The 130,678-nt window shown below is 38.9% G+C and overlaps 1 protein-coding gene and 1 long non-coding RNA gene across 6 annotated transcripts; one reads left to right on the plus strand and one right to left on the minus strand.

Moving 5' to 3' along the window:
• Window positions 1–10,271: 10,271 nt before the first annotated feature.
• Window positions 10,272–28,981, minus strand: LOC106018577 (uncharacterized). 3 transcript variants are annotated; one of them, XR_005266922.2, is made up of 5 exons: window positions 28,746–28,981; window positions 18,497–18,635; window positions 18,089–18,169; window positions 15,497–15,583; window positions 10,272–12,672 (listed from the first exon to the last, which is right to left on the minus strand). It is a non-coding gene; the product is annotated as an uncharacterized lncRNA (long non-coding RNA). The 3 variants fall into 3 exon arrangements; XR_011807704.1 differs by having other exon boundaries at window positions 10,272–12,691; XR_011807705.1 differs by lacking the exon at window positions 28,746–28,981 and adding an exon at window positions 23,895–28,208 and having other exon boundaries at window positions 10,272–12,691.
• Window positions 28,330–120,298, plus strand: LGR5 (leucine rich repeat containing G protein-coupled receptor 5). 3 transcript variants are annotated; one of them, XM_038164888.2, is made up of 18 exons: window positions 28,330–28,747; window positions 64,970–65,041; window positions 78,911–78,982; window positions 80,643–80,714; window positions 91,224–91,439; window positions 94,190–94,261; window positions 96,732–96,800; window positions 98,876–98,947; window positions 99,757–99,828; window positions 99,933–100,001; window positions 100,131–100,202; window positions 102,979–103,044; window positions 103,255–103,326; window positions 104,261–104,332; window positions 106,274–106,399; window positions 112,365–112,510; window positions 113,505–113,588; window positions 116,276–120,298. In XM_038164888.2, the coding sequence occupies exons 1-18, from the start codon at window positions 28,533–28,535 to the stop codon at window positions 117,364–117,366; spliced, it is 2,730 nt and encodes a 909-aa protein (XP_038020816.1). In that variant the 5' UTR covers window positions 28,330–28,532; the 3' UTR covers window positions 117,367–120,298. The 3 variants fall into 3 exon arrangements, with proteins under 3 accessions (XP_038020816.1, XP_038020819.1, XP_071891049.1); XM_072034948.1 differs by lacking the exon at window positions 28,330–28,747 and adding an exon at window positions 29,283–29,435; XM_038164891.2 differs by lacking the exon at window positions 91,224–91,439.
• Window positions 120,299–130,678: the final 10,380 nt, after the last annotated feature.

The following is a 130,678-nucleotide window of genomic DNA, read 5'->3' on the forward strand; positions in this document are numbered from 1 at the left end:
CTCTCTGATTATTAGGCTTGTATCTACTGGCTTTCTTGACACAATAACCTTTGCTTAACTTTATTCCTATAAGCCCAACAGAACCATTACTAAAAAGTGGTTACGAGTAGATTTACTCCTGTGTGTGCAAACTGCAGTGTTGTTTGCTAATTCTAATCAGACTTTTTTTCAACCCTACTGAAGAAAACAGAATTACATGCAAATCACCAAGAGTATAGCTTACCCTCCACAAACTGTGTTGAGAAAACGTAGTTAGGAAAGATCTCATTTTCATACTTGCTTTCACAAGGTATTTGCAGTACTGGCAGTTTACACAACTTTTCTTTTTTTTTTTTTTTTTTTCTCTATAAACTGAGCTCTTTCATTTTTTATTGTTGAGACTCAGAAAACATGGAATGTTATGATACCAGATTTATTAATTTTTCAGATGAAAAATAAGCCTTAACTGTTCTTGAAAATCCCTTCTCAGTTCCATGGTTGGTGAAGCACAAACTGCCCCACCATGAGAGCTGTGCCTTCGTGTATACCTGACCTACTCCAGTTTCCTGCTCTATCTTCACAGCTCAAAGAGAATTACGGAAGATAAGTTCTGATACAGTCGAGTGACTACACAGTACTGAAAGCAACATTAAATAAATGAACTATTGTTAGCTATCAGTTTGACTCTCTGCCAACCTGCTAAATGAATCACTTTGAAAAATTAAACAAAAAGAGGTTTAATTTGACATGATTGTTGTTTGACTTTCCACTTTTTTGTTTTAGTAGGGACCCAGTGCTGTTTCCATGCCATGCCAGCAAGAGAATAAGCACCACATATCTGTCCATTGCCAATCCATAACTAATGCCTTAAACCCTTTTATTTTTCACTTGCATTGTTTGCTATTAGAAATGTGTAGTGCAGACCTGTAAGAATATATTAAAGCCCCTAGCTATTTCACAAATAAAACTGCTCTATCATCTTAAAATGTTTAGCTGTTTTTCTTTGCTCTTTATGTAGTAAATAAGCCTGGAGGGATACTGAACACAGATAGATAAACAACTTCAGTTCATTCAGCACTTTATATGTGCCCTGCGATCTGTTGGAAAAGGCAAAGGGCAAGGGAGGCAGGGCTGTAGCAATAAAACTTTTTATACAGTGAATTTATTTGGCTTTGTTGTATAAAACATTAATGTTGAAGTAAATCATCAGTTTGGCAAGTAAAGTTAGCAAGCGGCCTGCTGCCTGACCATTTACAGTTCTGTGTTTCTCCTCTTCAATAGGTTTCTTTTCAATATAATAGTGTTAATAAACACCCTGGGCCAAATTTTCCACCCTGTTACAGCATACAACCACATTGGCATTAATTCGGTAACAATGGTGTAACCAAGGCAGAAGAATTTGCCCTTCACATTTACAGGCTGCCTTTCATCCGAGGATATCAAAGAACAAGTCGGACCAAAACCAAGTTCCAAGATCTAAATACTCCCAAACTTTGGGAAAGTGCAAAGCCAGCCGTTGCAGCCAGATCCATTTCTGATCCACATTTAAGGCACTTTTGTCTTGAACCAAGAGGTGCAAATTAGTAACAACGCTCCCTGCACAGAACAGCAACCTGACAGGAACACTGACAATTATTAAAACCTGCTGTTTGTTTCAAAATCAGTTTCTAGTTTAAAGACATAATTGTGGTTCTAGAGGGCATAAAACCAAAGCAGTTCTGAATATTTTATTTTTTTGCTTAGTGCGATCCAGGTTGCATAAAAGAAAAAAATAACTATCTAAGGAACTTGAAAACTTAGTTCAAGCTGGCTGAAGAAAGAAATAAATAAAATAAGCTGTTACTGTCATACAGTAATGTTTTATATGTCCTAATCACAATAACAAAAAACAATCTCAGTTTCTTAAGTCAGTCAATCCATTTAGTCAATGTGATACCTTTCCTTCAGTATTGATAAACCAACAAGAAGAAATTGAAAATGATCACTACTGAACTGAAAAATAATTCATTTTAAAAGAACCCACAGTAGGGGTCACCTGCATTGAGGCCAAGTGGCTTCCTTCTGTTACAAGTATTTCTTCAAAGCGTGCCCTTACCTGCTTATGGAAACCAGCTCTGACAGATACTCAACTCATATGGGCAGGCAGCCGGGCTCCCGTGGTGACACCACAGCCAGGTTCAGCTTGCGGTGATGGAAACAAGAGGCGCTGCTCTTCTGCTCTCCCCATAGAGGAAGCAAGATGAGGAAGCATTGAAGCTTCCTGTGACTTTGTTCATAAACAGACATGAAAAGCACAAGTCTGCAAGTTAGTAGTAATAGTATTTTTTTTTTAAAAGAAAATACTAGAGACGAAAACAGGCTAGGGAATGGCTTGGTAGAAGTAAACCTTGAACTGAATTTATTACCTTTTTTCCTCTGTGGTTTGTCAAAACTATCAGAGTGGGGAGGGGAAGAAAGAATGATTGAATAGAAAATTCACAGCTGGGAAATTAAAATACCCCAGACGTGGCATGGGACATCACCCCTTCTCTACACAGAACTCAGCTGTGGGGCAGATTTAGATGTAAGCAAAACAATTCTAAGATCTCTAAGGCTGTTGATGTTGTCCTAAAATATGACCAGAATGCTAATGGGGCAGAATCAGGCTCTGTTTCATGGACCTCCCTCTGAGTTCATGCTTCGTGCGCTGCACAAAAAGAAAAGTTTTGCATGTTAGGCTAAAATTAACTCTTCCTATTCTCCCTTCAAAATGAAGAAAAGAGGCACTCCACATGATGCTGCTGTGGGCCTGGGAATCCAATTCCCTCAGCTGCTGTCAACACAGCTGGCCAGACCATGAGGCACGGCACAACTCTCAACAGCAGCTGCTCTACCATACATATTGCACATTGAGCAGGCCTTCCAGCAAAAGGATTGCCCATCACCAGGTTTCCTTCTCTCTAGATCACCCGTCTGCAAGCTGTGGAACAGCTGCATCAGAACTGACTTCTCTGGAACAAGGTTATATGGATTTCTATCTGAGGAATCCTTTTGAGAGACTGACCTCCACACTTAAGTGAATTTTAATTTAGGGATAAAAATGAATGGATGGTGAATGGTGTAAACATCAACATGCTCCTCTCTCAGCATGAGTCACTAAAAACAAGCAACCTGTCTACCCGCAGTCTCTTCTATGTCTCAGATAGCTATTGAACTTTATCAGTTCCGTTTTACATGCTGAAATTATTCATCAAAAACTTACCAACAGGCAACATCTAGTTTTTGTTTGTTTTGTTTTGTTTTGTTTTTTAATCTTCTTTGGCCAAGAGTTTTATCAAACGTATCTGAAATGAAAGCTCTTAAACTCAAAATTGGCTACTTTCATGTTTTCTAAACGGTTTAGCGTCTGAGAGCAAACAAAAAAGTCAACAATAGCCGTTTCATGCTTTAATGCACTTGACATACTAACTGTAGGTTCTCTGTTTTGAAAGAAGGGAGAGATTTATAAGATGTTTTAAAAGCAAGAAGAGTATTTGCAAGTTACTGGACACAACACTTTTTTTCCATTTTAATGTATATGTATATAATTTTCAATAGTAATAATTTTTAGTTGAAGTTTCACACAAGAAAATACAGAACTATTGTAGTCACCTTTTAGAACATTTCTTGTAACAAAAGAAATATGTGTACACAGCTTCTAGGTCAACATCCATCAGAAGAAAGTCCCTGTGTATTTTTATAACTGCCCTTTCTTTCCATTGCGTTCCCGTTTCCCCAAATCTCAGATTAGTATGTGCTAAAAAGCAGGGATCTTGTGGTGTTTGAGATTAGATTAATTAGCTTTGCAAAATCTAATTAGCATGCACAGAAAAAGATATGTTACAATCTACCAACTTCTACTTCAAAAGCAGTAATGAGACCTCAGCAAAATCATACCAAAGAAACCCAAAACCCCAGAACACTTTGTTGGGAGTTTCTGAGCCCTAAGAGTGGCAGAGAATGAAAACACTACATTTGAGATTTCCACTGGCCATCATGGACCTATGCTTTGTTTATTCAAAAGAGAACAGACAACATATGCCTTACAACTGAGTCTGAAGACTAAAGAGAATCACCATTCCCTCAGGGGCTCCATGCAAAAGCACACTTGCACTAGCATTCTCCAAGGCCTCTGTGCTGCATCCAGGAAGGATGTGGGCATTTAAAGCAGGGGTCAGGTGGAACAGAGGCTCTGAGACCAGAATTGAGATCCAAATAAGACTCATCAGCTCTTGCCTACTCTCGAAGGTGCTTAATTCACCAACATATGTATCCCTTTGATTCAGTGCTACTGAATCTGCTCTGCTACTGATAACTTGGATATGGTCAGGATCAAGAAAAAAAAATGTTCTACTAGTTTATAATCTCTAAGTAACTGAATGCAACAGACCTTCCAAGAGGCACTTATCACACATCCATGGGACTGAATGTTCTAAAGACAGCAAGTGGGAGCCATCAGGTTTCTTTTTTTTTTTAATCCCAAAGGTGGGAATGCCCCTTTTTAAAGAAGATTATACAACATTTACGGAGGAAGCGAGAAATACAAATTCAGCAATTTAACGACCTATTTTGATAGAACTCAAATTCTACTTCTAGAGGCTATCATGCAGGAAGGATTGATTGAGATACAGAAATTTACAGCAAAGAGAATACACTACTGAATGATAGCAATATAGACCACTTGTCAACTAGGTAGCATATCATGGGTTCTAGTGTATGTTTCTGAGGCTGGAGTAGGGACAAAAATCACTATGAGGTAGGTGTCTCAAAAAGGAGGTATGTTTCTTCTTGGCCTTTCTGGACCAATGAATTTTGAATGTTTTTTCTGGATGGTGTCACAACTTCAATGGTATAGGCAGGGTATAATTTAAAGGCATTGCTGGCCTTGGTTATATGGGATTCCTGAATCTGAAAAAGTGCCCTTCCCATGTCACATAGAATGGCCTGAGTTGAAAAGGACCTTAAAGATCATCTAGTTTCAACTCCCCTGCTCTGGACAAGGTTGCCAACCAGTAGAGCAGGCTGTGCAGATCTGCTTCCAGCCTGGCCTTGAATGCCTCCAGGGATGGGGCATCCACAACCTCTCTGGGCAACCTGTTCCAGTGCCTCACCACCCTCTGAGTGAAAAACTTTCTCCTAATTACTAAAGTAAATCTCCCCTGTCTTAGTTTAAAACCATCCCCCCTTGTCCTATCATTATCAATACATGTAAACAGGCATTCCCTCTCCTGTTTATACTCTCCCTTCAGGTACTGGAAAGCAGCAATGAGGTCTACCCGGAACCTTCTCTTCTCCAAGCTAAATAACCCCGGTTCCCTCAACCTTTCTGCATAGGAGAGGTGCTCCAGCCCCCTGATCATCTTAGTGGCCCTCCTTTGGACCTGTTCCAAGAGCTTCACATCCTTAATGTGGAACAACCCCCAAGTCTACCTGATCACTACCCTGGAAGTGCACAGTCTGAACTTGAAGCTTCAGTGTGCTATAGCCATGCCCCTGATATCATCTTCAAGATATGAAGACTGCAGGGTTCACTTCTGAGTCCACTTGCCAGTATCCAGGTTTGCCCCTCTCCCTAGCAAAATCTTATCACTAAAAACCAATACATGCCAGAGAGCATGAGCAAAGTTGACTGTCTTTCTTCCTTATAGTTTTTAAAAAACAAAGCTTAGGGTTGCCATATGAAGAGGGAACTAAGGTAGCTTGGCAAAATGCCAAATGAAGTAAGGTAGATATGGCAAAAGTTGCCTGTCTTCTTCTATGTGTCACCAGTTATCTATGCTTGCACAAGCTGAAACACAAGTTTTTAGAAAGATGAATGTTTAGGAATGAAAAATCTGGTGGCTTTCTAACTGAAACATAACTCATATTTCATGTTTGGAATTGGGAAACTTTCATAAAACCTCTTGTCTGGCCTTGGATGATTCTGAGGTATTTTTGTTGGGCCCTAAACCCTATAAACTAGCCACCACTAACAGCTTCCTTCTGTGAGAGGTTCTGTTTCAAACTATAGCAAAACTCAAAGGTTAAGTCCAAAATAAATAGTTCCTGTAAAAGTAAATTGATAAATAGCTCCCCTGTAATCACATAATTAGTGGTACAATGTGTTAACCACTTTTGTGAAAGCAATTTAAATGTTAACCATTCACATTGTCAGAAATTTCATTGACCCAGTTGCTTAAAAAGAATCGATGAAATGAATGTTGGTGCTTACCATGGTTATTAATGTTGGGGCAGATCTTGCCATGTGCAGATAGCACCAGACCCTTCATCAACATGCATCCCCACAATCCTTTTTTATTCTTTCCTGAGAAAATTTGGAGGTTGGGGCAGAGTGTCAAGGATCCACATCTTACCTACTTGCTTATCCTCAAGTACTGAATCCTCTAGCTAAACTTTCTATGTAGTGAGCATTGGCAGCCATTAGGAAAAGGGGTATCTCAATGAATTCAAAACATTTGGTATCTAAAGCTTTAGTATTACAATCATAGAAGATGCAGAAGATGAAATGCCCACAGTTTATCACTCACTAAAGACTTTCACATGAGTGAACATCTGAAAAAATTATAGGGCTAGATTCTCATGTTTGTAAACCAAATAAAATCCAGGGTAACAAAAGGGATTTTAAGGAAATTTTCCACCTTTCATTGGGAAACAGAGATCAAGATGATTAGATTTAAGTATGATTAGGTCTAAATTAACATTGGAATTCAGTCAACAGAAGCAAATACCTTCATTTTAACTTAATCTAAGATCATCACCATGACTGCAAAATTTCTGCAGCCTACAAAATATTTTATCTTTATAAAAGGTCTAGTCCATATGTGTGAAAAGAGTTTTCCACTCGCCTACTGTTGAGCTGTTAATTGTAGAATAACATTTCTCAATATGTAAAACATTCCTTGTGATATATGAAAAGGTGGATATGGACTAAGTTTAGTGGGTAACTCTCTTACAGAGGCTGAGCTTCCATTATTAAAAAATCAAAGTATTACACTTGTGAAAGGTGCTTGCAAAAAAAATTGAGCAATTTGTTCAGAAGGGTATGTATGCCTGCAATCGTAACTCTGAGGCATGCACCAAAGCCATGGGTTACGAGGGCTTCTAATGTCAGTGCTGCTCACTTTTTCACTACTGATGCATGTAGAAAAAGGAAAAGTACATTAGTAGGAATCCTTACCCCAGTGCTTCTGAAAGAAAGTAGTAAAAGCAGAATGTAATAAGGATAAAGTAGAATATATATGCTAAGGTGTTTAACCTTAAAAGCTAATGGAAAGGCAATGGGCTTGATTGATTTCATTTTGAAAGTGAGCTCAGCTTTTAAAAGACTGTGAAGTACTGTTACAGGAAGATGTAATGATTTTACAATAACAGCAGATAAAAAATAGCAACAAACTACTGCACACAAAATGCCTGTCGCTAGTAAACAGCCATGCAGCCCATGTCTATCACTCTAAATTTTCAATTCCTTGTCTCCTGGGTTTAAAAGAAGATTCTTTTAAGTGACCTTGCTTGTAGGACTCACAGGAGAACAAACAGAAATGTCACCACTTTCAGAAATAAACCTTTTGCTCTGAATTTTCAATACAAATACTGAGCTCTCCCATACTCAGTCACATTTAGGTACACAATTGTACATTCAGGCAAGCTCTAATCTAAACAAGATATTTCTCCTATAACCTGAACAAAGAAAAAGGAAAAAAGAAAAGCTTATTTTGTTATAGATATTTCTACCTTTAAATACTCAGGAAGAACTTCAATACTTTGGTAACAGGCCAGTTCCTCGATGGACTGTGCAAGTAGTTGTGCAAAGCATCGTATCCAGGGCAACAGCATCAGGGTTTGATGTCAACACAAAACAGTATTCTGGCACACACAGCTCCTGTGATAGACTTGGAGGCAGACAAACCAATTTTCAAGGAAATAGCAAGCCAAAGCTATTAAATAATAAACATGGTGCTGAAGCCAGTCATTCAGTTTCCACTGGTTCAAATGTTCTTCCATACTGACAGAGCTGGGAAAACAAGTCACACCGAAGAATGCCTTTTAGCATCAATGATGAAAAATCATGAAAATTAAGACTTGAGCTGTAAGAGCAAATGGAAGAATGCAATGGAGGATCGGGGTTGCCATGTGTTGTTTGTTGTGGAAAATACCTAGAAGGTGACTCTGTCTATAAAATGGGCAATATACAAACATACTGTTACCAGAAAGACATCATAAAATAAAACAGCTCTAGATCAACAAGAACCACTGAGAAGTCTGGAATTTAAATTCTGCAACTTCAACTTTTAGATGATTTCCACTCTACAACCATTTCTGTTCAGAACAACCCCTTTTCTACAAGTTTATACTATCAAAAAGAATAATCATTTCAGAAGACCATCACCAGAGTGCTGCCTGTAAGCTCCCCTCAAGGATCCTCTCATGCAAACACATTAGTTTCTTTGCAGCCTAGAGAAATGCAGCTTAACACAGACCTAGCAGCAGATGGTAAAGGCAATGTCCTGTTACACGAAGCAGGTACTATTTCTGCTCATTTATTTTCCAATCCTATTCTCACCTTGAGTGTATGCCTCGTTTTAGAAAAGCAGAATCCGAATCTACTCAACATTCATATTTTTGTACTACTACCAGAAAACAAAAGTTCAATCCTTCCGTGACACAGCTGTGTAGAAGAGAGGAGAAGAAAACCTCAGCATGTTGGGGAAGGCATGGGGAGAAGGGGAGGCAACAGGCTCTCATTGCGTTGTTCCGGACATGCAGGAAGAAAGACAAGATGCAAGGGATGTGGTTTATTTTGGCTGCAGCTTTATTAACTCAACTCCTCTGGGAACTACCATCAATAACTTGTACAGTACAGGTCGTCATTCTTTCCATAATCATTCCCACCTGTCGGAGAGCTGCAGTTGGCCTCCTTTCTCCCATCACTCCTCCCCTCCCCACACACCTCCACAGCTGGTCACCAGCCCGCTACTGACCACCATATCCCCCCAAAAAGGTTAAAGGGGCTGGAAGAGATAGTTGTCTCCTCACTGCTACAGATTTCAGAAATTCTTATTCCCTCTCAGTTTCTTTGAAGTATACCCTTCTCCGTGTCCTCCTCCAGTACCAGTTTATCAGCCATTGATATCTTCAAGGAACAAATACCTGCACAGCACATCTGCCTGATGGAGGAGAAAGCAACCAGCTCAGCTGAGCTTTTCTACTCCTCTGCCCCATTTCCCAAGCATTTAACAGTTTCCCTTTGCAGCTAGGCATAAAGCTGTTACCAAACTGTGTACACCAACTCAGCAAAGTGCCTCAAACAGAAATAAATGTCACTTATCTGGAATGCTGATTATCATGACATTTAAGATTGCTATAACAATGTTTATGAAGATCAATATTTGCAACTACCATTATAAATAGCAAAGGAGGTATTTTTCTACATCAATCAGAGAAAGTGAGAAGCCGAGAGCAATCTAATTCCCATAGCCATCATATATACATCAGATGATCTGTTGACCTCACATACTCAACTTTGTTCTTTAGCTCTACAAATGCACATGTTACTAGCAGGGAGAGAGAACCGAGGGCTTTGAAGGAAAGGGACAACGTGCTTCACAACAGCCAAGGCTATATGAAAGTCGGATGCACCTACTATCTGTACACACACACAACTATTTGGGTTACTCAGACATGAAGGTTATATGAAATGTGTGGGGCAGGAAGATGGACCTTGTGTGTGCAAACCTTGTGGAGAGGGATGAACGATGGCAAATGGAAAAAGAGAAGAAAATGTAGCTGAATTATACTCCCATCAGAAGTCCATCCTTTAAGAAAATAACACAGTACACAGTCAAAATCATGCAAAGGGAAGGCTTTTCTGATAGAATGCCAGCCATTTGTCAGGTAAAAGGCACAAAAGTGTCTAAGGAAAGTTCCATCTGGTAATCAAAATGGTATGACCACTGCATCTTAAAAAGCAATCATTATATTTTTATGCTTCTGGTCTGCTAAGATTTTTTTTTATTTGTTTTGGCAATGCATCTACTTTTTTCTATGAATTATCAGTGAATACAGGAAAGGCTTTTTAGGATCTTCAGTGCAACATGTGTTTGATCGGAAATGCATATATTTTTAAGCCATTAGAATGCAGTTGTATGCAGCAGGTATGCTATCACTGCTCTTGCTTTAGATATGTATCTCCCTTCTACAAACAATAGCTAATGCAGACCCACTAACCCTCCCCCTCCTCCTCCCTCCTCCCCCTCCCAAACTCTCTATCCTTTCTCCTCTCCTATCTTTGCAGTAACTGAATTAAAGTAATTAAAAATTATCCTGGTTGTAAATGCATTGTAAGACCAGAAATTAGACTGTTCCCATTGACTTCAGAGAAACTGGGTCATAGGTATGCATGATGGATAGGAATATATAATTAGGAGGACTTTGCATTTCTGCTTTGGTTTTCATTTTTTCCACACTCAATTAATAAGTAAAGTCAACTGTATAATGGGAAAATGTGTCTATCAAAATGGAACACATTTTCATTTGGCTTTTATATTTTCCAAATGAATTCCCTTGAAAATGAAGTATATAATTGAAACAGAAATTATGTACTTATTGCTTATAAAAATATATCATGGGCAAGATGGTGAATGTTGAACTACTTAGAGAAATTTACTCCTTTGCGTTTTTCACAAGTGGTTCCACTATGTGAACTCATGGATCTTTGCAGGAACCCGGGACATTTGTCTCTGTTCCTGAATGCAAAAGAATGGAAATATGGCATTCTATCATTTTGCTGTACTTGATCCAGATCCGTTCTTTCTTTTTTTTTCTAATGTTTTGGAAACATACAGACATGAAAACCAATGTCTGCCTGGCCCAGCAGGAGATAGTAAAATACTTCACAAACACCAGATGGGATTTTAACAATGTTTGTAAAAATATAAAATGCTTGAAGCGTTCTCTGCAAACCTAAAACTGAACATGTTTCATCTCATTACAAGCCTTTTTTTTAACCTAGTGAATTCCTTTAAATTTTCTGTTTGAAGACTGACAGTGTTCACAGACCTCTGACATTTAAAAAGAAACCCCAAAATCAACCTCTTTGGAAACTAATATCAATAGATATAATAAAATACTTGTGTGATATCACCAGTGTAAATCCTATGTAATAATAACAACGTGATTGCACAGTCTCAGTGCTGGGAAAAACATAATGATATTTTGTGTTTCATTCTTCTGTTGGATAACTAAGACATAATATAATGTATTATGTTTATATTTTCAACAATCAGATAATACCTTAAAAGTGAAAAAGCAGACTACCTATCCATCATCACTTTGAAGGAAATAATGAGAAATAATGAGTCCCTACTCCTCCAGGACCAGGAATGAAGCTGAATGGAAAATTTTAAGAAATCTACCTTTGCCACAAGATACACAATGATTTAAACTGAAATTGTTTGGAGAGGGAGATGAGCCAGCTTCACTGAATTTCCCATTAGAAAAAAAAAAAAAAGCATTTCAAAAGTATTGGAAAAAGTTATTTAGATGATTTTCTAATTAATTTTCTGTTTGATCAGTTTTACTTTCAAAGCTTTAATCTTAAAATGTAAGGCAGTATAGCTGAAATAATACACATTTATTAATGAAATGATGTATTTAAAAATGATCAAAAAGAGCAACTCGTGTCAAAACAATAGTTAAGATTTCAACCATTCTGAAATTTCAGCATATTGCCCTGACAAGGGATGAACAGAATAATCAACATCTTGAAAGTTTGATGGGAAAGGAAGAGAAAACATTCTAAACTGCATGAAACAATGAAGTTAATTTGCATGCAATACAATAGAATTCTGTAGAAGGAAGCCTTGTCTATATAAAGGCAGCCTTGAAACCTACTCATTCTCTTAAATCTAAACAGCATTTGAATTAACTGGACATTTTAAAGTATATGGTGCATAAGTATTATTTCCCTTACCAAACATTTCTGATTACAGGGTAGCTGCACTTTCCTGAGCAACGGATGCACAACTCTTATACAATTTGATATTTTTCTGCCTCCATGAGACAAAGGTAGCTTGCATTAATACGTAGAGGGGTGTGTTGTCCTGATCCAGGAGCCTTGGTCTCCCTTAAGTGGTAAGTGGCAAAGTCGAACTTTCTGCTTTCCCTTTCACAGCAAACCTTTGTGTTCCCAGCAGCAGTGACGTCTGGGTTTAATGCAAGGACTCTCAGTGTGCACTGCAGTAGGAGCTGCCATGCTCCCAGGGGAAGGGAAAGGCAGTGTCTGCAGAGAGCCTGGAGTTTCTCCTTCTCATTTTCTGGCTGTATGTTGTTAGGCAAAAGGTAAAGTAATGATAACATTGATTTAGCAATCCGGTGGTCAGGATCCGGTCACTGAGTGCAAATAGGAAGTTGGCTTTGGGTGGGAGAGGCATTTCAAGGAGAAGCTCCTCACTCTCATAACCCAGCAGAAGTCCAGCGAGAAGAGGGCCTTCTTACTCAGCCTGCGGGCACTTCTGCATGGGCCTGGTGGCAACTTCAAGGGCAGCAAGGGCCATGCCAAGGGAATTTTAGGCAGTATCTGAAGTGGGTGATGCTGGAAAATAGCTTTTCTGACATCTTTGTGAATTAGGTACTTCATCTCAATGCAGCTTCAGCAGTCGTCAACTTTTTTTAGATGTTCTGGAGGGGAAGAAGGGAGCTGTGTTGGTAATACAAAATAGCTTAGTTTAGAAAGATTCAATTCCAGAAATGCCTATTTCCATCTGAAGGTACTTAGTAGAGTGTGGCATTATAGGTATTTATGCAACAGGTTTACCAGATTCTCTCAGTTGTGATTTATATTTATTATTTAATTTTAAAGAGGCGTCAAAAGAATTGCGGCCCCCTTAGAATATGCCCTTTCTAGTTGTGACTCTTGGATGACTTTATGAACAAAAGCGCAGGGTGTCGATTGAAGTAAAGCCACAAATGAGTTATGCATGGTCATCTTTAAATCAGGAAAACATTAAGTGTCTTTGAGTTTCCCTATCCCTTTGCTCTGTCGGCCCAAACTTCATAAGGTGAAGCCTGATATCCATATATTTTATGAGCCTAACTTTTGCACCAGCAAGTGCCACAATTGCATCCTCAAATGTAGCTTTATTCTGAGAAAACACATGGATATGTGGGTGACTGAGAGCCCAGTGAAGACTAACTGAATTCAATGTGAACCTTTCCACCAACTTCATTGGTATTTATGTTAACAGTTAAACCACATTTTTATTAAGAAATGAAAGATTTCTGTAGACAGTTGCATAAAACAAACAGCAAAACCATAGAGTCAGATATCTCATAGAATCATAGAATAGAACCATAGAATGATTTAGGTTGGGAAAGACCTCCAAGACCATCTGGTCTAACCATCACCCTACTACCAACCTCACCGACATGACCTCTGGCTTGCTTTGTGAAAATCCCACACTGAAGGTCATCCAAGGAAGAATGATTTCAGCAAAGCTAGTACTGATAGAATCTTTTTATTATGCTTTTTGTAAAGTTGCTTGTTCTAGTAGCAGATACCAGCTATAGTTACTGACATACTATGCATTATTAATTGGTGATTTTTATTCTCTTCTCCTGTGATGTATTATTGCATTTCCTGAGGTTCTGGTGTGAAGTGCAGTTTGTGTTTTTTGGTTATGTATTTTTAAAACACTAATACTGTCTAGATAAAGAAAAGCCAGAATAAATTCTACTCATGAAAATTTTATTTTGGTTAAGTAATGTATATGCATTGCCTACACATTTGGCTGCATCCATTTGCAGACAAAATCTGCTTTCATAGCAATTTATGTGCAAGAAACTAGGGACAAACTTTAAAAGCTGGAACACTTTAGCAGAGACATTTTACAAGGGTCCTACAATTTGAGTTCATCAGTTCCACATGTGGCACCCCCTGGAAACCTACATTAATTTTGAGTATACAGTCACAGAAGAATTGGGTCCTATATATTCCTTGGTGAGAAAGATATAAGCAGTCAGTGTCCTCAGGGAATTCACAGAATAAAACCTATCTCACTGTGCAGTTGTGTACTAAAATACATCTTTGTAAAATCATGATCCTTTCAGTATTTTTATTTTTCCGTGACTTAAAAGTTAAAATACACTTGGGCTTCCCTTTTGTAAACGTCAGCCCTCCAAACTAGGCCTGAAATGCACAACTTGAGATAGGTTTTCTCAAGTTTATACTCATCAGCATCACTGGTAAAAGAAGCTCTGCAGCTGGAGCTCCACTAACAACACTATTGTGCAAGACCATCAATAAGCCAAATCACTCTCACTATATTTTTTGGCTCTCCAGAAAGAGGAAAGCAGCTAAAACATACTGGCAGGAGCTCTGCCACCTTTGGAAGAGATGTAAGTATCATGTGTCCAGCTCCCGTCTGCCTGCTGCCCACACACAACTATTGAAGGACAGGCTGCAGGCTGCTCACTAGGGCCTGCCTAGTGGTGCATCACTTTGGCTTTGGGCTTGCACCAGCTTCCCTTTGTTTGATTTTATGCATCAGGGTTCCTTAGCCTGTGCTTGAGAGCCTTCATGAGCCCTAAAGGAGCCCATGCCTCTATAAGTAATGAGTCCTGTGGTCCTCTGAATTACATGGGCACTACCATCATCAGACTACCTTCATCTCTACAGAGTCAGCACCGTGAGCTGGCAAAGCTCAGCACACAACGAGAGAAGACAAGAGAAGCAAAAATGTTCCATTTTTAGTGTGTGCCTTCACTTTTTTGACAGTAATTACTCTCAGAGATGCCTGCAAGGTGAGGTATAGCCTCTGAGTTTCAGGGGAAATGGGAAGCTGTATCCCAATTCACCTACTTTGAAAATGGCTATCTGTATGTTACTTATGATGCTGCAAGAATAAAAGAAACAGTCAGATGGAGAGAATATTTTTCCAATTTCTTTTTGGCCGTGGAAATAAACTGTCAATTATTTGTGCTGGTGTGTGTATGTGTCCAGATGCTGCTTTTCAAGTAACACATCCTGCCCAAGCTCCATGTAATGGCTCCATCCACAGTGAGTGCCTTCAACTGAGCTGGGTTCTCATTCCTGTCTTCTCTTTCTCATCCAAGAGAGAGTCTATGAGGCTGAATGAGTCCTGAATTACATTCTTTTTAATGGACCCAAATGCTAAATACCCTTTCTGTGTTTCAAAATTCACATCTGGAAGCAATAATAAAGCCACTTTGCCTATAAGTAACTTTATCCATACTACTTACAATTTAAAGAGCATTTTCTTTGTATTCCTATTTAAAAAATTTGGCAAAAATATCTCTCAGACCCTGGCTGATTCTCCTTGTCTTGGCTAAAAGGTGCAGTGCACCCTTTCAACCTCCAAATGTGATCTTTCTGTCTCTTCTGAAAATAAAAATGTTTCCCTTTGAAGTTGCTGAGGCAAGCCAGTGGTGGTGGTTCACGCGTTTGCTTCCAGAAAACCTATTATTCATAAATTGGAACACCTACCTGATGACTGCAAAGACCCAAGCTACAGGCTTGGATACAGCATATTTCAGCAATCATTCTCCCATGTCATTATTACAGCAGACAAACCTAATGTGTGGAAGAAAATATTAAAAAGAAAAAAGAATTTATGCTTGTATAACAGCAGATACACTGAATATAAAATGAGGTTAAAAAAATAATAGAATATACACTGTATTTTAATGAACAGTGCATCCTTCTCCAAGGATTTTTAGGCAGCATATGGAAGAATTTATTTTTTTTTGCATTTTGTGTTGGGATCAAATACACTAAAACTCAGATAGCACTGATAGTAGGGTAATCATATTCATATTTTTACATGACTTCTTGAAAATCCAGGCATTTATATAAACTGCATAATCTGTTTTCCAGTACATTAAAAATGTGTTAGAAAATAAAAAGCATGTAAAAATCTAACACCTAAAGCCACGTCCCTTCTTTGGTTTCAGAAAGCAATTTCTATTTAGCAGTGGCTTTGATTCTTCATCTTCTTGAAGACATGACTTGTGCTAGCTCAGCTTTGCATTTGGCCTGAAAGACGTGTCAAATCTGTCCAAGAAAGCTCTGGTATATCAATATATGTACACACAGGCATGTAAACAGCCCTGCTCTGTAGCATGATATATCCCTTGTGAGTCAAAATTTCCACTAACTTCAATTAAAATCAGCAAAACAAGAGCATGAACTGAAAGACTGGCCCTTACAACTATGGATTTAAGATAACTGTGGAAGGGAATCTGTCCCTGAAACTACACTGGGTTCAGTGTGAGCTGACCCATCTACCATTTTATAACCTCATCTAGCTCAATTAATAGATTTTCTTTTTTTTTTTTTTTTTTTTTTTTTTTTTTTGTCACAGAAAAAAACAAGTCTTGAAACCTCATCCCTCAAATCCAAATATGTGTTTCAAAGTGAGGTATGAAGGAGAGATAAATTCCTAATGTGAGGGTGTTTGCAAAGCAGGTTGTTTGCTCTGTTAATTTGCCTGCATACAATTTAGATTGGTAAGTGGTGTCTACTGACACCATTAATGGGCTGAATGCAAGTAGATTGTGCACAGCTATCTAATAAATGCTATATAAACAGAGAATATCTGAAATAATTACATAAACACAGTGAATCCTAAAAATAACCTAGAACTTTACAACTTGTAAAGAATCACAAGGCTTCTCCATGTTATTTCAGTACCTTCTGATATTTTTTTTTCTTCTATTTCCTGAAAAACTGTCTGGAGAATGAAGGATAATTTTAGCACAGAGGACTAACTAAGGATACAGTGTCCCCATGAGAACTATCATTATAAAGCTACCAGGATGTTTTGTACCCTTTCCTCCTCCTATTACGTATGTTGTAGCTGGGTTCATCACTGCTAACATGGGACTAAATTGGTCACCTTATGTCTTAAATATTTCAGAATATTCCTTCAGGATTGCCTTTTCTAACCTTGACACATATCTCATAATAATTCTGATACTGTATTTGTGAAGGCAGCTTTCCTGAAAATTAGCAGAAAAAGCACAGTCCTTCGTCTGAGAGTTACCTCTAACTGAAATCAGAACACAGGTCCAAACAAACTTTTCATCTGACACATTCATGGCACAGTGATGGGGAACCTGTTGTGGCAAGTTGATCTCACCACTTTTTCATATATAATCCAAGCTCATCAGATAAGAACCAAAATCCATTTCCACCCATGGCCTGAAGAACCAAGAAAATCACATTGGACACCAAGTGAGGGAAAGGAAAGAAGTATTCACAAAAGTTAAGTTTAGCCTTCAAAGAACAGACTTGTTAGGCTGCCGCTGTTGTTGATAGGAGATAAACTGTACTGGAGGAAAAAATCAAGAACACCCAGATTATGGCTTTTGTTCAGAACCATCTTCTAAAGAAGCCTCTCTCTCTCGTGAATATTGTGTGTTTCCTTCCTTCCCTCAGGCACTGTAAACTTTCATGTAACCTGCCTACTGCTGTTCAATACTTTGGGAAGGATGGAGAGTTTACATTCATCCACCCTCTCTCCCATGCAGAGAATGGTTGTGGCAAGCATCTCTGTGGTAAGTGTTGGTCACAATGCAGGGTGTTAAAAACATTCCCTTACTGTCGTACAGTCTGTGCAGCCTTTCCTCATTGTACAGGAATGCCAGAGATTATCAGCTGAACCCTCAGTCACAGGGTCTAGGATTCCTCAGTCACAGGGTCTAGGATTCCTTCTTAAATGAACTGTAGGTAGTTTTCCACAGCTTTATTAATAGCTGCTAGTTGGTGCAGGAGACATGCAGGCACTTTCCTTAATGACAGAGCGGCTCACTAATCTTCAGCCTGGTCCTCTGCACCTGCATTACACCTCTGCTCTTGCAAAGACCTGCTGGTAAGCAAAGGGTTACTGTGCAGAAAGTGCATCCAAGCCCCTCTCTTTGTGCAGGTAGAAAGCTACTTTCCACTTTGAAAGACTTTTCAAGATGAACATTGGGTTAAAGGCTATATTATACAAACCCTTCATTGTAACTCTAACCTTCCTCTCACATCTAGGATAGAAATACAGAACAATGTATGTTGGGAGTGAGGAGGGCTTACAGAAGAAATCTGGTTCAACATCCAGCTCAGGGCAGGACCAGCTTCAGATCAGGTTGCTCAGGGCCTTATCCGGTTGAGGATCTGAAAAGAAATCAAAGGCTCTTGAAATAAGTTATGCACACACACACACGTCTGGGAATAGCTAAAAAAAAAAAAAAAAAAAAAAAAAAAGTTTAAGAGGGGATATTAGTTTTCTGTTGAGTTTTACACAAGTTAAGATCAGTTAGACTACATCCTCGCTTCTTTACATACACCAATCTCTTTTACTATGTGAAATCACAGAAAGTAAAAACCTCTGTTGCTGTTTTACCATAAAACTATTACTATTTCAGAGTGTCTGGGCATTTCAAATGCAAGTTTTATGCAACGGCTGCATTTAACGGGCTAGATTACATTTTTACCTCCTACCTGAATTGTTTAAAATAAGCTGCAGCTCATTTTTTCCCAATCGTTTTGTCCAGAGCTCCTGCTGAGCATCCCGAGAAGGGCTCGGAGCATCACCGCAGCCAGCAGAGGGAGCCCACGCTTTTAGCTTGGTCTGAGCTTACTGAAATCAGTAAGAAGGATGGAGAGCAGTGTCAGAGGCAGTATTAAGAACACAGGTTCAGTACAAAAATGCAAGTGTTGGTAAGAGATGGTAGCCAAGTTGCTTTCTAACTCAAGCAGAAATCTCTCTCCCTTGTGTGTGCGTGCTTTTGGCAAAACAATAAATAAAATCCCCACCTTCCAGTAATAAGCAGTACGAAATTATTCCCTGCGAATACACAAATGTATGGGAATCCATTCAACTTCTTCACAGATCAACTTATAGATATGGTTGGAATCTTTTAATTAACCCTTGGCCTCATATGCCTTTTTGTCTGTCACTACTTTTTCAAAAGTCATAATAATGTCTTCTACTGCTTTATCTTCTTCACTTCACCAACTTCTTTCAACTTCAGCATCGCCAACAGATATATACTTACTTTGTCCATATAAACAGTCCCAAAGAAGTTTTGTAACATACAAGAAATTCATTTATATACTATAACTTTTCTAGAGGGTAGTTTGTAGTTTTAATGTTTTTCTTCAATGTTTTTTCATAATAGCTTTGTCATAACTGATGTTAATTATTCTTTCTGTAAAAGTATTAATAAAAGATATCATGTTTTTCATGTATTATATTTTTTACAGAAATTTCCCCAAAAAGTTGCAATTCACCTGAAGATAATTCTAAACTTGCTAATTCTTACTGTGTCAAGGTGCTGAGATAGAAATGGAAAGAATAGCCTTGTATACTAAAGGAAAGGGAACTACTACAAAAGCCGCTATTATTTGGATGAATGACAGTAATTAATAAGCTGCATTTGAGAAACATCTACGTACCTGATAATACATTTTCTTGCATCTGTCAACTCACAGAAATAATAATGAGTTGAAATAAATTATTCTTATCAGATTACTCCAAACTTCTACACCTCAAAATAATTTAATGCTAAAATTAACTTAATGTTGTATTTGATGGTTTCTTTCAGATGTATATTCCCAAGAAACATAAAGCAAGAATTTTTCCTGCTTGGAAAAAATGCAGTGGAAAAAATTTTGCAGTTATACTGCTGGACACCTGTAAAACTGGGGAAAAAAATCAAAACTCTAAAGCTCTGAAGTAAAATATACCATAAATATTTTTTTTAACCAACAAAGCAAATGTGAATTTAGGATTTCAAAATAGCTTCCTTAGTCTAATTTTTACATTTGTTTTTAAGTTGTTCTCAGTTAGTAATTAAGTTGTCCAAAGTTAGAACAGCAAGAAGCAACCAGTGCCTCAAAAATTAGCAGTTATATAAATAAACAGAAACAGCCTCTTCTGAAGATTTCTGGGTAAAAATGAGCATTGCTAAAGAGTAGTATCTGATCTGACTTCAGTTAATCAGTGAATAGCATGCTCCTGCCCTGACAAACATTGAATACAATGCTAATGTATTCATACATAACACAATGCATAATCTGACAACTCTGGCACTGTATGGAAGAGGTAGATTTTACTTTCTGTTACAACTAAATGGGTCAAGCTGCAAGCTGTTGAGAGGACATAAAATCTGAAGCAAAAGAGAACAGCTGAATTCATTATGGCCACCCATGAGCAGCACAGCATCTCTCATGAAGCCGTCCTCTCTTCCCAAATCATTCATACCATATTAAGTTCCCATGTTCAAAGAAATACTCCCTAAAATCATCAGCCAACAGACATGATGCTCGTGACTTCTTTCCATAATAACATTTTCAAAAATTCAGCATCAATCATTATTGTTCTCAATAGAAAGTGCATTAAGCGTATATTTGTTCTACAGATGAAGATGTGTTCCCTGAAAAGGAAAACCTATAATTGAAATGAAAAAGTAGAAATGAAATGTTTTTGACTTGTTGCTTTTGAAACCCATTCCAAGTGGTCAAACTTCAAGTAATTATTTTTCAGTACAATGCAGTCTGTTCTCTTTTGTCATTTTTTTCCACTTAGTATATTTTTGATTCCATCTGTTTTTACCATAGCTCACAGAAATATTTCAAAGAAAAATTAAACTTGACCAAATGCTGCTTTCTATACCACTGCTACTTCTGACAGACTCCAAGCTGCATTAGAGCAAAATCATTAGTACTGATTTACTTTCAACCCTCTACTTCACCTGTCTCAGGGGCCCATATATTGAGCCAAATGCAGACCAAAAAAATTTTCATAATGGGAATGCTAAGCCAGGGCTTTTTGTATTAGCTCTTGTTTGTCAAAGTTTCCTCTTTCCTACATATAACTTACTCAGGGCTCTGCTCTACTGTAACATTAACTCTAATCATAATCAATGCAAAGTTACTTTTGCTCAGCAATCTTGATTTAACTATCCACAGATACATAAAATAATTAATAAAGGTGCTTTGAACCACCTTCTGGAGGAGTCTATTACTCTTAATCAGCTTCAGAGAGATGCCTGGGAGATTAAATTTGGGTGGTATGAACACTCTCTCCTCATCTCTTACTATCTCCATTAATTACTAAAGAAAAGTAGCCAAGCCCTTAGAGGCCTTGGTTATTAACAGAAATAAACACACTGGCTTCCTTGAAACCATACTAATGCTGTATTGCTGACAATCTTGCCCTTTCAGCTACTGCAGCGAAATGAACTTTACTCTGGATTTCCAAGGGTTTAACTGTGATCTGAACCAGGTCTATAGACTATAAATTTGAACTTCTTTCAGATGCTTTTAAATGAAAGTGCTGCAGCAACCATGTGTTCAGGCATTTCAGTGCTAATGACAGCACTTTGAGTAAGAGGATCTTTGTTAGCCGTGTAAGAGCCTCCAATTTTCCCTGTGTTATCAATGGATGTCAACAGATTTCTCTCAGCTTGGAGCTGGGGCCAGCAAGTGCCTCTCAGGAACCCCTTTGGCTTCATCAATGATGGAGGAATCTCAATGGTATAACATCCCGTTCCCCGCTTTTCTAAAGACTTTACATATTGCAGGTCTATGCTGACACTCCATTAAGGCAGGTTTTATAAATAGAAAACTCTTTCAAGTAAGTCGATTGCCTCAAAGGGAAGCACAGCCCAAAATAGCTGTGCCTACCCTAAAGTCAGCTAGCCAGCTTTGCCAAGGAACAGAAGAAGAGCAACCCAATGCATGTTACAAACATGTTAATGTTATATAAAGCCCTGATTCCAATATTCAGTCCAGAAACATATCTCCATCTTTCAAATGTTCTTTTTTTTCCACACTTAATGCAAATACATAGCAATTAAAAGATTATTAACACTATCAGGGGCACTGTTTGTGGGTGAAAGGGCAGAGAAGCTTTACAGTTGTGTACTTCATAGCTTCAACTGGTGGAGTTTAGTGCAGCTTCCAAGACTTCTTGCCTCTTTCCCTTGCAAGTTCTTTGTGGGCCACCTTCTCTCCTTCTCTCTGTAAAGACCTCCCTGTGATGCCCCTGCTTCAAACTTCCTATTACTGCTGAACATCCCAGTGCTCTTCTTTCAAACACAAGGGCTCTTCCAACATAAGGCTCCTTCTGTCTTCAATTCCTCAGCAGCTGCAGGCACACAGTCCCATTTTTCTTTCCTGCTGGCTGCACCATCCCATTTCTGGGCCAGTCTCCTTCCTCCACCTACAGCAGGGGCACTGCATGACTGCCAGCCAAGCAGAAGAAATTGCACTTCTTGCACGTCCATGTAAACACTCCTCAGTCCCTTCAACAATGGCAGGCTCTAGTGGAGGTTTCATGCCTGTGTTAGGGTATTGGGCCTGCATTTTACTCCTTCCCTCCCTTGTGTCATTTTGCATTACTGCGGATGGGACTCATCAGCTTGGAAGAGTCAAGAGGTGAGTAACGCATCCTGTGGGTTTGTCATAATGGTGATAAACTTATCAAAGTGAGGATGAAGCATGTGAGCCACAGAGATATGGATACTTCAACTTCTGCTCTGATTAACTATGTACTAAAAAGCTTTGTTGTTTACTTTTTCACTGGACAATTTGCAAACAGTTTTCAAAAATTTCTTAAAAAATCAAGTCCTACAGGGTATTTCCTGTCTGATTGTTCCAAAAAGCAGGTCAAGAATAGGAAAAGCACTGTTATCACATTGATAAGACACATATGAAATATTTTGGTCTGACACACCACCAAAAAAATTCTTGATCTCCCTCTCTGCAAAGAAATCTGCTTTTTCTGTGCTCAGAAGCCAAATACACAGAGACAAAAATAAAAATTCAGAACTCCTTCTTCTAGAGTGGGATTTACAGGAAAACAAGGTATTAGACCACATCTAAAGTCTCCCAATAATTTGTCACAATTAGGTGTTTCTTAGATACATCTCTTCCTTTTGTATGGCAGCTGATCCCAAAATGTCTAAAACTATTAAAAATACCACAAAGAAAAAAAAAAAAAAAAAAAAAAAGGAAAAGAAAAGAAGAATAAAATCCATTATTGTGACCTCCTTCAAACAACTACAAAACAATATAATCGCTCATTATACCGTATCATGCAAATACACTTCAAAAACCACAGGAACCCGAGGGTGTTTGCCACACAGACACAGCGAGAGAAGGAAGGATGAAAAGAGTTGGACAGAATTTCTATATGAGCTGCTAAATTAAGAAATGACTCTGTGTATGCACATGGTATGTATCAAGTCTTGTCTTTTACCCAGAAAAGAATGCAGATCACCACAGCACGTACAGGACACAGAAATACATCATACATCTCCACACACTCACATATTCAAAGGTTTTATGTTTTAAAAGTGTTAAGGAAAAAAACAGTGCAACCCTTTATGAACTGAAGTTAACTTCCTCGCAGATGTGGAGGTATTGACTTTCCATGGAAATGCTGAACTTTTGTTGCATTAAGTGAGCGATATTTTGTGGAGCTTCCTCAAAGTCCCACTGCCAAGCACCACAGAATGCAGCACTTTCTGGACTCACTACTGTGCTATAATGCAAATTATTTTAACGTTTGGCTCTGACACCTGCTCTTACACTGAACAACTGGCTATTGATTACTTGAGCAGGATGAGAGAGTACAGTCCAGAAATCGTGCAATTCGGGAAAAAAAGTGATTCATCCACCACAACACATCCTTCCAAAAGTCAAAAGCTTTTTTCATTTTTTTTTCAGAGCAAGATTTGAGCCCACTTGCCATTTGGGTTCAAACCTATTACTTTTTCTGTGCATGTTAAAACTGACAAACACATGTAAAAACATGACAGATCATCTCATTCAGAGACCTGCTGCAATGACTTACTATCAGAAAGCACAGTTAAGAACATCATATAAATACCTGGCTAGAAGAAGGATAAAGGCAATTAGACCTGCCTTGCTGCCATACTGCTGTGCCTCATGGTTCTTAAGAAACTGTATCATAGCTGTGCATGACTCTCTAGGGCTAGAGAAAGATAAGATTGTATCAACAGTTAGATACAGTTTGGGAAAAAAAAAGACTGATAAGACAAAAAGAGAGATGCTGTCTGTTTTCATATCTTAATTGTACAAATAAAAGGTATTACAGCTCCTCTACTGCCTCACAATTCTTCATGGACCTTTGCACACAGCTTACATGTTCTCCTCTTTCTTCTTTTGGCTTTATGTGAGATACAGACATAAAGATAAGGTAACCAAGCAGTTAACATTAGTTAAAGAGCATCATTTCAAGTATTATTTAAAGCACATAGTTCCTATATTGGTGAAATATCCACTTAGTGCTTTTGCAGACTGGCTGTAATTCCCTAAATGATGTCACATCCACCTCAACTCACAGTAATAGGTTTTCTTTATATAGCTTATTTCCACATCTTCGCTCTAACACATGGATTTTATTTCCTATACAGAGAATTACTGTAACGGTCAGCTTTCATTCCCTCCAAACAAAATTTCAGTAAATTTGCATCCTCTCTATTTACATTTTTGCCTTATTTCTTTTCCCAAATGCCTACCTATTGCAATGTGCCTGGATAAGCCTGGATAAGTTGCATTCTTTATTATCAAAATCTTTCAGAGCAAAAATAATGTTAACATCAGCACATCACAATTTGCTTCAAAATTACACTGAGTCAACTTTCACTGTATTAATTGTAACAATAGCAATATTGTTCTAGTTTTGTCACTTCTTCCCATCAGCAATTTCATTACTAAAGAATATTTCAGGTGAATCCAAGTAAACCTCACCTGTCAAACGCTTGGTCTTGCTTCTAGTGTAACTACAGAACTGTTAAGGAAAGAGTGCAGCTAGGTGGCAGTGTGCCAAGCAAAAGAATCAACAAAAAAAGATGATTTCTCAAGATCAATAACAGAGTATGCCCAAAATAGCATGAAAACCTGAACAAAAACTAGTTAATGACACATATTGCACAACACCATCGCAATTGACAGGTTCTGGCCATGTGGTAAATTGTTCCATGGTACTTAAACTTCAATATTTCTTTATGGTTCTAGGAGTGACTCTGTCCTAACCATTGTCCATTTCAGGTACCATCATTTGTTACAATGTAAAACAGAAATGAAATGGTGCTGTCTGCCTTGGTCTGAAGAACACTGTATGGCTTAATAAAGTGATGTAAATACATGTGTTAGCTTAAGATCCTCACTGAAACAAGCTAAGTACATGATGCAAATGCGAATGTATGCTGACAGGTAAATAGGAAATTGGATGCAGTGCAAAGCCTTCTGCCGTACAAATAAAAACCCTTCATAGTGATAGATGTTAAAAGGCATACATAATTCTTCAGGGCTGGGCAGAATAAAAGGACAAGTCAGGTGTCCTGCAAAAGGAAAAGGATCTTTCTGCAGAGATCACTGGGCAGAGCAGCACCGCTCTCCAATAGCACAGCCTAAGGGCTAATGGAGCTTCACATTTGCCTAATGAACCCCTTCAGTGTAAGGACTTCCAACACGTCCAATGAAGAATTTGTTCCCCCAATGGGCAGAAGAAGAAATTCCACCCTGCACAATAGCTTTATTTTTTCCACAGCCTAACCACATGGCTGCAATGCCTTCTAGGTACTTACTCATCATCCATAGACAGGAAAGGGAGAAACATGATATATTCAGCTGTAAACTACCTTGTCCTTCCCTGCTGTATTTTTTTAGCATTCTGTTGGACTTGTCTTAATATTAAAGCACTAGATGCTATCTTTGTTAGTGCAGAATCTCTTAACACTTCTGCTTTAAGCTCCATTTTGGCTGGGACATCCAATGATTTCGGGATTAAGCATAAATTTCCGTTTTTAAATGCTTTAGCCACACTTTTTTTTTTTTTTTAATCTGTTCATCCAGTCTAAGCTTACAAAACAGAAATGGGAGTGAAAGTTTCTTTTTACAGTCCTGTATTTTAAAGCCAGCTTTCACATAAAATCTAAAGCCTGTCATGCTGCCCAAAAGATACATGTTAAATATATATCTACTGTGTATTCTTGACCTATGAATCTGTATGCTCTTTGTTATGCTAACAATCCATAACACACTGTTTTGTTTATGAGTACATGGCACTCCAGAAACATATTTTGCATCAATAAACCTGAAGCTGGAGGGTCATCACATTACCACAATCAGAGGGCAGTCTCTTTAGTGAAAGGAAGATAGGAAGAGACTCAAGACAGCGCTTTGCTGAAACCCCTTGGGGTTTTTTTTACTACCTTGGTAAAAGCCAAAGACTGATGGCTGCACTACAGATGTCACTCCAAGTGACCAGGACATTATTCTGAGTGTCAGAACCTGCAGGAAATCCAATGGTCCCAAAGGTGTTTTGGAACAGTAACAGCAATTCCCTAAAACATTACCAAACTGGTCAATGATTCTCCTTTTCTCTTTAAGGAGAACCAGAGACCTACAAGAAACATGAAAAGAAAAAAACTGTAAAGCCTGATTTAAATGTATGGAGGTAAGAACTATCCATAGCTATTCGTATCACATCCTTCTGTTAATCTTCATGATGCTTCTTTTAAAATAAATAAATAAATAAATAGTAGCACATTTAATATTTCAAAGAAAGTCACTAGCAAGACAAATGTATGCATGAAAAAATAACTACTCAAAGGAAGATATTTACAGTTAAACCCCACTGTTAATTAATCCACCTGTCCATCTTCAGCTGTCTTGTGCAAGGTGATTAAATCCTCTACGGAAAATGAACAAGCAGCATACTCTTTGCTTTCTAGAGCAAAATATTCATGTAATAGCCTCAGGTTATATATATACTATTTCCCTACAGTTATGAAAAAGATTTGCTTATTTGTTAACTAAAACAATTCAGATGTCTTTTGGCAGAGCACGTTAATGACTCTAATGTCATGCAGTACAGATGCCTGAAAGAGCTGTTTCACACCAGAGGAAAGTAAAATATTCACAATGTATCAAGCCATTAGCATGTATCTATTCTGCACAGCATGAAATCTCTTAAAGACCATGTGATTCAGAAACAAAACTATTGCTGCTTTGCAGTGATATTAGACAGGGATAAGGAAGTCTGAGAACTGGGGGGAATGGGTCTCCTGGACAGAGATCTTAATACATAATGAAAATTGATTCCTGCAGAACTTTTCTCCTTGGCCATTTCTTCCTGTAAATCTGTGCTTTCAACCGCTGTTCTTATTAGTTTAGGATACGGTGATGCTTGGGGAAAAGCTTCCCAGCAGCCCCATAGGCCTAAATCTACAAAACATTGTGGCCTAACTAGCAAGACTGCAGATTCCTTCTTTATTAACTTAACTAAAGCACTTGAGCTCCAGTGCAAGGTCCTTCTGCTGCTCAGATTACACCAAATGATGGTCCAGTGGTGGGAAGAGTGATTATAAACTGGATAGTACATAAAAATGTGTATTTTGCTGTCCTGGTCATTAAGCTCTCATTTCAGACTTAATTGTAAATTCAGAGACAGTATAGCTGAAAACCTTCAACTAACGCTCTCCAGTGCATACCAAGTAGCCTGATCAACCTCTTAGTCAGCGGTTCAAGCAAGGATTGGGCTGGCACTTGGTTATTAATCTGGTAGCTAGTGTCAAAACTGGAGCTTGTGGCCCAATTTGGAGAGAAAAATGTTTTTAAAAAATGATGTGGAGGAAGAAAAAGGTTTAAAATTTGGTGGTCACCAGTGGCTTTGGTATCTCCGGTTATAGAAGAGGTTATGGAAGGCCTCTTTCTGCACAGAGGAGGTGGTGAAGTTATAGAGGAGGTCATGAAGGTCTGGCAAGAAGTTGGGTGCAGGACAGCCCAAGAGCTTTTGGTAGGAGCCTCACAAGGTAGCTTCCCTTGGCACGAGATCTGTTTGGGAAAAGGACTGGCAGCAGATCTTTGAGAAATGTTTGCAAGCCTGCGATTTAAGTGAGCGGGAGTGGGAATCTGGTGGATCCCAACCTCTCCACAGCTCATGGATGACCAAGTTGTCTTGTGAGAAGCTGGTGGAACGGGTGGGACTCCACCTCCCTTCCACCCCAAGCGAGCACCGGAGCCACCTCAGCCCCATCCCCAACATTTTAACCGGGGAGGGGGTGCAACGAGCGGCCGGGGCAGCGTGTGGGGGGCATCCAGCGAGGTGCCACACCGCGGCGGGCGGGGGCCAGCCGCCATTCCCGCCGCCTTCCAGAAACGTCGACCGCCCTGAGGCGAGCCCTGAGGCTCGGCGGCGGCGGCAGCGGCCGCGGGCCCGGCGGGCGGGCGGGGAGGCGGGAGGCGGGGGGGTCCCCCCCCGCCTCCCGCCTCCCCGCCCGCCCGCCGGGCCCGCGGCCGCCCCCGCTCGCACGGCTCGGCGGGCAGGGCCCGTGGCTGCTCGGCGGGCAAGGCTGGGGCGGCGTCAGCGGGAGCGCGGTGCCGGCTGCAGGGCTTTAAAGCAGCGCGTGAGCCGCGATGCTACCACAGACAGCGGCGCGGCGGCGGCGGCCGCAGCAGCTCCCCCGAGCCGAGCGCCCCGCGGCTGCCGGCGCTCCCCATGGCGGCGTCCAGCGCCATCTTCCTCCTCCTCGCCCTCCTCCTCCTCTTCCTCGCCTCGTGCCCGCAGCGGGGGGCGAGGGGCAGCGGGCAGCGGCCGCGGGGCTGCCCGGCGCCGTGCCGCTGCGAGCAGGAGGGCATGCTGCTGCGGGCAGACTGCTCCGACATGGGGCTCACGGCCGTGCCCGCGGACCTCAGCGCCTTCACCTCCTACCTGTAAGTGGCGGCGGGACCGGCACGGGGACTGGGGGGCGATCAGGTCCGCGGGGACGTTGTCTGCACCTTGGCTTCCCCGGGCTGCTGCCGGTGTCCTCGTTAACGCGTCTGCCCTCGGGCAGGTGGCCGGGCCCCATAACCCGGAGCCCGAGCCCCAGCCGGAGCCGCAGCCCGGGCTCAGCCGCCGAGCGCCCGCCGTGAGGGCATCGCCACCAGCCCGCCCGGCAGCTCGGTTAACACCGATATATACACACATAGCCTTCGTTTTGGGAAGGGTCAGCCCTCGGGCTCTCTCGGCTGTGTGTGCTGGAAGTGCGGGTGCCAAGCATTGCGGTGGTCTCCGTGCGTGTCCCGCGGTTCGCTGCTGGAAGGCTTCTCCTCCCCGTCCAGCACGCTGCGGGTCGGGAGGTGTCCATCCATCCGTCTGTCCATCCATCCGTCTGTCCATCCGTCCATCTGTCCATCCGTCCATCTGTCCGTCGGGTTTGGCTTGCTGTTGACATCCTCGCTCCTATGGTTACTGTCGGGATGGCTGCACAGGACCGTGTGGGGGATAATTCCCACTCACGCCTCCGTTACCGCTGCTGGTTCTTCAGGGGACGTAAACCACGGGGCATCAGAGGGGCAGATGGAAGTAAACGAGAAATGGCCTTCCTAGGAGAAGGGCAAACGTGACAGCGTCGGCAAGGTAGAAATAAAACGCCACCAATAAAATATAAGTAGTAAGCATACGTTAGGGGAGAGCTTAGCTCAGAGGAAATAGCGGTGGTTTAGAGGGAGGACGTGCAGCTGAAAGGCTTTGCTAAATATTGTACACATAAATACCATTTTGAAATTTATCTTAATAAAACCAATTTTAGCTTAGTTTTTGCTGAGCGTTTCAAAGTCAAAGCCATTAATAATGTTTAAACTCCGTGTAATTTAAAGACCACTTATAGAAGAGCAGAGCTTTGGCTACACACAATAAAAATACAGGCTTTAAGATACGTACAGAACTCACCACTGATTTCTAACGTATCAGGTGAGGATTTAGGGTACGCACAAGACACAACACTTTCCGGTGCTTTGGAAAGTTGTAACCAGACAGATAGGTACTGAACATATAAAGGCATACTTAACCTGTACACGTCCCGTGTCAAGTAGATGCCCACATTTCATTATTGCTTGGAGGAATGCTAAAACTGGAAAAACTTTTGAGGGTCTACCGCTTGACTGTTTTATGAAGAAAAAGAGAACATAAATATGCACAATGAAGTCAAAATACCACTGGTGTGGACTTCTGCTGTTCAAAAGCTATATTCCTCCAGCAACCTGCTTCTAAGCAGGACTCCAATCTGGTCCACGCTTTTATTTTTAAATCCTCTTGTCCTTCAGCAGGGGAATGACTTACTCCAGTCAAGAATTCTGTGCTGTTCCATAACAAGCACCCTGAAGTGTAAAAACTCCACGGCAGGACAGGCAGACTTCTAAATGACCAAGACTGCATATATGCAGTGTAGTAGTCAAGTGGGTTAAAGACTGGTACATCCAAATTTACCAGGCTGTTATTCTTGGATTGATTAATTATTGCCTAATTATGCAGAGCTGTAGCTCTTGCCCGCCTTCCGTAAAGAGCTGTCAAGTCTCATTTTCTGTAGATGGCTAAGCAATGGCAAATCTTAAAACATGCCTGCTTGTTATAGAGATGTTTCCCTCCTTGAGGTTGGTAGTGGCCAACCAACTCTTTTTTTTTTTTTTTTTCTGGCTTTGAGTTTGTTTTCTTTTCCCAGCAAAACAGAAATGTCTTTTTGCGCTGTGACTAGTTCTGTTTTAGAACAAAGTGGGAGATGAAAACCGTTTTAAACACGTGGACTCGCTTTCCAGCAAAGAACATCTTCTCTAGTAGATTCTCTTCTTGTACAGTATATACATCTGGCCAAAAACTATCTGGTATTACCTTGTGTTTAGTTTGTTTTTAAATATAGCTTTTTTTTTTTTCCCCTTTTTTCTGAATTTCTGTCATTCTTATCTTATCTGAGGCACCTGCATAGAAAACAAAAAGATAAATGATAACCTGTCAAGGTTATCATTTATATCATTTTATATCATTTTATCATTGTATTATTGTATCATTGTATCATTGTATCATATGTATCATTTATATCATTTATATCATTTTATCATTGATAAATGATAACGCTGTCAAGAGTTGGACTTGATGATCCTTAAGGGTCCCTTCCAACTCAGGATATTCTATGATTCTATGAACCTGGTGTCCACTGGAAATTGTGTGAAATTTTGAAATGCTGAGACCATTAAAGTTTGTTTGATGTTGGGACAAATGTGCACAGATCATGATATATCATAGTGGCTATATTCCATGTGTTTCATATGAAGGTGCTCTTGCAGCAGACCTAAATGCAGTCTACAGCTGGACCTGTTACATGGTTCTGCACTGTCATTTAAAGATGCAATTCTTGCCCCCCCATCAAAAAACTTTTTTTTTTTTTTTTTAATGGTTAGGAATCTACTGCCATGAACTGTTAGAGTTTTTAAAAACAGACAAGGAGATTCCAGCAGTTTCTTTCTGTTTCTTCTTCATTTACTTTTAGGCTAAATAGTGTACTCAGTGTATGTAATGCAATTCCTGGTGGCATTAATGTGAATTCCGTGTGCTGTTGAAGGGCAGCACCGAGTCTCTGTTTCAAATTAAGAACTTGTCACTTTCCTCTCAGTACACAGTGAAAGGAAGAAGGCAGGATCTACAAGTCTTTGGTACATGGGATCCTCATTAATTCTCAAACTAAGCCTGTGAGATAGTGAAGTATTGTTACCAGTTATTGTCATGTGGAAAACTGAGGCAGAGAAGGGCTTGCTCAAAGTTATGGGTAATGTTTATGGCAAAGCCAGTAATTAAAGCCAGAATGCCTTATCTCAGCTCCATTCTTTCACCACAGGCTCAACCTACTTCTTCTAAATATATGCTCATTAAAAATAGTGTAAAATCTGCCAAGTCCTGCTTAAGAATATCTAGTATGACAAGCATAAAAAAATCTCTTCGTATGTCATGTGGTGACAATACAGATGATAGCTCTTAAAGATTGTGAGGATCTTCGTTATGTGCCTGGATAGCACAGAAATGAAAATGTATCACAAATGCCAGTGCCATCTAACAGCTCAGATGCAATGCTCTTTGTGATCAAAACTTTTAAATGAGGAGACTAACATGAAACCCTTAAGAGGAATATTTTCATAATGTTACCATCTTGGATTGACATAGATATGTGTGCATACGTGTATAATTACTGCTACGGTACGTTGCCTTTTCCATTATGGTTTACTTAATGAACTATTCTGGGATAAGTGTTAGTTACATTTTAAAAGGTTTGAGTACATTGTAAATAGGCGTAGTAACATTTTGAAAAATATGATTCATATGATTTGTAATTCTTCATAGGAATGGCTTGTTAAAAACATCCTTTTCAAAGCTATGGTAACTGATAGTATTACAGTGAAGTCTATGAAGAGGAAATCCCTGCATATTAAAAGTTTTATAACATAGTCCTCAAATAAATGTTGGTCTTCTGCTTCATTCATTTCCATAATACTTTTTTTTTTATAATAATTGTTCCTGTAAATGCTTGAGGGTGTCTGAAAGTGTTTAGGAGCACTTAGCAGAAAAAATGACAAAGGCTTTTGGTAAATAATACTTAGTTCTTGAAGGTTAAAAAGCACGTTCCCTTAAATTATCTGCACTTCCAAAATGAGATGTTAGTTGTTTCTGTGCCAGAAATACCCCAAAACTTGAAGACTAACTCTTTGGGGGTAAATCTGCACTATTTTAGTCATTCTCATTTCACAGTGCAGGCTCAAGTTTTGTCTGCCTCTTCATCTAAAGTACTGTGAGAATGACTGCAGTGTCTTGAAGAGATCTTTTAGTGAGGCATCTTCTTATGCAGAAGGAAGCTTTACGAAGTCTTTTACAACTTCCAGATCCCTTGACAATGTTAAGGTGTTAGGTAGCTAGTAAAATGTTTGCCTTTTCTTAAAAAGCACTTCTTTACATAGCTACAAACCTTATAAACCTTTTTTTTTTTTTTCATTTCAAGTTGAAATAAATTAAATGTTTGCCATGTGGTTTCAGTTAATAACCTGAGTCTCGTCCCAGTTGTGGATGAAGATGAATCCAGATTCTGGGTTTAGAAATCAGTGTTACATCCCCTCTTTGAGAAGACCACGGGATATTTCCTCTCTGCTCATGGCAATAATAGGTATATAGAGGTAAATGGTACACATAGATAAGTTAGAGGTGCATAAAAACTAAAGAAGTAACAGACTATTGAAAGTTCATGTTCACCAGCTTTCAAGGGGTTTGCTTTAAATTTCAAAACATAATACATCAACTCAAAGTTAGTTTATTTGTGAAAAAATTGGATTCAAATTGCCTTTTAGAAGAGAATGTCACTCTTCCCACTTGAGACTAGAGTGCCAAAAATAACTTTACGCTGCCTTCTAAAGAGCCCTGTGCTGCTCAGGAGGGGGAAAAAGGACTCATGCTACCTCTCTCCTGGGTAACATTTGCTGTGTGGAAACGCTGCATAAATTGCCAGGGGAAAGGGAGCTGTCTTTGAGCTGGAAGAATACAAGGAGCTGGCAGGGTGAAGGCACCTTCCATTTGGTTTGGTATCTGAAGTGCAGAGGACAATTGACCGGGCAGAGGGAGCCCGACTCCAGCTGGGAACGCGTGCACTGGGCTGACCTTCCCAGCCAGCATGCCAGCGGAGATTAGGCTTTCCTCAAGTGCTCCCTTGTTAACCCAGTCTTCTCCCCGACATCATTTGTCTTTCAAACGTTGAAAATTGCTACCAGTTTTGCCTTCACGATTGCTTGCTTTTATTCTGTGTTTGTTGGCCAAAGATAATATTTCATCTTCATGGGCTGTTTTTGTAATTCTCGATCGGTCACTTGAATGGTCTTGATTAATACAATTTACAGTATTTTCCCTCACTTGCTTCCTTGAACTGTCCAGCAGATCTGATTCTTTTCCCAGTAAAATCACGGTAAATAAGGTGTGGTTCCTTTGGCTCTGAGTAAGCCAGCTGAGGGCAGAACACGATGTGGTGTTTTTGACATACGAAAACAGCTTTAGACTGGAGCTAGAAGAAAATACCCTAACGTCTTTAAAAAAGAACGAGACGTGATCAAAGCATGCTTGCTCCTCGGAGACTTAGCAATTCATGTGGCAAATCCTTGTGCTGCATGCCCTGCGCCGTTTGCTGGGAAGACCTGAGCAACGTCTGTGCAGTTTTACTGATCAGATGTGAGAAGGTTAATACCTGGAGAGCTATAAAAGAAAGAAATGTATTCGGGGAAGGCCTGAGATGATGTTACTGTTGTTTGTTGAAGGAGTGCTACCCTTTTCTTTCTCATGGAATGGAAGTTTAAGTGAAAACTCTGCAGAACTAAGACGATAAATGTCTTATACTATGTATGATAGTAACTGATGGTACCCCTGGCTTTAGACCCAAGAAGCATGCTTTTTGTGTTTGTTTTTTGTTTGTTTGTTTTCCTAAAAGCCTATGGACAACAGCTTGAATTTCTGATTTTTGAATTAAAGACATTGAAACAAGTATTAAAGCAGCAGGACCCACTCAGAAAAAGCATCCTGGAGTGCCTTTGCTGTTTGGAGGAGAGAAACCCATCAGCTGCTGCTCAGAGAGAAGCGAGCGCTCTGGCCAGGAAAGCATTAAACTAGGTACAAGCAACACCTTGAACTCCAAGCAGGAAAAAAATAGGATAGCACTGCAGATCCCCAGGAACTGTATAGGATGTCCCCAGCTTGATAAGGCCTTTGCTGAGGCACCTTCCAGTTTTATGATTTGGCCATGGTTTATTACATTCTTTTAGCTGTGAGCTTTAGGTTTTGGAGGCAGTGGCCGCAGCACTAACTTCCATCTCGGAAAAGAGAAGCTGTATTTTCCTGGCTAGACAGTGTTGCAAAAATAGTTATTTTGAAGTGTAGTGTTCTCCAACAGTGATAATTATAATAATCAGCCCCTCCCAAATTAAGATTTTATTGGTAACAAATGGGCTCTTAGTTTGGGCCCAATTGTATGATTTGGCTCCCATCCTGCAAATACTTATCCAGATACTTAACTTAGTGTCAGGAGTGGTTCCACTGAAATCACATGTGCAAATGTTTGCAGGAGCAAGGCCTTGTGTAATTTTAAAATAATTGTCCCCTTCCCCAAATACGAACTCATTTGTGTGGAATAGTTCCAGTATGATGTTCTGCCATGCAGTCTCTTTGCACAGCCCGATGCATTATGTATACCATAAATTGTTTGAAAGCCTTTATTTCAATTTTTTTGGAAGTCTTATGTAAAATGTGTGTTTAGTTTAATCTAGAAAGCACCATCTTTCAACATTGTTATGTAATTGCAAGTAATTTTAGGGACATGTTTTTGATAAAAATTGCTGAAACATTTTGCATCGTAGTATTTCAAGAAAGGCAGGAGGGTTTCTGGCAGGAGATACCATACTGGTGTGGGTACTGGGTAGGTAGGTAGACACCTTCTCACAACGTGCCCAAAATCTATCAGTGTGTTGCAATACAGACAAGTGCTGCTCCCCCCCCGGGAAAATCTCTTGCAGACACTTGAATAAAAGCTTTCTTTTTTGTTGACGGTAACCACGTTTATTAATGTTACCTAAGTATTACCTGCTTAAGTAACACAGAAGTGTTTGGTGGATAGGAGCTTAATTTGTATAATGATTGCGTATAGACTTAACCCTTTAGTCTTACTTCTTGTGTGTGTGCTTTTGTATATACATAATTTTTTCCATAAAAAACATACAATAATGTGTTCATGCTGTTCATGAAGGGGATGTGGAGGGTAGAAAAGTAAAGATCATGTTTAGCACTAGTTGTTTAGTACTAGTATGCTCCATTTTCTTCATGTTTTTTGCTGTTAGATTGTTTTCCAAACCCTTCGGTGTACTTTGCTTGAGGATGAAACAGTTACAGCACCAGTGTTAGACAGAAATAAAATTTCCCTAGCTCTTGTTTCTGCAGCAGTAGGCATCTTACGATGCCAGTTGTACCATGCCTTCTGGATCCTGTGATAATATAAATGCTAGTCTAAGTGAATGAGAGAACAGATGTGAGATGATGTCAGCATTAAGAGAAGTGTAGCTGCACTGATTTGGCATTCGCTGAGTTTGTAAATGAGTCTCTGTGTACCCTGAGGGGAGAAGTAGGTCATAACTGGCAAAAGAAACAAGATAAGGCAGAGCTCTCCCTCACCCATCTCTGAGCGTTACCTGTTCTAAGCCACCTTGATGAGTAACTTGCCTTTGGGTCTTTTATCCCTGATCAGTTTGGCGTGGAGGCTGCCTCGGAAATTAAATCTTTCTCCTGGTGGTCTTGCACATGATGAGGTTACAGATTATGCATGTGGTGGGGGGCAGGTGAGGTTGTCCAGTGTCCAGAAATGAGATCCATCCTCACAAAGGTGTCGAAACCAAAGCTTCTGCAATGCCCTGCTGCACAGAGGTTGCCAGTTTGGAAGCACGAGGGAAGGGCAAGAACTGCTTCTGAGAACAGGGAGAGTGATCAGATAGGGATAGCCAGGATCCAGGTAGTGATTGAATAATAATAATAATAAAATAATAATAATAATTAAAAAAAAAAAACCTGAAACTTTGGGTTTTGCTCGTGGATACAGTAATGAAGCAATTTACAGCTTGAAGTGATTGGTGCAACCGTTGTGTAGTCTTACTTTATGGAATGGTAGAGACAAGCACCTACATCTGAGTTTAACCAATTTGGTAGTGACTGATAAATGCTAGAGATCTGTAGATTAAAACCACTTAATGAGGTGCTAATTATGAGTATGGCATGGTAGAATAAGGTGAAAACCCAAAGTTTTTTTTTTTCTTTTTTTTTCTCTTCATATGGATGTACGTCTGCCTTGCAGTTTGGATCATGGCTGCTGCCTACATGGGCTGAACTCAGTGGTATGTAAGATTCTTACTGGAACAGGTAAAATCCACGCAGGCGCCTGAAAGCAATATTTGACCTGCTGACAAGAACGTACAGGATACATATGCTTGGTGCAGTGTGGAAGCATTGCCTGCACTCATGCTGAAGTCGTACAAAGACAACGATTTGGAAGAGGGCCAAAAGAAGTGCAGTTTCAACTCTGTGGCCTGACAAGGGTCTCGGGAAGTGAATTGCAATCCTGTGGTGTCCCCTGCATAAAGCTTCAATGCATGGAAGCTTAACCTGCAACAAGCATACACAATTTCAGAAGGATTAACAGAGGAGTTCAAAGTGCAGTGCAAGGAGAGCAGGTAGCCTGGGAGTCTGTATCAGCACCATAGAGTACTGAAATGTGGCTCTCAGCAGGCACCTCAGCCAATTTCAAACCCTCAGAAGAGGTGGCAGTAATGGAAATCATAGTTTCCATTTGTGCCAGGAGTCCGCCATAAGACTTTGTAGGGTACAGTTACCTTGACATAGGTATTACCAGAAAAGTGTGTGACTAACTGGCCTTGATGGAGATAACACCTAAGTGTAATTGCAATGGGGTGAAGAGCATAGGTTTGCAGTACTGATACTGTGGGTTTTTTTGTTTGCTTTGTTTTGTTTTTTTAATTGAGTGTGGAGCACAGTGAAAGTGTAATTGGGAGCAAAATAAGGTGCTCACATGGTGTTATTTAGGCCAGCACTGACAAAGGACAATGTGAAAGCTCATGATCCTGGGAATAGCATCTGGAAAGGCTTTAAGTTTCCCAGCATATGGAGCCTACACATCTGACCTGTTGCCTGTACATACGCGGAGTAGTGTGAACTGCTGAGTGCCACGACATTGCTTCCTTCTGGCTAAGGTAGGAGAAGTGAAAAGAAAGGGCAGGACAAGCATCTTGGAACATCCTGTCTGTCTGAAGGCCAGAGACAGCATGGCCCGTAGCTGAACAGATTACTGAAATCTTGAAGCAGATGTCTTTAGAGTAAAATAAATGTTTACTGAATACTGATAAGGGGAAAAACTTTAATCTGGAATAGAAAAAGACATTGTATAGAAGCAGATACTTGTGGAAGAATCCTATCATGGAAGTGTGGCAGTATTTCTTGGGTTATTTGGATGGAATATTTATAATAAATCATTAGAGGGAGTGGAGAAAAAAGGCACAGTGCCAGATTCATCTCTGCATGTCCCTCCATGTAATTAAAATGAAGCATTAATTTCAGTTTTAATTTGCCAGCTCTTGAAGGAAAAAAAACTTTTAATGTGTTATTACTGTGCAGGGTCTTTCTGAAATAAATAAAAGTCAAAATTGTTTTTATGAAAATAAAAAATATTTTAATTGTGCAGCCAAGTGATCATTGCTGTGTCATTTGTGTCAGGATGTGGACTCTGCCAGGAGAGTTGTATTGTATCAGAGTTGTGGTCAACTGCACAGACTTTCCAGCAGTTGGAGGAAGGTGGGGTTTTCTTTTGTTTTCCAGTATTTTTCTTGTTGTGAAAAACACAGCAGATTTTTTTTTTGAAGATGCTTACATAGCACTGTGATATATTGGTTATATCTATCACAGGCAGATACCATCCCACCAAATAGAGTTATCAAAATCACATTTGTCCTCGTATTAATGCCTCAGCTGTTCTCCCTTCAATGGCTGTCTCCGGTCAATCTGTGAAGAATCCTGTAAACCTGAAGCCAGATGTGGCCTGTTTTCTACATTTATCATCAATCATGGCTATAGCGTCTCGCAGGCGTGTAGCTCTATGTTCCTGCCTGCCTGACCATGGGGCACTGCTGTACGAGCATCAGATTTCACAAGGAATTTGCAATATCCAGATTCACTGCATGGTGTTATTTACAGTGTTATATCTCTGGGTGGGAAATATACAGGGAAATGCTGTGTGCTTTCAACATGCTCTTAGATTAATCTATGCTGATAAGGGTTTGTAAAACTTAATTATGAACCAGTTCATTTCCCATTGAAGCTAAAACTGCAACTTCTTAGGATAATATGGATCGAGCTCCTGGCATGTCCCAGTTAGTTTTATTATAGAGTGTTCTGTTGGGTCGCGGCAAGCCTAATCTAAAGCAAATTATTCACTCTTTATCCAAGTATCACCGTATGTTGAGTACACAAACAGATTTGTTTTTCATATTTGGCAAATGAATAATTGCCTGAGAACACAATGAGAGTAATTAATGGTGAATTATATTCATTAGTGGTTTTGTTTATCTCAGCACAGAGGGCTTCCATTAAAAGTGTTCGCAGCTTTCCGAAGGCAGCAGTGATGTGGTTGCTCAAAAATATATACTGATCGAGGCTAGACCATAAGAAAATAAGCACTCTGTGTGCCATCATGGAACAGTATGAACCTGGTAAATGTCTGGATGTTATAGCCACAGGAGAATAACAGAAAAACATTAAAAAAAATACTCCTTGGCAGCACATCATGATGTCTCTATTCTTTGGGCCGGTAATATCATTACTAACATTAAAGGGAAATGAAAGACACGTAACAGTGTGAAACAAAATCAGACAAGGAATAAGCCTCCTATTTGCTCCCTGGCTATAACACAATGCAGTTTATCAGATGCGATTCCAGCAGTGAAAACACTTGGTAGTCTATCAGACATTAATCTGAGTGTCCCTCTCTGCTGTCAAGTCCATCACAAGGAGACGCCTTGGACCAGCACTCCCCAGCGTGGCTCCTCCGAAGATGGCTGTGTGACAAAGCGACGGGTGCGTTTGCTTGTTGATTGACTCATGGAGCAGCTCCTGGCTTCTTAGGCAAACCGAGGTGTTCAAAGTGTGACAGGCAAGCTCCTGCACTGGTCCACTTGGGTGCAATTACCGCAGGCCTGTTGCTACTGCCACGACCTCGGGTGCACTTGGGGAACACGTGGTGGGGGCCTGTGTAAGCTGACCCGAAAGGAGCAGCCCAGGGCTGCGCCAGGTGGGGAGGATGACACACAACAAAGGGATCTCAACATTTTTCTTTATGCACCATGGCAGCATTATTGATGGAGCTGAAATGTGAGGTGGAATTTTGCAGGAGTTACAGTAAGGAAGAGGCTTTGAAGTTGCATACTAAGATTATTCTACAGGGATGTTTCAGAGCATATCATTCTTGAGTATTTAATGATGTCATTCATATATGTTTTTCTCTTCTACTTAAAATAGCTTTGAATAGTTTGTCATAAACCATGGCAGATACAAAGAAATAACTTCACTGTGCACAGGGACTGATCTCAGTGCATGGGGATCTAACTGTGGAGAAAGAACAACATTCAGGTATTCAAGTTCAGTCTTTCCTTCCACGTCATAACCTATCTGAATAGATAATGCAGCTCAAGTAAAATCAGAAGTTTCATTTGCTATCAATAATTTTAATTTATTTAATATTCATAATGGTGTTGACAGGATTGTCTCTAACCATCAGATTTAGTAAAATTGTGTAATTATATGTTCTGATAGGCAAGGTGATGGTTAGGCTTTACTGCTGTTTTCTGCTGGCATGGGATCATACACTAAAAATTGTTACAAAAGCACGCAGAGCACAAATTGCATTAACATAGTACATTGAGTATTAACATAAGACAGTATTAATGGATAAAAATTCAAACTAGACAAAGAAAAGAACAATTAGGCCATGGAATAATGTCTTTAAACATGTAACATTGAATAGCTCTGTAGTTTTTGTAAAATAAATAAATAAACACTTAACACTGTAGGGAAACAAATCTGAGATGTCAGCATGTAAGCATATACACGAGGCTGAGTAATATTCTGAAGTGAGTACATGATGTTCTGAAATGAATGCAAGATTGATTTTAATACCAATTCTGTACCTCTTGCTGCTCTTGCGGTATTTCACAGAGCACATGATACAGTTCACTTTGAAAGACGCTGATTAGGACCAGTTTCATAAGGGATGCTGGAGCAGAATTTATGCTGCTTCTAAAAAACAGGTTTGGCAAGGACAGCTAGAGGTTCCTTTTGCCATTTTAAAGTATTTTCCACTGTAGGTTACTTAGGACAGCAACACATTTTACAAAGAAAGTAGGAAATGCCTACGGCTGTTTTTCAGAAAAGCAGTCAGCTCACAGCTATCCCGGGAGCTACTCAGCTCTTTGGAGCTGTCAAGGAGAAACATGAGGGACTTCCACTGGCTTCTGAGGAGGCTTTGCCATATACTGCTGTCAGCCTGCCCCTGAGAGGGATGGTTACTTAGAGGCACGTGAGCTGCATCCACCCTGATCCCCAGCTGGGAGAAGCCAGTGAAGCAGTTCCTGAGTTCTGTTAAAAGTGATCGGGATCTGCCTGATCCATTGATTTAGTTCTGTAGTTGAAACCACTGCCTTTCCCTTGATCTTAAAAGACTTGCATCTGTACTTTTAAACTGTCAATATATAGATGACCTGACAACATAACTACAAGCTTTGCTAGTTGCAGATAAATTTCTCCAGTAGAATGACTGGATTCATTATACGTACTGTTGCCCACTTTCTGGAGACAAACAAATGCAGGATAATGCAAATGTTTGGTTCTTCAGGTTAATTGCTGTGGCTGCAATGCAGAAGCTCTGCACAGAAGCTCATAAATTCTTATCCTCAATATATAGTGTAAAATGCACAAAGATATAGAAATCAGTGTAATTTTTCTTAGTATCTGAATCTTTAATTCTGTCGAAGTAGAAATACTTTTATAGATTAATTTTTCCCTTAGATACCAAGCTATCTTATATTCATGGGAGCTAGGCAGTTACATACTTTCGGATAGAGGTGCAGACCTAGCTATTTTGTGTTTGGAAGGAAAGAGAGATCATGATGTACTTGGTGTGACACAGGTAATCCAAATACGGGGACTGTTACCTCCCTATTATCTGCTCAATGCCTGATCCATTCCTAGTAAGCCTCTGTTCAATCTCTGCATCTGTAAGCACCTATACTGCTTTTAAGACCTCTATCCTTACCATCTTTAAGCTATTAAAGAAAGAGATGCCATGCAATGGAAAGCTAATAGCTTATTCAAACTTCTCAGCTTGCTATCCTAGGTCTAGGAAGAGATTTTTGTAAGATTTTTCTAGCTGTTGAGTCTGAAGTGTGTTTCTTACTTTTTAAGACATTAGCTGATAAGATGAAAATTGCTTATCAGAAGATTATTTCTTTTGCAAGTTGCAGTTGGTAGAATACAGAAATGTATTTGTGTGCTTGTATGTGGGCTGGGAAAGAGGTTCTGGCAAATATTTATTTTTACATTAGTTTTTATATTCTATATCATTTAAAGGTGCCTGACAGTCTCTTGGAGATCTGCAAACTTATACACCTACATTGCTTAAAGGCAAGAGCGTGACTGTACGTGTACAGGCAGTGGATAATAAGACAGCTGTCTAAATTTGATCCTCAGATCACTGATTAGTTTTCTGTCATGTTCCTAGGTCCGTCCTCATTTGAAAGTATATACTTTCAAATAAATGTGAAAATTGAATTGTCTCGTTATCCCAGTGAACTGTGTAAGCTCTGGTAACAGAGAGTCAAATTATTAAATACTACAAATTATAAAGCAATTAAACGGGGAAAATCAGCGCAGAATTATTAGGCAAGCTGTATTTTTAAAGGGATCAGACCAAGATGATTAAATCTGTATCTCATTCTAACAGTTGCCACACCTAGCTGTTTTGGAAGATATTTAACTACTGCTACCTTTTAAGTAAGAACAAATTCCTGTGTCCCATGGTATTTTAATATACTTGTGAATATTCATATTCTTGAGAGCATACTGATCCATCATAAATGCTGTCAAAATATTAATCTCAGCTGTCCCAAGACAATAGTTTTTTACAGCTACAAATACAGTGGTTTTTAAAGGTTTTTTTTTCATGGTTAAATATTGATAGCTTTATTATCACAGGAACCTGTTACTAAGAGGATTGTTTCTATTTTGAAGAGTATACATGTATATAGGTATAGTTTGACAATCCTTTTCATCTTCTCTCTAAACAAAACAGTCAATCTTTTTTATCCTCTTATAGTAATATTTTTTTTTAATTCTTTCAAGTAAGTATTCTCAACTATAGTGGATATTCAATGAATACCTGGTGGTTAGCTGTTTGTTTGTTTGTTTCACAATTCTTTTCTCACCAAAATGAAGAAAAAATACAGTAATCCAAAATCACCTCAGTTGCAGAGGTGTGACTGAGAGCCTGTTTTGGACTTTGCAATAACTGCTGTGCCTGAAAGGGTAACAGGATAAGGATGGATTGGACATATTGGGTTTGGCCCAAAGATTGTACTTGAGGGATAACTCATCAAATGCTATAGCAGTGATGGTTTAGTGAACAGGATGGGAGAGTGTAGGAGAAGCTTGATTTATATGCTTTATTTTCTGGTATGTTTTATCTCTACACTTTCTCTTCCGGTTCCGTCAGGATAGAATCTCCTCATACAAAAGCATAAGAAATGAAAATGGACTTATTTTCAAGCTGAGAAGAGTAGCAGATTTAGGACTTGCTAGATCTGAGGAAAAACAATTTAAAAGGAGAGGTGTTCCACCAAAAGTGTACTTCCAAGGTGCCAGCATGTGTTAAGATGCCCAACACTCACAGCTCAAGCACAACTGCTAATTTCAGTTTGCAGGGCAGAGTGCTGGGAAAAGCACTGGCTTTCTGCAGCTGAATGCATTGAGGAGGAGCCACTTTCCTTTGCTGGTTGAGCTTCTAAATTCACAGAATTGGAAGAAGATAAAATTCAGAATTTTCTGGAAGATTGGATAGAAAACTCAGAAAAAATGTGGTTCCATATTAAGAGTCTCGCAGCAAGAAAGACAGTTTAAGATGTTCATGTTGCTTTCCTTCATGCCAAGCCAGTTGTTCCCACCCTCCTGCTCTAGGCTTCATCTCCTTTGGCTGTGCCGACTTAGCTCTTTGTTGGGCTGCGCTCCCAAGCAGATCTGTGAAATAATCTGGTTTAAAAAGAAACACATTTTTGGTCTTTGGAAGATACATCTCTCATTTCACTGATCAGTTTTAGAATGTAGCTGCAGAAATGGCCAAACCAGTGGAGCTGAAGGGATAGGGACAACCAAGGGGAGAATGGTCAGCTGCCAGAGAGGAGTGGAAAACTCTTCAAGTACTCTTGTACCATTGCAGTTTCCAATGTGTGTAGTTGATAAACAGCTTTTTGTAAAAAAAATAAAAAATAATAATAATAAAAAAAAAAATTGTAGGTGCTTGTAATAGGCACAATATAAATTCTGCAGACTATTCCAAATGAGTCTAGAATTAAGCAAAACCTGCAGAACAGAATTAAACATACACAGAGCATATGAGTTGGTTTACATGAGTAGAGAGAGAACTTTTCACCCAGCCATAGCTCTATTAAAACAATCACAGAGCAGGTCTTGTATTTGTGAGTCAAATAAATACGAAGTTTATACACCAAATAATTTCTAAATAATAACTGGAAAGGCATCCCTTCCCCTCCATAAAGATGTTCCCGGAGGTAAAATGTTTTGTTCGCTTAATGGCAAACTTCACCCAAGATACATATATCATCGGCCTACAGACCACACAAGCCCATGAATGAAAGAGAACTCATCAAATATGAAGGTACAGTTGAAAATATCACCTTACTCTGAAATAGCTATGAAATACATCATCCAGAATAGAACTACAACAAATTACTAGCAACAGGACTCTAATGATTATTATAACCCTGTGGAGAGCAGTATGGCTTGTGTCTATATACTTGACATCTTTTTACAAGCATAATTCCATTCCTTTTGACACTCTGGCACTGTTATGATGCAATAACAGGCAAAAAGCATTTTAGTAAGTGGCTACAGCAGCCAATTTCAAATATATTTACTGTTTTTACCTTATTCTCTATGCAGAAAAGGAATATTCTCTTGCATCTCCCAGCTGCCATTGCTTGTTTTGAAAATCAAGCCAAATTCTGCCTTTTGTATGCATTCCCAACCAATGTTCAACAAGTAAAACATCTAAAAATAAGGCAGTCACTTTTACTAGTCCATCATCTTACAAATCTCTGGTTGCCCAGAGAAGCTGTGGATGCCCCATCCTTGGAGGTGTTCATGGCCAGGTTGGATGGGTCCTTGGCCAACATGGTCTAGTGGGTAACAGCCTTGCCCACGGCTGGGGGGTGGAACTACATGATCTTTAAGGGCCCCTTCCAACCCAAGCCATTCTGTTACTATGGGATTATCACTTACCAAAAAAAAAAGAAAAAGCATCAAGGTGTAGACATGTTTGTATTTCTAAAAAGGTAAGCCATTTGTATTTCTAAAAAGGTAAGCCATTCTCCATTTTTTTTTTTTTTTTTAATTTAGTAATATACGAAATGGTACACTTGGGGCATTCAAGAAAGTATATCTTTATAATAATGAAGCATCTCATTTTGTGTCTGGTACAGTAGTCCTGGGCCTGCACTTTACATCAATTTTACTATATGAAAATCTTGACAGAACTATTTTTGTTATTAAGTTTTGTATTTTAACATTTTCAATCCAGTTCTGTGTTTCTTAATACTAAGTAATAACTCCCCAAAATATCATTTGTAATTATATTCTGTATATATAACATGGTAGGGAATTACATTAAAAGCATAATAAGATAAATAGAGCTATATTTTGAAACCTTGCTTCTCCTACATGTGTTGAAGGCAAAGAAAACTGCTATACATATTCTTCTGTAATAATTGTTTCTTGAAATTGGCTTTATTTGTTTTACCGTTTAGAAAACTGCTTTAAGGTAGCTTTAAGACCATGTTCATTTCATTATCATTAAATCAACGAGCAGAGCTTCTTTCTGCCATTCTCTGGCAAGATTAATGGGTTTTGGCATGATTTGTGCATCTAACAGTGAAAGCTCTTGCTGCGTAAGCTAGCAAGCTTGACTAATTCTCAGTTGTGCTAAGTTCATAAACCTATTTTAAGGTTTTAACTTTGACTAAAGATTAAAGGTAATGACTTCATGCTGCTACCTTTGAATATATGATACTCTAACACGATTATGGTTAGTAAGTGTTAATAAAATATTGAATATAAATTGTGTAGTACTCATGAAAAAATGTATGTAATGAATATTTGGCAACATCCAGCAAACTGTCATTTTTGAGGATTTAAAATGAGATTTCACAAAAGTATTGATACATTAATATTAAACACCTACATATATCTGAATGCTTGGAATACTAAATGATAGAACTAGTAAAGTGTATAACAGGAACAGATCATTTGTATTTCAAAACAACTTACACTTGAATCGAAAAAGTGAACAATTATGATTTGACTTGATTTGATTTGATTTAAAGCTGGCTTGCTCAGCAAAGCCATTTTAACCTGTAAAGCATTCCAGTTACTATCGGGTTTTTCACCTTTCCAGACAACCCTAGAATCAGTATTCAGAAAAGCCTAAGGAAAGGAGAAAAGAGAGGAAAAAATATTTTCAGCCTGTCTGACAAGACTACATAAAAAGCTCATGATCAAAGGGTCTTAAATACACGTTACTGGTGTGACAAACAACATTTTTGTCCCTTTATTAGATTTATTTTTCTTCTGAAAACTGCAGTGGCCAGTGCATAGTTCGTGAAAGAAAGCTGGCAGGGTTGTATTCTTTGATTCCTAATTAACACCTTCAGTCTCAAAAGAGGACTAACAGAAATACCATAAAATGTTGCAGCTGCATTGTTATTCCGCTTGGTTGATTTGTTAAAAGTCGGCTGGGCATTGGCAGCTGCAATAAAGGAAAAGCTCAATGGATGTTTTGTATTGTGCCCACTGAAGTGAAAGAAGGCAACCATTTTATTTTCAAATGGGCAGCTGCATAGTGATGTTTAAATGGAGCTAAATGTGAGATTTACTGTTAATTTATAGTAATTGGTTATAAATAAAGTAGCAGTATAGCTTGGCTTTCATCTATTAAAGCCACAGAACCCAAATCGAAGGGAAATGAGTTATAAAGGGTAAAAAGTGAACAGTAAGATACTAGAGCGATAGAAAATGCTGCTTGAAGGGGTTACTTAGAAGGAGCAGCAGTATTTGGTTGTGCGGTGTCGCAGCCACCTTGGCAGCAGCTAGCCAAGCCACTCTTTAGATTGTGCTTTGAGAAGCAAAGGTAGGCATCGCTTTGTCCCCCTATAGTGAAAACAAAAATTTTAATCTGGGATCAGAACCAAATGCAATTCTGCCGGCAGTGCATAGGTTTGTGTTTTGGGTGGCAGAATAAAGGGGGCATTTAACTCTGGTCAGATAAATCTCGCTCACATTCAAAAAATGCAATTAGGGAAATATGTAAATCTAGATGTTTCATCAAATGCTAGCGGAGGGGTTACCAGTTCTTTCCTTGCACAATGACTGAACTAAAGAACTTCAGTGTCTGTGTAAGAACCATTGTCCCAGCCCCAGAGCCTGTTGGAAACAGAGTCCAGACTGGCCGTGGGAAATACCTACATATTTGACACAGGCCCCATTTCTGAGAGAAAAGGGGGTGGAACAGAAAGTATGGAGATTTTACTGTTGCATTCTAATCAGCCATGATCTGCCTAATTTGCTTTGATCAGGAAGATAAACTAATTTTCCTATAGGCTGGATGAAAGTAATTAGCAATCCAATGCTTTCATGTTTTTGAAAGGGGTAAAGAAAAGAAGAGCAGAAATTGTAATGGTGGGAGCAAAGTACATCTTTTCGGCTCATCTGAAAGCATTGTTAGTTGAAAATAGGATGGTGCCATAAGAGAGAGGCCCTGATTAAGGTGGTTTTATGGGCCGGGGTGTCATTTTACACTACAATCTGTAATGTTATGCAGCTAGCAGCTAACACTGAAGATCAGTTTAACATGAGTTTTAGTATATTTAGATTTTGTTCTCTTTTGTGGAAAGGGGATATCCCAGATAAACCGTACATCTGCTGGTCACTGAGGATGCTGTTTGATTTCCCAAAGTATTTTGATGTTTCTCCACAGTCATGGTGGAATAACTCAATGGTTAATTAAAATCTGGTTCTGCTACTGCTTTAGGACTTAAAGATGAGGGTTTCTAAGTAGACACAGTGAAAGCAAAAAAGCACTAGCCATAGCCTAAGCCAAATGGATACCCTGCCTCCTGATGCTGTTACGGAGCAGCTCTGCAGGCCTGAGCTGTGGCTGTCAGCCTAACACACTGTGGTATAGTGTACCTCAGCTAAGTTTTTTGGGAGCTGTTACTCCTCTTCTCCTTGGCTTCAACCATTCTGTGTAAGTATAAATCAAGATGCCCAGAAAGAGATTAAGTTTCACTCAAAAACCATGGACATGCAGACAGTATGAAGTGCCAGGACATGGTCCTGCTGTCTCTACCCAGGCAAACGGTTCAGATAATCTTACTGAAGTCCATGAGGCACAGAATCCCCCATTTTAATCCCCATCTTAAAAATGAAGAATGCTCTGGAAACACCTATTAACAAGTCTAAGTAGTCTTAAACTAAGTTTTTAAAGAACACGTGTTCCTGTAATTTTTGATGTTTGCTGCCAGTCAGCAGTCTAAGGTTCTGTCAGTAATGTGCCTGTTATCATAAAGAGATCTCTAAATTGTCCATCACACGTGGCTTAGAAGAAATTACTGAATGTTTTTTTCAGCATCCAGCTATCTCACTTTCACAAACTTGTCCTACAAGGGCATAGAAAGTGTTTTGGGGAGGGCATTGGGGTCTGGAACACCCATTCCTTGCAGGGGGGCAGACAAACCTAAAAGTAGTAGGGCCTCACATTTGTACATACTTTTGTGCTATGCAATAATAATGCAGAGGAGAATCACGTAACCTTAGGCTGTACTAAATGAAGGTTAAGGATTACGTCTTCCCCCAGGTTTCCCCATTTTGCTATGAGTTGAGTAGTGGCAGGCAGCTACAGCCGGTCTGCTTAATAATTCTGTCCACCTACCTCTTCATATTGTGAAAGTTATATTTAAAAAGTCAGATGAGCATAAGGATTCTATTTATCATTTGTGTCTTGGTTGTATTGCAGCCCACAGCCATAATCAGGATTGTGGATCCACTGTGTCAGGAACAGTTAAAACACAGAGGTAGGCTCTATAAAAGCTTTCGTAGGGGGAAAAAAAAAAAAAAGGCAGCTATTTGTGATGAATGGGAAAAACATTTTATGGTGTGGATAGAGAAACAGGGGCATATGTTCTATCTCAAAGACGCTCCTATTAAAAAAATAATATCCTTTAAAGACCGAGTTTGGAAAATTAATTTCCCCTGCCAGCAAGATGCATTGAATAGTATTTGTGGGGACAAAAAGTATGTTTCTGTATGATATCACTCTTAAACTGAAGTAGATAACAGATTTTTCAGTTGACTTTTTATCTCCTAAAATATGTTGGCATTGTGAACATCTGCAGTATTTGTATTCCAAGCTATGTGATGTCAGCTGCAAAAGCTATGTTAGCATGGATGTGAGAACATGGTCACAAAAATAAAAATTGATGGAAGAGTTACAGAGAAAAGTAGAAGCATTCACTGAAGTACTGCTAAGAGTTACAGTTAGCCTGGGGACATTTATTGTTTATGCTTGAGGAGGCAGCACCACCTCGTAGGTAAAGCACTGATCTGACAATCAGGAGACGTATATTTTCTTCCCAGGGCCACAATGGTGTTGCTTAGTGCCACAGCAAAATTAGTTCATCTCCCTTTCTAAAATTTCCTCAATTTCTAAATAGTAGTTAACTCTTTCTTTAAGGAATTCTCTGAAAAGCACTGCACAATTGAATATTATTGTACCCAAAAAAAAGTGCAGGAAGGAAGAGCTGGCAAGCATGTAATTACTTTTGGCCAGATAAGATGCTCATACTCTGAAAATTCCTCCTCAACCCCACTCCCCCTCCAGCTCTTGCCAGTACACATCATTCTTGGTTATCTGTGGGCAAAAGTTGCTCCCCTGACACTCCCAGGAGAAAAGATAGCAATTGTGTCTGAGACTTTTCAATTACATCACATTTGCTGTAGGAGGTGAGCTAGGGTGCAGATCCCTACTTTATTCACAAACCTGAGGAAGGACGAGGTTGCTTTTTTCCCTGCTTCTGAGCTACACAGAAATTAGTTTCTTAAATCCTTAGGGTTTTTCAGAATCAAAATTGTGAGGAGATAAGATTTGTGACTCCTACAGGAGGAAAACACTGACCCTAATTCTAAAAGTTATCCTTCTTCAATAATGTTCTGTTCATTACAAGGCTAACTTTTTTTTTTTTTTTTTTTTTTTTTTTAAATAACTTTCTTGTGGTAATCTGGAAAATCTAACTCTCATAATGGTGCAGAAAAAGTTTTACAAGGAATACTTCACTCTCCTGTGATATCACTCATTTCCAGTCCCAGAAGATTCAACATTCATTTGAAGTAACATCTACACAGATTTATTTTTTTTAGGAAAATGTGTGAGCTCTGTCTGTGTTCCTAACCATCTGGAAAGCATCAGCAACGCACCATGTCTAACCTTACCTGAGTACTAGCCATACCAAAAGGACATATTTTATCTAGAGACGCCTAAGAATCTTCATGGGAGATAAAGCTGCTCCATCTCATTGAACCAAAGGGAATCCAACTACAAGACAGAAACCTGCATGAAGCTAGGCTCCCTAAGCTCTACTCTCATGGAACATAACCCTGAGTTACACAGAAGAAAGATTTCAAAAGTCATTAAGTGTTGTTACAGACTACCTTCCATTCACTTTCAGTAGGGTTTTACTAATTTTTATTAAATCATCCTTTAAAAATCCTTTGTATTTGTAGTAACACCTGCCCATTTATATTTTTATAAAACAAAGACCAACAATCAAATCACAAGTCTTAAAATATACTAACAAAATACAGATAACTTTTCACTTCCCTGCATAAAAGAAACTATTATTATTTTTTTTTAATTAAAAGGAAGGCTTGAGTAAACTACCAGGCATGATGGCATTCTTCAGAGATCGTGAATCTTGTTATATCAGTGCAGGGAAGGAGTCGTCTAATTCCTTCACACCACCACTACTCTGAATATTATGTACACATTTTATCTTGTAATTCAGTTGTTCCTGAGGCTGACTGAACTGGTATTCATCTCCAGATTGACGTGGATCTAAAATGCAGATGTCTAGATGCAGCAAAGTGTCTCACTGTCCCAGTGGTGAGCGGAGACCTAGCAATTGGGAGAGCACTGACCAAAGTCACCTACCTGAAGATGAGATCAATCTGTCTAGATATAGCTGTCTATGCTAAGAGCTCGGAAGCCTGTTTCACATGTAGACAGCTAACTTAGGGGTGTTAGGAGCTGAATCCCAGTCTCAGAGCTCAATGCAATTGCCTAAACGTAGGTAGCTATTGCACTTGAGTTGACTTCATGTATCCTGCCTGGCTTCAGATGTCTTTTCAAAACAGAGGGTCTTGTCGTAGGTCATAATGTTATACCTGCCAGGCTCGTGTGGATGTCTCAGGTAACCAAGGATATTTCAGGTGACTGTATATGCCTATGCTTAGCCAATTAAATTGAGATTCTATTATTTAATGTAGCAGTAGGCTGGAGCTTCATTTTGATGTTTTCACATACCTTTCTCTTGTCACTCAAAATACTTCAGGCTATCTGACATGTCTCTCCTGGGATAAATACGAAATGGCCTCTACAGGAAGCGTACCCCCTACTGTGGGGAGAGTTGCTTGGAAGCCAGGAAGGATACCTTAACGCATCTCAAGATGTGACCCAGAGATAAAAAATTGGGCCTAGCTTACTTTTAATCAGTGGCATGGTTCCTCTGATTAAAGTACAAAGTCTTTTCAGTTGATAACAAAAAATGGAGAGGCACATGTCCACAAGAGTTGATTGTAAGACAGACAAAAGCAGCAGATGCAAGGTGTGGCCTTCATGCATAGTTGATGTAATTTTACATACGTAAATACTTGACTAAGATTTTCCCCTTCGACAGTTCCTGTAGGAACGGGTAATCAGTGTGTATCCTTGTGAGGGGTGTCCAATGAATTTCACTGATCCCCAGTTTGGGTGTTCTTGTCATTCACAGTAAATCGTCCACTATGGTGAAAAGGTCTATTTGTTCAGACACAGAGATCTATCTGGATCAGGGAAAAATTGACAGGGATCTGTTTTCCTTTTTGCCTAGGATTGCGTCACTGGCACCTCTTCAGATTTTGCCTGGACTCTCCAGTGCATGATCTCATTCTGTTTTTCTTCTTTTCTATGATGCATAAATATTTTGACCTGATTATTTTAATAAGTAATAATAATAATGATGATAATAATGCTTTGTACCCTTCAAAATGGTATTACTTATTGGATGCAAAAATGCAAAATGTCAGAAAGGAGGTAACATAGACCTTAACAGGACATAAGAACAGCTTAAATAAAAGTGTGTGTATGAGAGGAGCAGAGGATATGAGGGCTTAAGGTCTGTTTGGTTTGTTTGGAGAAAGCTAAATCAATATGGTATTACTCTAAAATATGAACATGAGGCATTGTGTAACATAAATTATTAAACCTCATAAATGTATAATTTTTTTATTAAATACTATGAGGTAAAAATGTTGAACTATGATTATTATGAAGTTCTTATCTTAACTTTTAATATAAAACAAACAAAAAGTCTCCTGACATCTGATTAAGGGAAATTTTAGACTGTTTCATTAGATGAAGCAATCAGGTTGTGCTTTAATCAGTTTCATTGTTGAATTGGAAGAAACATACCGTCCACTCTTAAAATAGTAATGTAATTGTGAAGTTGTCAGTCTGGGGTTCCTATTTGAACTGATTACACTTGATAAAAATAACAAGGCATGACAAATAGAGGGGCTAGGTTTCAGTAATTCACTAAAGAATGTCTCTACCAAGTCTTTGTGGCAAAATGTCTTGTTTGCAGGACAAATGCAGAGTTGAAATAACAACCCATGAATACCACTGGTGAAATGGCTATGTACACAAGGTGAATGCTAAAGTTTTCCCTTCTGAATGGACCTTTTAATCCAGGCATTATCTAGGCTCTGAAAAAGTCTTCAGTGGCCTTACGTACAGATTAATGGGAAAAGCTGAGACTCGGAGTTGGGCTATTTGCAGAAACAGTTTTCAAGATTTACTGATGGTTGACAAATGCCATTTAAGCTTTCAAAGCCATCAATATGCTATTGAAAGGGATTTAGAGGGAAATCCTCCCACTATAGAAGACGAGGACTTTGAAGGATCTCGGTGGAAGCCCTTGGTCTCCCCACCCCTTCAAACCTTTCACTGGCTTCCTTCAGCATATAGAGCCCTGAAACGCGTGGCTATGGGAAAGGGGGGGGAGGTCCCTTTCAAGGGCGTTTGTATATAACCGAATGTGCCAATCTGCTTTTGTTCAGCCATGAGAACTGAATAGAAGTGTTTCCAGAAAAAGTCTCTTGTGCTCATGGTCAGCTTTTCAATGGGCTTTCTGCTAATAGATTTTTAATATGTGAGCTGGAAATGGCGAAATACAAGTTTGAAAATTTTATTGAATTGAAAAATTGCCCAGAAAAGACTCTCTGCCCTATAGCATTTGCTAATGATGCAACCATTTCCTTCTTTAGCACTGGCTTTTAAATAAAAGTAACCTCATACATTATACATGTGACAAGACAAATCACCTGAGCGTTCAGTTTAATTATTTAAAATAATGTCCTGTCTTTTCTTTCTTTTTTTTTTTTTTTTTTTTTTTTTCCACAGACATTTTAAAACCTGTTTCTCTGTCCTTTCTTTTCACTGGTTATTTAAAAGCTCATTTTCAAACCACATGCCTTTATTAAAAATGTCCATTATGGGATTATGTTAGAAAAAAATAGACCTTAGACTATCGCGTTTTTGTTAAAGTGGTTTTAATTTAGGATCAGGATGGCTTGCAGTCCTCATTTTTTTCATATGTTGTGCTGGATCTGTAGGAATCAAGGTGAAAATTGTGAAGATCTTGGTAAAGCTTCAAAAGTAAAAAACTGGCAGAAGCCGCCAGAGCCCGCAGCCTTTTAATTGCAGCAATATTAATGCATGTGGAGCCATGCAGTGCCATCTTCTTCAACCTGCTGCAAGTACGTGAAAGTGCTGTGATCCAAATTGTTCCAAAGTATTGGTTCATCTTCACCCAGAAAGAACTGTAGCAATACAGATGATTGTGAATAGACCTTCTGCTTTCCTGGTGGAGCCGACTGGAAAGCTGAACCGTATGTGAGGCAAAAATTGAGCAAAGGCTTGCGAGGAAGAAGGGAAAACCAAGAGAACCAGCAAATTGCTTTGGAAAGAGAACACCAGGGATTAAAACACATGTACCCAAACAACTGAAGCAGCCCTTACAACCAAACCAGAAAAGAAATAAAGGCTTTAACAGTGAAGAATATGCAAGTCAAATAAACTGAGATAAACCATATACTTATAATTTTGAACCTCCTCACTTAAAAAAAAAAAAAAAGTACAGTCATGATTCTGTCTATAGCAAATATGCCACCTTCCTCTCCTCAGTGACCCAAACCAACAGCATTCTGTCTTTAACTCAACAGATGTTAGAAACAATAAAATAAGAGCCGTAAAAAAATGGGTAAAAATCCTCCTGGTGAAGCCAGCAGTGGGTATTACATTCACTACTCCAGGCAAAGTGATTTGTTGTTGCATGATTTCCACGAAATACTCTGAAATACTGCCTATTGGGTAAAGCTGGCGTTAGACACCGCGGGCCTGGGACGACGTCCTGCTCCCATGGGAGTCACTGGGAGTTTTGCAGCCAACATCAGTGGAGCCAGGTGTTCACCCCCAGGCGCTGCTCCAGTGCTGACATTGACTTGCTGTGTTAAAAGTTGTAAGACATGTAAATAATAGGACGACTGATTCTTTCCAGCATTTTTATGGCATTTGGAATAGCTAAAGAAAAGAATCTTGGAAAGTTCATTTCATGTGCAAAAAAAAAAAAAAGAGCAGAAGAGACAGGTGCAGTGAAGGGAACACACATTGCATGTGTGCACACAGGTGCAATAAAGTTGGCTCTATTGCCAACTGTTGCTAGTAAACTGTTGCTAGTTTACATTTGTTAAAGTTTTGGTTTGGGTACTGGTGTTTTATAATATCATTCTCTATTTATCTCCAAGAAGACCCAGAACTGGTATTTCAAACCTGAAACTAAGACGTAGCAGCAGATGTGACTGAACAGTACCGGTTGATGACTTGCCCTGAAGAGATTTTCTGTTGGTCGTAGTAACAATGACAAGAAGTGGTGGGTCACTGACCTCCAAATGAGGTGGCCAAACAGCAGAATATGTAAACACTGCAGATAAAAGGAAGGAAGCTGGGATCATTTAGTCTAGATTGGAGTCTGCTGGCTCTACTCATACTAAGTGTTAGCCCAGCTGTTCTCAGTGGAAATAGTCCTGAAGTATTTTGCCTGCATGTGTTAATTCTGCAGCTATGATTCCATTTTATTGGAAAGGGAAAGAAATTGTCCAAAGACTCTTCCGTACAAGAAGGAGCACGGTCCTTTTCCCTGAAGATTGTGCTGGTATAACCACATGAAAAACCCATGCCAGCCCTGTCCGACATATGTGAAGTCTCTACTGGATTTTTCTCCTTGGCATTGTACGTTAGTGTATGCTCAGCCCTGCTCCTTGCCCTGAGTACCTTAGAGCTAGCTCAGGTATCTCAGTGCTCTGCCGATCTGAAGGGCAGCTGTTAGGTTACAAGCAAACAAAATGTGAGTGGAGCAGGTACACATAATATCAGTATAGGATTAAGGATTTGTTGTCTCTGTAAATTCAGACTATTTTATAGTAGCCCATGTGAAAGTATCCCACAATGAGGGAATTTTGAACACCTCAGGCAAAAAAAAATGTGACTTGCTGGAGAAATGCAGTGTTTTGAAGTGCATTATCTTTGTAAGAATCAACCTATAAATAGTTGCTGGCACTTACTATTGCAGAAGTTTTGGTATTCGATCTGTCAGAGAAAAATCTGACAGCTCTGTCATTCCACGGAGCTCCACAGGAGGTGTTGTAAGAGGCTGTCAGCCAGCCACAAGCTGGCAGATGCAGAGGCCCTATTGTGTTTCAGCAAACAAGGTTTGTTAGACATAAAGGGCAAATGCATGTGTAAAAAAAAAATCCACAACTTTGTATATCTGAAGAAGACTGAGGATATTTGCATCCTAGGTATAAGATCACCCTGAACTGCTCTAAGCCAACACGGCCAAATGAAAACAAAACCAAAAATAGGAACAAAAAATAGTTCAGCTTCACCTTCCTTATTTGTTTCTCCTCAACACTTTTGCTTGTGGTGGCACAAACAGCAACGCAATCAACCAGCTCAGGAAAGTGATTTGGATTAAATCCAGTTTTTATTTTCCTGCTGGAATTGTTTGAATCCAGATCTGTTGCCAGCCTTGGTCCAACAGCATCCTTAAAAGGAATGGATGGTGCTGGGGTGAGGGCTCAGGAGCAATTCATTTGGTGGCAAAGTTGGCTGAAACCATGTGTGCTGGTAATATGGCATCCATTGCATTGTCTGTGCAATAAAGATAAGATTCTGTATTATTTTAGCTATGCAACAACACAAATACAGTGAAATAATTCAGAGTAGAGCTCTAGCTGTTTTTATACAGCACAGCATCATTTTCTCTGATGAAACTCAGATTACTCTTCAACAAGACAAGGTACAGCTAAAGAAGAATAACAGAAGTGACAGTGCTGTGTTAAAACAAACCCAATTATATACCACCAGTGCGTAGGAAATGGGAACCATGCAGAACAGGAACAGTGAAGAAGCTAACCAAGGTTTCACTGAAAACTCCTCTGAGATAAGTTATGACCAAAGAGGTGGACTCAGTTTTGCCAATTGAAGTTTTTGCCATTTCTTTTACCAAGCCAGAATTTCACCCAATCTCATGTATGTCTACACATTGTGATGAACCAGCTTAGGAATACCAAGTTTACATCTAAGACAGCTGCTACCTCACATCACACAGAGTAACACTGTGCAGAGACCCTGCATTGTGAAATTAGGACAGTTGTAACAGTGTCCTGCTCTAGCAGGGATAATTAGCCATTCTGAGAGCACCTAGCGTGGTAACGTAGCTCCCAGCTCTGGACCTAGCTCACTCATCTACACCCAGGGGCTCTCCGCACTGTGCAACGTAGCATTTTGTATTTCCTGCTCTAAGTGCAGGTGCACAGATTGCCGGATGCACAGACTTACATCATCACAGTCGGAGTGGGCTTGCAGTAGATGCTGTCAAAGCTGTTTACTTTTGAAGTCTTCAAATCTGTGCTATGGAATTGAGCTGAGGCAAATTATGGCCAGCAGAAGTTATTTACAGTGTATCTTGTTATGAATTAAATCAGGCTGATCCTGATTCATTTCCATCCTCAGCAGCCTCATGGAAGTAATATTGGATATTTTGGCAAAAATGGGTATTAAAACTGATTTGTGTATTATATAGTCTCTGCCATGCATACCCTCCATTTGGGTAGTGAGTCCAGTTGGCTCTGTGGCCCATAATAGTCTAGGAAAATTTTTCTTGATGGCTTTAGACCTTTATTTTGGGTTTTCGTCTATACTCAGGTAGCTTTTGAATTCGTTTCTGCCACAGTCCAGGTGTAGTGTGCTAGTAAGCAAACTATTCTGTACTCTATAGAACAGCTTCATTGTATTGAGTGATGAAATTATAAACCTAGAAGTAAAAAGAGACTGAGCCTACGTTTTCTAAAATGGATGACTGTGCCACTTCAGCAAAGAAATAAAGGGGGGGGACACACCACGACGTTTTCCTAAATATTTGTCATTTTTGTATCAAATAGTTGTAAAAATAAGCAAAACCTGGAGTTGCAGGAAGTATCCTGAAACTCAGAGACATCAAGATGTTTTTTTCCTAAACTTTGTCACTTCTAACACGTAACTTTTCTGAAGTTAACTGCACTGTCCTACATCCAAAGTGAGATAAACAGTACCTGGTAAACAAACAGGTGATGATAAAGAACAGAACAAACATTCTAGTAGTCTTCTTCATAAATTGCAATAAAAGCTGATGTGTTTTCTTGTTGTTTATTGTCTTCAGTATTTGAACAAGATAAATGGTGTCTGCAGTTCTCATATAACCTATTTGAATTAGCGCAGCAGAAACAAGTAATAACTCATAAAGCAAAAACACGCTAAGGCAATCTGTGGGCATGGGAGAAAGAGGAATTCCATTCAGGCCTCCTTTAATTGCTCCTGCTAGCTCCCGTGTTATAAAATATTCCTTTAGATATTTAAGCTGTAAATTATGTGAGTTAAGTACAGTAAATGATTGACACGTTGGAATGTTCTTGTAACTTATCCTGGTAATTATTACTTACCAAACTGAGTCTTCAATGCCAAGTGAACAGCCATGAATCAGCTTTGAAAGTAAATGGATAATTCCATCCAGGGAGCATTGTGAATTTGATATACAAGAAAAACAGAGTGCAGGAATCTTTGTACCTAAAATAAAATGTCAGGTACTTGTCAGATTAATTCAGCACTGTGTGTGTTTGATCTGATCTTTGATCTTTACTTTCTTTTTGACCCTAATTGTTTGCTCTGCCCTGCTCCCTCTGCTGGAGTCTTGGATAAACTGAATGGCAAAATTGTTTCCTGAAAAGATTAATCATGCACGTACTGTTTGCTTTACAAATGTTCTGCAGTCTAGATCTAAGCAAGCCTTTGATGGCTGTTTATATGACAGAATTGCCTACCATGTTCAGGAATAATGTGTGCTGTTTAAAATGGCTGTGATACAGAGCTGTTTCCATAATAAACCAGATTTTGCTGTCCTAGACATTCGAGCATCCCAGTGACAGATACGAGGAAGTTCAAATTTTGACCACAGCATTTTGCTAGATCGTGTTGAATCCAGCAGCGTGGTTTGCCTGGATCCATTACTGAGTGCTCACCCAATGGGTTCCATGTCAATAGGCAACAGCAGAGAAGTGTGGATGAAGACCTCCTGACCTGGCTGGATCACTACAGTTCAAGGCACCAGATCCTTCCAGTAGATAGCTATTTACAATCGCAAATCTTATATCTTCTGTAAGCAAACTGCATTGCTGGAAGTTGCACCACCGGTGTGTGGAAGGAAGGGAAGGGAAGTGCATGGGGGGCAATAGGGCTACTAGCCCCAAACTAGCATAAAGCTCTTGGAGAGGGGCTGACACACATACTTACACTACAGGGTCTGTTCTTATGTGACCACACAACCTCATTTGCTTTTTCCAGGGTGTGTTTTAATACAAAAGTGTTGGGTCTCTGGAAAGAGCAAACTTCAAAGTGAAGTCACAAAATTTTTTTGTAAAAACTGAGTGACAAGCAACCTTGTTTTAGCTTTGCATCGTCTCCATATTAATGTATACAATGAGATCAGTTGCTGATAAGTTGCAATTATGAGTCATACTTTGTGGGATAATGACATCTTAAATATTTAACTTTAGCATCGGTCATGATTAATGTGCATACAAAATATGCACATTATTGTCATTTGTTGTCGACTACGAATACACTGATGGGGTGGTTGCCTGCTACATGGGATGTCTGTTACAGCTCTCCCTCTTTACTGCTTCTTCTTTTATACCTACCACTTCTTTTTTTCCAGAAATTTTTTCCAAACAAAAAGATTTACTGCTTGAAATGTGAATCACTTAGTGCAAATTCATATCTTAATCATAGTTTTACCATGGAGTCCTTCAAAGAACCACAGGTGCAGCTTGCAGCTAGCTGTGAGAAGAAATGCTGCAAGTTAATCATCAGGAAGTGCTTCCAATGCTTATTGCTCTGCCCTGTGCTTCTCTGCATGGCTGTATTAAACATGGTAGCACATGCCTACCAATTTGTATATCGATTTTGAAAGATAATATAATCTAGGACTGTTGGAATGAAAATATGCTCCTAGTTGGGTGTAGCTGTTTTGTGAGGCTGTTGACAGCTTATGCATCACCATTGGGAAGACAGCAGTGTGAATGCTGCAGGGCAGACAGTGGGATCTGATGGAAAGGGACAAACCATCATCAGAATTCTTCTATGGTGTATATAAAACCTGCTGATGAACTGTGAGCATGTCACTTCACCATTAGGTGTCTTAGTTTCCTTTCTGTGAAGCGATGGTAATTATTCTTCTATATATTTATGGAGACCCTTGAATGAAGACGTGCTATAGGAATTTATTTGTAAGAAATAGGAACATCTACTACAGTGTTGGCAAATACATGTAGATTTATCTCCTTTAAGTCACTGCAGCAGATGAAGTTATTTTTAATATCCATAGTGAAGCAATTGCGGTAGTAGACAGCAGGCGCTTAATAGCTAGCACATTCCTCCATCAACCAGGGGAGCTAGTAAAGTGTCCTGCCAACAGTGAGAGTGAGAGTGCTATGTTAGAAAGACAGCAAGGGAACAGCAGTAGCAATTCTCACCCTTTTTCATTATATTGTATTACTACATGTAAGATAATGCCCAGTTTTGCTGTAAATAGATTAAGGAAATGGCCTTAGTGTAGGAGCTGTTCCCAGCTTGTAGGAGTGTAGTGCATTCAGTCTGTTGCCAGTGTTTTAATGTTAGTGCTTTATCTTTCAAAGGCTGCCTTAAAAATAATTCTTAATACATCTTCTTGGGACGAGGCAGGCCTAGAGAAAGCATAACTAACGATCCTAGTAGTGAGGCACGATCATTTTCTAAAAGTTAGGTTCCAACTGTTAATTAATACTGGATTATTGTATTAGCCTTGTGATGGTAGAAAAGTTTGTAATATTTAGTATAATAGAAGTATAACCTAGTAATAGATGAACTGTAGGAGCCTTGTATATATGCCAAGACAGATTTTGTTCTCCTTTAAAGGACATAAGAACAACGTGGAAAACAGATTCCAAGATGAATAGTCACTGAAACATCTTTTGTAATAACAGCTAATAACAGGTTAGTAACTTGGCCTCCAGACTCGTCCATTATATGTTAAGAACTAGTTCACTTAACTTATTTTACTGGCTTTTGGGAACTTATGGTGAACTACTTACCTTTAAAATGGTAACTGGATATTGTTTTCAGTGTGTATGTGCACAGATAACAAAAGTGGAAGTGGGAGAGGAAGACCTGTTGTATTTAGCTTTCTGGACTCTGTTGTGCAAATGCTCAGAATTTTTCTGTATAGTCACCATGAAAAAAGAAAAAGAATAGATGTATGTTGCAGTTTGCAGTATTCTCCTTCCTTCAGAAGATAATCTGCCATAGTACTTTATGATTTCATCACAGGTAGGATTCCTTTCTCAAGTCACAGCCTGGTGATTGATTGGCACAGAGTATAATTAAGATACCATTATAGCGAGCCATGTTGCCAATGCAGTCATTGAAGCAGATCTTTTTTATCTTCTGACAAGATAAAAGTATCAGTTGCTGGTATGTTGATTTTATGGTCAGCAGTTGGAAACAGGCTGCAGGAATGCTGCTTGGAGAAGAAATGATGCGTTCATTTGACTGTTCAAAATAGCCTATCAGCTTTCCAGCACAGTTCTTCAGCTTGTGGGGAGGTTGATTTTTATACGTGATGATCTGATGTTATTGCTATTTACAATAGGGGCATTTTAAGACCCAGAATGTACTCTTAATGATGCAGGTCTTACTGACATCAGTGGGATTTATGAGTGCTTTAGCGGTGGAATATAGAAAAAGTTGTGTTACATCCTTATTAAAGATTTTTCAGTATTCTAATAATTGTAAGTTTTTCATCACTGTAGCCTGTAAGACTCTACTGAGTTGGACAAGAAACAATTGCAGTTTCAGCGGTTTTGATTTTGCTGAGTACACATGCACACGCACACAAGGAAAACTGGAGAATGTATCTGATATAAAAACCAAGTAGTTCCTCTGGGGATAGTTGAAGACCTTGATTTTAACAATTTTTCAACATTACACTACAAATCCTGATGTGCAAGCCACCTTTCATCCCCTTCTCTTTTTTAGTGCAAGTAAATGACTGATTTTGACAGGCTAGTACTGAAAAGAGAAATCAGAAGACCTGTTTGATGCACTTTTTGGAAATACAGCATTGCAGGTGCAGGACATAAGACATATCAATCACAGTTGTTACAGTTTTTCATAGTAATAATATATAAGCCTACAATTTACCAGCTTGCTCTTTCTGGCTGTTAGCTGTGCTTGATCTAGCTAATGGACATAAATCTCATCCTAGCTATGTCTTCTTGGCAATAGGGTAAAAAGGCTGGCAAGTTTTGCTGAGAGTCTCCTTCATTTGTCTCTGGAGAACTATGAAGAATTTCTGCTCAGCAGCCCAAACTTTGCAGCATTGCTCACATGAGATTCAGTGGCTGACTGCATTGCATCAACTCTTTTTGTTTGTCTTGCTTCTCTGTACATCACTCCAAAAGTAGCTCTGGGTCATGAGACTTCTCTTCTAAGTCCCTCAGTTCCTTCAGTGAACAAAAATTGGATGAAATGCATCCATTCTGACCCAGAAGAGTCTTCTGAGCCTAAGAACTATAAGTGCAGACGAACTGCTTTGCCAGTGCAAGCTGTGTAAGGTTTTTAGAAGAAAGAGTTATCTAATCAGCCATTTGGTACAGCTGGGAAAAGGAAAGATTTTTGATTTTTGTGTCTGAAAGTTTCTCGTTTATTCCAGATGTATCTGTTAGGCTAATCAAAAGATATTACTTCTCCCTACAGCAGTCTTCCTTAGATTCTTAAACCACAACAACACATTGCCAACATAGACTGCAGTAGTCAGTTTATTAGTTACCAGTGTGTTAAAAACTAGTTTGGAAAGATGTTACTGAACAAATCTGGAAGTAATTTCTGTTTATGAGAAAGTTGTTAAAAATAAAAACAATATGTATAGGTAACATATAGACGTCTTGTCCACAAGAATACCATTGTATTTTATGTTTCAAGAAAAGAATAATTTGGGAAAAAGAAAAGAAAAAAAAAAAAAAAAAGGAACCTATTTAGCAAAGCAGGATTATTTAACTAACGGGTTTTAAAAGAGCTAGCAACTACTGCAGTGTAGACTGGGAACAAGAAAAGGTTGTCTTCCGTTATATGATGAAGAACACATACTTCATCATATAAGTGGAATCTGAAAAGGAGACTAGGACACTGGAATTCACTGCTGGTAAATCCACCTCCACATCAAAAGATGTATTTAAGAAAAACATTTATTGTTGATTTTCTCATTGTGCATCAAAGCATGTAATCAAAGTGGCCTTCTCTTCTTCTGATCATCTTAAGATAATAGAGGGAGCATGGTCTATAGATCGCTTATGACGGGTATCATCGGATATGGGTCAGGAGCTGGGAGACTTGGGGTTCCGTGGATATCAGAAAAGTCCTGTCTACTACTAGTGGGAATTAATATACTATAAAAACAGGCTTCAGTTATTCCTGGTCAGACAGAGCACTGATTAATGCTGTTTTTACAGAGTGCCCTAAATACGTGTCTATCTGAAGAAGAATCACTCCCACTTTCAACCAACTCTGGCTTTTTAAGCTTAAAATGTGATTTAATGTGTTTGCAAAAAACCATTAAGATATATGTTGAAAATTTCACAATCAAAACGATGTTAAAATATCATTTTTATCTTCATATTCAGTAGTATATGATTCACTACCTGGGTGAGTTTTTATCTTGCCAAGTAAATCCATGTATTTGTTCCTTTGCCAGAATAAATCCTTTGAGCCTTTATCAAAGTGAAAGGGTAATAACCTGCTAAGCTGTATGAAAGAATTAGGTGATAAAGTATTACAGTAAAGAATGAATTTAATAAGTTCACAGTTCTGAAATTATACCTTGATTCTGAAGTGGATGCAGAGACCTTACCCTATAGTGATTTGATAATTGTCGTGAAGTATTAACACATTTCTTTTATTTCAAAATCTCTACGTGACGTATGTTTTTAAATTGCACGTTTTAAAATTCAGCAAAAGATCAAACATCAAAATTAACAATGCTGACTAAAAACATTTATTCTGTAATGTGAAACAGACTGTGAGTAATAAGAACTGGATGGAATAGGAATAAGACCCCTACCCACCAAAGTACAGATAACTTCTTTACCTTTTGAGCTCTCAACAGCTGGAAAAAATAAAGTTATCCAACTACTACCCGAAGTCGCTAGAATCTATAAATGCTGCTACAAATACATATATTTGAGTAGATTGTTTTAAATGATCACATAACATTTGCATAAAATATGAAGTTCTCTAATATTTTTAACAGCGTCTACAATAATTTTGACATAGTTGTGTAAGTCGTAACTTGCAGGTAAAATTTTGTTATGCAGCCTGTTTACAGTTTTTATTCTTAATGCAAGTCAATTGTAATGATAGTATGGGGCTTGGAGAAGACAATGGAAAACAATGAAGCAACACCTTAGGAATAAAAAGGTATTATATGAAATTTAGTCTAAGATGTAGCCTGAATGAGCTCTGACAGAGCTGCTATGGCTGGTTGTTTCCTGTGCCAGGAACTACCGTGGAACCCCACCAGGAAGTGTGCTACAGAGCAGGATCACATTACACCCTTGTTTTATGGTTCATTTCACTTATTTAATGCAATTTGAGAACCTGCAAAAAAAAGAGCACTCTAGAAAGGGGATGTTTATTATTTGAAAATATGTCCTTTCTTTGGCTCAAGTGAGTTGGGTTTTGGGGACATCTAAGGTACCTAAAGTAACACAAGGAAAACCAACAGAACCAGTAGGTTGTGCAGCAAAAGCAAATTTTTTCCATATTCATCAAATGTAAAGAATTGTGCAGATAGTTTGTATCTGTGCACTTTTGCTTGTCTACTTTCGTATACCAACAGTGTGCTACAATGCAATAACAACAACGAAAACCGTAGTAGTTTTCCTTTACTGCTCCAAATAAATTTTAGTACAGTACAGCGGTTTATTAAAATTATGTAGGCTAACAGGGCTGTTTAGTATTCCAGCTTGATTTATAGAGCATGATAAAACATTCCAAAGTCTTTGGAAACAAGAAACATGCTGTAGCCTGTGTTGGTTTGACAAAGCTATTTTCATAGGAAAGTAGAATGTTTAAAGTGCTAACTAGATAATGATTCATCAATCCTGGCAGAGGAACTAATTTTTGTTAACGTAGTACTTAAAAATGTGTGGAATGAACAGCTGGATACCACAGTTGTGGCATGCCATACTAAGTCTCTGTCTGTTTTCCCCTACAGTGATCTCAGTATGAACAACATTACTAAGCTGCCCTCAAACCCCGTGCACAATCTCCGCTTCCTGGAAGAGCTGTAAGTATCATTGTATCCTTGATGGGCATAGTCAGCACTAGACACATTCCTGTGTTTGTCTCTCATACTTACTGTGGGAACCAGATAAAACGGTGCAGGAAAGCTGTCAGCCTGACACTTTTGGCACATGCGGAAACACTTAGTTGAAAAAAACGATTGCTTGTGATTCTGGAAATGAACTTATAAAAGAGTTACCAAGAGGCTACAACTTCTCTAGGCAGGACAGAGCCAAACAAATTAAAATTTTTAAACAAGGACTGCTTAAAAGAACTGGATTGCTTTTTGGAAATAGCTAAGCAGCAGGATATTAAAAGTTTGAATACTGGCTCATGTTTATTAAAATCGCAAGTAAAGCAATAATCAAAACCAAAACCTGCTGCCTCATTCTGCCTGTGTCAAGGACAATTGAGTCCACATTTCGTAGTATCAATGCTTCTTGTCCTAATTGCTTTTAATTACAGTTTCCTTACTCTTAAATTTAGCATCCCTGAAGGCTGACTGTAAAACGCAGAATCCTTCAAAAAGCTTAGTTACGCTATCTACTACATTCACCGAGGGGAAAAACTGTGCTGCAAAGACTAGCTGATCAAGCACAACATCAAAAGAGGAATGCTGTTTTGAAGTGATGGTGACTAACCAAAAGTGAAAAGTATTGTGCTTTCATGAGACCTGGATTTAGCAGTGACCCTAGTTACAATGACCCAAGCTTAAAAGAAAATTTAGGTTCCTGAGGAGTGGTTGAGACTCTAAATGATGCACCACAGCTCTTGTGGGAAAAAAACCTAGCACCTGCATTTGCATGAGTACCTCTAAAAGTTGATTAAAGGAACTGTGTAAGCATCTAGCCTATTATGAAACATGCTTTATAAGCTTTTAAAAGTGAAAGCCTTCTTTTCTCTAGCAAGTTTAGCTGCTAGCACACCATAAACTCCACATAAGATATGCAAAGTCATGATTCTGCCATTCTTGCAAAGAGTCTGTTTTAAGTTGTGCATGGTCCTCTGCAATTTAAATGTCCTTTAGGTGGCTATTGCACTGATGACTTTTGGTGTCCTTGCTAACAGTCATTTGAATTTTTCCACCTGGTCCCTCCAACTGGCATATATGAGAAAAAAAAGAAATTAAAACTTTTTTGGTGATACTGAGATTGAACAACACCTTATTTGCAAGCAGATTTTTCTTTTCTGTTTTCTTTTTTTCACCTTTTATATTCTTGACTGTCTTATATTTATGAATGACAGCATTCACATTTACAAAGCATTATTTCTTTTAATTCTGTCTTGTCCTTTGCGTATTTCCTGATGATGATCCAAATAGCAAGACTTACATCACTGTTTGAGAGACTGTTCAGCAGTCCATGTCATCTTTCTGGTCAATAACTCTAAAACTCTACTGGGTCTACATTTTCCACCTTAAACATTAAACCACTACCCCTCTCTTCCAAATTCTGTATTTTCATTTTTTCACCACTGATAGTACCAGGAAAATATTTCATTGCTGTGTTTTGCCATACATGCCCACTGTCAGCTCCTCCATTTGTTTCACACGAGTTAATCATTCTGATGCTGTTTTGTGACAGCCTTCCTGTTCGTATTCACTTTCCAAATAACCATAGAAAGGTGAAGCCTTTGAAGATGTGAGGTAACTGATTACTGGTTCTTAAGGCAAATTCAAACCCAATGTGCTGAGAGCGTCTGTGGTCTTCAGAGCCACATAATACAATTCAGTCTAGTATTACTCAGAAAAAAAGTATAGACAATAGAAAGGGAATTGGATATTCAGTTTTGAAGTAGGGAGTAACAACCGCTGTAGTTCCCATGCTCCTTTCATACTCGTTTTTGAGCAGTGACCATATGTATTAAAATTATTTTGCTCATCCAGGCATTACTGCATGATTTTTATTCCCAGCTTACCTGGAATTTCTGTCTTGTTAATGTTACTCAGCTACATAAATGGGACAACTGTAAAACCTAACTTGGTCTGTAATACAGACATTGTAAAATAAGATTTTACAAGATCTTTAGACCAAAGCGATGTCTCCATGAAGTTAAAATGCATCTCAGAAATGGCCACCCACTCTTTGAAATAGAAAAATAGCAGGAGCTTAAAAATGCATTTTCTAGGGCTTTTTAATGTTGAAAAATGTGTTAGTAATCCCTTTATTAGAAGCCTAGTTCAAAAATCTGATAAAGGCTAGCAATTGATCCACTGAGATTTAGCATAGATGTTATGTCCTGGATCCGTGGTTTGGCAATACTTACAGGTCATTAACCAAAAAGAGCTGAGATTTTATTAAGAGAGTCAAAGTAATTTTTTTGACTCCAAAGCAGGGATGTATAAGCCAGATCTGTTGAGCTAATTCTGACCATCTAGGCTGACTCTGATCCACTCTTCCAGCCAAGGTTAGACACCTCTGCAAGCAGCATTCTTGCAGTTGTGACGATCATGCCTGGTATTTATTGATCACATACATATTGAAACTATGCTGTATTTTTGAGGTGCTTCTTCCTCCTAAAATCTTGGAAAACATCGTGTTACTTTGAAAACTGAACTGTTCCAGCCCCTAAAAAGTTTAGTTTTGAGCAAGATCTTCTGTTTGTGAAAATGATGGACCTTTCAGGCCTTTCAGGACCATCATTTTTTCTTAAAATGCATATGATAGAACTCCCACCAAGAAAAAAAATATGCTTCAGCTTCTTGATTATCAGCAAGTTGCTTTGCATGGACTTGTACACCATTAAGTAAAATTCTTCATTATAAATTCAGAATAACAGCAGATATTTATCAGTATGACTGAGCCCAAGACTCAATCCTGTGTGTTTTTCTAGATGTATGTCATTCTACATCATGTTTAGTATGTCTGTATTAATAGAGCAATAAGTTAGAGTATTGCATTAAAAAAAAAAAAAAAACTTTTTAGAAAGTGTACAGAATTACCTAGGCTAGGGCTCTTAAGAGTTTAACAGACAACTCCCTCTGAATGTAGACATATCATTTTGGGATTACTAACACTTCAAAGCAGTGCCTGAAACTGTTTTATTTTATAAATTAATATCTCTGTGAAGAGTGAGGAAGAAAGCCAATAATCATTTAAAACTATTTGAAATAGACTTAACTACAAATATCTCCAACTAGAATTATCTTCACATATAAGTATAAATACATGTATTCCTATATAATAATATAAATATATGTGCATACACACATATATACAAAGCTTTTATTTCAATTCTAAACACAGGAACACTCCATAGATGAGCAAAACTCCAAGTAATTTTTAGGTCATTGCTGTATTTCAACAAATTAAATATTTTAACAAAGAAAGGAACAAAACCGGGATTGTTTTATTGCATTTATTTTACCTACAGAGTAAGACCATTTAACAAAATCAAGTGAGAAAGTCATCTTAAATTAATTGTAACCTACATATAGATACAGTAAAGTTTACCAAAACACATTATTTCTTAAAAAAAAAAAAAAAAAAAAAAAAAAACTTGGAGAGAATTACATACATGTCCACAGTTTTTCACATTGCCCACAATATTATTACATCAGTTACTCAAGCAGAAGTGCCTTTAAAATGGATCTTATTAAAATACTGAAGTGCAGAATTATAGATACAATGCAAAACAGACATATTTTGATATTTTGCAACCCTCACCATCATTTCTGTGGAAATCCCTCCATGTTGTGGTCAAGCAGCCACTGTATATATGAAAATGATGTCCTAAATAACCAGGCATAGTTCATTAACACCTGTTCTTATTTATTGTTTTCCTTTTGCTTCTCTGTCTGTTTGCTCTCTCTTCCTACAAAAAGGTTTTCAAAACTGGTGGTGGGAATTAGGTGTTCTTTTCCCCCCTGCCTTGGAGTGGTGGGATTGAGCTCTCTAGTCATTTGTGTCTTTGAAAACTGAGACCATTGGCTTCTGGGGTCGTATACCATCTTTATTTTCATGCTGATACAGGCTCATTATGGCTAGCACTGAAAAATCGTTCTGCTCTTCTTACTATTATGGAACTTGGTAGTAAACATAAGTGCTGCAGCCATAGTCCAAAACGTTTTGGAGAAAGTGGGGGAATGTTAATTTACTTGAACATACTTTGGACGAGATGCTTAAATAACAAAGTCTTTCCCAAATAATCTGCTTAGACTTAGAAACCTCCAAAGCAAAAAAGTAAAAACACCTGCAATGGACACGCACAGCAGAAGTAAAAATGGGGTATCAGGTAGTGCCTTAAACTGTCCACACACATCCTTCCGATGTCACTTAAATATCAGTTTTATGGGTTTTGCACAGCAGGTTTTACGGGAGCTGTTCCTGGTGGAAATTGGCTTGTGCCATCTCCATCAGTGAATGTCTCCAGAACAGTCACTGCTAAAAGACTTACAATCCTTTAGGTAATTCAGGTGCTGCGCGATAGCTGGCACATAAGTTGTGAATTTAATTTCTTCCCTTCGTACCCACATATCACATGTAGAGGTGATCTGTTCAGAACACGCCGCTGTGCTCAATACGCAGTGTTTATCGGTGAGCTGTATCTGTCACCAGCCAGGCAAGCAGCCAGGGGCACATCGTAAATTCCACTGCAGTAGGACAGACTTTGGTGATAACTCAGGACTGGGGCTCCACAGCTTTGCATTGAGACAGACAGGGAGGCACTGAAAGCCCTGACAGGGGGAAGTGCACCAGTCCTTTTGAAACTAACCATACACCAGTAAAAACAGTGAGAAGGTATTTATCCAATTAATCAATTGGAAGCAACTACAGTAGTTTTCTCCCCTGTTTTTTACATACACATTTGGTTTGATTTGCTTAAAAAGAGCAAAGCCGAGCAGGGAAGATTCCTGCTGCACAAGATGACAGCTTTGGGCATTTGCATTCACCAAAAAGGGCCCCGATGGCTCTGGAGCTGCCACTGCCTCTGTCGTGGTCCCTTTGATGCCACCAAGCTGAGGAACAACAAAGAGCTTTGCTGTGTGGCTGTGTCCCCTCTCCAGACTGCCCTTTCTCTGTGTTATCCATAATGACAAGATGAGTAACAAAAAGAAGACAAACAATGCGGAAAATGCCTTACTAAATGAGAGCAGCTTGCACTGCTTGTAGAACAGTGTGCTGACAAACAATTACTCTTGCAATGTTAACGCAAGTTGCAGGGAGCAGCCTTGACGCTGCTGTGTATCTGGGCTGTAAAGGGGCAGAAGGGGTGAGGATGAGGAGAACAAGATAAAAGAGAAGTGAAAATAGTAGGATACACATGCAAGTAAGAGCAATGAATGCTCTATGTCGATATCCAAGAAGCCTTGTCAATAATGCTGCATTGCTCTTACTGAATGCACATTAAGTATATTTTCAGCTTGTAACTTTTAAGTTCTTTCTGGAACTTGTAATTTATTATCCAGCAATATTCATTAGGAACTAGTTGACACTATCAAATAAAGACACAGGAAGAGCTTTTCGTGTTTCGCGATCGATACAGATAATGAAATTATACTTAATTAACTTAAGTGAAACTATGCTTTATTAAATGTGCTATGTATCTGTAGATCCTGAGGCAGGATTTTAATTTAAGTCTTCCATGTTGTGCATGTACTGCAGTAGCAAATATGCAGAAATAATCTTTTGTCAGTGGAAATTCAACCTGTTTTTAGGCTGCTTGATTTCAGAGCAGTGATTGGTGCTGATACCTATACTGTTCATTTTTTCACTTAGTATTATGAATACTGAGTTCAGTCAATATTACATCTGTATCTAATAAGTTCACAAGCACAGTTCTTATCTCTAAGTTGTTGGTAGGTTTTGTTTTGTTTTGTTTTTAATTTCCAAACAGGGCTAGTAGTAATTTCTCCAGTAGTTCTTTGGTATTACTTAATTGCTTGAAAGACCCAAACTAGGAAATGTAATGTATCTGACCTACCATTTGTTGCTCCATCTTGTTGTAACACTTAAAGTATTATAACAAATTGAAGATTATTCTGGGACTAGTGATTTGGTGACAGCATTCTTCAAACGTGGTGGTAAAGTTCACTCTTTTATTGCTGGTATCTTTGGAATCCGCTCCTGGGAATCAACATGGGATTTCCTGGCTGATGTTGGAGTATCTCCTAACAACTCACCATGCTGTAAGTCAGAGGGCAGGTACCCAGCCGCCTGTGTAGCAAAAGGCCACTCACTGTTAGAGCCCTGTGGAAGGGAGCTGGCTGCTGTTGCACTGAGAGCAAAGCGGTTTGTTCTCAGCCTTGGACACCTTCATGAAAGGAGAGATCAGCTATCCTTAGCAGTTGCTGGAACACACTGTTGGATCATGCCAGGTGCAGAAAGAGGCTCTCCCTTTTATAAGTGGAGAAAAAAATAGTATGTTTTAGACCACATCCTTAACTGACAAAAATCTGAGATCTCTTTTATCAAAGCCAGTTCAAGATCAAATACACACTGATTTCATTCCAACTGCTTGAGGTCAGTTGGAGTTGTTCCAGTTTACACCCTCTGAGAATTTGGCACATGCATTTTAAAAGGCAATTAGGCCCTAAAGCAAGAGCAAACTGTGTTATATTTGAATTTCCTACTAAACTGTAAGTAGCAATAAGCATAATGTACAGCACAATTATGACTTGCACACTCCCCTCCCCTTTTTTAAAGAAAGGAGAGTATCTTTATATATTTTTTCTTTGATCTCTCTGAGCATCAGATTTTTTAATATATCATTTGACCCACATTTCTTTTTATATTACTGTAATGATTACAGTTTTAATTAACATGACAGATTGAAATATAAAAAGATAATTAAAACATAGAGTAACATTTAAATTCCTCATCTAACAAACTAATTCTTCAAAAACATTTTGGAAGATATACACTGATATCATACATTAATTAATTAATAATTAACGCAGTAATTAATCACCCATCAATTCATACATTTCTATTGCCCAAGAATAATCATTAATAAATATAAAATTGAACTCTAATCTCAATTTTTTAGTTGACTTCTGGATATGTGTCCATATTATCGGAGCTATTTGAAGGTGATAAGCAAGAACATTTAGCGTTATCTCTTTAATGATGTGTATGTAAACTGTCGAAAGCTATAATCATAGAAATATATGTGATATATTCCGTATATATTTTTGTAGTTAAGCTATATGAATGTGTAGTGTATGTATTGTGCACATGCAAGTCTTTGGTTAAGTTTGAAAGGAAAAAAAATCAAAACAAAAGATTCAAGAGGAGTAATCCTTCCTTGAACAACAGCTATGTTTTTTATATATCAAAAATAAGTTTTTTAAGGAAATAAAAATTGAAATATGCATTTTCGTGTTATGCTTCCAGATTGTGTTTCCAGAAAGTGAAGCTTCCTTCATTGGAAATGTAGACTGTAGTTCTAATACTGGTATTAGTGCTACTGCGACTTGTAGGAGAAGAGGTGAATCACTGGCAGATACGATACTGAGGCATGATGCAGGAATGAGTCCTGTTTCTACTTATGTCAACACAAATTTTTTCACAGACATCAATGGGACTACGATTTCAACACTTACCTTTATCGGTTACTCAGAACAATTATGGCAGTTGGAGAGGAGGGATCAGGTTTTAAAGAAAGAAGTTTTGAATTACAAAAGGATTTCTTATCTGTACCCAAGGTATAAAAGAGACAATTCACAATTTCATAAATGTTAAGGAAATTCTGTATGTGTGATATTAACATTTTAGCACCAAATTCAGCAACATTAGTACTGCAGAGCAGCAGAACTGACCCAGCTGTAGGAATTTTTCACTGTCTCAGGCTTTCTATACTTCCAATTTCTATTCATAAGAACAAAGATTTTTTTTTCACCTATTTTTTTTCTTCTCTAGGTTTGTCTCTATAATTCCTTTCAATTTTCTGTTAGCTGTAGAATATAGTGTAGCAAATAAGGAATGGAACATGTTTTCAGAGTAAACAGGTAAATGTAAAACTGAGTTGTAATATTATTGATGATAACCTACCCATCTTTAAATTTACATTTACATGTATGTATTTTCATATGACCAAATTCATAATGTCATTGTCTTAGTACATGCAGTCTTTGTTCTCATTCCTCAAATAAAATCAACGAAATAATGGTCAGAAGTAAAATGCAGAGTCAAAGGGAGATAAATGCCAGATAGCGGGGAATTACCTTTGTTGATATCCTTCAATATCTTGGCACAGTGAAAGATGATTATGAGTTGCACTCGTAGTTATATTATGTATAAAATATTGAAACACATATGAGCAAACAGCATGAAGAGTGATTAAATACAATGCAGCAGTAGTGATTAAGGATCTTTAGTCTGTGGTATGTAATCCAATCTTTATTAAAGGACATGCATTGGCACTAGTCTAGTAACATAATCTGGTATTGCTCCTGTAGATTACCAGCATAATAATGAGTCCAATATATTTATTTTAAGTTTGATTGTAATGGGGTCCTACTTAACTGTGTCTGTTCAGAAGGAGAATTAAAAGAGAATTCACTGGATTCTCACGTCTTAACAGTGCAACTTAACTCTTTCTGTAATGCTTATGCCTGCTATATCTTGAGCCATATCAAGACACAGAGTAACATCTCTTCTCCTACATTTCTACACCTTGCAGGATTTGATCAGTCACTTGTTGAAGAAAATTCCTTTGTGCTAGTCTTGTTAGAACACAGCATGGGTGTTAATTAATATAAATGAATGCTGTTTCAAAAGGAGATGATTATCTTCCTTTCATATCTTTCCTATGATTTTGATATTACCAGATTTTGAAATACACTTTACAGGTGTTTGTTCAGCATTTTTTGGACTAGATCTTAAAAAAAGAAGAAAAGCAGCCACCTATCCATATCCTACTGTCACTGTTTGCTGCAGACAGTGAGGAGTAGCTAGGTTAGGTTTGCAACAGTTTCTAGTAGGTGGGGAAAAGGTGCTTTTTTGTTAAGCGACACAGTTCATTAGCTGTAGAGAGAAGACTTCTTAGTGTTTGAAGTTCACGTTACATCCCAGCAGGTAATGAGAAGAGGCTTGGCACCAGGCAGCACTTGTTTTGATGCAGAAAACATGCACACACAAAGCAGTTTTGAGTTGGTGAAAAAAAATCTTGTACTTGAAATGGAAATACTTGACTGCGTTCAGTCACAACTGTTTATTTGCTTCTTTCTGAGGAAAAAGCTGTTCTTTTCAGACGTGGGCACCAATAGATGGAAAACAAAAAGGTTCAGATCATTTTCAGAACTTTCTGTGGGTGCCTCATTAGTTGTGTTGTCTTTAGGAATGTTCTCCTGATGTGGGGACCACCATTTCTAAGAACTGTGGTACTGCAGGAGAAGTCAGAATACAAAGTAAAAGGGATAAACAGATGAGGAATACTCAGAGGAGACACCAGATCCGCCTTTTCTTAGATCTGAGAACAGGACACGAACCTGACCTGTAGCACTGCAACCGTTCCAACATTGAGCAGAGATTGCCAGCTGGGCTGAACAGCATTGAAACACATTTTGTAAGTTGCTGCCATTTGAAAGGATAGAGGCAACATGCTTTTCTGTCAGCTCATTTATTTCACATCTTTCAGAAAGAAATATGCAGTAGCATAAACACTTACCCTGTGCTTAAGCCAAAAGTAGCCCGGTATCTTGTCTTCAAGAGTGTCAAGAAGCAGGTAGCAAGGGAAGCATATGGTGACACATCCCCTTAAGTTTTCCAGCCTCCATTAGTTTGCAAGAGAAATGAAGCAGCATAAGTAAAATCTAGTTCTAAAGTATTGCAGCTTTAAAAATGTGATCCAAAGTCAGTAATACTGTGTACTATTGATTACCTTTTCATTAAAGAGATGTGATGCCTTTGAGTCTGAATTTATTTAATGTGATATTTCCAAAGTAATAAATCTCAGAAATGCTGGAAATAACAATGATTTTTTTTTTTTTTTAAATTGAAATTCAAAGTTCTTCAAATAATGGAAGCCAGCCATTTGGTTATGTAAGTGCATCGAACAAGCTAGCTCGTTCCTGCTTTCTGAAATCATAACTAAATACTGAACCGTAGAGACAGATAGGATGTCCATCCTCATCTGTTCAGGGAAAGCAATATCCATCCAGACTGAAATCAGTACCCAAAGTCCATCCAAAGTTCAGTAAAAGTACTGGGCAGCTTCCCTCAAATAGTTTAGGGTAATGGAAAATAAAATCCCTGAAATGGAGAAGAGTAAACTCTGACAAATGCTTGATAGATACCTGTAGTGTCAACAAGGGGATTCATTTTCCCCTATGCCAAGACTGAGAAAATAAACATAGTAATAGCAAGAAAAAAAAAAAAAAAGCCACAAGGAAGACATTAAGAACATTGGGAACAAATAAGCCAGACTGAATGAGCTTTGCAGTATGTCTTAAAGATCTGGTGTGCTAACTTTCATCCAAGAATATTGAAAGAATTAGATAATGAGACCAATGAATCATTATTGCTTATTTTTTCCAAATCACACAATGCTGGGGAATTCCAAAGAACTGGGAAAGGAAGATACTGCTGTTGTGCCAGTGTTCAGAAGTGGTCTCATGGAGCATCCTGGGAGTGGATAGGTGGTTTGCCTGACTTTGATTCCATGGAAAGTCATGTAAAGGGTGTTGTGAGAAAGAATTTACTTTGGTAACTGCAGGTCAGACAACATCATTATGTAGAAAATAAATATTGCCAGAAGTCTACCTTTCCTGACACTGTCAGTTTGCCTGGTAAGAGAACGGCACAAACATATGTGTATTTGATCATTTGCAATACATTTGATTTAGTCCTCTACTGAAATGTGATGGTCTATACATGATGAAGATGATCCTCTGCTGCATAAGCAGAGAAATATCATATAAATTATAGTAATCACTGTCTACAAAATCAGTGAGAGCTCTTTTCAAACTGAAAATCAAATCAAATCAAAGCAGAACTACAAGAATGACGTGAGGTTTGAAAAACTTGGGAGTAAATACAGCAGCTCTGCATACAAAACCATGTGGTTTCTCCTGTCTGAAGTGTCTGTACAAGACATTTAGTAGTCGAGAAGTTGTGATCCAAACGGAAAAGAAGCAGAATACAAAACAAGGGGTTAGGAATCTGAAAAAAAAGGCACGCACACACACACACACACAAAGGAAGGAAAAATTACATCTCAGTTTAACAATGCAGGAAACAATCGTTCAAAACATCTCGGGAACATGGTTCAGCATCCTTCGCTTATACCTGTCTGTCAGCTTCAGATATTCCTCTGAAAGGTGTTGGAAATGGGGCCGTGCAGAAATCGTGCTCTTCGGGTGGTACATTGTGGGTGGCCAGATAATGCAAACGGACCTTACAATCAGAATGACAACAGTTTACTTTGGCAAATCTTCTCCCAAGGACAGGCTTTTTTTGATAGAAAACCTGACCACAGAAGGAAACAGGAAAAAAAGTTAAATGAAAAGTTAAATGAAAAAATTCTGGCCATCAGAGACTAGCTTAAATGCAACCCAGTGCAGTACAGTCTCATTGAAACCATGCTGAATGTCAGTGAGACATGTGGCATGTGCATGTATACGCATGTCTCTGTGCATAGGTATTTCCTTCCGATTATATTAGATATGCATCACAGGTACCATAAAACCAATTTAAAAATTAAAACAGTCAATTTTTTAAAAAAAAGCCAGATATTATAAGGCTTACCACAGACAGACACGATGATGTTCTTAAGCTGGGAAAAGTATTACACATTGAAATAAAACTTTAAGGTTGGGCATTGTCCCAATCACATTGCCACAGTCCTGCATTTGGAGCAGGGAGGAGCATGCTTCCCATACCAGCGTCCTTCTCCAGGAGCTCTTAAAGGGTCTGATATTCTTAGCTTTTAATAAAGAACAGTCCAGTTCCAAGTGTCAGTATGAACATGTGTGTGTGGCAGTTTGCATTGCAACAACTACAAAATTCACTGCAACATGGCCATTCGTAGGAAAGGATGGTGGCCTGGTGAAGCACCAGCTTGAATCTTTGGAGATAGGAGTTTAGTTCTTGGCTCTTTATCGAGTTTTACATATGACACACAAAGCAGGCATGTTTTTCTGCAAGTGGAAACCTCAGTACTTGTACCTACTTCTTTTTTTTTAAGTAGTTTTACAAGCTCCTCACTTTCTGATTCATGTCCAGACTCATATCCAGTCCTATCAGCAAAATAACAGTTTTGAGGGGGTTAAATAGTCTATAGTCTTTCCAAAACTCCGTATCATAACTGAGATCAGCATTAGAGAGGTCCCTAGCCTCTGCTAGTCTGTGATCTGCAAACGACGTTTCTTTTCAGGGAACTGATCTGGCATGCCTAGCCTAGCACACAAAGGAAGAGCCACAGGTCCTATCACCCAACAAGTGTGTGTGTACAGGGAAGGTCCTTTTTCACAAATCGAAGATGCCTGAAAAGTCTTTGGAGTTAGCATCTGGAATCACAATTTCTTTCTCTATGGCCAAATTTTTGTTTTCTGTATAAAAAGGATGTCTAAAGAGAAGGTGTGCCCAGGAACCTGAAGTTATCTTGGGTCAAATAAGCTCCAAAGGAAGATGAATTTTAAGAACCAGTTGGTGCTGCATCTTTGGGTTGGAGGTTGTAAGCATCTGGCTTTTTCAATGAACAGGATTAACAACTCTGATGCCAATTTCAATGCTGCAGGTTCCTCTCTGGCAGCGCAATACCTAAGGCATTTTGTGGATCTAGTCCAGTGGTCTTTCCTAAAGGGCCAGATGCCAAATCAAATGTCAGCTCAGCCATCACACCAGCTGGCCTGCAGTAGCCATCTGCAATTTTGATGTGCAATATCTTAGCTGATGCGAAATTTCAATTCCACTTGGCTTAAATTGGTGTGCAAATACGAAGGTCAGATCACACCAACCCACAACTGTGGCCACCTAAGAGCAGACAATATGGCTCTACTGACACACACTTGGGGGAGCTTGACTGGGAATCTGACCTCAGCCAGTCAGTTTTCCAGCTGTGGAACGGGTATCCTAGCACATTCCTGATGGACTGGAATGTCAGGAGGGTAAATGCAAGATGCTCTGGAGTTCCACTGGTGGGGAACATACCAATGGCATTGTTTCACATCAAATACAGAATACAGAATCTCTTCCATAGGCACAAATCTTACACATTGCTTTTTTTTTTTTTTTTTGGCTGGGTAATGTTCTTTACAGAGGTATTTGTCGTATTTACCTAGGTCTGTAAAGTATATGCAAGCATTCTGAGAAGGAGGATGCAACAGAAATAGGGGAAAAAGCCCTACAGATTTAAGCAAATACACTTTAAGACAAACTATTACATGTCTGTTCACAGGGAATACTGTGATTGCACCAGTACAGAAGTTTTATGTGTTGTTATTGTAAAATGAACTGTAATCACTACTGCATGAATATATTTTGATACTATGTGCACATCTGTTAAACGCAGAGCTTTATTAAATGTGCACAAATACTGTACGTGCACAATTCCAAGAGTGCATGCCTGTAAGTCTAATGATGCTATTGCTGCCAGTGTACCTGTATTTTTGTTACTGAGTCTCTAATGGTTAAAAAGAACACTATGAAGAGGTAGATATGCATTTTAAACCATATATGTAAGCTTGATTTATAATGAACTTGCATTTTGTCTCTGCAGTCCAGCTGTCAGTAAATCAACTGTACAGTTAAGGGCTCCTCTTGATTTTTTGCTTTTAAAAGTGTATTAATGACAAAACAAGGCTCTTAAACTACTGCCTCTGGCATCAGTCGTTCAAACATAGCTGTGTTGCACTTTTTAACAACCAAATTAATTCCACATGAAGAGTAGAAGTATTCACTCTTTTTTTCTTTTCCTTTTTCAAACTTTGCAGACGTCTTGCAGGAAATGGCTTGACATACATTCCTAAGGGAGCATTTGCTGGCCTTTTCAGTCTTAAAGTGCTGTAAGTAAACTGTGTGTTGTTTGATATATTTCTGATTTCCTAAATGCTCCAGGGATCTAATTAACCAGTGAAGTTTTGATCAAGTAAATTACATATTTTGATCAGCTCATTTTGAACAATTCAGCTGAAGTGAAGATACATATGAACATCATTAAATCTTTGTTTTTTCATATAGAAAATATCCTAAACACAAAGGTTGGAAAACATTAATGGCATTCTAAAAACAACTTGCTCATCAAGTAGATGTCTCTGTACAATATCAAAGGTAAAAATTGGTTCAGTTAATAGTTTCTTTAATTGTCTCAAAAGTTCTGAGTTCAGGTCTAAATACCTTTGGACTTTTCATGATCACACAAAAGTGGGGGTAAATTGCCTTTTCCTTTTCTTGAGAGCTGGGGTGGGGGAAATCATTATTGTAGAACACAGTGTAATTGAAAATCCAGTTCTTATTTTGTATCTTATTCTTTGCAATCTAATTACTCTAAGATAAATTATTTAAAATAACTAGACACTATATTACTTGGAGTAATAAGACAATATATACGGTTGATAAAAAATTATTAGCAGACCAAATTTCACTATATATCTACTGGAGGTGATCTTTGCCTAAAGTAAAGTTCATAGAAATTGTTTTATTAGCAAGAATGCCAACCTCCTAGGCAGTGTCAAGCTAAGCCAGATGCTACTATAAAAATATACAGAGCTCTACTGCAAAGATATGTAAGTGGGAAAGAAGTATGAAGGGCTTCCCACTCCATCTACTCTAAAGTTGGCCAGCTGTAGCTCTTGTTGGCCCTAGGAGCTTTAAGCCTGCCAAAAAATGATTTCATATACAATGTCCCAATATGCCTCATTTTGAAGACATGTACTACGTCAGCGTCACCCAAATGCAGTCCTTTTACATATGTAGGAGTTGGTCCAAACAAGTCTATTAGGCAGTGTGAATGGAACCATTCTCAAAGTGAAGAAAAGTTTCTACTGGAATGAAAAATGATTTTTCTGTCTTTGCACGCTAAAAGATTGCAAGCAACCTTTCTTTTGAGAAAAATAATTTCATTGGGAAAGGTTTAGTAATTCTTACAGAGAAAAATTTATTCAAAACAGATCATAAACTCCTTATACATTTAAAAATCCTGTTGGCTATAGTAGCATCTTCCCAAGTCAAAATTTCAAGACTCAGTCCTTCAGAGCTTTATCAAAATTAAACACTGAAGTATTGCAGAAGAAAAAAGAAATCAATACATGAGGATCACAGAAACACAGAATTGTAGGAGTTGGAAGGGACCTCAAGAGATCATCAGGTCCAACCCCCAATGAGGATGACAATTCCAGAATCACTGGAGGCAATTAGGCGCTCACACCTATAAAAACGTATCAAAAGCAAGTAAGATTTAATCTATTAACTTCCTCACCTGCTCTAAAGATCCCACTTAAAGCTGATGTGTAGCTGTTAGCAAGGCTGTTGTGCTACGGGTACTTGTTTGGTTTGTAGAGAAACAGAATTTTGAAAAGGCCAGATGAATGGAGCATTTATGTAAATTGCTTATAATCTTCAGGTAAAACCGGTACAAAGGAGGTAAGCTCAAAAGAAAATTTGCAATAGAAAAAAAATACCTTTACTGTGTTGATTCTGTTTTTTTTTGTGCTACTTGAAATGTAGGATGCTGCAGAATAACCAACTACGCCAGGTTCCTACTGAAGCACTCCAGAACTTACACAGCCTGCAGTCTCTGTGAGTACACTTGATAAATCAACTTCTAAGCCTACATTAACAATAGTATATGAGATTACCTATTAATTACTTGTTAATGTCACTCAATAACATGCTGAACCAACTTCTCCTTTTAACTCTCTTTGCGTTCCTTTTCAAGAGAATTGTACTCTCAATTAAACATCAAAAGTGACTGATTTCATTCCAGTAATTTCATGACACTGGTGGCTTATTTGCAGTGTTATATACTGGTTCACCATCTGAGAAGACACCCCTTGCCCTGCAATACTTTCTGTGTCAAGAATATGGTCCCTTGAGCACTGGTCTTTCCCCTGGTTTCTAGTTAGGATTCTTTACAGGAGAAAAGAAAGAATCCCAAACGAAACCCTTGGTTGGTTTGTTTTTTGTTTGCTGTAATTTTTTTCTTTTTAAGCAATATGGAAAATACTATTAACTTATGAAACAAAGTGAACTAGAGGATGCTTAATTATATTCTGTGCTTCAGGCAGGTCTCCATATTTATAGTTCTTGACTGTGCCGTGATGACTCAGTCCACAAGCTTCAGTTTTAACAGAACTCCTGCCAGATTTCCTAGACCAGGAGTGAGGATTGGCTGCTTCATGGTATGAATGAAATTATTTTGATGTGCTTCTGCCCCATAACGTAAGGACAGTTGTACCGCATCATGCTAAAAGCTGACCTAGCCCAGTATCCAGCTTTCAACAGCAGATGCCAAAGGAAAACTAAAAGGTCAGAAGAAGAATATAATAATACTCCCTTGGTAAACTGTCCCATCTGCCAAAGCTTGGGACTCACTGAACAGCTTCTTTGAACTCAATAGGTCTTAAAGGATTTTCTTTGTGAGTTTGTGAGTTTCTTTCTGAGTTTATACAATTGCTTTCTGAGCCAATATAACACCCATTATTTTCTATGGCAGAATATCTGCTGATCAGCTAACTCTGCATAGTTGTGGTGAACTACCTCCCCTAATGTACTTGGAACTTACAATCACTCATGATGGTAATAGATGCTGATAGATGTAGGACTAAGGTATAAACAGTTGTTGTACCCCAGATTTTATAGACTTCTATCATACCTTCATTAATCATTAATGTTAAATTGTTTCTTAGTGGGAGCTATTCCCTGCATCTGGTCATCTTTGTCACTCTGTACTGAACTTCTTTCCACTTCTTTGATAACGGATTTGAGACAAGTCAGGGAGGAACCAGACCTCCACAGAATATTGAGTGTCCACACACACTGGACTTACAGAGGGGAATTATGGATGCTTTTTATTCACTTTCTGGCTAACCCCCCAGCATTTGTCTTATTTAAATTTTTAACCCTTACTGAACACTCAGCTATGATTTTCACACTTATTACAACTTCAAGACCAATTCCTAGCATGTTTATGGCTGCTCAGAAGTTTGTCATGTCAAGTGAGAATTGCCTTTTCCCCAGAGACGTGACTTTACATCTACCTCTACTGAAATCCTCCTGCTATTTTGTTGTTCGGTCAACTGATTATAATTAGTGCCTTGTACTGCGATTGCAGTTCACATTTTCCAACTACAAAGCCACTCTTGCTGTCTCAACGCAGGATGGAGAAAAAGATGGGTAAATTTTCTAAAGTATCTACTGACTTTGAATGTACAGAAATAAATATCTGGATGATTTAAAATAGCCAGGCATGTTCTTCTTTGGACATACAAAAACGTCAGCTGACTTTGTGTGCTTTAGTTGATCATCATATATTTTCACAGAATTACTTTTAAATAAAATTATTTTCCTGTAGAGGTCTTCAGAGAAGTTAAGTAACTATTGCAAAAAATGTTGCTACAGTGTGCAGCGATTACCACATCATTGGTCTAAGAATGACAAGGGTAGCACATATACCAAGCTATCTAGTCTGGTTACAGTTGAGATACTTTGATTGGGAACCATACTGTGCTAAACATGCTGTCTTCTTTTTTTGTGTGTAAAGAAGTTCTACCAGCAAGTTAACATCTTTTGCATACACCCAATTCAGCCAAAATCTGAAAAACAGAATTAATGAAATGTATTGATTTCTAGCAAAATTTTGTCATCTGTGTGTAACTTACCACTACACAGGCACATACTATTCTGTTTTAGCTCCCAGGTGCTTATGTCCCTCTTGAACAATATTTACCTCCTTAATATACAAAGTATTCACTAAGGTTTGTCAAGGTGAAACAGCCTTAAGAATTAATTATCTTATAATTGTTATTTGGTCAGTGCCTTTTTTCTTTATTGACCAGACACAGACTGAAATATCTGAGCCATATACTTTTGAGGTTACAGTTCTTTCCTTTGATCTTCTAAAAAGTCATGAGAAAATGCTGGTCTAGTGACTATATTAGATTTTCTTTCTGCTAAACAAACAAAAAAAAATCTTGCTGAGATCACATCATTCTATACACACTCTGGACCAAAACACGATAAGCCAAGCAAACAAGAGTTCCTTTGTTGCTCTGAAAGAGACTGTTGAATTTGCAGCACAGTTTCTAAACAAAATGACGGTCTCACCCTTTCTTTTTTGCAAATACTCTTTTCCATAGGTGAAGAAGCTGAAGAAGTAAACCAAACATAGTTACACTGTGTATTCTATGTAAAGAAGTGGTGTTTTGTGACAGAATTGAATCAGAGGGAGAATAGGAGTGGTCAGGAGAAACCTTTAGACAGCTGTGTAGCAGACCCAAGATGGAACGATACGGGTTTGTACAGAAAAGCCACTATCAGCTGAAAGACGATCACTGGCGAAAGAGACCTCTTTGAGCAAAAGAAGACTATTATTCTTTTGTTTGCTTAAACTGGGTTGTGCCTGTCAGATAAAGGTGTGCAGAGATTCAATTTCTTCTTTCATACAGTCTAGGAATTTTCTGTTCACAAGGTGGTTCTTGCATTGGTTTCTGATTTACAATAGGAGTTATTTCTTGAAACCTTCAGAAGAGCAGCAGTCTTTTCAAGGGTGTAATTAAGAGGTTAAAAGCCTACACAAAGGCAATTTCTGTAAGATAACAACTTCTTGTGTTTATTATGTTTAACTAAACAGGTGGCATGGTTTCTGGAAGCCTCATTAACCCTTTTCTTTAGGTTAGTGTAGTTGCAAAAACCTGTAAACTGGTAACAGGACTTAAAATCTGCCTTTTAAGTTTTCACCCAAGAAGGACAATCATGTAGAGAGGCAAACCATACTAATCATCTTTCTACCTTAATGCATGTGAAGAGGCTAATGTTAAAATCATTTTTATATAAATATATACATAATTGTGTGTGCACACACAATATATATGTATACACACACAAGTTTTCCATGTTCAAATAAAAATTCATCACAAATTTTTGCACAAAAAGATATTTTTGGATGATTTTCCCTCCTTACTGTCTAGTTCCAGGCTCAAAAAATGACATTACAGGTATTGATATTGATAGCCAGATTAATTGATGTTAAAGGGCCTGTGGTACAGAAAGCAAGAAAATCTGCTGTGTTGCAGGGATGAACACCAGTTCTTTCCACTTTCTCGTCCGTGTTGCTATATTGTTGGCATGCTGAATAGCATGACAAGATTAAGTGATAAATACTCATAAATTTCCTAAGGCTTGAACTACCTTCAGCATACATCAGTCGCCTGCAGGCAGCAGGCAGTATTCACTATATACTATGAAATGAGAAACGACCACACACCAAAAAAAAAAAAAAAAAAAAAGTTGTGTGTTTCGATTTCAACAGCAAAAAATCTGTGAGAAAACTGTAATACTGTTGCCTGAAAACAAACAACCATATTGGTTGTCTGAAGCAGAAAATTTAGATTTAACAATATTAAAATCTTCTCCAATTTTAGAAGTCTTTGTAGTTCAATAATCAACAACTGTGATGTGCTACTTTGGTTAATAAATGAGTTCAGCTACTGGTGCTTGGGTGATGATTGTTTTGGACTCCAATTCCCTTTATGGCATAAGGATTTAAGGAAGTAACCAGAACATATGAATTTTGAGATGTGGTTATCTCCAAGTTCAGCAGAAGGATATCTTCAGCTGATTATATAGGCTATAATTTTCTTGTTGTATCATGAATACAAATTATCTGGATTACTGGCCCTAACAATTCAAATGGCAGTCGTTTTTGTTAAGCCAAAAAGAGGAAAACATCTCAAATACCATGACTGAAAACGACCAACACACAATCACTGGTGTCACAACTTAGATCTTGACAGCAGGGTTTGAAGTGCCACTTAAATGCTCTCTCTCCTGTTACTCACTTTTCTTTGGAATTGACTGTAAGCAGATGGTGTCTGGATTTTATGTTTCCCAGAGCTCCAATATCTCCATTCTGCTTTTAAATCAAGAAGGCCTTTAATAATTTTAAATATATCTGTATAGTCCAAAAGCCTTTTACATAGGTATATTGATTTATTTTTCAAATATAGTTATTAATTAACAATTTCCTTGTCTAGCCAACTCTTTTCACTGAATTTAAGTATTTGTTTAAATAGCGTTGTGTTTTTTTTATTTCTGTGGTATAATTGTCTTTTCTAGTGACAGTTAGGTACTAGAATTGTCATATTAGTAATTTTTGAACAAGAAGGGACTGATAAAGAAGGCAATAACATAAGAATATATATTTTTTTTTACATTTGTTCCCTGAGCATGTTAACACAAATTTTAGTTTATCAGCAACTGGTAAGTTGGAGATCTTCATTTTACTGTTATTTAAATAAAAATAAATAAATAAAAAATAAAAATAAAAATAAATAAAAATTAAATGTTACTAAATAAAGGAGAAAAGTCTAACTGCTATCACTGATAAGGAAGTGAAGCTTCTACTATTCTTTTATTGAGACTATTGCAATACAACACTTTGAAGTCAATACTACAGATGAAACTTAACTCACTCTTTATTTTATTGTTTAGGCAATGTTATTAATGAGCAGCTTTTCCAACTGTGTTGTCAGACAGGAATAGTCAAAATCAAGAATAGATCAAGTACCATGTCATTGCCCACGCCAAACCAGTCATCAAGGCTATTTAAAAACAAGCATTATTTACAGTAACACACATCACCTGCTTTCATTCCTGTAAAATATAAGAGGACTTTTACTTTAATAGCAGGAAACAGGGCAGAATACAAGACAGTCTCTCTTCCAACGTGCTGGAAACATTGGTAGAGGAAAAAATAAACTATCCTTTCTCCATTGAAAATCCACGAAGCTGGAATTTAGTGTAGCAAATTAATTTGACTTTACAGATACAGGATAAGAAAATAATATAAATTAAATTTGTTTGAACTTTCTGACAGTATTTATAAATCACTTCAATTTTATTTTTCAGATATGTTTATATGTTTGGAGCATATGGTGATGATGCAGTTTTACATAAAATGTTATCTAGAAATCATCTCTGATTTTCCAAATAATCTGCCTGGCTGGAACCAGTCAGAAAATTGATTTTTCAGCTCCTTCTCCCTACTCCTCCAAATATGTGACATTGCAAAGAAAATTCTTAATCTGAGCAAGGAGTTGAAGACTTTGATGGCACAGAGTTCTGAAATGCATTCAGTTCAGTCTTGAAATTAAAAAGCCTTTTTTTCAGAAGGGTTAACTTTATTAAACTTTTTTTGTTTTTCCGGTATGTTTGTGTTAATAATCCTGATTTTTAGTTAAAAGACAAACCAACTGATGAAATCACATTCTCCCAAGAGAATTGTTTTCATGAAAAAACGGGAGCTTTAGCTGTGGTTTTCCGTGTCACACTCCATGATAATGAAGCCTACAGAAGGCTTTATCCTTCTTAGGAAACCCAGTACCTCAACAGTTACCCAAAAACTCCCTAAGGAGGAATTTCCCACAGTTTAAATCAAGGTTGTGTGTACCCATGCACGCATCTATGCACATACATGAAGATGTCTCAAAACTCATCACTGCAGTCTCAATTTGCCGCATGTTTTATCCATGTGAGCTACTAGAGCCCTAGGGCACACTAGATAACAGAAGAGGGACTAAAACACTGAGCACTAGCCCAGTATCAGAGCACAGACACTGTTCTAGCTTGATAAGCAGCTGAGAGGAAGGCAGAGGTGCAAGGATACCCTAACTGTGCATGCTACCCCTTTATTTGGGTCCAGTCCTTAGCACATCCAGCTGAGAACTGCTGATGAAAAATCTTCCTGTGTAGCTGAACCCCACCTCCATCTGTGGGAGGAGGAGGAGGAGCAGGTGCTGAAAAGGTTAGCAATGTGAGGCTCATACTAGATTTCCAAGGAGGTCCTCCTAGGCACCACGCAGTGACATACTATTGCTAGAGCCAGCCTAGCAAAGCAAACAGTGCTTAGGAGTGCTCCCAGGCACTGGCTGTGACCGTCTACCAAGCTGTGCTGTTAACAGGGTCCTTGCCACACTTTCAACCAGTGCCAGCTAACATTTGGCTGAGCTGTCCTGTGGGGTCACTTGGCAATTCGTACACCCCTGGGATCATCCTATCAGTGCTCTGCATGCAGCCACCTGCTCGGGAGGCCAGGAGCAGTCACACGAAATGTCTGGTCATGGACTTCAGATCTGGGTGTTCGGCCAGATTCCTAGGATGACAAAACAACTCCTGCTGGCCCCACTTTTTCCCACTTTCGGAGTTTCAGGGCCAATTTTAGTATGAAAATAGCTTTGGAACTGGATGTTTGTGCTTTATATTGCTATATTTATATAATATAAATATATTTTATATTATATTGCTAGCATCCTGGCACACCGTCTTGAATGCAGGTTTACCACAACACCTGAGCAGCATACCTGGATATGGAGAAAAATGCTAAGGACTGAAACTCTCAGTTGAGACCTCCTCCTGCTTTGCATGCACATGGAGTTTACACCAAGCACTGGAGAGAAACAAATACTCCTAAATTATGTCTTGTGGCTTCTCTCTTTCAGTCTTGCTGTTGCTGCTCAGGGTTCTTTGTATCGGTGCTGTACGAGCCCATACAAGGGCAAAGCTGAAAGTGAGCTGTGGGAACTGCTGCGATGATGTGTTGTAATTAAGCTTTCACAATAGTCCTAGCATTTTCCCCTGTGGACTGAAGGGGAAATCCTGCTTAAAGGGCCATGTTTGAAAAACCAAGCTCACAATAGCCAGCTCTATTTTCATTACAACCACTTTTCAGAGCCAGTTTTGATGTCACTCTTGCCATTCCTCACACAGGGCGTTAGCCCAACTCCTATCAACAAACCCATGAGAGGGTCCATGTCACCACAGGCTTGTAAGGATGGTGGGGCTGCGGGTGACCCCATCCTGCCTGTGACACCCGTCCTAGACAGGCCCTGTCCCCAGTGCTTCTCCATCGTTGCCCCACACCTTGCAGCAAGGCCCGTGTGCTGCTCCCCATGTAATGGATCCTGCTCAGGAGGGGAGGAAGGTGGTAGGAGAGGGAGGAGCATGCTCTTTGTTAGTCTGCTGTGCCTGAAATTGGTCCTCATGTGCTCTCACCCCCCTGCCTCTCCTGCCTGTGATGTATAGGTCCTTATCACTTGGGTTTGCATGTCTTGTTTTAAAATGAATGTCAGAAGAAGCATGGTATTCTTGACTTCTTTGTCTGTCGTAGCTTTCCTCTTGCCCAGTCCCTTCATTGTATTCAGTCCCTCATCACTGCAAGAAGAGGCAGTCCATGTAATAGATATTTATTTCAGAGGGGAGAATGACTTGGGAGAAATTTCCTTCCTGATCCCATTCCTAGCATTTGACTTAACCTTGAATGAATGAGAAAGACACACCGGCAAGCCATTAAGGAATGTCTTTAGCAAGTATATCAGTAGGTGGTAGCTGGGCTCACTCTTGAGAAAGGGAAAAATACATATATTGCCTTAGAAACCTAGCAGTGGCGTAAAACTAGGTGTCCATTCATACTGAACTGATCAAAATATCTGAATCAAAACTTATTCAAAGACCTACTTTCACCCTTTTCAGAGTACCAGTAAATTAGTCATGTTTACAATTCTATATGAATAATATCTTTTCATCATTTACAATGCATATGGTTGTAGCATTCACAGTATGTCACAGGAAACACCAGTGGGATACAGTCCACATAGCTCAAGCATTTTCTTTGAAAGGTTTGGACATTTTAAGTGAGCTCATGGTGAATTTCATACTGGTTGCTTTATTTACATGCCGCCTATCAGAAGAGATCAAGCTTTTCTGTTTCCTTAAATTGGTTCTCTCTGGAATATAATAGCAGCTTTCAAACTCACCACATGTTATCTATATATTTTCAATTATAAATAGGGTCATGTTTGTGAGTTAATGGGTTTAGTTCTGAAAGTGCCAAAACTTTGATCAGCACATGTAAAACAATTGGCTGAAAACAGCGATTTTGATCAATGCTTTATACATCAGTGTGCATTACCTACAGTATGACAGGAAACATAACCACTACTGAAATGTTTTATTATCTGCACGAGGGAAAACGGTACTTGGAAATTTTAAAAAGATTAGATAACAAAATGCATTTGAGGCAGTACTTCTTATGAGCACTGGTAGGATACGTAGTCCAGTAATAGGACTTGCAATGCAAATCATTGTAGCTTCTCATTTTCTTACAAAGTTTATTCAAAGAATAATCCAACTACCTAGGATCTCACTTATGTTACAGCAGTACTATTTCATGTATTCTGCTTACGTAGCTAATGGTGGGCTAATATTTGGAAACTTTGGTTATAAAAAAAAAAAAAAAAAAAAATGTTTCGTTGATTTGCTGCTGAATATCAGTAAGGTAGAAATCCTGACCTCTCTGAGGACAACAGAAATATTGCCTTTTCAGCCACAGGATCACAAAGAAACAACTGACTTTTGGCTTCAGCATGTGACCAAGGGCTCTGTGAGTAACTCCTCTGGAGTCAGCGGGGAAGCCAGAGCTGCACACTCAGCCGTGGTATTGAACAAGATGCTGACTGTAATTCAGCAACACATTTAGGTAGAATAAAGCCTCCATTCTTTAATCAGTGTAACTGTCAAACTAATGCAACTGTAACTTCTTAGTTTACATACCAGCATCACACAGGGAAGAAATTTACTTCTGACCAAAACACAAAGAAACCTCATCTACTCATTCAAATTATACCTTATTTGAAAACACAGGCATAGCATGGTTATTGCCTGGGGAATGGGGGAGGTACAGCATGACTATTTCTAAACATTTCCAGCCTCACCCATTTGTTGACCAACCCTTGAGTTATTTTGGAAGCTCTGTCTCTGCTGCCTGCCATTGTCAGTTATTATATTGAAAATTTAATTGTACAAGGGCTTTGACACTGAACTTTATAAATTTGTTCCAACTGACCTTGTCTCAGTTATTTGCCAGCCTGGCACGGAGCCTTAGCGTTCATTATTTGTTCTCATGCAGTAGGTAGAAGAAGCATGGAGAAGGAGATAGAATGGACCTGACATTTTACATGACTGCAAATGAGGAAGCAGCTTTAAATAAAGAGATTACCATGTCCGCCACAAAGAGTATTACATTTCTCTCAAACAGACCGAATTTAGGCTGTACAGAATTACTTCTTTGTACCCTGGGTGTGTCTGTTTGTTCTGCAGTGTTTTCAGGCTTCTATTTAAATTTGTTTTTATTTCATCATTCACTTAATTACTTCTCTGACAGATGTCTTCAAGAAAAGTTTTAGAGAGTGTCTTTTATGTTACAAACAAAATATTAAAAGCAGAAAAAGTGTATTGGAGTACAGGTCACCATCTGGATGTTTCATGAAGCTGCAGAAAGTAAAAGCCAGTGAATATATGACATAGTATTTCTAGCGCCATATCTGCAAAGAGTTCAGTAGATTTAATCCTTATTTGCAGAAGTGTGAAAGCAAGATATCACCTGCAGACTCTGAGAAGGTACGATGTGCAATTGAGCTCCCTCTGTTGGCTCTGCAGCAACTGAAGTGCATTAAGCAGCACCGATCTCTGTTTAAAAACACTTTGCTCCACTATTAAAAAATGCTAACTTCATTGCTCATTAGAATCATTGGAATACACAGGATTTAAGAAGGTGTAAAACACGAGCAGAAACTCAGAAATTCTTTTTACTTTTGGCTTTTAAAATGGTGGATAGTATATGGAAACCCAAGTCAGCTTTTGGCACCATGATTCAGTGATTTATAGATTCTGAAAGAGAATGCCCTGCTGAGTTTCTTATACTTTTTTGTTCCATACTTGCAAATAATTTGGAAAGGAAACAAATTCATGCCTGATCCACAAAGAGGATCTGTTCAGAAGTGATTAGTCTGTGCTCTCAGGGAACTGACGGCTCCAAAGGAGAGCTGTCTGCAGCAAGCCAGCTGACCAGGAGACTTAGGAACACCACATGAGGTCTCAGATAAGGCTGCAAGCAAGAAGGAAATATAGAATCTCCAGGAAATGAAAGATGGATGTGGCAACTCCTACCTATCCTTGTGTTCTTGGTGATAATTTCTTGTGTAAATCCACTGTTCTTTTCTCGGAGTCAATTTTCTTTATTTCTTTTTCTCCTAGACGCCTGGATGCCAACCACATCAACTATGTGCCCCCCAACTGCTTCAATGGCTTGGTCTCCCTTAGACACCTGTGGCTAGATGATAATTCTTTGACAGAAATACCCGTCCAAGCTTTTAGAAGTTTACCAGCACTTCAGGCAATGACACTGGCACTGAATAAAATTCATTACATACCAGACTATGCTTTTGGAAACCTCTCTAGTTTGGTAGTTCTGTAAGTTTTATCGATTGCTTTTTAGCCACAATCTCTGCTTCTTTGCAGAGCTTTGACCTCCTTGTGATAAATTGCTTGAAGATGCAATGTTTAATTTAAGCATTGCTTGAGAAAACCTTTAATAATTAACACTCCTCTAGTCTCTCCCTAGTTGGTAAACAACAGGTAAATCGCTATATACATGGGTCAACTAAACCTCAGTTTTGCCTTTCAGTGTTAGTATTAAACTGATGTATTTGGGGGCCATAAAGCTGCAGTTCCATTCTACTTTTGCGTGAGTCTTAATGACGATACTCCTTTACCATGAGGTCAATACTGTTTCTTACAGAAAATGTTCTTTTTGGAATACAAATTAAGTTTTCTGGCTTGCATATGTACTATAAAACAAAATTTGAAAGAAAAAAATATCTTAGAGAAGCATATCTTTTACATCTTCTTACAGTTAAACTCACATTTGTAAATCACTTGTTTTGATCTAGCTTAAAAGTTTCCGTCTCCAGCAAAGAGCTATGTAAGGGAATTTTTTTTTTAAATCACCATATCTGGTCAGCAAAACAAACAGAAACAGATGAACTGTTTGCCTTCTAAGACTCCAAAGCAGCATGTACTGAATGAGAGAAGATTAGAAAAAGGAAATGAACAGAAAGCTTTCTGGGTGACTTGGAAAGAATGCTGTCCAGTAGAAACTATGTATTTCCCTTCATAGAAAGTATATGTAGGTTTGTATTTAGATATGTTTGCATACCAATACAACTAAATGAAACAGATGCAAAACCCACACCAAAATCTGGAAGGAATACTCTGGAACATGGTTTCAGTTTTTTATCTTCTGGGAATGCACCAAATGGAAAAAATTCTAGACTGGCTGGAGAAACTGAGGAGGAGACTGAGGGGGAGAAGTTATTTCAGGATAGTTTGGAAAATCTTAAAATTATTAAAGAGAGAATAATATATTCAAGATTTACAGGCTGTCTGAAACCATAGTCTGTAAGACACTTAGCATATTTTAGCATGTTCTAACCCCAGTGTGAGCATGGAACCTGACATTCTTCAGGGTTCTTTATTGAGCTTTATAATCACCATCTCTGCATCATGCCTAATATATGCACCAATAATAGGGGGATAATAGCTGCCTTGGGCACACAGTCTTTGCCCTCTATTTACATCAAGTAACAGTCTCATTCAAGTTAAAGTTTTTTTAAGGAGTCATTTAACCAAGCTAAACATCTCAGTAATGCTTAAGGTAGAAAATGTCTTCAATGCCATTCTCTACATCCATAACAGAATTACAGTGATATGAGGACAGATAAGAAATCCAGAAGAAAATGACCTTTTTTGATTCCCTCATTGTTTCAGCTCACTTAGGTTCCCTTATTTTACATCTGCCCTGTTTATTTCTGGTCTTCTGGTCTTCGTATTGATTAATAATTGAATTATCCTTCATGATCTACAATATCTGATATTTTTGGCCTGTCAAAACCTTCCTGTGTGGTTCTGTTTTCATTTGTTTCCTGCTCTATTCAGTCTGGCAAATTTTCTACTCTTTGCAAATATGCATGTTCATTTTGCGTAGGTTTGAAGCTCGATCACTAGCAATCCAAGCATAATTGGAATTTGTAGACACTCTTTGTGCTAACTAAAGCATTACAGCTCAGTGTAGTCATTTTTAAAAAATGATTAGGTTTTTCACAGGAAAAGAAAAACCCACAAAACATCTGTATTTTGCCATTAGAAACCTTGTTTTTCATGGACAGGGAGACTCAACTTCTGTAGGCTCTGTGGTCTTTAAAATTATTTTCAGAGCAGAATGAAGCATTGAAGGGTATGTGCTTGGCAGTTCCTCATTCACAGACCTTCTTTTCTTTTAAGTGCTACTCTCATAGTTTCCCTCCACTATGAGAGCAGAGTGTCAGAATAAAATAAAGGTCTGCTGGGAAAAAAAAGCATCCTCTTTAGAAATCAATCTGAAGTATCACTAAGTTCTACCTACTCACATTAATGAGCTTCACACAGATTTTTTTTTTCTATGTCAGTCTAAAAACCATAGAAATAGGCAGCATTACCAGCCCTCACATGGATGGTTTTGATTGAAATGTAACATGCAACTGTTTCTTTCAGTTGCTGAAAATATGAGAACGTAGCTGTTGGTTTTTATAGTTTCAAAGGAAGGCAAGTTAAAGGGCTTTGAAGACTGATTAGCTTACTCATCTCAGTGAAGCTATGACTTCTTGTCCTGTGGCTTTGTGTCTTCTTTCATTCTGCAAGGCTAATGACTATTTCTGCTTGATTATCCTTCTCCTCACCTGTTCCTGCTTTATGCCATCCTCTCTAACACCCCCTGAATATACGTCTTCCATATATACCGCTAACACAGCTAACACTCCCCACAGTTCTTAAGGCAACATGTTAGTTAACAACTGGTGAGAATATGTCTCCAATTTCACAGTATTTAATATGCAAACCTCATCCTAGACCTTCAGGATATACCCTTCTTAGACCATCTAGGTGGTTGTAAAAGAAATCCCATGTACGGAATGAAATTGAAGCCCTCATGGGTGGGGAGATGTCAGGAGAAAGGGGGAAGGGTTGGCGAAGGTGCCTTCTCTACATGCTCTTGCAAAAGCATGACTTGCATAGAATCAGTGCATGCCTGAAAATAAGTTTCTTTTGACTGAAGCATCAAAATGTTTTGCTTAAGTCCACTGTGTGTAGTGTGCTTTCCTGACTGTGTGCTTAATGTTCCCCTGCAGACATCTCCATAACAATAGAATCTACTCCCTGGGAAAGAAATGCTTTGATGGGCTCCACAGCCTAGAGACTTTGTGAGTTGACCTCTTATTTGTTTCCTCTTTTTTTCAGTGTTTTCATTAATATTCTGAAAGAATAAAAAATAGCCTAAAAGCTAAACGTGGTTTTTGGCTTGCCTAATCGCTACAGGATCTAAATGATGGTTTACAATGACTCTATACAGCAAATCCTATTTTTTACTATTAAATTAGTTTGCCTTTTTAATAATCATTGTTGATAAATTGTTGAAAGGACATTTGAGAACTGTACTGGGCATTCAAAAAGAAGTGCCTATTCATGAACAATTATGTTTGCCTAGATTAGTACTATTTATTTGTCTTGTTCAATCAATAAAGCTAATAGCTAGATTGGGAAACCATCTCAATGGAAATGTTTACCATTAAGAAACTGTCTCATCGTAGAGGAGGATTTTATTTTTCTATCCCTGGAAAAAGAAAAAGTGCCAAACAGCCAAGTTATGTATGTTTTGCAAGGGAAGAGAGGAACATTTCAATTGTATCCGTTTTTGTCTTTAAAGAGCTCTGATAAAGAGCAGCGCTTGTAAAGATTCAAATTGCCTCAAGTTTTTGCCATAGATGAGTGAACATGTTGTCTGCTAGAGCAGACAACGGAACCCAAAAATGCTACAGGGACAGTAGACCTGTGCATATCTTTCCATCTGCCACTTTCTGCACTCAGCTGAATCCTTTCCAGAGATTTTAGAGATTTCAGCCAACCAGAGCAGAGCATAAAAGGCCTGGTTTGAGAAGCAAAGTATCAAAACTGAATAATGCTGGTCTAGGGGTAACCATTTTCTTTATCATCCACAGAAGTGTGTACTGCTCATTTTTGTATTTTCATAAAATAAGAAAACAAGAAGTTTTTGCCTTTTTTTTTTTTTTTTTTTAATCCCTGGTTTCAGTTGCATCGATCCCTTAAAACTGGATTGCAGTTTTACAGTTTTGATTTTTAGCCTGCTGTGAGTTGAAAGGAAGTCCCTTAGTGTAGCACCGGAAAGGGGGACAGGAAAGGAAAAAGGAAAATGTAATAGTTTGTTTTGTTTTTACAAATGAGATTCACATGGCACTTGGTCAAAAATGGAGAAAAAAAGAACAATGGAATAAGTAATTGCAAAGCCAGTCCCAGCCACCTGGCATGAAAGAGGCAAAAACACAGAGGACAATCATGAACCTGGGAATATGTGTAGGTGCAGCCACTTTGCTGTGATAGGAGAATGCAGCACTTGCCCCAAGTGCAGTAATTGTGTACTGTATAGACCAGTTTCCAGACAGTTTCAAGCTAATCTAAAGAGATCTCAGTGTAAACGATGGACGCCAGCTTTAAAATCATTTGTTTGCATCAACGCATAGGTCTGGAAATCACATATCACTGGAGGGCAAAACCAAACCGTACACGCCTGTAATCTCTTTTTGTCAATAAGCAGGAGAGAGAGATTTACAAGCAGGAAGGAAAGCCTTGTTGAGTTCAGACAGCAGTTTCCTGCCTGCATTACTTCAGCCTGATACTATTTCAATTTCAATCTATTGTAAACCATGATTTGTGTTTTGCCCATTCAAAAAGGCTTTTACTCAAGTTTTTCAGATGGCATTCCTCACAAAGCAGTACTCAGGGAGCATCGCACTAAACAGGCACATCTCAGTTTTAGTTTCAGGTGTCTCCTGAACGCTGAAGGATGCACATGTCATGCTCACGGCAGAAGTATGCTAACAGACCATTCAGTTTACCAGAATGAAGTCTAATTGCCACTGCAGCATGAGCAGTTCTTAAAGCAGAGGTTACTATCCTAGCTAAACTACTGTTCCTACAATGTGTGTGGTTAGAAACATTCTCCATATGAACACTGTCAAGGCTTAAAATTAACTATATAGTTAATGATAAAGTTGAACTAACTGTATGTTTTCCCACTTGTTTTAGTCAGAGGAAGATTTCTTTTTACCTTCCAAACTCCAGTATCTCCAATTTCTTGGTCTCACAGACCATGAAAAGTGCATCAGATGAAAGAAAGACTCAAGAGTTAAATCTAAGTCTTGAAAGACCGAGTCAGAGGCAAATGAAACCTTAATAAAGAGATGTATTAACTGCATAAAATTCAGCTCACCGTGCAAATTTCTTGAATATTCCGGGCAAGAGTTTTGTTTTGGTTTGGTTTGGTTTTTATTTTTTCTGTTGATAATTTCCAAGTTATAATAAGTGATTTACAAAAGAGCAGATCCATTAGTAGCATCTGAATCCACTTTTGGCTTTTTCATTGCTGAATAGATAGAATACAACTGAAAATAGGATGCTGATAGAAAAATAGGAATGAAAATGTGCCCTAAATAGAGTCTGTTAGAAAACATCCATACACTTCTGAGGATTAATTGGCTTTTGCCTGTATGTACTTATTCAATGAATGGAAGATGATATTTAGTTACAAATGCTAACAAGTCTATGTTATCCTTAATGCAGTGCATAACCCCAATAATACAATCTGTTTTCACACAGAGATCTAAATTACAACAGTCTGGACGAGTTCCCCACTGCTATCAGGACACTAACAAACCTAAAAGAATTGTAAGTACAGAAGTACAGCACTTATATTAGGAAGGAGGATGTTTTGTCTAGTGTGTGACTGATTCTTTTTTAATGTTGGTGATTTTATCAGTAATCCTTAAAAACTCATTATTCTAGGAAGAACCAATAAACATGCCAACATGCATAAAAGATAATTCTCAGCATACAGTTTAGAGCATACAAGTTCTGAAAACTTCTATATTACATTGTACAGTAGATTTTTTTCAGGAACTTCATCGTTGGAATGCCGTGAATAATAAACACAATTAATTCATTTCAAGTTCCAAACACAACAGTTGTTTTTTTTTCAAGCAATCCAAAAAAAACACTATCTGATAGTCTAAGAAAAAAAACATGGCACTCTTACTGGCCAATCAGGTTTAGATGCTATCTGCCATCCCTCCTGCACCATTAAATTAAAACAATTTCTTTTCACTGTAAATACTCCTTTGTAACATTGTAAACAAAACACTTCTGGATGCACAGACATAGTTTCCGTAAAATAATGTCAACAATGAAAAGAAACCAGCCAAGTTTGTTGTAAGAAACAGCTGAATTGTAAAAGAATGAATGAAATATTCACACATTGTACACACAATGTACACAACGGTGTGTATGTTCAGAATTCTTTCCATGTGAAGTATTTACCACATTACCGGTACCATCAGCATAGAGATTTACAAAAACTAGGTAACATAGCAATTGGACGCAGTTGTAGCACTGTTGCATTGCAAGATGATGATAAAGCCACTTTAAGTAGCGACCTGGGATTTTTTTCCAAAGCAGGGAATCCTCAGGTAGCATTGACTCCAGCTTGGTATCTCCCATGCTAGTCAGGAGTGTGGCTCTGGAGGAGGTCGCCACTGGTGAGCAGGGTATATCCCTGGTGAGCAGTGCCACAGGGCATGGGATCTCTTCCAAGAAGCTCAGAAGCTCTGTAGACCCTATTTTGCAGAAATTCACCAAAATCTGCTCTTGGCTGAAGTCAGAGTAGTGATAAGGGGCTAGACAGTGCCCTGGGAAGTACTCATGCCGTTTGCTAAGCTTTTGTGCCATGCAGGGAATCCCAGTCAATACAGCCACAAAACCAGTCTCTTTGCTGGTCCTAGATGAAATGGGATCCTCATATTGCTTGGATTCTGCATCTGTATGGATGCAGCTTTTATTGCATGCAGAAGAACAAGGCATTCAGAGCCTTGCAGCGTCTCATCAGCAGTAGCATGATGACTAAACAAGTGAAACCAGTAATGTGGGACCTGTCCAAGTAATGACCAAGTGTGCTTGCATCAGTGAACAATTTGAGGCTTTCTAAATGTATAAATTTAATCTGGGAAGCCTTTTTCATACCCGACTGAACTAATGGAAGTTTCCCACACAAATCATCATTGTTCTTTTGAAACCTTAGTTGTTTCTTTTGTTTTTCACAATGGAGAATTACTCATATGAATAAAATCCAGTGATTAATGATGAGACAAAGATTTGGTCCTCTATCCAGCAGTCACAACTACATAGGATAGTTTGTTCATGTCCACATCTAAAATACTTCAACAGAAAGTTGGTTGTGGGAGACTTAACAATATAATGTATAAAATCATTTACTTGACAAATTTGTGTAATTCATTATTATCTCAGAAAAAAAAAATAGTTGCAGTTTAACAAGCACAGGGGGATGTATATATACTGTTTTATTGATATTTATTTATTTTCAATATTTCATTGTTAATTGTATTATTTCATGTGTGTATATTTACATTACATACAGATACATTCATACATACATAACATACAGCTACAAAGTACTGTTTCCTGCTGTGAACATCTTAATTTTAAAATGCCATTTTGTTGTTTACTTTATCTGAATGGCACTCTCATTTAGAAAAGTGCAGAAGTCTAGCTATTTCTTTGCTTTTCTTTTGCTTTTGCTTTTTCAGTTCTATCTTACCCCAGAAAACAAGGATATACCCTTACACACAAACACTTTCCTTATTACAAACAAAAAACAATATGCATTGTGAATACAGATTGTGCCTTCACAATTTTTTTCTTTACTGTGTAAACCATTTTTTCTTTTGTAGGGGATTTCATAGCAATAACATCAAATCAATACCCGAGCGTGCATTTGTGGGTAATCCATCACTTATTACAATGTAAGTGATAACAGTTTATTCAGTGACTCTTCCTGGTAGAGCATGTGGAACTAAACACCATATTTGTAGCTATTTGTCTGCTAGATCATTTTGTGAGTGTAACATACAATAATGCAAGTGAACAAGCTTCTATCTTTCCAACCTCATGGAAACAGTAGCAGTTTGCATACCCTATTTAAAGGAAGTGAGTACTGCTGCCTTAGCCTTGGCCTTTCAGTTGAACTATTCCTTACAGGTCTCTTAGTTTTACTGGCAATGTAGAAGATAGCAAAAATTGATCCTGATGGATTCCAGTCTCAATTCCCATGTTGTTTTACATGAGAATACATGAGAACTGGCAAACCTCAGATTAAGAAATTGTAAAACAAATTTAAGAAAAATAGTGACTCATCTTGAGCGGTGTTATTTTATGAGCAAAATCAGCGTGGCTTCAAAAATGCAGTGGAATTCAAATGCTGTGGATGGTCAACCTCATCCAAGTGTGTGAAGTTCTGAGTTCACTTGCTAACTTTGTCTCATGTCATAATGAAGTTCTTCATCTTTGGATTTCATTGTTTGCAAACCTGGGAGAAAGAGGAGATTATTTTTTGGGGGCAGGCTTCTGGTTTTAAATTCAAGGAGACAGACTACTTCAGTATTCAAAATATGGTTGATGGACTTAGGCTAGTGGGTAAGGAAACCCCTGGAGGTGCACCAAATCTGTGGCTGGGAATACAGAGTATACTCACTTGCATATAATATAATCATGTAATGTGTTTTGAATCCTTTAAAATATTTATTATAATGTCTTTTTTGCTCTCTTTTTGCAGACATTTTTATGATAACCCTATCCAGCTTGTTGGAAAATCTGCTTTTCAACACCTACCAGAACTCAGAACTCTGTATGTGTTTAATTTTGTTTTAATTGTCTTTATATGTTGCAGTGTTAGAGCTGTCCCACACATCATTCACCACAATTATATTGAAATGATGTTTTAAATTCTAGGACTTTAAATGGTGCTTCACAGATAACAGAGTTTCCTGATCTGACTGGGACTACAAGTCTAGAGAGTTTGTAAGTGCTAAAGCAATATTTTTTCTTTGTTTTATATTTTTGGATACTATTTTTTTTCTAAAGAATGTTGTAAAAAATTGTTTTACAATTTCTAAAAAATAATATGTTTTTTATAAATGTTCTCAACAGGACCCTCACAGGAGCACAGATCACCTCTCTCCCCAAATCAGCTTGTGACCAGTTACCTAATCTCCAAGTTCTGTACGTTTCAGTAAGATTAATAACATTACAGTAATGGAAAAGATTAATGAACAAACAAAATCAATATGATTTTGAAATTACCCAGTCGCTGCTATTTCTGTGTATCACATTAACTGCCTAAGAATTCAGAGCAGGGAGCAATTCCCCACGTTACTCAAAAATACCAGCCTCCAAAAGTTCACAGTCCATCTACCAGTCAGGATTTCCCACACATTGTTGGAAAAGATAATTAATTTTCATATTTTTAGGTCAGCTTAAAATGGTTCTTGATTTTCTTTTAAAAGCCGTAGAGCTATTTTACATGGCCTTACTTTCATTCATTCTATGTCTCCCATAATGTTTTCTTTTCTTTCTGAGGCAGATAACTCAGTGAAGTGAATGGAAAATATAACTGAGTAAGGAGTTTAGCTTTGAGTACTTTTTATGCTTCTCTTTTATTTTCTTTTCCAAACACACATAAGTAGTTGAGTGAAATTTTAATAGACTATTATTTGGCATAGTTGGGGCATACTTCTTATACCAAATATCCAATATTGTTTTAGCTTGGATATGTCCTTGGAGTTTGCTTAATCACTAACGAAAGTAATCATTGTGTCCGCTTCTTTGAGATTCAGCCAACAGCACTTTCCTCTATGTATTACATCACTAGGAATGCATTTGATATTGCTTCTCTGGCCAACATTAAAATAACACTAATTATAACACATTATTTGAATACCAGCTTGGATGTCATGAACATTTCTAGAAAAATTAAGTTTTAGTTGATGGACTCAATATAATCATTTCCAGAATGATAAAAGACAGAATTTCCTGCTATTGCCAGAAGGAAATCTGCACACAGACTTTCTTTTGAGTATGCCCTGTATTATTCAAAAACAATAAATAATCTCTAAAGGGAAGGCAAATAAATACAGTAGCGATTAATAAATTGTACAGTTCATGGAAGAGCAGAAGCCTCCACTGAACATTCACATTCTTTATTTTCAGGTATCACCCAATGTTATTGAAGCTGACATTTAAAAGGCCAGGGAACCAGTTTGACAGCTATGTCATGTACGCAGAGTTGCTTTTTCCCCGTTCCCATCAGACTGGAACAAACATGCCACATCTTACAATGTGTACCCAAGTTCACATTTAAGCTTACAGATGAGTTTTGCCTGCACCAAGTATAAGGGTGTGCTGAACCCAACCAGTTCCTTGGAGACAGTGACCTTTTAAGCAGCCTCCTGGCTCAGTTACTGCAGAACACCCCACTCTGAGACACAAATCCTACAAGCACTGCTTGGAAAGCCAATTTGTTTATCCTACCTAGCCACCAGTGCTTCCAAATGTGGATGAACAAACACAGAGACTTCCTGGGTGCACCTGCAGTAGAGGTATATCTGCAAAGGTAGATTCCCCTCAGCACAGTTAGATACACACTTCAACACAGAGCCATAACTCCTGGCCCTCTGCTTCTGCCAAGAGTCTTATTTATTAACAAAGAGAAAAAAAATCCTCAAATATCTTGTACCTTGCCTTGGTAGCTTCCAGCTCACTTGAACTCTCTGGCATGTCTGATCTGGACCACAGAGTACAAGTGAAGAGCACAGAATTAGGGGCAGTAACATTGCTGTTACAGAAATATGTATTTATTAGTGGTAGCCTTTGTGCACAGTAAAACAGAGTGGAATTCATTAAAATAACACACTGTCATTACTTGCACCACTTTTACAAGTCAAATATAGAATTGACAAAATGCTCCTATCAGAATAGCAATTGTGAAAATAATTGTTTTTTCCAGAAAGTAAATGGGTAGATGTGATCCAGTTTTAAAGGATTTGAAGCAGGAATGATAACAGATTACTCTTTTTGTTGATAATATTTTAAAATTGTGAAAAAAATGGCATTTTTTTGTAATTATAGGTATAAGCTTTTACTCTATATTCTTTCCACCAGCAAAATTCCAATTCAGTTTTCCCCAAACAAGATGTATATATACGATGAAACTATTGAGAGTGGGAAGGGGAGGGGTGTTTGGTTCTTTTCCTTTTTTTTTTTTCCCTCCAATTTCTGCAAATTGCCTGGGCTTGTTTCTGATTAGTTGGATTATACTATAAATCAGTCCAGATGTTTCAGTTATTCTGTAATTTGTTGAGTTTTGGCTCAAGTCATTTTAAGAGTTTTTTTCTCCCATGTAGTGATTGATTTCAAAGTTAGTTCCAATATCTTTAACCACATCACTCAGTTATAAGACATAACAGTTCTAAGGATCAGAGGCAATACTGCTTAATTAAAAGTGTAGAACGGAAAGCTGATTACAGTTCATTGTGATTATTGCCAGAAAAATATAGGATATTCTCTGACAAAATGTGAATATCTAGTACATATATGTATATGTGTATTTAATAGATCATTTAAAATGGTTTAAATATTTGTCAAGTTAAACATGATGAACATGAAGTCTGTGATGCAAAGCCAGTACTCCCTTGAAGCAGACTGCTGATATTGTAAAACACTCAGAAGTCCATGCTTCAGGCAGGAAATTGTCAGACAATGCAAGGAATTTGCAGAAGTAGGATATGGAGTTAATACATCCTACCTTTTCCCCTCATATCTCCTCCTCAGTTAGAAATAAAAATCTGACAGATGAGAGATGATAACTGAGTCCACTCATTTCTATTCTCCTGTAAAAACAAGCTATTTTAAATTGAGCATGAAGAGACACAAGGAAAGGAAATCTTTTTCTTTTCACGTTACTTTAAATATTAATCTTTTCTTCTCTTGTGTATTACAGGGATCTGTCTTATAATCTGCTGGAAGATTTACCCTGTTTTACTGCATGTAAAAAACTTCAAAAAATGTAAGCTTCAAACTATTCTAAAATGCCTAACAAGAGTCATCTGTATACAAATTTGCTTGAGCATCATTAATTTGGTTACTGCTGAACAATTTGACATATCCCAAATACATACCCTTACAATGCACCAAAGTGGATCATAAATAGTCTAAAATATGGTGGAGTATCCTCCAGGTGCCTTGTAAACTAAGGAAATTCTTATTGCTATTTCAGTGACTTGCATCATAACGAAATTGATGAAATCAAAGCAGACACATTTCGGCAGCTGGCTGCTCTTCGTTCTCTGTGAGTACAGCCCAAGCAGTGGTTCACTTGAGTTCTCAAAAGCATGGGGCTATCTATGTCTGTCCACTGTTTGCCCCAAAACATCCTTGTTTCTATTTTTCCTTGCTTTGATCTTTCATCCGTTAAGTCATAACTGTGAAAGCAGAATAAACACTGTGAAGCTTAGCATCTGCAGCAATGAATTCAAAGATGTAACTTCCAGCTATAAAAGCTGTTGTTACTTGTGAACATTTCTGACAGAAGTGGAGAGAGATCCTGAGCCAAAACTAGCATCTATGGCAGGTTCACGTAAGAATCATCTCTAGGGAGCATGAAATCTCTATAGAGAACACTGTTCTCTATAAAGAAGAACAATAAGAAATAGATTTCAAACTTGTATGTGTTTCTGGTATTCACATAGAGACAGTGGAATAATTTTGTTGGGAAATTACTTTGATAAGTGTTTACTTTTTTAAGTTTTTGAAGAATTAAACCCATCATTTTAAAAAAAAAAAAATTAGTTACTTGCAGGTTTTTTTTTCTTTATTATTATTTTTCAGGGGTGGTGAAGATTGTTATTAAGAAATTAAGCCTATTGACAATGGATTTGCTGTTCCTAGTCATGTCATAAGGGCCTCTTAAAAGTTGTCCATATACACCACTCCTCTTTCTGCTGCTTTGGGAAACAGTGAAGCAGGCTGAAAACAATAAAATTGGATTGTAAAAGTCATTAAGTTTTAGAGAATGTTGTCACCTTAGTAACTAACACCATTAACTGACTAACATAATTTGAAAAAAATGTAAAAAGTTTTTGCAGTTTGAGATATGTAGAAGTTTATTGAAAATATTTGCATGTAATTAATACCTTTTTTATATTTAGGCACCCTAATCAAGTGTATGAAAACTTCCATATTCACTCAGCGGGTATGTAATTTTCTACTCACTTTTCTTGTAGGGATTTAGCTTGGAACAAAATTAAAATTATTCACCCCAATGCCTTCTCTTCTTTACCATCTCTGATCAAACTGTAAGTATTTATATGTCTTTTACATTTAAATTTTCACATTTTTCTTGCAAGAACATGCAAATTTTGTAACTTGGTGCCCCACTCAGCAGAACTTGAGGCTTTCTGTATTCTAATCTTCTGATCTGTTGAATCCATTTCTATATGTCTGTTTTCTTGTACTTCACTAACTCCCATAGGTATTATGGTGAAGCGTCATGTACCAGAGCGTAATCACAGTGATTTGGGCTCTAAGAAACATGTCAGTCTATCTGCCTTGCTTCTCTGCATTTGTTAGTAGTTCAGTCTCTATCAGCAGCGATACAGATACCTTACTAGTCCTATACCAAGACTAGGGATCTGGATTCAAAATGAAATTAGAAACATTTTCCAGTAAGCATCTTTATTTCACTGCTTCTTCTTTGACGGAATAGTTTTTCTTCCTTAGTAACTTCAGCCAGAGAAGTTAGTGGTCAAAACATCAGAATCCAAATTGTGTATGCCTTATTCACAGGCATCTCTGTCTTTAAAAACTTCTTCCTGCTTCCCACTGTCATTACAATACCTCGTCAAGGTGAATCCCTGAGGCAGTGGATGTGTGGGGAAGACATGAAAGAAAATTCCTCTGGAGTCATCCTACTCCAAAGTTGTTCACAAAGACATACAGATAATCCAGTAGTTGGAGTTTAGTCATGGGAAACATGCATTTGGAAAAAAAATTTTGTTAATGGAAGAAACCTCCCCTCTGAATGGTGCAAAATCTCCATGAGCAGAATATTGTCTATGGCATCCCTTTTTGGGTTCCTCCTCAGCGCTTTCTTGGAGAGGAATGGGTGAGGGAACATCATGCTGCCAGCAATAAATTCTGCATTTGTTCAACAGTACCAAACAGTCACACAGAAGTAAAGAAAAAAAGCCTTTGAACACACAGACTAAACCAGTGTACTGAGTGTTACCTGCAACGCTAGTCTGTAGCCCTGGACTGACTGAAGTCAGTGGTGGTTTTTGCCTTTTCGGCAGGACCAGAATTTCACCTTTGGTATTTAACTGTGTTGTGAGCAGTGGGACACACGCATGCACAAACACAATACCAGAAAATGTAGAAGACCAGTGAATCAACATACCTCTTACTTTAAGACTAGACCTTTAAATTTAGATTGTCCTAGAGACAGGAACTTTACCATCCACACTTGAGCATAAAAACATTTCAGCAGCATCGGACTCCCCTTCTTTCTCCTTTTTGAGCATTAACCATCTTACATATTGCAGTTTAGATTAGTATGAAGAGAACTGAAAAGACTTATACAATAAATGGAAGGGAGGGAGAGTAATAGAGAACAGAATACATCTGAACTTCCCTCTCTTTGATTACTTTACCATATCTCCTTGATCACAGTCACTATGTCATTCACCTGTTTTACTTTGCCAAGTCATGTGTCTGTATTCATCTGCATTTTCTCAGCTCCTCAGACAAACCTTAGCATAGAAGTATCACCTTCACTCTCTCCAGCCCAAACCTGTCCTCCTCTAAAACACACTTCCTCCTCATACACCTGAGCTCCTCCTTGTGTAGATTTCAGATCAGCCATGCTCTCTCGTATTCCACTGATTTTTTTTAGGGTGGGGGGAAATTGTTCTGGTATTGGCTCCCTCTAATTCAATACTCTAATTATTTTTAAACTCATTTGATGGTCTCTAAACTTGTATTTTAATTCTTGGAGTCAAAATTTGACAACAAAGATTATTCTTAGTGAAGTGCTAGGTATATACCCTTAGCTTTGTGCTAGAAACATAGGTGTATACTCCTAGGTGTTGCTGCAGCTTTGCTTTGCTGACTGGGGCCTCTATAATGTATTCAATTTTTATCAATTTAGAATAGTATACTCTGTTTTTCCAACATGACTCTTCTAGCACTGAAGAAAAAAATGAGAACCTGTAAGCTGATTTTTATTTGCTGTTATGCAGGGATGTGTCATCCAACCTTTTGTCCTCTTTTCCTGTGACGGGGCTACATGGTTTAACTCATTTAAAATTAACAGGAAATCATGCCCTACAAAGTTTGATATCATCTGAAAATTTTCCAGAACTCAAGTGAGTATATCATTAAAACTAATAAGCCACATTTGTGTTCATGTGCAGTGGAAGGTGTGTCAGTGTGTAAGGCATGTTGCTTCGTATTGTCAGTCTTTGATCTGTGGTATTAAAACTAAAGCAAATATGATAAAAATGATAGAGTTATTTTATTATGCTCACTTTTAACTGAAGAACTATGAAGTGTTTTGAAATATTAACCCCAGTACTTGCTTAATATGAGCCACATCTGCTTCCTGGTGATATGTTTCAAAAGCTGTTAAAACAATATTGCTAGCAGCTTAGTGATATCTCCTTCTACTGGACTGTGCTTACAGAACCTCCCTTATATTTAGTGAGAATTCAGTAAATATCAAGAATATACTCCTGAAGTTCCAAAATACTTTGCCATTTTTGTTTCAAGTACAAATGAACATTATTTCTTTCCTGTAATATTTGATTAAGATAATACTTTACTGTTATTACTTAAATACTTTGATGCTAATAATTTGTTGATGGATGCTCTATGATAGACAAAGGAAATAATCTCTAGAGATTATTTGAAGCTCTGCCAGTCACTGGATGACCATAGGGAAGTCACAGTAGAGCATTTTGCCTCTGACTTCAGGATATTAGAGAGTATCTCCTAAGTCCCCCTTGATTTTATGTTTTAGTTGGAGGATGCCAACTCCAAAATATATTTTTCCCTCATTTTAATGTAAAAGATATTGTAATTTTTGAAACAATTAAACAGTGTGAACATAGTGAGAGAATCACAGAATGGTTGAGGTTGGACAGGATCTCTGGAGGTCATCTTGTCCAACCTCCTGCGCAAGCAGGGCCACCCGAAGACAGTTGCCCAGGACCACATCCAGACAGCCTTTGAAGGTCTCCAAGGAAGGAGACTCCATCCTCATATCCTCACTTGATTTGGCTTTTGCACTGGAGAAGTTCCATAAGTCATAATAGGCAAACAACTCAAGGAGACATGTTACTGATGAAAAGGACTGGAGTGTTTGAAGATATAAATAAGGCAGTCATAAGTAGAAGTAGGGAGATGATTTAATGTTTGCATACAGCACGGGAAGGATCCACACTAGAGTACTTCTGTGATGGTATGTTAATATAAACACAGAGAAGAGCTGCAAAAATGGTTCAAGGGTTAGGAAACAGTGCCTTAAAAGACTTAATAAACCCAATGTTTGTAGTTTGTCACAGAGGAGATTGGGCAGTGACTTGATCACAGCATATGAAACTACTTCATAACACAAATGTTCAAAGCACTAGAGGCCTTACATAAGTCTTCAGATGAGTCTCAGAGGTCAAGAAGCAAGTATCATAAAAAGTTGTGCATGTCTGAGGCTGAGCTTCTGCCAGCTTTTCTTCTCTCACTGACTGTCTACCTGTTGAGGCAAGTGACACTTCTAAAATGCCTGAATTTCTTAAAAAGAGTGTAAAGACAAAAAAAATCAATCATTCTAGACTAGCAAATCTATAGTAATATTTATACCATAGCCTAATGGCATAAGAAATCCTGCAGTGGTCCTAGAATAATCCACTATTCAACTGAATCGGGTACAAGTTAGATTTTTAATTTTTTTTTTTAATCAAGTTATGTTTTGTATGATTTTTCCACCAAATTATGTACATTGCTAAAATGCAACTACAGTGTAGTTATTCTGCACAAGTAATTAAAAAGGATGTCAGACAATAGCTTAAGTTTTTTTAAAAAAAGTTATTAAAAGTATGACTGATATATCTAGAGCTGATTAACATCTGTAAGAGCAAATGATATCCAGTCAGGAGAGAATGGGGTAAAATCTTAACCTGGAGTCTGTAGGACTTCTACATTTTAATGAAGCCAGGACTTCACACAGGATCACTGCACAAACAGTACATGAAGCACCAAACTTGAACAGAGATCTAAAACAAAAAGTAATTTCACCCTTTGTAATTGTTGGAACTAGACATTGGTTACAACATTAAAGACAAATTCCTGTACAAAAGCTGCCTGCTCATCTAAATAGGTCACTGCTGTTCAATACACAAACACATCAAAGAGCTGAGCATCCTCTGCCGCACCTCCAGCAATGGCACAAGAATGCTCACAGAGCCGAGCCCAGCTTGCTATAGCAAGCTAGGAGGAAATAAAGTCAGTCTGCCAACCACTCCTTCCTTCTTTATCTGATGCTTTGATTCAGTGCTGTAAAGAATTCAGTGACTAGCTCCGTCCATTGTAACTGTGCATTCCCGTTCACCTTTGTGAGGTGCAAAACAACCTTGTGTACCCTGCTGCTTAATCTAAAAACAGAAATAGAGGCATTCCTTGCTGCAGGGAAAAAAAAAAAACAAGGGTACAGATACCATCAGTAAGATAAGCAGTATATAAAAAATAAATTTAGACGATGTTTCTACAAGACTTTAATTTGACAAAGTCCAAATCTAATCACCCACATCAAATAAAACTAGCCATAGAAAGGACTGTTTCTGGCACTGTATGGCTGAGAGTTGCCTTTGTTTCTTAATGTTAAAACTAGCTGAAAGGAACTCCTCTTGTCACCAGGAAGATCTGATGCTAGTTTCTCTGCATTGCAAAGTATATTCTGTCTAGTATGTTCTGATCCCACTCACTCTGTGCATGTGTGCTTTACACGCAAATTCAGAAGTATTTGCCAATTTGGGATCTATATGTATAACCTGGTAACCTGGGGGGGTAGGAGTGTGGAGGGGAACTGTTCAGGTTTAACAAAGGATGCTAGAAAGTCCTACAGAGAGGATAAGAAATGGGAATCACAATACAAAAAGGGTGTTGAGGTGATGACGATGACAAAGCTGGTAGTGGGGCTGGCAGGTGTGTCCCGTAAGGGCAGGCTGAGGTCCTTGGGCTGCCTGGGCTGGAGACAAAGAGGCTGAGAGGCGACCTCCTGGCTCTTGGCAGCTTCCCAAGGAGGGCAAGCGGTGAGGGAAGTGGCTGGGGACTCTGCACCCTGGGACACCTGTGGATGGCCGCGCCAAGGGGCTTCAGGCTGGGCATGAGGAAAAATCGCTTTGTGAGGGTGGCCAAACCCTGGAACAGGCTTCCTAGGAGGTGGTTGATGCCCCGTGCCTGCCAGTGTTCAAGGGGCATTTGGACAGTGCCCTCAATAACATGCCTGAATTTACGGCTAGCCCTGAAGTGGTCAGGCAGCTGGGCTGGATGATTTCTGGTAGTTCCTTCCAACTTAAATGTTCTATTCAAGAACACATTCGCTTTAGTTTCTTGAGCCTAAAATATCTGCAAGCTATTAATTTCCACAGCTTTATCAATGTCTTCAAATCAGTCTGACACCACAAGTTGCAGTCATCACCTTGCAGAACTTTCAGCATTTCTTTTTATAAGGTGTTTTGTGGTTTGTTTTTGTTGGATTTTCTTTGTGTTTGTCAAAAAAGGGGCATTTCTGTTGGGTATGTGCATTGTTCTTCAACCCAAGTGACTAGGTATGGGATAGTCTAGTAAGCTAAGGGTTTAGTAATAATTTATTTAAGGGTTTCTAGGAAATGTTTACAAAATCAGGATAATCTCCATATTTTAAAAGATGACATGCACGGAGATGAATTAGAAATTACATATTTAAATCTGCTGGCATGAAGTTGCGTGATAGCTAGATCTTAGTCACCTTGAACTTTTATCGGAGTACTTTAAAAACGGCTTACATAACCTCTTGTATTGGATACAAGAGTACAGATTATTGTTGCTAATTCCCAACAGAAATATAAGTATATAGAGTCAAATGCCCCCAAATGCACTAACTTAAAAATCACTTCACAGCTTAGGGTTCACTTTGTTCCACTTTGTACCAAGCCTTTGGCTAGTGCACAAGTCCTGTTGGTATTGGGCCTGCTTCAGACAGACTCCCTGCTGGATTTTCCAGGACATTAAAGGTTGCTTTGGAACATTCGTTATGTTAATTTACATGACCAACCTGTTGAAAGTAACCTGAAAGTAGGATACAGTTCTATTTTATTCTTTTTAAGACAGAATAACCTAGTTACCTATTTATCACAGAATCACAGAATCACAGAATTTCTAGGTTGGAAGAGACCTCAAGATCATCGAGTCCAACCTCTAACCTAACACTAACAGTCCCCACTAAACCATATCCCTAAGCTCTACATCTAAACGTCTTTTGAAGACTTCCAGGGATGGTGACTCCACCACCTCCCTGGGCAGCCCGTTCCAGTGCCTCACAACCCTTTCAGTAAAGAAGCTCTTCCTAACATCCAACCTAAAACTCCCCTGGCGTAACTTTAGCCCATTCCCCCTCGTCCTGTCACCAGGCACGTGGGAGAACAGGCCAACCCCCACCTCACTACAGCCTCCTTTAAGGTATCTGTAGAGAGCGATAAGGTCGCCCCTGAGCCTCCTCTTCTCCAGGCTGAACAAGCCCAGCTCCTTCAGCCGCTCCTCGTAGGACTTGTTCTCCTGGCCCCTCACCAGCTTCGTCGCCCTTCTTTGGACCCGCTCAAGCACCTCGATGTCCTTCTTGTAGCGAGGGGCCCAAAACTGAACACAGTACTTGAGGTGTGGCCTCACCAGAGCCGAGTACAGGGGGACGATCACCTCCCTAGCCCTGCTGGTCACGCTGTTTCTGATACAAGCCAGGATGCCGTTGGCCTTCTTGGCCACCTGAGCACACTGCTGGCTCATATTCAGCCGACTGTCCACCATCACTCCCAGGTCCTTCTCTGCCTGGCAGCTCTCCAACCACTCATCTCCCAGCCTGTAGCTCTGCTTGGGGTTATTGCACCCCAGGTGCAGGACCCAGCACTTGGCCTTGTTAAACTTCATGCAGTTGACCTCAGCCCATCGGTGCAGCCTATCCAGATCCTCCTGCAGAGCCTTCCTACCCTCGAGCAGATCGACACGTGGACCTAACTTGGTGTCATCTGTTATCTCTGAAGCTGTTGGTTTATTGAACTTTTGAAATTGAGATGATTTTTTAGGTTTTACTATATAATGTTGGGGAACTGCAAATTAAATATCTCTACTTCCAAAACACAAAGTATATCCAAGGAACAGAAGAAGTAGTTGTAGAAGTTGAACGTATGTAATTCTTACATACTACCTCAGAAGTTGGACATCCACAAATGAATGGAATTCAAAACATACATGAAATCAGCAATTTTCTGGCAATAGAAAACCTCAAAATCTTTGAAACTCGCTCACCCATACTCAGTTTTGTGTTAGGAATACCAATGATATTAAAGGAGTTAGGAATGAACATGCAGTGTCCTGCAATGACTGTGCTCGCTCCTGTGAGAATTAATAAAATAAAGCCTTTTTTCAGTGACATCTGTTTTCACATACGCTGCATTTGTGATTCATTCCCCTTTCAGTGTAGACTACTGCTTCCTTGGTCTGTGCACAAAAGACGATCTCCTTTTTGCCATTTTACTCTGATGAAATTTGATGTGAAAAGAGATAGATGAAGTTTGAATCCAAAATTAGATCTCATTGTCCCCAAACTGGAAAAATTATCTTTGGGAAGTGAAGTTTTGGTTTTGCCTGTTAGGCAGGTAGGCGAAATTGTGATCTTGCCCTTTTTTAAAAGAAGCCATTAAGAAAGTAATGTGGAGAAACTGTTGAGTTACACTGTAAAATTATTAAAAGACATCAAAAAGAAACAGATCTCTTAAGAGTAACATTCAGTAAACTGCAACTCATGTTCTACATTCATATCTCCCATGAAAATGCGTAGGAAAGCTTCACTGTGCCTTTACTAAAATTACCTTAGAAATCATCTGCATGTCTGGTGTGGAATTCTATTTGTGAATCCTCCATTTATATCATCATGATTGAATTTTACCCTTAAATGTTTTGACTTTCGATCATGGCTACTTAATCAAGTTCATTTGTGCTAACAATTGAAACTGTGAGCAGTACAATTGAGTAACTCTGGTGCTCTAAACCAGTATCATGGCGTGCTTCTTTGTTCTTCTACTACAGAGTCATGGAAATGCCTTATGCTTATCAGTGCTGTGCCTTTGGAGCTTGTGAGAGCCACTACAAAATCTCCAGCCAATGGAACAAAGATGAGAATAGCAGCATTGATGATTTTCACAGGAAGGATGTTGGGTTGTTACAAATTCAAGGTAATTGTCACCTTTTGCTTTTAAATCTACCTGAAGGCTGTGATTTTTCTAGTAAGCAGTCTGTGATGTTGAATTTAATACTCTTTAGCAGTCACCAAGGCAGTGCCTTCCTCTCTCTTGCCTGGTAATATGTCAGTGTTCCCAAGCTTAGCAAATTCATTTTGTCAGGTCTATCTTTCAAAAATCTCACTCCCTCTTTTTATCTGTCCAAATAATAACATGGGAAGTGAAATCTTCCCTTTATTTGAGAGACAGGGAAGTGGTGCTGGTATGTAAACCCATAAAATAATAGGGCAGCAAAGATTCAATTTCGTGCCAGCCTTGGAAGTAGCAACACCTTCTTGGCTATCCTGCTGTGTACATGCTTCAGGATCACAGAGCTAGTGTGGCTACTTAGGCATAGCTGCTGGGTTTTTGTCTCGGCACTTCCTGGGTACTAAAGAGCGCATCTGCTCTCAAGAAGAGAAGGTCACTGTATTTTTCTTCCCCTTCAGCACAAGGTCCATTATTTGACCTGTTATGTAAGTGTATACATAGATTTTGTACCATCCTGCTTCTTTCTTTGCTATTTCCACTCCTGCAAACCAGTGTGTCCAGAGTTCAGGGCTAGTCTCAGCAAGAACAGAGCCAAGAATACATAGAGTGATGACACAAGAAACATAAAAGAACCTGGGTTAATTCTTAGTATCCTGACACAACAGTGGAATTTGTATTTTAAACCCCTTCCTAGGCAGTCATCACACTACAAATTAGGTAATGGAGAATGTACCTTTCTAAAAGTGATTATTTTCAGAGAAGTAATAGTGCCAAATTTTTAAATAATCTTGAGTAAAGTGATTCAAAACCAAATAAGCATACATCTGCTTCTGCTTACAGTTTGGCAGGCAAAGAGATGAGAACAGGCTTTAAATACCGAAGATGTTTTTGGAGTTTGTAGTAAAAGAAATTTTCCTGAAAATTGCAGTATCAAATCTGGGTATTTCCTCCCCCACAGATGAGCGTGACTTTGAAGATTTTCTACTTGACTTTGAAGAAGATTTGAAAGCTCATCATTCAGTGCAATGCTCACCTTCTCCAGGTATGAAACTGCCAAATACATAAGAATCTAAGCATAATACTACCAGATATTTGAAATGCAGAACAAACTCTGAATCTGAAACAAAGACAGGAACGCTATGTTTTGCAATAATTTGATGAGACCAGATACATTGTACAAAAATACAAAATTCTGCACTGAAGTTCAGAAAAATATTCAGGTACTGAATTCATCTATGAATGTACCAGAAGTTTGGAGTCCTCTGGCAGATCCTCACTCCAGGCCCCTTACCACAGGAATTGATCTCCTTATCAAGGGAATGGGAAAGAAAAGGTTCTCTTCTGCCAAGAAACGGATAATAGAACAGAATCTTTGCTCGCTCATTCATTTGCAAAGCTGAAGTAATTCTTCTCAACTTCATTGAGTTATTTTACACTTGAGCTTCTCCAACAACACACAGTTCAGTTCAATGCGTAGGACATACCATACAGTACTATATCAACATACACACAATCCATCACAAGGGACTCCCAGCACTCTCTTTTTTTTTTTGTAGAATAGCGTATCCCTGTGGAGTAACACATGTGTTGTGTTTTTTTAAGTGATTAAATCAGAAACCAATTCCACTGAAAGGTCCCTTTAAGGCAAGGAAATAACTTAGAATGTTGCTTCTAGTTTTAGCATCCTGACTCAGCAAGCGGTTTCCCTAGCCATTCTTAAATTGTAACACATGAACAAAAAAATGCAAGTGACAGCTAGTACTTCAATACTCACTCCAAGCCAAGATTCTTGTTTATAACAACAAATAATAAATGAAAAGATGTTATGTCAAGAGAAATAGAAGAGGTAGGAGGCCAAAGAAATAATTTAGAAACATTTGACCATCCCATATTCTCCTATGGTCTCCTGTGGAACTATCAAGTTCACAGAAATGTCCTCATCTTCAAGGTAAGTCATCACCAGACCTAAGAGAAAATCTATGCTGATCTTTCAAATGGTTATCTTAGAAAAACTTACAAACTGACACAATGGGTACTTCTGCCTACTGGATGGCACCAACTGTAGTCATATGGAATACATCTCAGCTGCTGGGGTTGTGTCTGCATGGACAATCAGAGACCACTGTGGAGGACTTGCTTTGAGGAAGCACAGCTGACTAGTATTAAGATAAATTATGTTTTTCAGACAGCAGAGTATTCAGCTTCAATCACACAGCATATACACCTCAAATCTACGAGAACACAGCAGGCTTCAGTCATACTGTCCTGACTTCAGCCAAAGATCATTGCAAGCACCTCCAAAAAGGCAGCCCTTACAAATGCAAATACAGCCTCAATTTTCTATGATTAGGAACTCTTTGGGTCACAAACTGTTGCAGGCTACTGAGATGATGAAACCAATGAGCCACATAAGCCTTCTCCTCTTACAACCTATCTCACAGCTTTGACCTCAAGAGAATACAAAACTGACAATCCAATTTTATTTGGTGCCTATCTTCAAATTACCTTCCCCATTTATCTTCATATCTCATGAATGTGTCATTCTGGAACTGCCGTATCAAACAGCCTATCAAACAATAAATTTCACTTTCTGCAATGCTATTTCCTTGCCTACAGTGTAGCTTAATAGTCAACTTAAACAGAAAAATGTATTGGAATCTTAAATGAAAGATTTAAATATTCCACTATGGGGATATTTTCTGAAATAGATTAGTCCCAAAAACTATGTTCGTAGCCAAACTAAAACGTGTCAAGTCTTCTATCATTAAAATTCTTCAAGAACCCTGATCTCCTCTAAAAGCTCAGATTTATCCTTGGACTCTAAACTGAATTATCTCAGATCATATTGGATCCCTATTCAAACTTGTAGCACTACGGTCTATGCTGCATTTGTGTATGAAGATAGGATATTAGATAGCCATTACTTCTCTGAGAATGGTGGAGATGATGGCAAATTTAATGATGGCACCAAGATTTCTCTATATGTGCAACTTGCCTTTAAGGACCCATTCCAAATTCTTGACAGAAAATATTACAAAATGCATCATGAATTTATTTGGAATAAATTTGTTTAAAAAGCCACCTTCGCTTATTCTTTTCAATGCTACATGCATTAAAGCACTTTCTTCCTCACACATAGAATGTCAAAAATAGGCTTGGCTTGCAAAGGTCAAAGCCATTTGAGTCATATCCTGGAATCATTATGGATAAAACAGAGAAAATGAAGAGCAAAGCAGTCTTCTGAAAAGACACTGCAAAGGGGACTTGGACTGTGTAATGACATATTATTAGGTAGCCAAAGTGCATCTGTCCATATCCATTACATCACACTTCACCAGGACTCATTAGCACAGTCATCCTTTTCTTTCCTGAGAAATTACCCATGGTATTCATACTGCACTTGTACAACTAGGCAAGACTTGGCACATATATATGTGCCAAATATATATATATATCTGTATGTATATAATATTTGAGTTGAGGAACAAAAACTCGTGTAACATGCATATGAGCAGCACATTATTGAGATCTCTACTACAAAGAAAGAGAAAAATTCCAGAATATTTCTTTAGAATAAAAGAAATTTTATTCTTTTAGAATAAAATTCACTGCTTGGCTGTGCTGAGAACTTTTGCAAGAGGCATGAAAGCTGAGGTTTTACAAAGTACAAAACTAATTTTTAGTTTACATGGGTTTCCCTTGCCCTTTTGTTTGTTTTTGTCTTTTCAGGTCCCTTCAAACCATGTGACCACCTGTTTGGGAGCTGGCTCATCAGAATTGGAGTCTGGACCATAGTGGGTTTGACCTTCATTTGCAACGCGCTGGTGACTGCTACAGTTTTCAGATCTCCGTTGTATATGTCCTCCATAAAACTTCTCATTGGTCTCATAGCTATTGTAAATGCCTTCATGGGCCTTTCCAGTGGCGTACTGGCTAGTGTGGATGCATCAACTTTTGGGAGCTTTGCTCAGTATGGAGCACAGTGGGAAAGTGGAATTGGTTGCCAAATGACTGGTCTTCTCTCCATTTTTGCTTCAGAAGCTTCCATTTTCCTCCTCACCTTAGCCGCACTTGAACGTGCATTCTCCGTAAAGCATGCTACAAAGTTTGAAACAAAATCCTCTATTGCTAGTGTCAAAATTGCCATTTTCTTTTGTTTTATGTTGGCACTTATCATTGCAATAATACCACTCCTCACTGGGAGTGAGTATGGGGTTTCTCCGCTTTGTTTGCCATTACCATTTGGAGAACCCACTGCTATGGGCTACATGGTAGCACTGGTGTTGCTGAACTCACTTTGTTTTCTGGTAATGACTGTTGCTTACACAAAGCTCTACTGCAGTTTAGAAAAGGGAGAACTAGACAACATTTGGGATTGCTCTATGGTCAAACATATAGCCTTGCTACTTTTTACTAATTGCATTCTTTATTGCCCTGTGGCCTTCTTATCTTTTTCCTCCTTACTAAACCTCACTTTTATCAGCCCAGAAGTGATAAAGTCAATACTGCTAGTGATTGTCCCACTGCCTGCGTGTCTAAACCCACTCCTTTATATACTTTTCAATCCACACTTCAAGGAGGACTTGGGAAGTTTGCGAAAGCAAACATTGTTATGGAGGAGATCAAAACATGCTAGTCTGATCTCTGTGAATTCAGAAGACATAGAAAAACAATCTTGTGACTCAACACAAGCACTGGTAACCTTCACAAGTGCTAGCATATCATACGACATGCCTACCAGCAATTCACTAATGCCATCATCTTATCAAATGACAGAAAGCTGCAATCTTTCATCAGTAGCATTTGTTCCATGTCGTTAGTTTCAGTGGCAATGCAGAAAATATCTATGTTTACAAATTTTTTTAATCCCAAAAATAAGTATGGGTGTGCTTCTACAACCTAGAGAATGCCTCTGAATTATTTTTACATGCATCACAAAACAGATGATGACAAAAGTTGCAGCAGGCTGGAAATCCAATACTTGAGCCTTCACGGCCTGTCTCCGAAGTGCTGGAATGAAGAAAGAAAATGAAAGCTGTTGCAGTTTGTGCAGTTGTATCGGCTGCTCTCTTTTAAAGTAGCACTACTCAGAAAAGGCAATTGGTCAAGAGCAAAAATACCATGTTAAATTGGTAAGCTTTTACTTCACCTGGCAGAGTTTGTTTCAGGGGTTGGGTTTTTGTTTTTGTTTTCCCTGTTTATTATAATTCAAACTTAATAATAGATATTCAGTGTCAAGATTGTTTTTATAAGCATCCGTGTGTGGCCCTCATTCAGCAGGGTATCTAAGTGGAAAAGTATTCCTGTTGGAAGTCCTAAAGGTTTCTGCAGAGTAGACTTTGATGAAGCTCCAAGTTCAACTGATAAAATTCAGTTAACAGTTTACCTGCTCTTAGGCTTGGAATTTTTAGAAGTCAGATGCCTTGACTTTTTAAATTGTCAGCTAAAACTACAGGAATAATATGGTGTGAAAGAAATTAATTAAAATCCTGCTGAGCACTTAAAATGTAATCATAAATGGCAAGCCATTGTCACATGGATATTTTTCTAGTGAGGTTCTTCAGAACCTGGTCATGAATTGCTAGCAGGCCAGTAGAATTACTTTCAGAATTACTGCTGACAAAATTGGTAGGTGAGGGACTCACAGAATTTGAGAGTGGGAAACACTATATAGCAAGTCATGAATACAGGAAGACTGGTGTGCTGCGTACAAATAAATGATACAAAAGGCACTCACATAAAAACAATGATTTAAGGTAATTTGTCTAGGAAAGGAACAAAAACAGTAGTCCTGCTCATGGCACAATCTCTGTCCTGTGAAACAGTGCTTCTAGAAAGCCTCTAGCTCATGGTCCTTAGTCAGATGAAGATTCAGAGGCCACTGCATCCTTTTGGCTAAGGATAGAAGAGGTTGTATGATCTGTGTTCTTAGCACTGGTCCAGGCACTACTGGAATATTTCAGACAGTTCTTGTATTCACATGCTGTAAAGAAGACTGGGAAATTGAAAAGGATTCAAATATCATAAATTTACAAAACAACTTATCAAAGAAGTGACTTGATCACAGTTCATAAGTAGCGACTTCTGGGAAAAGAAGTTTGAGAGCAGAGGACTAAGTTGAGAGAAGAAGGATCCAGTATGGACCCCTGGGAGTTGGTGTTAGAGATATACGACATAGAAATAAAGGTACCAATTGTTGACAGTGATGGTCACTAGCAAGCCAAACAATTTAGCATGGCTTGGGGTGAACTATCAGTCATCACATATGTATAAATTCAAATTGGATGTATTGCCAAAAGAGGTATTGGAGCAGCTATTGGTATTCAGGGATGCCTGATGGCATTAGTTTACGAGTAGGTTAGATTAGATTAACACAGAGTTACTCTCTGGATTTAAATCTATTAATACTTTGCTGAATCAAGGCATTTACATTTAGACATCATACAATTAGACTGCAATTAGATGAGAAGAAACTTCAAGTCTGCCAACTCTACTGCCAAAATATCTCAGATAACAGAGCTCCCTTCACTTCCCCCAAGATCAGTCTTTGACCTTAGTCAAGCCATCGGAGGACATCCCAGTCATCCTTTTTTAGAGCTGGAACCTTTTGCTCAAGTGAGCTGATCGTTTAAGACACGGAAGTGCAGAGTTTTTGATTTTTGTTGTTGTTGTTAAAAATAGCTCCCTGAGGAGTAACATTTAATAGCCCAGTAATCACTTCTCGGTTAATGGCCACTCAGCTTCTGGGTGAATGAGACTAATTTCTAAACATTACCAAGGTTAGCCTAGCCCAGTAATTAAGGTAATCAGTTACAGATGATCATGGTTGTTCATCTGTTACTGCATATGTAACTTCCTGGGACTCCAAGAATGGATTTTCACAATGAAGAATCTGTTGCCAACAATGGATATGCCCTGATTTTCTTGTCCACTCACATTGGTGTATTTTTAGTTTTGCAGTTACAGATGGCATCAGTTGACTTTGGCTGACATGTTCATCTTTCAGGAAAAAAAATGAACCAATGCCGAAATTATGTACGATAAAGTCAGCTGAGTACTTATCTTAATCCTTTATCTCTTGTGGGTTTTGAAGCAGTGCAGCATACAGCTGGAGAATGATGCCTGAAACCACTTTGGATTAAACAGAGGATCAGTCAACCATTGCACAATACCTATTACCATGTTTACTTAGCTTTAATTTAACTTGGGTCCATCTGTGCTGCACTGCTTAATGTCAGTGAAATTCCTTTCAGCTCGCTATATTTAAGAAGTTTGTAAAGTGATTTGAGAAGCAAGATAATGTTATAATTCTAAAGACTAGTTAAAGAAAGCTTCTTTTATCAGAACTTTTTTAGCTTGCAGAAAGTCCTAAAGGCTTTGTGTCTTATTTTTGTAAGCATGTTTGAAATATTTTGATCAAATATTTTAAACTTGAAATTGTTAAAATTCATTTAATAGATTTTTAAAGTAAAATTTGTAAATATAGAACTGTATTTATTATTACAGTGAAATGCAACCACAGTAAAGGACATGAGATTAAGCCCTGTACAGTTTCATATTGATATTTGCTATATTTTCTGCTCATATATATTACTAAATTCATTATCTGTAAATAATATAATGTAAATGTGTAGTGATTGTAAATAGATGACATGCTTTCTTTTCTATCGGTGTTCCAAACATATGTAAGTTGTAATAAAAATGTGACTACACAGTAAAGAGCATTTAATCAGGGCCTAACACCTCACAAAATCGTGTGCATCCTCAATTAGTCCTTCCCAAGTTATTCTAATACTTACACTAACCTCCCCAGATGTCCGAAATTCTTGTTGAAGTATAAATTACAGGTCGTGGGTTCTCATTAGGTGCCCTGGGGAGCAAAAAAAAAGATGAATAGTGTTTCATTTCAACACAGACTGTCTTTTAAAAAAATGTCACTCGTAGACCTAGACCCTTATGAACAGATTCTGCTTCCTGCAAGTCCTGTTTCTCGGTGACAATCTCTTACAACTGCTGCAGGAAAGACTCTCACCTCAGACCTGTGTGACATGATGGATGTGCACGAGCACTCAGAAAGGGCAGTCAGGCACTGGGACGGGCTGCCCAGGGAGGTGGTGGAGTCACCATCCCTGGGGGTGTTCAAGGAAAGGCTGGACGTGGTGCTTAGGGACATGGTTCAGTGAATGACATTGGTGGTAGGGGAGTGGTTGGACCTGGAGATCCTGGAGGGCTTTTCCAATCTCAACAATTCTGTGAGTTACCCATCAGGTTTCAGGTCACAGTGGACCACAGGAGAGATAAGGGTGTGCTGCACAATATGGTGGCATATGCCAGACAGCAAATTCTCCCACCTGCCTCTTCATTTTCTCTCCAACAATGGCAGGTAGAGCTGGTCTGGGGATTACCAAACAGCTGGCAAAGTTCATACGATACACAGCAGAGAGACAGTGGCAGCATCACATACAAAAGACACGGCAGGCAGGTGCCAAGGCCAAGTGAAAGGTACAGCAACAAGCATGGGAATGGCAGGAGTTGGATAGCTCAGGCTGCACCAGAGCTTGTGGCTCAGCTGAATAAAAGACAGGCAGCAGCTAAACAGTCAAGGTCATCTAAGTATCAAGGAAGGGCAAGGCGGTGGATGCCTTCTTGCTGGGAGGGACGACAGCACAGAGCGGTTATATGTGCTTGGCTTTTCAGAGATAGTGAGCCTAGGTCCCTTCTGTGAAGAACCTGAAAGAGGTGAAACACCAATGAAGGACAAATGCTGAGAAAGCAAACAATCGTTTAGGCAGGAATTCAATCCACATGGGAAGTAACAAGCTACAAAGATCAAAAAAAAAAAAAAAAAAATTAAAACGATCCCAGATGCAAATAGGTTTTAGCAGGGGGTGTGCAGGTTCTCAGCACAAATTAGAAAGCCAGAGTGGATGGGGTCACTGCAGCTGGAAGGCCAGTGAAAAAGAAGCAGTGAAAAAAAAAGTACTTTCAGTGGGTGAGTTTTGGGACAGTCTTGTTAAGGTGAGACAGGATCAGCAGTGAATGGGGATGAGAAGGGCATTAAATACCTGCAGAAGAAAAAAAAGATGTATGGCAAGGCACAGGGGAGAGCGTGACTCAAAGAGGAGAGAGGGCTTCAAGAGACAGGAAGCAAATAGCAGAATTTTATGGGATGTTAAGAATAGCGTTAGAGTTTTGTGACAGATGACGAGATCAGGTTTGATGTAAAAAGGTGGAAATGCAATAGCAGAGAAGACTGAAATGGTAAGAAAGCAGGCAATGAGGAGGCTTCCACATGCACTTACTTGCTCTGGACAAGAGCTGGGGGCCGGGTGGGAGAAGAAGGAAGCTGCATTTTTTGAGGAAGGAAATATTATGTCTTGACCACAGAGGAGCGACAGAGTAGCTATAAAGGAAGAACAGGTTGGTTAGCCGAAGCCTCAAAGCAGAAGGGAAAAGGAGCTATCAAGGTTTTATGCCCACATACACAGAAGAAAAGTTTTCATCAATTTATTTGCCAAATAGCGAGCAGTAGGTACTATGGGCAACTTCAGTGTTCTGGCGATCTACAAAGACACACGAGCACAGGTGGGTGACTTCTGCCTTAAAGCACTCGTGACACAAAAATGCAGTGTTACCACTGATGACAGCCAAAGGAGAGTTCAGCACATCCTCACTTGATGGGTTATTTAGGTAGAGCAGACAGAGCACGCCACCTGCTCACTGCTCTGGCACACTAGATACAACACCACGTTTTATTTGGGAACTCAGAAAATTCTCAGGGAAGCTGAAGATACAAGTTTGGCCAAGGCAAAAAGCTAGCCAGAGAAACAAGTGAATGCCATGAAGAAGATGGGATCACCTGTAAGCAAACCAGAAATGCATAAAGGCCAAGCTTTAGCAGACACCAGTGGAGAAGCACGAGGAATGGCACTGCGGGAGAAGCTGCTTCAGCTGGGCACGTGGCTTCAGACCTCCTTCCCTCAGTGGGGGAGAACATCCCTGGGCAACCTGGTGGTCGTGCTTAATCTCAAATTGAGACTAACCATTTGCACAGTCCGTGCTGTTGCTACTCCATGTTTGCGTTCTGGCTTAGTGGCCTGCATATAAGAGCCAGCCTAAATATCTCTTATCTCTGTTCTCTGTAATAGGAATTTCAGCTATACAGCGTATTTCCTCTGACTGTTGAATAAAGACTGGAACAATAATCTCATAATCAGACATTTCTCTACCATCAGTTTAGGTCACTGTATGAAAGTTAAGGTCTTGCTGAAAAACCTCATAACTCAACCACTTAAGGAAAAGCTTAAATTGTTAAAATGTGTGTAGCGAAATTAATGATCTTCCTCCAGGAAAGCACTGGAAGTCAAGAGAGTGGAGATAAAGGAGTAAGAACATGAACACAGGAAAGCTAACAACAAAAGAAAACAGAACTAGGATCACAGCAGCAACTACAATATTGTTAGAAAATCCTTTCCAGGTCCATGAGGTGTAAATAACTGTGCAGAAGCTCAGGTGCAGCAAGAGGGCACAGGACTCAGCCTCCAGCAGAGCTGTGCTCCTTCCACCAGTAAAGGATGGACCAGCATCTCTGCCAACCATAATATTCATCTCCTGGACTCTTTCACTAACGTGCCAATGATAATACTGTAAGGGACAAATTTATCACTCTCCAACAATGTTATTATTAAAAGTAATTGGGTGTTAACTGTATGTTATCTAAACTAAGCTCAGGAAATTGATTCAACTCTTATCTGTCTTTGCTAGAAGAGAGTCCCATCTATATGAAATTAGGAATTTAAAAGAAGAATGCAAATTTACCCATGCTAATAAATGAAGTAGAAAGAATTCCATGTGTTTATACCTAACACAAGTGTGCTGGAAAGAAAAGGCAGTATCAACATTAAGAACATCTTGTTCACATAACGAGAATCACAGACTTCTGCTTCAGTGACTCTGGAGACATAGGAAATATGAGTATATTCCCTCCATAAAACAGTTTGTTGTGTCATTGACAAAATTATCTAAGGATCCGATCTCAGCCATAGGAAAAAACAAACATTAGGAATATTCCTCTTGAGAGCTGGCCCACAGCCAGGATTTCTAAAAAACTCAGCCACAGACAAAGAGTCCACTCAAAATCCCTATTTAATCTTTTCACAGGTGGCAACATTTTCCACTTGTCAAGCAAAAAATATGCCTTCATTAACAAGGGAAAAAACTCCATCTGTGAATCTCAAGACTTCCACAAAGTATAGAGCATGCACATACCAAGAGTCTTCTCCAACTGGCTTTGAAAGTCTCAGGACTCCAAAACTAATGCTTGAAGGAAGTTTCAAACATCTCCTTTTTCATCTGGAGTCATTCTTGATATGTAATCATTGTTTTGACAGGTGTCTGCAGTTATTAATTTTGTTCCATGTATAACAAGAGCTTCTCAAGACTATCTATAGGTTTCACTGCAGTTGTTGTCAGCATTTACAGTTAATGAACTAACTTTATCATTGAGGAAGGACCTCTCCCAGCCTTTTTAAGAAAAAAAGTAATTTGGGAGATTGTTCTACTAGAAACAGGTTTTGTGTCTTGTGGGAAGTGCCACAGCCTTATGATTTACACAAATCCTAACTGCATACAGGCTTCATACACAGGTTTCTCTGAGGTGGCTGCTCCTCGAGGAAACTGGCCATTGCTTACCACTAGGGTAGCCACAGCTCTACGTGTCTGCTCATTTGATGATTATGTGGTTTACTAGATACTGGTTAAATCCAGAGTGATAGGTGAGCAAGGTGCAAGGCCTACCTGTAGAACTGAATGAGACAAAGCCATTTCCTAAAACTGGGTTTTACATACTTGCCTCAAGTTTCACCTGCAGCTGCTTTGCAATTATAGGAAACTTGAAGAAAACAATAAAACACCGGATTTTCTCCTGGATTTTTCTCCATTTTGGAAACAAATTTAGCAGCAGTCCACATCCATCACCAGCCTGGTGACGACAGAGAGATTTGAGATGCTTCAGCTGCTGGAATGGTCATCATTTATGTTCATACCTGAAAATCTAAAATCCATCACATGAGGTCCTAGATAATTTGTATGAAATGAGAAAAGGAGCTTCACTCACATAACACAAGCATGAACAGTTGCTTTGATTTTTGAATGGCTTAAGCTGTAAGTTAAGGAAAGGAATCAGAGTCTGGCTAAGAATTCCCTGCTTTGTTTTGGAAATACAGGTGTGGCCCAACAAAAATCATTTTCAGAAAAGGGCCAGTTTCCACACATCACTCATATAAAAGACTATATGCTCAAGAAGCTAGGTTCCAGCATTTTTCAGAATCAAAAGTTGCTTTCATATATTTCAGTTCAAAATATTAAATAAGCTTATAGAAAATAAAACTTTTCTAGTGAACTTTTGTTGTTGTTGTGTATTCTTTGAAAAATAGAGTTGTTTATGCATTCAAATGACCAATTGCTTTATGCAATAGTACATCACTGTTCTCTGGAGCATGGGGACCAAGGGCTTCTCCTTAGGTGACTCTGTTGAACAGGTCTACACCCCGGCTTTGCCTCCTGCTCCTTCTCAAAAGGGCCATGAGTCCCACCACTCACACCATGAGCAGGCAGCTCAGTCACCCCCACACAAAGATGCTGGCCTATGTGAAACCATATGAGCCACCAGCCAACACAGCTGAAAGCCTGTTGGCTTTCGTATGGAGAGAAGGAATGGCATGGGGAGAGAGTGGATGAAGGGAAGCTTCCCAGGCAAAAAAATCACCAGTTCAGTTGAGGTGTCACCTCCCACTGAAGGAGTCAGATCTCATTGAGGAACTCGGGAGGAGAAAGAAAGAAGGAAAGAAAAGAAGGAAAGAAAGGAATTCAACCATGAGGAACATATTTTATAAATTTAAAGAGCTTTGATTAAGTGCAATAGGTAATAGCAGGCAATGAAGCCAGTAGTGTGGGCTTTATCATGATCACCAGACTGGAAAAGGGAGTGAGTAAGAACTGCTCCTGAAGTACCTCCCTGAGGTACTCTCATAGGTGGAATACATGCCTTGGTCTACCTTTAAAGGGTTGGATTTCTAGATTTCTGTTCGTTACAAAATAGAGTCAGGCATGGATGAAACATCTTCACGGATCATTTGTTCTTTCTGGGCACACATACACTGTGTGAAGGTAACTGGTACTGTAAAAAAAAAATATATATATATATACATATATAAAATAAAAAAAAAATAAATACACTTAGAACAAAAAATCTCTTGATTAGCATTAAAAAAGTAGAAGTACAGTGGTGTTACCTTCAGAAAGCAGCAGCAGGTGAAGAAGACTGAAGAAATTCTGGTTCACATGTGCAGAAATGTCTGAGGCTGGAGCTGGCCAGTTGCCCAAGGAGCTTTTCCCTGCTGCTGCATGGCCCATGAGGAATAGCCTCTGCAATGTCATGCTCACTGAGGGAAGGGATGAGTTCAGAGAACAACGACTAAATGCATGAGATGGTGACTGAGAGGGTCTGTATCTCAGGAATGCAAAGAGCTAGGGAAGGTGATGCTTGGCAGGAGGGAGGCGTGCAGGTAACCCACCCAGAAGGCCAAACCACAGCCCCAGGGTAAGGATCAGGAACAGGCTTCTGAACATGAGACCCATCAAGGGTCCCAAAGGGACAGGGCACAGCCCTGTGCCTGGCTGTGTGATGTGGGGAGCCAGCAAGGGGCTGGGGCTGAGCAATGGAGCCTGGCTTTTCTGCAGCGTTACGCCTGAGCGCACTGACCTCGAGGGAAAGAGGTGCAGAACATGTTCAAACTATCAGGGGGGATTGTCTGGTGTGGCATGTATTTTCAAATTGTTTGCATTATAGGTACAAACAGTGCCATTTCCACAAAAAGGCATGCATTACAAAAGCTTAAATATTGCAGGCCACACCGCAGCCTCAGCATGTGCCTAGAGGTCTATGCTCGGCCTTCCTGCAGCAGGGAGCAGTGGCGACAGGGGGAGTGTCCACTGTCCCCTTTGGGGTCCCTCCACAGTCTGTAAGGCCTAAAAAACCCTTCTAGAGAGGGAGTCCCTAATGTAGGGTCCTGCACTGAATCATCCCAGACGGGCCCTTTTGTTTCACTGGTGGAGGTGGAGCACTTCTCCAAGCTTCCTGCTCACCCCACCACCACCTCCAGCCCCCGCAGCAGACACCTCAGTGGTGGTTGCTTTCTGCTGAGGAGGAAAGCAAAGAGTTCTGCATGAAATGGAGCCTACCCCCAAAACTGATCCCGCTCTCTTGTGAGAACGTGGCAGCAGATCTCAGGTACAATACAGAAGTACATAGTTTATCCACTTGAAATTTGGCAGACCCAAGTGATGCAATACACAGCCTCCCTTCCTAGGCATCAGTGCTTCAATTCCACCATCTCCCAAAAGAAAGGAGCAACCTGTTCTGTATGACTCTTTTTTTTGATATAGGGAGTGGTAATTGAGCTGCTTACCATCACTTGGACACATAAGCTTTCTCTGTGAGATTTGTCAGCCTTGTATTTTGAACAGACATGAAGCTCCTGCTCCCCTGGAGACCCATCCCCACTCAGCCTGGCACACCAAGTGGGCTTCTCCATCCAGAGGGACGTACCCTGTTCTGGGGGACATGGGGAACTAAAGATACCAAGCCCTCAGACACTGGGAGGGAGTTCCTCGTATCTGAGGGACAATGACATTCTTGCTGAGCTGATGTAAGGCAATAAAGTACACAGGGTGGAATCATATCTAGGAACACCTGCAGCAGAGCTGGCATGTGTTCGTTATCATGAAGACAAAGGGGCAATATGCTCTGCAAGTGAAAAATAACATTTCGGTGTAATAGTTGGCAAGGAGGCAAAGTCAGAACAGACTGGAAACTCCATAATGTCACCAAGGGACAGAAGGGCCATGCAGTTACTTTAGGAAAATGGAGGCTGTGGGTCAGAGAAATATTATTTTGGAGTGGGCTTCTTCAGAGAATGTGCCCCCACTCTCCAGCCCCACATCTAGTGTTGGAGGATTTGTCCGTGCAGTGAGCGGTGCTAAAACATCTGCCCTGGGACATGCCACCTCCTGGACAGGGTGCAGCCTCCACAGCCTCCTGAATGAGCAGATTTGCTACAGAAAGTCCCAAACCCTCCTTGCTCTGGGCTTAAAAGTACCACAAGCGCTTAATGTAAACTGGCCCATCTCTCAGGTGGCATTTGACTCTTGGAAGAAGCACATGAAAAGATAACTTTTGAGAAGCTGAAGCAAAAACTTACAAAATCGCAGAGTCACAAGGGGCCTCCTTTCAAAAAGCAGCAAAGGGCAACTGAAGTAGTAGTGGGCAGACTGCACATGCAAGGGAGGACTGGACAGTGCTCTTTGTTGGAATTGCAAAGGGGGACAAAAGGTCTCCGGCCTCAAACAGAGACAAAAGTGCATCTAGAGACATTTGTGGAGCATCAGTCCAAGAAAAAAGAAAAAGATGTTCATGTAGAGATACCTAAAATGAGAAACACCTGGAAAAAAAAAAAAAAAAATATATATATATATATATATATATACACATATATAAGTGACAGTAGCCAACAAACAAAACAATAAATCTTTGTGTTTGTTTTCTGGAATAACATTCTCTCTCTCCTTTCCCTATACTCTTGACATTACGCTTGACACAACACTGCTGGTGTGTGTAGGGCTTTCCAAGTCTTTAAACACTTGTCCACTGCTTGGAGGGATTTACAGCTGTAAGAAATCCATTTTGTGAGCCATAAGTGAATTGTTCTCAGTATTGATCTCTCTCTACTTTTATTATTATCTGTGTTAGGAGAGCACTCAGGAGCTTTGGTCATGGACCAGCATCCCATTGCTCTAAGTGCTTTATAAATACAGAAGAAAAAAGGCTCCTTGGAAGCTCACAGGGCTAAACTCTAAACATAAACAAGCACAAATAGAAAGGAAAAAATGGATAAGAAAGCCCACAGGCTTTTCTAGTGTGGAATGCAGAGGCTTCACCATGGCCTCCTGCACTTCAGTGCATTTCAGCAAGTTTTTATTTCCACACCAAATATGTGTATATATATATATATATATAATTAAAAAAATTTTTTTTTTTTTGCACAGTGGAACTTCTCACATTTGTAGGCAGTAAACAACACTGCAGCCTTAAAAACTGTTACTTTATGGTAGAGTGAAGAATTTCTCATCAAACCTGGGACCTCATAAATGATACCCTAGGTCTGATTTTCTTAAAAGGTAAATAAGTGACAAACAATAGAGCCATTGTCCAGAAAGCTCCATTCTTACACCAAGAGCCTTTCATAATGAGAGCAGCATCATAAAAGTGCTTTGATCTATGAAGGATCAAATATCTTTGTTTTCTATTAACATAACTTTCTTTCCCAATGGAACACAGAGAATTCCTGATAATGGCACTCTATTAGGATAATTAGAAAAAGATTGTTCAGCTCTATTTCCCCTCATAGAGCTCCCTGGCAAATTTCTCTTTTGTGTCATTCAGATTTTCTACCCCAAATACCTCTGTCATAAGGAAAAAATTTAGAAGTTTCAAATTTATGACTCAGAAGTTTAGGCTGCCAGCCTGATATTAACCAGCCATTAAAAGATTCTGGAGAGAGACACATACTGAAAATTAAGCCATCACCTTTTAAAAACCTAATATTTTTTTAATGTGAACAAGATTTTAGATAACAATGTCACAGAACTTTTAATAAGGTAGCAGGAATGTGCCCTGGGTTTATTTGCCAGGGAGGCTTGAGAAAGCGTTACAGGAAAGGTTTGCCCTGAGGGACCTGCGAGTGTAACATGACCAGAAGCAGAATTTGTACGACAGATGACAGACAGAGGAAGACACTTGTTAAGCGAGTATTCCCAGACATCTTATTAGAAACCTTGATTTCTTGCTTTGTCCTGCTGCACAATGCTCAGGCGCTTGCTTTTCCCATCAGAGATGCAGATCTGAGGCCGCCGACAGTCAGGGCCAGCCAGAGAAAGTCCTGTTTTGCCAGGCACCTGGTGCCACCGTGTGCCCACACACACCTTGCTGCTGTTGTGAAACATCAGGAATCATTTTCCTTCTCAGGTTCTGGTTCAGTGAGTCATCCTTCTCCCAGAAACCCCATGAGGACAGTTTGAGGAGGAGGCTCCCTGTGCAGATTTGGGGACTTCTGGTGTAGGAGATGCTCCCAGGCTCTCCCACTGGGGTGGAGGAGGAGATGAGCACAAGGCTGATGATAGGATTCTCATAGGCTTCGATGGTTTTGCACCCGAAACACAGCATCCTTGATCAGCAAGGTGGATGCCAACCATGGTAAAACAGTCTGACCTGCAGAAAGGAAGTTATCAGTGAAGAGATCAACAGATAAAACTGATCAAAGGGCTCTAGCATTATAGGAGGAAAGCATCTCATCAGCCACTCTGAGCAAAGTGATGGCAGGAAAGCCAAGGGCACAGAAAACAACCCAGCCAAGCAGATCTTGGAAAACAAATTAATGTGGGGATGCCGGGAAATCATGCAAAGGGGACTCTGAGGTCTGTACAGATGAGTGGCCAGGAAATAGAGAACATGAAGTTCACTGGGAATAACTGTTATTCAGATCCATACATTCATTGTTCTGTTAAAAACAAATAAATAACTAGTAGATGAGTGAATGAATTAATAAATAAATAAAATCACCTGCCTGATTGCTTCAGCTATCTGAAAAATTAAGCTTTAAATCCAGGGTATCTGGAAATCTGGGAATCTGGGCAGGGATATCTTGAACCTGCAGAAGTCCTACAGCTCCTGATTCCAAAATCCTAAAGCGGGTGGGACTTAAGAAAGTGTCTTGGGGAAGCCAAGAAAGAAGTGAATACTGCAGCCCACTGTGGCATGTGCTTGTACCGATCTCCCAGCCCACATGCACAAACTAAAACCTGCAGCCCAGCAAGTGTGCAAAGTGAGGGAATTACAGTAGGGATGCACCACAAGAAACTTGCACTCTTCAGGAGTGAAATCCTCCTGGAATATCTCACAGGCTGCACACAGTTGACCGCTCATTCAAGCTGAGGTCTTCAGTGTCATCACCACCACAGTTTCTACGAGCCATATGGAAAAATGATCACTTTATTAAGCAAGCACCCCCTCTTTCA

Source organism: Anas platyrhynchos, chromosome 1, assembly GCF_047663525.1.
Source record: "Anas platyrhynchos isolate ZD024472 breed Pekin duck chromosome 1, IASCAAS_PekinDuck_T2T, whole genome shotgun sequence".
In the NCBI taxonomy this organism is placed as follows: domain Eukaryota; kingdom Metazoa; phylum Chordata; class Aves; order Anseriformes; family Anatidae; genus Anas; species Anas platyrhynchos.

Bases quoted from the DNA above. Each gene is read 5' to 3' on its own strand.
- LGR5 (XM_038164888.2), top strand. From the start codon at position 28,533: ATGGCGGCGTCCAGCGCCATCTTCCTCCTCCTCGCCCTCCTCCTCCTC. The intron at 91,440-94,189 runs GTAAGTTTTATC...GTTCCCCTGCAG, and splicing joins CTCTCTAGTTTGGTAGTTCT to ACATCTCCATAACAATAGAA. The intron at 103,327-104,260 runs GTGAGTACAGCC...CTTTTCTTGTAG, and splicing joins CTGGCTGCTCTTCGTTCTCT to GGATTTAGCTTGGAACAAAA.